Source organism: Lycium barbarum, chromosome 3 (genome assembly GCF_019175385.1).
Source record: "Lycium barbarum isolate Lr01 chromosome 3, ASM1917538v2, whole genome shotgun sequence".
Classification (NCBI taxonomy): Eukaryota; Viridiplantae; Streptophyta; class Magnoliopsida; order Solanales; family Solanaceae; genus Lycium; species Lycium barbarum.
The window spans coordinates 108,284,261-108,428,439 of NC_083339.1; the positions used below are offsets into that span (position 1 = coordinate 108,284,261).

The window sequence follows — 144,179 nt, forward strand, 5'->3', positions numbered from 1 at the left end:
TAAGCTGATATCAAATATGTTATGACAAAGTTCCCCTTCTGTGTTGAATGTGGAATAAGTCCTTAAACTAATCAAGTGCCTTTATATGATGAAAGAGGTCATATATGATATGCCATTGCTTTGTTGAAGTCTATATTAAGTTTTAAAGCAAGTCTGCTCACTCCTGATTTGCCATGTTTGATTTGCATATCATGTAATCATGTATGCCATATACATTTAGTTGAGATGTTCAATTATGCATACTCAATTCATGTCTGCATATTACATAAGCATAATAAGGAGAAATCATACATGAAGTTAGCTTAAAATTGGCAAATTAAACCTAGCTTGATCTCTGAAACCATGTTGCCCAAGGTTAAGTGTCTAGTCTGTATAATAGAGCATGTTTTCTCCTTTGTTTTCTTTCCTTTAAATGGTAAATGTCAGTATATCATGGAAATCATATAGTTGTCCTTTCTTCTTAATATCCCCACTCGGCCCCTGATTGTTTCATATGGCTTGGTCTTCCGTGTGAATTTTGGTACTCTGTCTCTTCATGTAAAGCTTTCGTTGGCATTAAATCATTTAGTATATACCCCACCATGTTAAATAAGATATATTGTATATTGTTTGGAGTTCTTATAGGTCATGACTAGTTGGCTATGGCTAAAAGCATATAATTATAATCAGAACCTTGCACCCTTACTCTCTATGATCCTGTTGATTGTTTGCCTACTTATTTAAAGAACCTGAGGATGTATACATTTAAGTAATGGAGGGATATCATGAGGTTGTCACTTGGGATTCGATCAAACATAGATGAGATTTACTTAGGGATAGGAAGAAGGGTGATAGGGCTTTGAGTTTCAAGTCGTTAGGGTTCCTCTATGTGAAGCCACATCACATGGGACCCTCTGAGTTAAAAAAAAAATGAATCAAATCTGTGTGTAATGCATGCTGGTTTATTTTCTTGAAGGGTTTAAAATAATATGAAGTGTCTCATTCTTGTAAGACAGTGCACTGATTGCCTATCTAAGTTGCTAAGTTTTAAGTTGTGTGTATACCATGTTGTACTTGTCTTCCTTTCCCTCTTAATGCTTTTGAAAATAGTCTTTAAATGTCAATCATGATTAAAGGGTTTCTTTTTCTTGTCACGACCTAACTTGACATAAGTCGTGCTAGCACTTACCTTTCCCACCTTGGTAAGCGAACCCTCAACCCAACGATAAATAAAGACATAAATAAATATTCGAGCAAACGGAAAGGAATAGATACGTAAGTCTCACGATATTATATAATAAAGATAGTGCGAAATGATAATAATACCCCATGGTCTAGTCTAAGTCATACAAGAGCATCTAAAAGGAAACAATATAAGTTTGGAATAATAATACATAAAAATGTCTATGTCTCTGAATAGGAATAGGACATAAATAGCGAACGGCCGTGCTCACCCAGGAGACTCGGTGCTAATGCTGAAGACGACAATCAGCCACGAGAGATGGAAGCAGAACCAACTTGATACTCTGCGTTCATAAAGGAATGCAGTAAGTGTAGGTCAGTACAAAACAACGGTACTGGTAGGCATCATCGGCCGACTAAGCATAGCTAACACAATTCAGATAATAAAGCAGGATAAGCGGATAAACCAACAAGTATAAGTCAAACATAAAAGAAGCCAAGTATGCGTCAACACCTAAGTAGAGCATCTAATCCCAAGTGTGCCAAGTTTCAACATATCAAGTCCGAATCCAACATCAAATCATTTATAAATCAAGTCGTGATGCAATGCAATGCAATAATGTATGAATGCAATGCAAATGTTGTGTATATATGTACTCCAGATGAAAATATCGACATCTCGATAGCACAACCCAAGGTGACTCACGAAGTCTAAGTGCCACCCATCCCAAATATTTGCCTAACAGACAGACGGGACCCCGGATCTTTGCCCACGGGGAGTTCTCACCGGCACCACCCTGGGGGACCTTCGGAGTCCATGCACTCACTCAATCCATGATTCCGGAACAAATAGCAGATATCGGACTCTCATGTCAATCAAGTAAAATTCGAGCCCAGCTCATCACAGTGTTTTATCAATTATCATCAGTATCTCAACAGTCTATCATGAAGAATGAGAGTGCGTGCAATGCATGTATCATCATCAATAATCATGCTTAATATCACAAGTACCAACAATGAGCACGCCAACAATATATATGAATCACAAGTACCAGTAGTGGGTTCTCCAACAACATATAAGAGTCACAAGTACCAGCAGTGGGTACGCCATCTGCTCACATACCATACAAGTAGACACACATAAAAACACGCTACGAAAGCGTTCGTGGCCTCGAACTTCCCAACGGAGGTCTCATTGACCGATTCAACCCCTGATACCTTAATTCCAATTTTCCAACCCAAGTCCCAAAATGCATCCAAGTGCATTGGGAACCGAACCAGATACACACAAGTTCTAAACGACCATCCGGACCTATCAGAATTGACGAATTCCCGAAAAAGGTCCGTTTACCCAAAAGTCAACTTTGGGTTAACTATTTTTCACTTTAAGCCTATATTTTCCAAAAAGTTGTCCGAATCCGATCTAGACACCTCAGAAAGCGTGTAAACGGTCTTCTCAGGTCAAAAGTGAGCTAATCAATGCTCGGAGAGGGCGAAAATGCCGGAAAGTCTATAACGACCAAACAAGTCATTACATCAGATACCAATTGAACCGTCGCTCGTCCTCGAGCGAAGAAGAGAAAAAAATAGGAAATACCTGAATCAGTGAACAACTTGGGATACCGGCTATGCATGTCAGATTCGGTCTCCCAAGTAGCCTCTTTAACAGGGCGGTGCTTCCATTGCACCTTCACAGAAGCAATCTCTTTCGACCTCAACTTTCAAACCTGCCTATCCAAGATCGCAATAGGCTCCTCCTCATAAGTCAAATTCTCATAAAGCAATATAGAATCCCAACAAACAATGTAGGAACCATCGGCATGATACTTTTTCAGCATTGAATCATGAAAAATATGATGAACTCTCGCCAAGCCTGGCTGCAATGCCAACTCATAAGCTACATCACCCATACGGTCAACAATCTCAAATGGATCAATATACCTAGGGCTCAACTTGCCCCTCTTACCAAACCTCATGACACCTTTCATAGGCGAAACCTTCAATAGAACCTGGTCACCAATAGCAAACTCCAAATCCCGAACCTTCCGGTCCACATACATCTTTTGCCGACTCTGAGCTGCTAACAGCTTGGCCTGAATAACTCTCACTCTATTAAGGGACTTTCATAACAGATCTGTACTCCAAAGTCGAGCCTCGAATTTATCAAACCAACCAACCGAAGATCTACATCTCCTACCATATAAAGCCTTAAAAGGCGCTATACCAGTACTCGAATGATAACTGTTGTTATACGTAAACTCTACCAATGACAAGTGCTAATCCCAATGACCACCAAAATCAATAACACACGCTCTCAACATGTCCTCAAGCACCTAATGGTTTGCTCGGACTGGCCATCGGTCTGGGGATGAAAAGCTGTACTAAGATCCAATCGGGTACCCAACTCCTCACGAAAAGCCCTCCAAAATCGGGAAGTGAAGATAGTACCCCGATCAGACACAATAGAAATAGGAACCCCATGCAATCTTATAATATCCCGAATGTACAACTTGGCTAACTTCTCCGTGGTATAGGATACCTGAACTGGAACAAAGTGAGCGGACTTAGTCAACCGATCAACTATCACCCAAATAGAGTCAAACTTACCCAGGGTCTTCGGAAGACCCGTAACAAAATCTATGGTAATTATCTGTCACTTCCACTCGGGAATTGGCATCCTCTGAAGCACACCACCGGATCATTGGTGCTCATACTTTACCTGTTGACAATTACCACACTTAGCCATGAAATGAACTATATCTCTCTTCATCCGATGCCACCAATAGTGCTGTCTCAAATCACGGTACATCTTAGTCACCTCCGGATGAATGGAATAGCGAGAGCTATGTGCCTCAGACAAGATCAACCGAATCAAATCACTAACACGAGGAATGCACACTCGTCCTCTAATCCTCAAAATACCCTCAGAATCAATCACGGCCTCCTTGGCCTTACCCCTCAAAACTCTATCTCGAATCTTACTCAACTGAGCATCCTCAAACTGATGAGTCCTGATCCGATCCAATAAAGACGACCTCACCTCTACACAAGCTAAAATCCTGCCTGGGGCTGAAATATCAAGGCAAACGAAACTGTTGGCCAGATTCTGTACCTCCATGGCTAACGGACGCTCAAAAACAATCAATCGAGCTAAACTCCCAATACTCAATGCCTTGTGACTCAAGGCATCAGCCACCCATTGGCTTTCGCAGGATGATAAAGAATAGACTCGGGATGATAAAGAATAGAGATGTCATAGTCCTTCAGGAGCTCCATCCATCGGCGTTGCCTGGAATTAAGATCTCTCTGGGTAAGCACTTGCTGAAGACTACGGTGATAGGTGAAAACCTCACAATGAACATCGTACAAATAATGCCTCCAAATCTTCAAAGCGAAGACCACGGCCAAAAACTACAAATCATGGGTAGGGTAATTCTTCTCATGAATCTTCAACTGACGGGAAGCATAAGCTATCACCCTACCCTCCTATATCAACACAGCACCTAAGCCCACACGGAAGGCATCACAATAGACTGCGAAGTCCTTATCTTCCACGGGTAAAGCTAAGATCGGGGCTGTAGTCAAAAGAAGCTTGAACTTTTGGAAGCTCTCCTCACAATCGTCTGACTACTGGAAGGGAACATTTTTCGGAGTCAATTTGGTCCTCACGAAGCGACGGTAATAGCTGGCCAAACCCACAAAACTATGAATCTCAGTAATAGTAGTGGGCCTCGCCCAACCCCTCACAGCCTCAATCTTCTGTGGGTCAACCATAATTCCATCCTTGGACACAACATGGCCCAAGAATGCTACAGACTCTAACCATAACTCACACTTAGAAAACTTAGCAAACAGGCTATGCTTCTTCAACAACCCAAGGAAGAACGAAGATGACTCTCATGCTCCTCTCTACTCTTGGAGTACACAAAGATATCATCAATGAACATAATCACGAAGGAATCAAGGAATGGCCTAAAGATACCATTCATCAAAGTCATAAAGGCAGCCGGGGCATTGGTAAGCCCAAAAGACATCACTAGAAACTCATAGTGGCCATATCTCGTCCGAAATGCTGTCTTCGGAATATCCTCCGCCCTGATCTTCAACTGGTGGTAGCCTGAACGCGAATCAATCTTTGAAAATATCGAAGCACCCTGAAGCTGGTCAAACAGATCATCAATACGAGGCATAGGGCACTTGTTCCGAAAAATAACTTTGTTCAACCGGCAATAATCAATGCACATCCTTATGGTCCCATTTTTCTTCTTCACAAATAACACAGGAGCACCCCAAGGGGAGACACTCAGTCTAATGAACCCCTTGCTCAATAAATCCTGTAACTGCTCTTTAAGCTCTCTCAACTCGGCAGGTGCCATTCGATATGGCGGAATAGAAATAGGGCGAGTGCCCGGATCCAAGTCAATATAGAAATCAATGTCGTGATCGGGTGGCATACCCGACAAATCTGACGGGAATACCTTCGCGAACTCGCTCACAATAGGGATAGACTCAAGGGGTGGAGATGGAACCATCGTATCAGGAACATGAGCCAAATAGGCTAAACACCCCTTACTTACTAACTTCTTCACCCGAATGAAGAAAATGATCTTCTTCGGAGCGAGACTAGGAGTACCTCCCCACTCAAGCCTAGGAATGCCCGGCTAAGGTGACTGTCTTGGCGTGACAGTCCAAGATCGCGTGATAAGAAGAAAGTCAGGACATCCCCAATATAATATCAAAGTCCACCATATCGAGAATCATCAAATCTACCCAAGCGTCATACCCCATAAAAGTAACCAAACAAGACCGGTAGACCCGATCAACAATCACAGAATCTTCGATCGGAGTAGACACATGAACAGGTATATCTATGCTATCATAAGGCAAATCTCAACCAACGACATGAAATGCCGATACATACGAATAGGTGGATCCATGATCAAATAACACAGATGCTGCTCTATGACGGACAGAAATGGTACCTGAAATCACAGCATCTGAGGCCTCTACCTCGGGCCTACCAGAAAACGAGTAACAATGGGCTCCACCATGCCCGCCCTGAGATCCCCCTCTCACACTCTGAGAACCACCTCCAGCTGGTTGGGAACCACCTCTAGAAGCACCGCGGCCTGACTGAGCGTCGCCCCTCTGAGAAGCCCCACTTCGACCACCGAATGATGTCGGAGTCCTGGACGGCTGATAATCCCGTCTGGCTCGGGAACATCTCCTAGCAACATGCCCAATCTCTCCACAAAAAAAATAGGTAATAGGAGACGAATGCTGATACACAGAAGCTAAAGACCCGGATGAAGCAGCTATGTCCACTGGTCTGGAGAACGAACTCACAGGAGCTCTCCACCTAGGTGTCTCACTGGGGGAAGACTGTAATGGTGAATGCACAGGACGGCCGGAATATGGATGATGCGGCCTCAAAAATTGATTGACGCCCCTCGAACCAGAACCACCATAACTCCCAGTATGACGTGGCGTCTTGTCACCACCACCAAAAGCACGGGCCTTAGTGCCTCAACCATAGAAGCATGCTCAATAATGGACAGAAAGGAATCCCCCATAGACTCCATCTGAAGACAAGGAATCGGTAGAGAGCCCACTAATCCCCCAACAAAACGCCTGATCTCATTGGCCTCAGTAGGGATCGAAGGAGTGGAATACGGGCTAGATATAGGAAGCAGGTCACATAAGCCTCCAAAGACATGCCTCTCTGCTCAAGATGTAAAAACTCCTCCCTACGCGCCTCTCTCAAAGACCGGGGCACATACTTCTCAAGGAAGGCCCGGTAAAACTGAGTCTAAGTCAGAGGAGGGGAACCCTCAGGTCTGCAAGCCACGAAATACCTCCACCACGTCTTTACGTCGCTGTGAAACTGGTAGGACACATAATCAACCCCGTGGGTCTCCACGATCCCTATCCGGTGCAGCAACTCATGCATATCTAGAATAAACTCATAAGCATCCTCAGAAGAAGTACCAGAAAACCTCGGCGGCTCTAACTTCCTAAATCTCCTAATAAGGTCCTGGTCAGACATAGTCATAACAGCGCCCTCCATGGGCCTAAGATCATCGATAGGAGCGGGTATCTCATCAATGCGAGGAGCTATAGCTACAGCGGGATGTGCTACCCTCGTAGGTACCTGCTCAGGGGTCTGTGCCCCAACTCTGGTCTGTGAACCTCCACCAGGAGTAGTAACACCAGCTGCCGCCTGCTGGGCATCAAGATGAAGTAGAACCCTGGCCATAGTATCATGCATGGCCTGATCAGAAGTAACCTCAGGCTGTGTTCGGGCTGGGGCCACACCATTCTCTGCGGCCTGGCCTAGATCCGGCGGATACTTAAGCTAGGCAAACGGAGACCTCTCCCGATGCTGTCCTACCGCAGGAGCCCTACCCCTGGCTGGGAAAGCCCCGCCGCCTCTAGCTCTGCCGCGCCCCCTGGCTGTCGCTCACCCTCGGGTGCCAACCGTAGCAGCAGGCTCTGGCACCTGACCTCGGGTCGTAGTAGCTCGAGTCCTCACTATCCGTGAGAGAAAAGATATAAGTCAGATACCAATTTGATCTTTTCATATACCAATTAGAATAAAGTAGCACGAAAGAATGAAAGAAAGTGAGATTTCCTAAATATCCTATAGCTTCTCGCAAATAAGTATAGAGCTCATCGTACCGATACACGAGACTTTACTAGATATGCTCTTGTAATAGACCAGGTAAACTAGGGCTCTGATACCAACTTGTCACAACCCAACTTAACATAAGTCGTGCAGGCACTTACCTTTCCCACCTCGATAAGCGAACCCTCAACCCAATTATAAATAAAGACATACATAAATATTCGGGAAAGTGGAAAGGAATAGATAGGTAAGTCTCACGATATTATATAACAAAGATAGTGCAGAATGATAATAATACCCTTAGGGTCTAGTCTAAGTCATACAAGAGCATCTAAAAGGAAACAATACAAGTCTGGAATAGCAATACATAAAAATGTCTATGTCTCTGAATAGGATTAGGACAATAACAATAGAGAAGTCTTCAAGGCAGCGAATGGCCGTGCTCACCCTGGAGACTTGGTGCTAATGCTAAAGACGACAATCAGCCACGAGAGAGGGAAGCAGAACCAATCTGATACTCTACATTCATAAAGGAATACAACAAGTGCAGGCCAGTACAAAACAACGGTACTGGTAGGCATCATTGGCCGACTAAGCATAGCTAACACAATTCAGATAATAAAGCACGATAACCAGATAAACCAACAAGTATAAGTCAAACATAATCGAAGCCAAGTATGCGTCAACACCTAAGTAGAGCATCTAAGCCCAAGTGTGCCAAGTCTTAATATATCAAGTCCGAATCCAACATCACAAGTACAACATCAAATCGTCTCCAAATCAAGTCGTGATGCAATGCAATGCAATAATGTATGAATGCAATGCAATGCCATGCAAATGTTGTGTACACATGTACTCCAGACGAAAATATCGACATCTCGGTAGAACAACCCAAGGTGACTCGCGAAGTCTAAGTGCCACCCGTCCTAGATCTTTGCCCAACAGACAGACGGGACCCCGGATCTTTGCCCACGGGAGATTCTAACCGGCACCACCCTGGGGGACCCGCGGAGTCCGTGCACTCACTTAATCCACTATTTCGGAATGAACATCGGATATCAGACTCTCAGGTCACTCAAGTAAAAATCGAGACCAGCTCATCACAGTGTTTTATCAAGTATCATCAGTATCTTAACAGTATATCATGAAGAATGAGAGTGCGTGCAATATATGTATCATCATCAATAATCATGCTCAATATCACAAGTACCAACAATGGGCACGCCAATAATATATCTGAATCACAAGTACCAGCAGTGGGTACGCCAACAACATATCAGAGTCACAAGTACCAACAGCGGTGTACGACCCAACCGAAGGGCCGCGACGGGCAACCGGTGCTAGCCCACATGGGCACCTCTTAACATACCTTTACATTTACATCTAGGTGAGCCACATATTAAATCGTACTTTCTATCCATCAATCATACTATTTCCATTGGGCCACAATACATATATTCATATCACCATTAATAGCAATGCCCATAGCAATGTACATAAGCCGACGAGGCTAACAAAATGACATCTAAAATATAGGCCGACAAGGCCAAACACGTCTAACCATATACACATGTCTATGAGCCTCTAAGGAGAGTATGTCATATCATATAGGCGGGACAGGACCCCGCTATGCCCATAAATATATACACAAAAGAATCAATACCCAAAAGCTATAGCTCCGAATGAAATGGACCTCCGCTATGTCATCCTTGAGAAGTATAGCTATGGATCAAGCCTGTCTCCCTGGCCACCTTCGAGCATGACGCAGCGTCCACAAACAAAAGGACGTCAGTACGAAGATTGTACTGAGTATGTAAAGCATGATCAATATCGTTATAGAAGCATAATAAGCAACATAAGAAATAGCATAAGATGGGAGATAGTAGTATCATCGTCATAAGCACTTACTTGCTTTTCATAGGGACTTTCCATTTCTAATGCTAGATTGTGTACATACATCCGTATTTTTATCCGCACTCATATCCGTACTTATTTACATTTCGTATCCATAGTCGTATTCATATACATATTCTTATTCATATTTGTATCATATTCGTATTCATACTTATATCTATATCATATACATAGCATACCCGACCACGAAGGTTCGATGTTTCGCGTACCCGACCATAGCTAGGCTCGGTGATTATACATACCCGGCCCTACCAAGGCTCAGGGTTACACATACCTGGCCCTACCAAGGCTCAAGGTTATTCGTACCCAACTGCAGTGGTGCGCGCGCAGCCATATAAGCTCGGGGTTCCATACTAGCCATTCTTAGGCACATATACATAAAAGCCCATAAACATCGTTAGCGTCATCACTATTATCATCGTCATCATTATCATCGTCATCATTATCATCATCACCATTATAGTCGTCATCATTATCGTTATCACTATTATCGTCGTCATCATTACATCTATCCATATAGGATTATTCGTCATATGAGGAATTTAGTACAATCGTAATATATCAAGAATCATGAGCTTAGTAGCTTTTGAAGATGGCATCATTTGGAGGACATCATAGGCTTATAGAAGACTAGATATTTGTCCAACGAACCATGCCTTATGAAAGAAGGGTTAGCTTACATACCTTTCCGTTCAACTATTCTATCACTTGCACGTTCTCCTTCAATGCTCACGTTTCTACCTTCATTAGAGTCATACTATCATTAGAAAGATTGATAGCTAACATACATGACTAAAGCTAGAGAAAATTGGACAGCATCTCCTTTATTTATACGACTTCCTCCATATCATATATCAACTCCCAAACATCAATAACAACATTCACAATATCATGACAATAGTCTTTATTTAACTACATTATCCATATTCCTCAATTCACTTCAAGTCATCCATATCCATGGTAATAGCACGCTATTACCTTCGCTCATATACAATGTCTATCCCATATTATCAATATCATTTATAACATGATTATATTCATAACATATCATGAATCATTACTCAACCCAAGCTATTGCTCAAAAATGACACTATTCCCATATTCATGACCCATTTTCTATCTCCTTCTACAATCCAAGTGTTTCAACTTCTCAATACCCTAAATAACATGGAAAGATCATAAAACTTACCTTAGATGTTGTAGGAATAAGCTTTGGATGGAAATACTTCACTTAAGGCAAAACCCTAGTTCATCTACCATGAAATTTCTTGGCTTAGATGATCTTTAATGAGTTTCTTACACTTGGTTTGCTTAGTTTGATGAAGTTGATCATAAATTTCTCTTGTGTTCCTCTGGTTGAAGAGTGGAGAGGGTTTGTAGAGAGTTCTTGAAGTGTTGGATGAAAAATGAAATGAAATAATGACTTGGTCCCTTTTTAATAACGTGAAAATCTGATATGTCGGGAAGTTATACGGTCCGTATAAACTTATACGGTCAGTATAAGTGACCGTGAAATTGCCCCTTTAAACACTCGATTCTGTGCTCATTATACGGCACATTATACAGGTCGTATAATGTTATACGGTCCGTATAAGTGACCGTAAAATCACCTCTTCAACATCTTGCCTCTGTGACCATTATACGGCACATTATACGGGTCGTATAAATTTATACGGTCCGTATAAGTGACCGTATAATCTCACCAATGAGGGACTTCACTGTGACAATTCTGCGGACCATTATACGGACCGTATAACTCATATTTTCGCTGATCTTGTTCTCGTCACTTGGTGTGATCTCCGATCCTTATGGAGCCTTCTTGACACCTTTTTATCACCTCATTAACAATGTAAGGGATGTTATAATTCTTCTCCAAGACGCTATTTAATCATCATTAACTTGCTGCTCGTAAATCCTTTCCGATACACATCGCATGCCTTGCCCCCTCTTGGCAAACTTTCTCTTCTTACTACGAATGCCTTTGAAATCTTAATTAGGGTCATGAAATGTCATTCCTCACTCATTGAAATACCGTATATTCCGTGTTCTTCATTAGACTATTCACTGTGCATCAACGAAAATTTTTTCGAGGTGTAACATTCTTCCCCCCTTAAGAACATTCGTCCTCGAATGTTAAATTCTCGGGGATTCTATAAAAATTTCGCCAGAGTTTCCTCTGTAATACGGCACTACCGTCCTGTCACAACAGCCCATAATAACAACGCCCCATAGGGCCACAACATAATAGCAATAGAGTTTGGCCGCACACGACCTAAAAGCATAAAAAGGAAAACATACATACCTTATGAACTTGATGTCTCGTCTTGGATTTCTTCTAGGGGCTAAAATAAATGTGGGTACTTGGATTTCATATTTTCTTCCGCTGACCATGTCATCTCTTCTCGTTTATTGTTTCTCCACAAAACCTTGACTGAGGCCACTTCTTTGTTTCAAAATCTTCCGTACTTGCCTATCTAATATGGCAATGGGTACCTCTTCATAAGTAAACTTTTCTGTCACTTGTACATAATTTACTGGCACGATCCTAGTAGGATCTCCAACACATTTACGAAGCATCGAGACATGGAAAACTGGGTGAACTGACTCCAAATCAGGAGGTAGATCTAATTCATAGGCCACTTTGCCTACCTTGCGCACAATCTCATAAGGCCCAATGTATCGGGGACTAAGCTTCCCTTTTTTGCCAAACCTCATTACACCCTTCATTGGTGACACTTTTAAGAATACACAATCTTCCACTTCGAACTTTAAGTCCCTTCGACGATTATCCGCATAGGACTTTTGACGACTTTGGGCTGCTAATAACCGATCTTGTATGAGCTTAACTCTCTCTATGGCTTACTGGACCAAGTCTGGCCCTATCAATTTAGTCTCTCCTACCTCGAACCACCCAATTGGGGATCTACACTTTCGCCTATATAAAGCCTCATACGGTGCCATTTGGATGCTAGAATGATAACTATTATTATAAGAAAATTCAATAAGTGGTAAGTGATCATCCCAATTACCTCCAAAATCTATCATACATGCCCGTAACATATCCTCAAGAGTCTGAATGGTACGTTCCGCTTGTCCATCAGTCTGCAGATGAAATGTCGTGCTAAGGCTCACTTGAGTTCCCAAACCCTCTTGGAAGGACTTCCAAAAATTAGCTGTAAACTGAGTTCCTCTATCTGAGATAATAGATGCTGGGACACCATAGAGTCGCACTATTTCTTTAACATAAAGCTTTGCATAATCTTCCACCACATATGTCGTTCTGACTGGTAAGAAATGAGCTTACTTCGTGAGTCTATCCACAATCACCCATATAGAATCATACCTACGTCGAGAACGGGGTAAGCCTGTAATGAAATCCATGTTAATCACTTCCCACTTCCAAGTTGGAATTTCTACAGCTTGCAACAATCCGCCCGGCTTTGGTGCTCGATTTTCACTTGTTGACAGTTGGGACATTGAGCTACAAATTACGCTATATCTTTCTTAATCCATTCCATCAATATATAGATTTAAGATCATGGTACATTTTCGTCGCTCGGGGGTGGACAGAATAACGGGAACAATGATCTTCTCGCAGTATTTGGTGGCGTAAACCTGCCACATCAGGAACACATAATCTGCCTCGGCATCGGAGAACTCCGTCTCCTACAATCTCAAATGATGACTTCTCCTTCTGAGGGAGTGTATCTCTGTAATGCATTAGTATGGGATCTTCGTATTATCGCTCTTTCACTTCCACTACTAGTGACGAGACTGCTGAATTCTGAATGGTAGTTCCCCTACTACCTGAGTCCAAGACTCGAACTCCTAGACTAGCTAACTGCTGGAGCTCACGAGCCATTTCTCGTTTCTCTGGTCGTACATCACACAAACTTCCCATTGATCTACGGCTAAGAGCATCAACCACAACATTTGCCTTTCCAGGGTGATATATGATATCAACATCATAATCTTTTAGCAATTCCAACCATCGTCGTTGCCACAAATTCAACTCTTTTTGGTTGAAGATATACTGAAGGCTCTTATGATCCGTGTAAATATCCACATGGACACCATATAAATAATGTCTCCACATCTTTAATGCATGAATCGCTGCAGCCAATTCTAGATCATGGGTTGGATAATTTTTCTCATGTTTCCGTAATTGCCTTGAAGCATACGCAATCACCTTACCATTTTGCATCAACACACAGCTTAGCCCAATGCCTGAAGCATCGCAATAAACAACATATCCTTCCAATCCCTCTGGAAGTGTCAGGACTGGGGCATAAGTCAACCTATCTTTCAGCTCTTGGAAACTACGGTCACAAGCATCTGTCCATTGAAACTTTGCTGATTTCTGGGTCAGCTTTGTGAGTTGTGCAGAAATAAAGAAAAACCTTCAACAAATCTCTTGTAATAACCTGCTAAACTCAGAAAGCTACGAACCTCCGTAGGAGTTGTGGGCCTTGGCCAAGTCTTCACGGCCTCAACCTTTTGGCTATCTACCCGAATACCATCGGCTGCAACAATGTGCCCCAAAAATGTCACTGAGTTCAACCAAAACTCACACTTAGAAATTTTCCAAACAAATCTTGAGTCTGAAGAACTCTAAGGACAGTACGCAAATGCTCCGCGCGTTCTGCCTCGGATCTTGAATACACCAAGATATCTTCGATGAATACAATCACAAATAAATCTAGGAAGGGCCTGAACACATTGTTCATCAAATCCATAAATACTGCCGGTTCGTTAGTTAGCCCAAATGACATTACCCGGAACTCAAAATGGCCATATCTTGTTCTGAAGGCTGTCTTAGGGATATCTTTCTCCCTAGCTCTCACTTGATGATACCCGGACCTCAAATCTATCTTTGAAAACCATTTGGCGCCTTGTAATTGGTCAAATAAGTCATCAATCCTCGGAAGAGGATATTTGTTCTTAATCATCACCTTATTCGATTGTCGATAGTCAATGCACATTCGCAAGGAGCCATCTTTCTTTCTGACAAACAATACGGGTGCTCCCCACGGGGATGAACTAGGCCTAATAAAGCCTTTCTCAAGCAAGTCTTTCAATAGCTCCTTCAACTCTTCAATTCTGCGCGAGCCATTCTGTAAGGAGGAATAGATATAGGCTTGGTGTCTGGCAACACATCAATAGCAATATCAATCTCCCGCTCGGGAGGAAGGCCTGGAAGCTCTTCCAGGAACACATCCGGAAATTCATTCACTACGGGAACTGAATGAAGAGTCGGCGGTTCAGCTTCTTCGTCTTGAACTCGAACTAGATGATAAATGCATCCTTTCGTGATCATTTTCCTTGCCTTTAGATAGGAAATAAACCTACCTTTTGGTGACGAAGTATTCCCTTTCCATTCTAAAACTGGTTCTCCCGGAAATTGGAAGCGAACTATTTTCATTCTACAATCAACATTGGCATAGCAAGAAGCCAACCAATCTATGCCCACAATAACATCAAAATCTACTATTTTTAACTCATGCAAGTCAATCATAGTACGACGGTCACAGATCATAACTCTGCTGTTTCTATATACTTGGCTACTCATTACCGATTCACCAACGGGTGTAGACACCTCAAAAGGTTTGATCGATTCCGATTTGACTTTAAACCGACCCGCAATATACGGAGTAACATATGATAATGTGGAGCTCGGATCTATCAAACCATATACATCATTAGAAAATACCGATAATATACTTGTGACCACATCAGGAGAAGACTCAAGATCTTGGCGTCCAGCCAAAGCATAAATACGGTGCTGAGGACTGCTAAAGCTGGGGACTCTCCCTCTTCCTCTACCATGGCCGACCGACGCATGTGAACCTGGCCCCATAGGGCGTACAGATGATGAAGACTCGGTTACCGACCCTGAAGGCTGGGTCCTACCTCTACCACCAACTAAGGGGCAATCACGCATAATATGGCCTGGTCGACCACATGACTGGCAAACTGCTGAACCCAATTGGCACTGACCCCAATGTAATTTCCCATACAGGGAACATCGTGGTACGGGTGGCCTCGCCTGACCCGAATCACCTCTGAACTGAGATCCCAAAAAACCCTGACTCGGCCCGAAATGAGTAAATCTATCAAATCTATAGCCTGAAAATCGTGGAGGCGCATTAGTCATAGAATAGCTGGAATGCCTCGAGAACTGTTGTCTATGCCCGGCTCTAAACTCACTCATCGAACCCGAAGATCTAGCCTGCTTGCTATGTCCCCTATCATGCTCACGCTTACTTCTTTGTTGTTATAGGCTTTCTTCCAAATTTTGAGCATGGGCCTGAATGCGTGAAATATCCATATTGTCCTGAAGGGACGCCGTCAAGCACCTATCCATCAAATGTGGCCCTAGGCCTTTCACAAATCGGTGCACTCGGTCACCTATATCCGCTACCATGGCCAAAGCATACCTAGCCAAAGAATTGAAGCGGAGACTATACTCTAAAGCACTCATGCTACCTTGCCTCAAATTCAAGAACTTATCGGTTCTAGCTCGCCGAACCTCTGGAGGCAAATAATGTCAGAGGAAAGCATCTACAAATTCCTGCCACACCGGGGGAGGCGCATTGGCTCCCCGTGAAGCCATCCAAACCGTGTACCAATGGATCGCGACATCTCTCAATCTATAGGACGCTAACTCCCCCGATTCGGTGTCCGAAGCATGTATCAACCGAAGCGTCTTCAACATTCCATCAATAAAATTCTGAGGGTCCTCATCCGGCTTTGATCCAAAGAATTCTGGAGGGTTCAGGCTAATGAAGTCATGGGCCGTTGCACTAACAGCCCTATCACCTTGCCCTGTACTTTGCCGCTGAGTTTGGGCAGCAACCAATTGAGTAAGCAAATGAATGGCCTCTTTTACATCTTGGCCTGAAGCATCCAGTGGAGGAGCCGGAGGTGCTGGAGCTGGGGCTGAGGCTCTCTCACGCTCCTCAGAAATAGGCACTGACTGGGAAGACTGAGATTGAGCCGCATTCTGGGACTTACTTTCCTCTACAACTGTTGGCGGTGCCCTTTCAGCCCATTTTTCCGCCACAGTCTTGCCCTTTTGGGCTGCCGTAGCCTTTCTCTTTACAGGCTTCTCTGAAATACATAATACACGGTTAAGAAAAAAGAAGTTCTTATGCCATACCTCTATCGCACGATCTTATGAAGAAAGAAGGTCGTTCATTCCTAAAATGCCCGCAGCCCATAACCAAGACTCTACTGGACACGGCTCGTAGACACACCCTTGGACAGAACTGCTCTGATACCACTTTTGTCACGACCCAACCAGAGGGTCGCGATGTCACGACCCAACCAGGGGCCGCGACGGGTACCCTTGGCTAACCACCGAGCACCCCTCCTTCTACTGCTTATCATACTCATTAAACGTTTCTTTTATCAAAATTATACTCAAAGTATAATGAAATTCATCTTTCATTTCAAAACATAAATACTTTTATGTGCACAAGCCTTTTGGTCATTGAAATAATATATACATATATATATATATATATACATGGTAGCAACCTCGTGAGACCATAGGACCCACACTGCGTATCTACGAGCCTCTACTAGAGTACTAGACATATGGACGGGACAGGACCCGTCGTGCCCAAAACATACATGTACATAAAAGGATAACCATAAGCACCTCCGAAACAATAGAGTGCTCTCAAAACAGCTAACAGCTCCTACAAGCCTGGATCAAGATCACCTCCCTGTCTACCTGTGGGCATGAACACAGCGTCCAAAGAAAACGGACGTCAGTACGAACATTGTACTAAGTATGAGAGGCATAAACAATAATATCACATCAATGAAATAAAGGAAGCATCAATAAGGAACATCTGTATCTGACTGTCAAATAGAAAGGACGTGATGCATGTTGGCTTACTCATAATCATCATCATAAAATATATGCATAAATATATAAGCTGCCCGTCCATATCGGATCGGTGTAATAATCATTAGCCTGCGTCCAGGCCTCCCGCGTCCGGGGTATCATCTCATGCCGCCCACTAGTGGTGTCTGCTCATGCCATCTGGCCATGGTGTATAGCTTCCCGCCTTAACGGTGACTGCCCGGCCAAATAGGCACGGTGTTATATCATCATCATAATATGCTCATCATAGTGCATGCATAAAGACTCAAGGACAACTATGCTTTATCGGGGTGACGTAAGGTCGTGATCTCCCGATTTCCTTATGGAGCACTCATTAACATCCTGCCTCACCTTGAAGGGAATAGTATATAAGGTGAGTGTAAGCAATAAATGACATCATTGACGCTTTAGGAACATCATATCATGAACATCTAGAACTTCCATACTTTAACTTATTACCTTGTATAGCTATTTAGGAATATAGGCTCATATCTTTCCGGAACTTAAGAGATTCATGGAGAAGAAAGAAAGTCATACTATAGGATTCATGCCATAGAAAGAAAGGACTAGCCTCACATACCTTTTGTGCTTAACTAATCTATCGTTCGCTTGGTTTCCTTTGGTGCCCACTTTTCTACCTTCAAGAGGAATCGCATTAACATTAGTTACTCGGCTATAAGAACATTTCACTATTTCTAGGGAAAATTGGGCAGCACTTCCTTTTTTTATACTACTTTTCCCACATTCTATATCAACTCCCAACTTTAATAACAACATTCACTATATAGCAACAACAATCATCATTTATCTACACTTACCACAATTCACCATTTCTCTTTGATTTCTCCACAATTATGATTATAACTCGTTATCGCGTTTTCTCATATATAATACTTATTCCATGGTCTAAATGTCACTTATAACATATTCACAATCACAGCATACCAACATTCATGATTCATCCCAATCACTATTCAACAATGACACTATTCACACATTCATGACCCAATTTCTATGTCTTTCCACAATCCAAGTGTTTCAACTTTTAACCACTCAAACCATATAAAAGGGTCATAAAACTCACCTTAGATGATGAATGAACAACACCCAAGTGGAGCTTCTCTTCTTGCACCAAAACCCTAACTCACTTCTCTTGAGTTTTCTTGGCTTAGATAAACTTTTAATGGGTTTCACACTTGATTTCATGGATTCGGTGTAATTGACCATGGTTTTCCTTTGATTTCTTGTGGATGAATGACGGAGAAGGTTCTAGAGGGTTCTTGCAGAGAGGAGAATGAAAATGAAATGAAATAAAAAATGAGAGAGGGTCCTTATATTAATTCATGAAATCAGTACCGACCGAGATGTACGGTGCGATCGACGGAGCGTCGATCTGGTCGTCGAAGTCGTTAAATTTCCAGTGAGCAATCTGTCGTTTCTTTTCATTCGACGGTGAGAAGAATGGTCCGTTGAACTGATCGACGGAGCGTCGACCTGTTTGTCGAATAGTCTGTGCTCCAGCTCAATTTTACGGCACGATCGATGAAGCGTCGACTCGTCCGACGGTACAAAGAACGACCGTCGAACCCCCTTTCGCAGAACTGCGGTGAAGTTCCATAACGAGCTTTTCTCCCTTGCCTTTAACTTCTTTGGAATCTTAATTAGAATTATTAAGTATCCCTTCTTACTTTTAGGGACATCATATTCACCTTAACTTACGTTAGTCCCTTCACCGCTCAGCAACCCAAAGTTCCGAGGTGTAACACGCGACGGGAACCCGGTGCTAGCCCACCGGGGCACCTCTTAACATACCTTTACATTTACATCTAGGTGATACACATATTAAATCATACTTTATATCCACTAATCATACTATTTCCATTGGGCCACAATACATATAGTCATATCACCATTAATAGCAATGCCCATAGCAATGTACATAAGCCGACGAAGCTAACATAATGACATCTAAAATATAAGCCGACAAGGCCAAACACGTCCAACCATATACACATGTCTACGAGCCTCTAAGGAGAGTATGTCATATTATATAGGCGGGACAGGACCCCGCTATGCCCATAAATATATACACAAAAGAATCAATACCCAAAAGCTATAGCTCCGAATGAAATGGACCTCCGCTATGTAGTCCCTGAGAAGTATAGCTATGGATCAAGCCTGTCTCCCTGGCCACCTGCGGGCATGACGCAGCGTCCGCAAACCAAAGGACGTCAGTACAAAGAATGTACTGAGTATGTAAAGCATGATCAATATCATTATAGAAGCATAATAAGCAACATAAGAAATAGCATAAGATGGGAGATAGTAGTATCATCGTCATAAGCACTTACTTGTTTTTCATAGGGACTTTCCATTTCTAATGCGAGATTGTGTACATACATCCGTATTCGTATCCGCACTCATATCCGTACTTATTTACATTTCGTATCCATAGTCGTATTCATATATATATATATATATATATATATATATATATATTCTTATTCATATTCTTATCATATTCGTATTAATACTCATATCTATATCATATACATATCCATATCATATACATAGCATTTACATAGCATACTCGACCACGAAGGTTCGATGTTTTGCGTACCCGACCTTGGCTAGGCTCGGTGAATATACATACCCGGCCCTACCAAGGCTCAGGGTTACACATACCTGGCCCTACCAAGGCTCACGGTTATCCGTACCCAATTGCAGTGGTGCGCGCACATTATACATATATATATATATATATATATATATATATATATATATATTCTACCCGACCATATAAGCTCGGGGTTCCATACTAGCCATTCTTAGGCACATATACATAAAAGCCCAAAAACATCGTTAGCGTCATCACTATTATCATCGCCATCATTATCATCATCACCATTATCGTCGTCATCATTTATCGTTATCACTATTGCCGTCGTCATCATTACATCTATCATTATAGAATTATTCGTCATATGAGGAATTTAGTACAATCATAATGTATCAAGAATCATGAGCTTAGTAGCTTTTGAAGATGGAATCATTTGGAGGACATCATAGGCTTATAGAAGACTAGATATTTGGCCAAAGGACCATGCCTTATGAAAGAAGGGTTAGCCTTACATACCTTTCCGTTCAACTATTCTATCACTTGCACGTTCTCTTTCAATGCTCACGTTTCTACCTTCATTAGAGTCATACTATCATTAGAAAGATCGATAGCTAACATACATGACTAAAGCTAGAGAAAATTGGACATCATCTCCTTTATTTATACGACTTCCTCCATATCATATATCAACTCCCAAACATCAATAACAGCATTCACAATATCATGACAATAGTCTTTATTTAACTACATTATCCATATTCCTCAATTCACTTCAAGTCATCCATATCCATGGTCATAGCACACTATTACCTTCGCTCATATACAATATCTATCCCATATTATCAATATCATTTATAACATGATTATATTCATAACATATCAAGAATCATTACTCAACCCAAGCTATTACTCAAAAATGACACTATTCCCACATTCATGACCCATTTTCTATCTCCTTCTACAATCCAAGTGTTTCAATTTCTCAATACCCTAAATAGCATGGAAAGATCATAAAACTTACCTTAGATGTTGTAGAAATAAACTTTGGATGGAAATACTTCACTTGAGGCAAAACCCTAGTTCATCTCCCATGAAATTTCTTGGCTTGGATGATCTTTAATGAGTTTCTTACACTCGGTTTGCTTAATTTGATGTAGTTGATCATAAATTTCTCTTGTGTTCTTGTGGGTGAAGAGTGGAGCGGGTTTCTAGAGAGTTCTTGAAGTGTTGGATGAAAAATGAAATGAAATAATGACTTGGTCCCTTTTTAATAACGTGAAAATCTGATCTGTCGGGAAGTTATACGGACAATTATACGGTTCGTATAAACTTATACGGTCCGTATAAGTGACCCTGAAATCACCCCTTTAACCACTCAATTTTGTGCTCATTATACGGCACACTATACGGGCCGTATAATGTTATATGGTCCGTATAAGTGGCCGTAAAATCACCTCTTCAACATCTTGCCTCTGTGACCATTATACGACACATTATACGAGCCGTATAACTTTATACGGTCCGTATAAGTGACCGTATAATCTCACCAATGAGGGACTTCACTATGATAATTCTGCGGACCATTATACGGACCGTATAACTCATCTTTTCACTGATCTTGTTCTCATCACTTGGTGTGATCTCCGATCCTTATGGAACCTTCTTGACACTTTTTTATCACCTCATTAACAATCTAAGGGATGTTATAATTCTTCTCCAAGACGCTATTTAATCATCATTAACTTGCTGCTCGTAAATCCTTTCCGATACACATCGCATGCCTTGCCCTCTCTTGGCAAACTTTCTCCTCTTACTACGAATGTCTTTGAAATCTTAATTAGGGTCATCAAATGTCATTCCTCACTCATTGAAATACCATATATTCCGTGCTCTTCGTTAGACTATTCACTGTGCATAAACGGAAAATTTTCCGAGGTGTAACAAGCGAGTACGCCAACAACATCGTAATCAAGATGGTAAAACAGAATCCAATATCCACCAACAACACATGGCATTAAGCCAACACAATAGAACAATCAAATCACAACACAACAGGGTGGCTAGCCCCAAACACACAACAGAGCCTAACCTAAGATAATATTCATCCCAACTTCATACCCGAAGGTTTACATGTTGTCTCCGACAATATCATCAAAATATATGCTTCGCTACACGAAGTCTCACCAAGGGTAAGCCATAACCTACCTGGATGGCCGAACCGTAACACCAACAACTCACTCATTTGCCTTGCCTTTCCGCTGAGCCTCAGAACTGAAGTAGTCTAAGTATATTCAAAATCTAGATTAGAAACCACGAAGAATGATACTAATATTGCTATCTTTCAATTTAGGTTAAATCCAACCTTAGAATTTGAGAAAACGGGGCCCACAAGGTCAAAACGGGAAATTCTGAAGCAAAATATCAAATTAAGCACTAGGTGATCATAACCCAACAACTAATTGCTAATTTAACTCATGAAATCCCCTAATTTTGAAATGAAAGCAAAACCCCCAAATTTGGGTATAAATCATAACTCTTTGATTCAAGAATTCAACTCTAAAAATGGAATATAAATAATTAACAACCTTAGATTCATCAAAATCTAGCATAAACCCCATCAATTTAATCATTAATAAACCTAGATAGAGCATTAATGAAAAACCACTCTTAATCATCCATAACTCAGGAATGGATAAGTGAAGAGGAATTCTAAGATAATAAGGATTAATGGAATAGTAAAGGATAAGAAAAACTTACCACCAAGAGCTTTCTCTAATAACTTTCTAAAACAGTCCCAAAGAGCTCTATTTTTGTAATGGTGTTACATGAAGGACCAAAGGCTTTTAACACTTCATTAATAACACTCACTTCCCGTCACCCTCTTTGGCGACGCTGGGACTGCCCCAGCGGAGCCGCTACAATGGTCAAGCCAAATTAGCTTGGACCGCTCCAGCGGTACCGCTGCCGCGTTGCTGGTGGCACCAAAGCCGGCACCAGACACTAGAAAATTCACCCAAATTCATAATTCAATCCGATTTTTTGACTAATTCCCAAGGCCATCTGCTCACATACCATAAACATAAACACACATAACAACACGCTACAAACGCGATCGTGGCCTCGGAATTCCAAACGGAGGTCTCGTTGACCGAGTCAAGCCCAATACTTTAATTCCAATTTCCCAACCCAAGTCTCAAAATGCATCCGAGTGCATTGGGAACCGAACCAGATATACACACAAGTTCTAAACGACCATCGGAACCTCTCGGAATTGACGGATTACCGAAATATGTCCGTTCACCCAAAAGTCAACTTTGGATCAACTATTTTTCACTTTAAGCCTATATTTCCCAAAAAGTTGTCCGAATCCGATATAGACACCTCGGGAAGAGAGAGAAAATGCCGGAAAGTCTATAATGACCAAACAGGTCCTTACATTTCTGAACTTGAAAGCTATTTTTGTTTGAATATACAAAAGATACATCTAAATATATCAAGTATATATTGTCCTGCATGCTTTAGGTAAATGAGAACTTGTATATTTAGCATAAACGTGGTATGTCACTCATGTGGGCTCACAATTAGTAGCCTCTGGATTATAAACCTTTTGATTGGGCTTGTTTCTTTACTTATGCCATGTTGGGCTTTCTTGATAATTAACTCTGTTTGGGCCTTTGCTTGTTTCCTTAGCTATTTTTGCCTTCTGATTGGCATTTGGGCCTTCTGCCCTCCCTATTCCTCTTAAGTTTTGGCTTGTTTGGCTGTCTTTATTTTGGGCTAGGCCTTTGTGCCATATTGATTTAAATAGTTAGGTATATGTTCGCGTATATGTGTGTGTATGATTATGATTAGCTCCCATTTCTAGTTTAATAAACAAGTCTTAAATATCCTCTAGTCCTTTTCTTATTTTGTGTCCTATGTGATTGCGTACCGGGCCACTGCTTTGCATCTGAAACCAGTTGGACCCGAGGCCCAACCTTTCTATCTTTGATCTAGTCCGATGGTTTGAAAGGGAAGCTAATATTGACATGAAGGCTCAAGTATGGGTGAAAATAGTAGTAAAATTTACTTGGTCTAACTACCCCTAAGACTTATTTATGGATAATAACTATCCTTTTTAATATTTATGATACATAGGTATATTTTTCAAATTATACATTTCATAGCTACCCCGCTTTTTTACTAAATAACCGTGCAGCACCATATCCCTGTTTAGACGCATAGTTCCCAAATATACTCTCTCTCCCCCTAAATACACGCAATTAACTCCCAATTCCCCCCATTTCTTCCATAATTCAAATCAGTTTCTTTAACTTCTTCAATTATCAATTCCGATTTTCACTCTCACATAACTCTACATTATGTTTGCGGTTTCTAAGTAAAGAATTTACCAAAAATAGGTAAGTTTTTTTTCGTTTTTTATTTTGTCCACTGTATTTCAGTATATTTTTTTGCAAGATGCATGTTGTTTTGCAGATTTTTTTTTGTAAAATTCTCTGTTGCTTTAATTTCATCATTCTCTGATATACAAATCATTGATTCTTAGTGTTGTTTTTCCTCAAGATTCACAGATTCAATTTCAATGGCTGAAATCGGCTCTCCGGGCATGAGAACTCGAGGTATAGAAAATATAATAGATGGTCCTAGTTTCTCTTTAGGAATTACTCAACAAGAAAACCCCATTGCAGGAGGGTCATCTTATGCTGAGACGTGTAGCAAAAAATTTAATGATCCAAGAAGGATGAAACAACATCATGATTCTCATGATGATAAAAAAAACAAAGAGGAAACAGTCAGCACCAGATAAAAAAGTCTCTCAAGTGCCGCTACAGAAGAAGAGAAAGGTTACCAAGCCTGTTCCTGGAGGCAAGGGCAAAAAAGTACTTCGGAAAAAACCTTCAAGTGATGTAGAAGACGATGGAGAGGTATTTTTCCCCTTTTCTTGAATGTATTTCAATTCACCAGATCTATATTTTCCATATATTTATGTATATTTTTTTTTCGTATTTCCTTTGGTTTTAAATTATTATGTGTTTTTCAATTTGTTATATACATTTTATCATCTGGTAGTTTTGTTTTTCTATTTTGTTATATTTTTGTTTTTAATATGGGTTGGACATACTATCAGTAGACTTTTTTGTTATATTTCAATGTATTTCACTGAATATCAAAAATACAGCATGTTTGTTATAGATTTTAAGACTCTAGCAGTTGTGTTTCGATGTTGTCATTTTTTTTTTTAATTTTTGTATGTTAGGTTCGTAGGGAAAATTGATTGTGTTTTACATATGTCATTTGTTCCAGGATTCTAGATTTTTGGTCACGAAGCAGCCTGCTGTGGCCCTATCTATGCAAAGATACACGAACGTCAATGTAATCAGTGACATTAGGGGTAAACTAACAAGGGCTAGTCAGATGGACAAGTTTGCATACTCTATTTTTGGGAATTATCTCAGAATGCAGCATATCGATGTACAAGCACAGTTATTCAGGTGCTTCATGGTTAAGAAGCTTAGGGGAAGTACATACGAGTGCTTGACATTGTAAATAAATGGAAAAGTATTGCGTTTTAGCATTAGAGAATTTGCACTAATCACTCGATTGAATTGTGTCTCCGACGCAAATGAATTTGTGTATGATAAGACGGGAAAAAAATAGGCTTATGGATGATTATTTAGGTGGAACATTTGATCGCATCGAAAGAGGGCAGCTGATAAAGTGCTTCAACAATTCAGATTGGGAGGACAAAGGCGAGGACGCAGTCAAGATGGTCATATTGTATTTTATAAATACATTCGTATTATGCGGTGAGCCTGTTCGATCGAACATACCTAGGATACATTTTGACGTTGTAGAGGACGGGAGATATGTTGATTATCCTTGGGGCAAAGAGTCCTTCAAAGAGTTGGTTACAAGCATTAGTCAGAAATATGCCGACTTCAAGCAATATTATAGGATTCACGGAATGGCAATTGCCATGCAAGTTTGGCTGTATGAATCTTGTTCAAAAGTCCCATCCAAAATTGCAATTAAGTCGGGGAATTTAATTCCCAAAATCTTGAATTGGCGGACTGTCGAAGAAAGACCAAAATTTGAAGCTTTGATGGAAGGCATGTTTAGAGATGACATACACCCGGTAAAATTTTACACATGCATTCCATTTTTTTTTTCTAACTGTATTTGAATCAACCTTTTATCATTTGCATCCCATTGTATATCACTTGTATTTTCCACAAATATTTATTGTATTTCAATATATTTCTGACTCTATTTTACTGTAATGTAAATCATCACTTTTTCAAGGGGGGGGGGGGGGGTAATCAAATGTATTTCACTATATTTTTCATCGACTCAGTCCTCTACATTACTGTTTTTCTCATTATAGCCCCCAAATATCATAAATGTTTCCATATATTTTGTTTTGACACCATTATATGTATCTATACAAATATATTTCATTCAATTTCTTTTGATGTACTTAATGTATCTCTAACTGTTTCTAAATTTTGTTTTTCACAGATTTGTACTTTTGATGATGTTGTTCCAACCACTGCTGAGTTGGAACGACTTAATTTGTCTCCTGTTGTTTCACAAGCTATCCCCAACCCAACAGATGGAGTTGAAGTTGCTGAAGGCAACGAGATGGTTGATGATGACTATGATGACTTCAGTACCATACCACCACACATTGTAAGGGGTAAACAGCAACAGCGGTCTGCAGTATCTGATTCACCGCCTCATAAGAAACGCAGACAGGTTTCAGTTACAGATACTACTGTTAGGAAACAGTCAGCCCGGAACGAACCAATCATAACATCGAAGGACACTTCGACGTCAAGGCATCATGATGTCCAAATGGCCACCAAAACTGATGAGGTGAAACTGCTCAGACAAGAGTTTCAAGCTTTTAAGAAAAATGTAAGTGTTTTGTTCTCCTTTTTTTTTTTTGTAATATATTTGTTTTGGTAAGGGTGTTGAAAATTTTGACGTATTGTTGTTTCAAAAACACGTAGGTATCCGCTCAGTATACTGATCTTAGCAAGTCCATGGATGATATTCGCAAGAGCATCGATGACAACTTCAAAAAGGTTGTTGAGGCAATAAAGGGAAATCAAACATCAGAAAAGGTAAATCCAAAATAAAACTAATTTTATTCACAAAATACAAATTTGGAATGAAAACTGTTCCCATGCTTTTCCGAATAACATATATATATTTTCAAGGCTGCTGATAGTGAAGCTCCGTTACATCAATACGAGGTTGGCATACAATACTCGCATGAATTCAATCAAGAACAACATTCTGCCAAAGAGACATCAACTGTCAAAGATGGTATTGATGAAAATAAGGTTAAAACTACCCTTTACCATTATGTACTTTTTGTACTTTGTTTTGTTATACATATAGGAATTCAATTTAATATATATTATTGGAAAAAAAGATGAAGGTTGCAGGCACAATCTTACCTGGCGATGTTTCTAGTGTTGGAATGCGCCGAAGTACACAAAGTGGGGATACTTTAAGGGCTTCAACTGAAGAGATTCAAGGTAGCGGTGAAACACCCCCAAAGCTAACACAACCACAGGTACCAAAGGACATAATGTATTCACATAACAGTTTTAGTATATTTCTGTCACGACCCAACCCCGTGGGCCGCGACCAGTGCCCTAGCTGGGCACCTATACGTACCCGATACCCAAATTAGCATATTATCAGAATAATAATATAATTATATTAGTGGATGCTACAGAATTTATCAGAAAAAGCAGACTTGGCACACATAGGCCGATAAGGCCATCATAGAACAAAGTATCCCAAACATGTGTACAGAACCCACACAGATGTATCCACAGACCTCTACAGAACATATCATAATCATACGACGGGACAGGGCCCCGTCATACCCAGAACAATATACATATCCAGATAACAGTGACAGACTGTACCAAAAGATGGGCTCTGAAGAAGAGAGCGCCCCAAAATAGCAGAAACGGGATCCTAAACGTGTGGATCAGCAAACCTGTCGTCTGTACCTGCGCGGCAAGAAAACGCAGCCCCCGAAGAAAGGGGGTCAGTACGAAATATGTACTGAATATGTAAAGCGGAATCACAGAAGTCAAATCATAATGGTTACAGAAAATGAGTACAGAATCCAGAGTGTCAAATGCATATTTCCAAAACAGACAGAATGCGTACAGAAACATATGTCATATCATATCATATCCGGTCCCTGCCACGGGACTCGGCAGACAGAATGCGGCCACCCTCCCGACGCTGGTGCCACTATACAGAGGAATCAGAAAAAGGGGCGTGGCCCCGTATCATATAATGTCATATCAAAATGGCCATAACAGATCAGATCAGAATAGGCGGACATGGCACATCATACTCCACAGACCCATGTACGCATATACCTGCCCCCTTACATCGGGATGCGGCGAACAATGCAGAGAATTACGCTTGACAACATATCCTGGCCCGGGCTCAGTGTGGGAAACATTGGGACATCCACGAATGGAGTAGTGAGAGACTAATGCAATTTAAAAATATCATAAATGTTTTCAAAGACTCGATGAAGCGTATCAAAGACAAACCAATCCAATGGAGTCGGACGGAATCATAATAAATGTATTTCGGATATCATAATAAATTACAGAAGTATAACTTTCCCGAAGTCATTCCGAGTGTCAAAATAATTTATAATATTTAACAGAATATTTAAAATAATATTCGTTAAGCGATTAGTAGGGTAATTAAAACATTTCTTTCAAAAATCGCTTAAAAAGGAAGCTTTAACACATTAGGGGCAAAACCGTAAATAGCGGGCCCGCCTTGGGACAAACAAGGCGGCGGGCTCAAATTGTGCCCTCTAAGCATATAGTATCACCTAAAAAGGTTATACAAACATTCTATGACTTTCTGAATAATTTAGAGCAAAATTGCATAATTTCAGAAAAAGCGTATCAAAATGGTTCAATTTTACTGAAGGAAAAACTGAAATTTTGTCTTGCGGATTCCGAGGGCCAAGAGGTCCTTCGAGGCCCGGATCCGACCCTAACACACTAGGGGCATGCCAAGGGAAGAATTGGGGTTGCTTTACATACCTTTCGCGCTCCTTAAGCCTTTCCAAACTCACTTCCCGTTTCGTCGAAAAACTGCAATTGGTCAAGTTTACCAATTGTGAATTATTAATGCCATTATTTCAACTTTAAGCATATTTGGCTACCGAAATTTCGGCAGCACTTCCCCTATACATATGACACCCCGAGAATTCAACTCGGCTATAAATCATCAACAACAACCCAAACGACAACAACAATATCAACAATGAACATTAAAAACACAAATATCCTTCAACTAGTCATTTTTCTCACAAGTTGACATAATCTTCAATTCAACCCAACTTTCAACTAAGATCAATAATTTCATATTCAACAACCATCATGATCATCACCATATAGTTCTAGAAACATTTCATATCGTTTTCCTTAAGATATACACTCGATATACATGATATACAATCTTCCGCCAAAATCATAACTTATGCAAAACATCAAATCTTTGGCATACAACTTCATAACAAGTTTCCAACTTCCAAATTCATCAATGGTCATCACAACTAACAACCAAACAACTTCATTTCCTTAATGTCGGAAAAACCATACTAAAACGACATAAGTTTCTACATTCCAATTCAATACAAACTTATATCATTCTAACTTCATTTACATATCAAGCATTACAACAACACTCCAATACTCTAAACAAACTTAATCCATTTCATTCCCAAGTCAAATATACCGCACGGCCATATGCTATTTTTCTCCATTCAATCAAATTTACTCCACTTTCATTCTCAACATAAATTCCATCACATTCACAACTAGAATACAACATGAATTCTATACATTTTTGGCTATACAATATACAAATACACATGGCTACACATATATACCACACACCCACTTTGCAAACTTCCATTTCTCCATACAATCAACACATTTCTATATACTACAACCCAAACAAAACTCCATAACACAAGAATAAAGGATAAATTCTTACCTTTTCCTCTAGTCTTCTTTACTTGAATTTGTGATCACTTTGGTGAACCAAGGCCTCCTTTCTCCAAACCAACTACACCAAGTTGAAGAGGGGACTCAACTTAGTAAGGAAACCACAAAATACAAATTTTTAACACAAGATTTTTGGTGGTGAATTTTCCACACCAAACCCGAAATGCCTTCTTTTTTTTGCTCTTGTTTTGCTCTTCTTTCTCTTCTAAGTCTCTTGAACCTTCTAAGGGATAGTGATCCCTTTATAATTAATTAGCACATGCAAATATTCATTAAAGCCATGGGTTGGGCCTCACTTGGCCGGCCACCCCTTAAACATTGGGCCTAAATTATTATTTTATTTTTTTGGGCCAACTCGGTTGGTCCCGAGTTGGGCCTAGCCCACTGACCTTTCGACCTTAAAACGTTCATAACTCCTTGTACCGACGTCACCTGGGAACCCACGACCTATGGATTGAAAGCTAATTCAATTATCTACAACTTCTATTTCAAGGTATTTTCGAAATTCCAAACTTACAATATAGTTTTTGCCCCCCAAAGTCAGGTCACCCGAAAACGTTTTCTTAAAAATATTCGTTTGGAGGGTTTCCACTTTGATTTGGTCCAAAGGTACTTCATGAGTTGTGTTTAACTTTACATATGTGATTCATATGACTTTTCAGATGTTCCGAAAAAAATCTCGGTATGTGGGCCCCACCCCAGCAAATGCTCCGAGGTTCAAAAATACGGGATATAACAATTTCACTGTATTTCTAACCCTTTTTAGTATATTTGACAGTATAGTTCACTATATTTTTAATTCTTTTTACTATATTTCAGTGTATATTTCACTTGTCACAATTTTTTTTATTTCTATTGTATTTCACTGTAACCTTTTTTAGTATATTTCACTGCATTTCTAACCCTTTGTAGTGTATTTCACTATATTTCTAACTCGAGTTATTATACTTCAGTTTTAGTATATGTATTCACATAACAGTTTTAGTATATTTCACTATATTTCTAACCCTTTTTAGTATATTTGATGGTATAGTTCACTATATTTCTAATTCTTTTTACTATATTTCAGTGTATATTTCACTTGTCACAAATTTTTTGTTTTCTATTGTATTTCACTGTAACCTTTTTTAGTATATTTCACTTCATTTCTAACCCTTTGCAATGTATTTCACAATATTTCTAACTCGAGTTATTATACTTCAATATATATTTCACTGTTTTTCTAATTCATTATTGTATTCCAGTGTATTTACTGTGCACTGAACACTATACTGATTTTATATTTGTACATCCCAGTGATGTTTTTAATTCATTGTGAATCTGTATTTTGTTGTTTCACTGAATTTTTATAACTGGTATAGGGTGAGGCAGTCATGGTGCATACACATGTGCCGGTTTCGGCTGTGAATGTAGGCCAACAAAGTCTAGTCACAAGTGATGAAAAAAAGAGTGGAGAGTTGTTATCAGCACTACATTTGCAATCTGAGGTACTCAAACATATATTTCCAGTGTCAATCATGTGGTATATTTTTGAAGCAATCTGTAGATGATTTTTTGGATGGGCATTTTGATATTGGTAGCAGGCTGGACAATTTCAACAAAGTGGGGTAAATCATGATGCAGAATTTAGTGCATCAGAGAAAATGGTAGCAGAGTTGCTAATCCAGTGTCCTCTCGCCACAGTTATTCCACTTGGTCCCCCTGGAATACAAGTCAATGATCAAGCTGATCCCTATATTTTTAAGACCCCTCAGAGCAACAAAGTTGATAATGTTGTACCAAATTATCAGTGGTTAATTCCTGATGATCAATTACCCAGCCAACTTGGAGTACAACCAACAACAGGGCAAAGCTCAACTGCTGAAGGAGCACAACCTTCAATCGAAAATACTGAACGCCGAATAATAGTCCACCCAAGCATTGTGCGAGATAGGAAACCCAGCAAATACACTGTGTCCCCTTTCATGCCAAATTACAGCTCAGCTAGATCTTCTGCAAGGTCTTTTGTCCCTATTATATTTGAAAAGAAGCATCCCTTTGTAGAACATCTAATCAATGCCCCTATGGACACGGGGTATTTTCAAGAATATGAAAATTGGATTAAGAAGGATCTGTTATTAAGGCATGATAAAAAGTAAATTTTTTTACGGTTATGTTTCTTTAATATATAGGTTTTTTATACAAATTTCTAATCCTATGTTTCTTTTTTTCTGTTTATATATAGACGAGACAAGGAAAACCACTATAGAAAAAACAAGGAATTAGTGGATCCTGAAGACGTCGATATGTCACTAAAGTTAGGCGTCACACTTGTTAAAGACAAAAACTGGTTCTACTTGTTATGAATGGAAGGGAAACTTTGGAATGATGAGGTTCGTTTTTCTACAGAATTTTCTTTTTTCCATTTGCATGTTTCAATGTTTATTTTACAATGTATTTCATTAAATCTTCATATTTTTCACTGTTTTTTCTTCATGTATTTCACTGTCTTTATCATATGTTTTCAATGTATTCTACAGATCGACTTCACTGATTCTAACACCTATCATTTAACTGTTTTTCAAAATGTGTATTTCAATGTATCTAATCATATATTTCACTATATTTCACATATGTATCTTTCGTACTGTTTTTTTTTTTTTTAAGATTCTATTATATTTCTACTGTGATATACTTCTATATTTTCAGTAGTTTTTCTGTATCTTTTTCAATATATTTCAGTGTATTTTAATGAAGTATCAACTGAGATTACTGACTGCCCCTATTTTTCTTTGCAGCATCTTGATGTTATTTTTTATTATCTCCGTAAGAAAGGCAAATATGAAGATAACAGCAGATATAAGCTTACCACCGTGAGTTATATACTACATACCATAATCACCGAGATTTACCGTGCTTGGGAAAATCCGGAATCTTCCACGAGTGTTGCTAGTAAGGAATCTGATGTATGTGAGATGGGTAATGTACCATGGCGTACATTTGACAACGTATTCATCCCTGTCAATGTGAAAGAGGAAAATCACTGGATTTTGGTGGTAATATCATTCATTGACAGGTGTGTATTTGTTATTAAACATACACTATAGAAATAATGTACCATGGCGTACATTTGACAACGTATTCATCCCTGTCAATGTGAAAGAGGAAAATCACTGGATTTTAGTGGTAATATCATTCATTGACAGGTGTGTATTTGTTATTAAACATACACTATAGAAATAATGAAATACATTTCTATAATGTATCTTTTTGTCGTTTTCTTAATTTTTTTTTCCGAGTTTTGTGCAGATGTCTTTATGTGTACGACTCATATCGAGCTGCAGGGCATGATGCCGTCGTTAAGAGAGAAGTGAACATGCTAGTTGCCCTTGTGCCACATCATCTACAAATGTCTGGTTTTTATGCAAAGAGGAAGGATATGGATTTTCAGAAACACCCATCTTACAAAAACAAAGCACTGAATGACGATTTTGATGTCGTTAATGTGGACGATCTACCACAACAAGAACCTGGAAGCATGTATGTTTTTTATCTTTGAAATACAGATTCAATAACATTGTTCTTCTTCTAAACTTTTACTAAAGCACGAATAATTTTTTGTTCATTTCGTTTCAGGGACTGTGGTGTCTATGTGGCAGCTTTTGCTGAATTCCTGAGCTCGGGTAAAGGCATTCCAGTCAAAATTGATTCAAAGTTTCACTGTCAGAGATATGGTGCACTTTTTTACGACTATGCTTGGGGGAAGGCAAACCAGAATGCAGAAAGTGATAACGAGCAACCAGCAAGACCAGTCAGGCCTTTAGTTGATTACGATACAGTGAATATAGTAGATGACATAGAGTAGATGTTGGGTAGAGTAGATGTTGTTTAGTTCAAGACATTTTTCATGTGTTTTTTGATGTTGAACATCAGTGTGTGGATCAGTTAATATTACTTTTAGACAGTATCTTTTTTGTTTAGAATACAACGATTATGGTGTTGTCTTTTGTTTAGTGTTCTCGGATGTTATTAAATACACTTATATCCTGTCTGCAATCTTTTCGTGTTTGTTTATTATAAGTACGCAATACATTTTCTTATTCATTGTATATGTGGTAAGCTTCTTTTTTGGGAAACCAAAAATGCAACAACCAAGGCAACTATATTGAAATACAAGTCAACTGGTTCATAAGTTCATATGTGTCTCTTTAAAATGTATTCCCCAATAATAACACTATATTGAAATACAAGGAAATAAATTGAAATACAAAGAAATATAAAAAGTTACAAAACTCCAGAATGTTTTCCCATTTTTATTATAATGTTGTGCCAATTTGTTCTGTATGAATCAAATGTATTCCCACAAAAATCATTGCACACATAATGTCATTTATGAGGCACAAGTATTGAACAAGGTCTTTCAATTTATTTCATTGAAATTTTATATTGAACATATCAGTTCAATTCTTTAACATAATACCAGTGAAATACATCACAGAAAAGAAACAATGAATTCAAGATGGAATAAATTTGATTTTGTTTTTACATCATCGGACAACTGTCCTAGAAATTAAACACAACTTAAGACTAGACATTTATTTCTTCTTCTTAAGGGGCTGATTACCACACGAACGCCTGTTATGACCAAGACGTCCACATGTACTACAAGCATTCCTACGTTTACCAATCATCAGCTCCATTAATGGATTATCCCTCTTCTTTTCTGGCCTACCAGGAGGTCTCTTGTATCTCGGTGGCAGAACAACCTCCTCCAATATGTGTGTTGGAACATTCCACTCACTCTCGTCAGGAAGTGGATCAACCAGAACATCATACGTATTCACCACTGTATTTGGCTTGAATAATTCTGAACAATATGCATCAGCCGTTAGATTTTTACTCTTTAAGACAGCCCAGGCATGTGAACATGGTATTTTGTCCATTTGGAACATCCGGCAACTACAAGTCTTCCTCTTCAAATCAATTATGAAACGTCTCGGTCCATCATTAACCGTATAAACATATTCAGTTGATTCTTCAACCTAATAACCATGCACATTCAACAACAAAAATACATTCCATATTAGGTTCCATAAACTTAAAAGAAAACTCAAAGCAGTTAGCTAAATACAACAAAATACAGAGAAATATATTCTGAGATATAAACAAACTAGATTTATCATCAAGAAAAAAACTTACCCTCATACGTAACGATTTATACTCATTCATTGAGAGAATTTCCTGGTATCGTCTTGAAAGTGTTGAGAATGTGTATGTACCATTTTTCTTATTTGTGCAATTCCATCTCCCAAACATCCTCCTAACTTCTTCAAGGAAATCAAAAACAGGCAACTCTCTTGCCGCTACTAGTTTTCCATTAATACATTCCTCTATATTCGAAGTCATCGTCCAACCTCTGTTAACAGGTGAATATAGATGAGCCCATTTCTCCCTTCCAGCATCATCCAAATATTCCTTTACCCGTATATCAACATTCTCAATCTTTTCCATCAGTTTATCAAACTCATCTTGTGTGTATGCTTTGGCAAGTGAATAAAACACGGGACTCAATACTTCATCATTCGACTTATATTTCTTAGTCACATTTTTTCACAAATGCCATATGCAGGCCAAATGAGGAACAGTAGGATACACCCGATACACCGCTTTGATTATGCTTTCATGTCTGTCAGACACTACACACATGTTATCCCTAATCCCATAAGCTAGCTTGAACTGCTCAAAGAACCAGGTCTACGACTTATCATTTTTCGAATCTATCAAACCATATGCCAGTGGTAGAATATTACCTGTATATACATTTTCATTTTAAAAAGTTAATCATAAACGGTGTATTTTTTATCAGTCTATATTTACAGTGTATTCCAATAACAAAAACATAGATAAAAGTAATGTAATCCATATTTTACAGTGTATTTCAGTTTATACAATGTATTTTCAGTTTATATTATTGAAATTAAACACATAGGAATACACATACCTGCACCATCCAAAGTACTTGCGGATACGAATGTACCATTATACGTGTTTTTAAGGTGTGCACCATCCACTACCACTATTGGTCTACAACGCTCGAATCCCTTTATGAATGCTTTGAGTGCTACAAAGAAATACAGGAACTCATTTTCACATGATTTATGCATTTTAACATGTGATCCAAGATATGTTTTATCTAGGATATAGACATATGGCGGCAATTTCTTGTATGAAGCAGCTGGATCCCCCCTCAAATCATTCATAGCCTTTTCTCTAGCTCTCCAGACCAGCATGTAAGAAACATCTATGCCGAATTCATTTTTTATGTCGTCCATTATATCCACAGGGCTGACTTTCCTCTTATGGTTCGCTATTTTCGGCTTAACAACCGATTCCCCAATAAACTAACTTGTTGCTTGCCTCTGTGAATGGCAGAGGCAAATAGAGCTTTTGCACATTTTCGTTAATCCATGAACAGGATCTATTGGTTCCGTAGAAAGACGAAAGTGGATTCGCATTCATATACATAAGAATTATATACGAAGAAGAAGAATCTTTGATTTTTTTTTTGAAAAAGAATACCTTGTCCTTCAAAGGGCATGTATGTTTGTCATGGAAATACCTAACCCTGAACAGTTTAGATTTTCCAACACTAGACGCTCGTAATTTCCATTCACATTCAGGCGACATGCATACGACTGTATAGCTACAAAATAAAACATAGATCAGTATGAAGTCATTATCAGTAAAGGGATAAGATAATGTATTTCAATGTATTCTTCAGTTAAATCTCATTTTTTCAATGTATATCTTAATGTATTTTAATATTACTACATGTATTATAGATTTATATTTAAGACACAACTTCATTACAAACTTTATTTTTTTACAACGAGCAAATTGTAAACCATTTATTATCTCGTGCACAGTTAGAATATGAAAAACACGTACCATATAGCATTCGATCTCTCAGTTTTGAAATTGAATCGTTCTCGAATAGCATAATTCGCCATTACAAGTTTCAATAATAAATTGGATCTACAAAAATTTCCTGTTGTTCTGCGTTGGAAATAATCAATTTGTTGTCCTCCTCTAAAAATACAACAGCCTTTCCACAGTTTGACAGATCGAATTCATTAGAATCATACGCATCCTTTTCCTCCAAATTATCATCGTATCCAAGTTGAAGCACATCCTCTCTAAAAACACACTCACCAGATGCAATCTCCTCATCATCATTATCTGTAATGCTAACGCGCAATGGATACATCCCCAAAACACTTTTTTCCCTCTTAAGCTCAACATACACCCTAACCCCCATATCGTTGTGTATTTCCATTGGTTGAGTATCCCCCTCAACAGGATATTTTATTGACATTTTGTTTCTGCAACTATCCAGACCCAGTTGAGTTGGCAACCAATTCATCATATTTGCAATAATCACTGAATACGACTGCATCTATTTTGTAGTTAACATAACAATTTTGATCGTTCCAAAAATCTGAATGTCGGATCAAAGCCGTTACGCTGGCCATTTATATCATTACAAATAGAGAGATACGTTGTATTCAGAGTAGCTGCAAACAAAAAAGTGTATACCACTTGAATTCCATTCAGATATGCCAAATTAAACAGATAAAAAAAGGAGAATGAAATCCATAATTACCTTGGTGATAATCTATTCTTCCTACTGATATTCACTAGAACAACGTATCTCCAATAAGATTGTTGAAAAATTAAATAAACGAAAGGAATTTTTGTTGTATTAGTGCAAAGCAGATTGTTGAAAAAACAATTAAAAGAAAGGAATTTTTGCTATATTTTGGAAAAGATATGATGCTGATTTTGTTTTTTTGAATTCAAAAAGTATTTGAATGTAGTTAATTTGATTGACAGACGTTAGCTGCAATGGAACCCCATGAGGGTTGCATAATACAAGTCACCATTTAATTTGAAAAAGATTCTTATTGCGATAAATATAGCCGGTTTTATCTCAACAGTCGCGCTATATTTCGATGTATTTCAGAAAAGCGAGATTCATCCGGAATATAGCAAAAACCAGCTACGAAAAGTAAATATTCAACTTATAGCTATAACTTATTAGAAGCTATTAAAAGGTAGTTGTTTATGTAAGTTTCACAAAATAATAATCGGTGGACTTAGGTAGGCCCACCAACCTAAACTTTCCTCTCCTTTATTTCATTCTTGTATATACTTGTAATTTTTAAAAACACTTCTAAACATTGAAACCCATATGGATGCTAGAACTTAGGAAATGCATAGTATTATTAGGAATGTCACCTAAATCATTTTTTAACTCAAGTAATATTAATCTTGCATGAAATCGGTACTTAATCCTTTTCAAATTTAAAACTGGTTTTAAGTCAAATAATTTTCAAAACGATCCTAAGTATAGTTTAGGCCCTCCGCCTTTTGTAAAATCTGGAAATAAAAATGGCAACGATTAAATTGATTTCGGGCCTTAAACCCACTGATGAACTATTTTCGAATCGAAATATGTAATTGTTTTGTCCCTTTGGGCCTTGGCATTGAGTTAGGATTAAAATTGGACTTCAAAAAAAATTGAATACAAAATTTGTTTATGTGAAGCCCAGATCAGTAATTGAGAATCAGGCATCCAGGATTTGCAAGAAAAACTGAATCCATTTTAAATCTGTTTAGACTTAGAGAAATTTTCAGAGAAGAAAAGATGAGATTTTTGGGCTTAAAGCCCAAATTTAAAGGACAAAAAACAATGGGAAATCCACTTGGATAAAATGGCTTTGGGTATGAATATAAGTTGACTTATTGAGCTTCAAAATGGATAAAAATGGATTTAAATAAAGTTTCTTTATATATGTATATATATATATATATATATATAAGTGGGAGATATACTCCATACTTTCCTATATATATATAATAAAAACCTATAAGTACTAAACTCATTTTATCAGGACTAAAATAGTAGTGATTCTACTTTGAAGAAATCCCGAGTGTGTCTTAGTCGAGCAATAAAGTGAGTTGAATACTTATACAGATATTGAAACCAAAACCCCCTTATTCTAAGGGGGATATTTTGCCAAAATTTTGAATTTTATGATAAATGAATGACAATTTTTGCGAAAAATTAAACACACTTTAGCAAATAAATACATTAATCACACATTGAAGCTCGTAGGTCAACCGTATTCTACGGATCTTTAATACTAGAGTGCGTAAAACCTTTCCTAGGGGATCACCAAAACCCTTACCTCGAACTTTAGTACCAAAGGATTTCTCTTTTGCTTGAAAAAAATCCTTTTACCTGGTTTTCCTAAGTTTCCTTAATAAATTAGGTGGCGACTCTAAAAAATACATAAAATCCAATTAGAGCACCAACAACCTCTTAGTAGCTTTTATGCACCCGCTTAAAAGTGAACCGTAACAATTACTGCATAGCTAAAATATACAGTCTTGTTTTACTAATTTTTCAGATTGATTCACAAGTATAATTCAACTTACTATCACAAGGACATCAAAAATTACTCACATTTCTTTTGATTGTAGGTTGTTACTTGAAGAATCGGGAAACTCGATATACTATCATGTCTACATACAAGTTAATATAGTGGCATACTCACTAGCAAGGCATGGAAAGAGAAAATTATTCAATAAGCAAGATACTTTATATTACATTTGAACTAAGCCTCGTTCCTATTGAACACGTTACCTATGTCCAAAATGTGTCAACTTAACACATATTTCACAATTGTAAACTAAGTTCAATACGTGAATGTTGGTTGTTGTGATGTAGCAAACATGATTGATAAACAGAATCCATATCAGAAAAGAAAAATGTCAAAATATATATATAAAAAAAAAATACGAAGATAAACATCAACCCGAAAAGAAGAATCCAGGCTAAGAAAGTAGCAAGTCAGAATCTTGATTGAAATTTATATTAAGTTGAGAGAATAAAAAAGATGACCATTGTCGAAAAAATGACGGTTGAATTATCGAAGAGAAGAAAAAGAAGCAACATTGATGGATTCTGAAGAAAAGGAAGTAATGTTGGATTTCAGAAAGAAAGAAGCACACCGAATTTTGGAGAAGTAGTATTGCAACACTAAATTTCAAAGAAGAATGTTGAATCTTAGTACGAGAGTAGAAATGATGACTGTCAATTTTACATGGCCAAATCCATGGTAGTTGATCTGTAATGGTGGTGGTGGTCGACGTTTTTGGTGGTATATCTATGGTGATGGATGGATCTAAGGATGGAGAAAATGGGGTTGGTGCCACGTTTGAAAAGAAGGAGAAGGTGTGGCCGTAGTAGAAGTCAGGGTTGTTGCCGAAATCAATAAAAATGGCTGTAAAAATCTTTCATTGAAAAATTATTTTTCTGATAGAATCTTCTCATTTTCCGACGAGACGCGCTATGCAAGTGAGATATATGCTATATACCATGTCAACAAGTTGTGTTCGAAAAGAACATTTGACTTGAGTGCAGATATTCGATAGGACTCTAAGGCTTAGTTCATATAATATATCTAAATAATTTTTCTTGACAAGTTTAAGGAACCATGTTACTACTTTATATAAGAGATAATCCTAAGATTTTGTCCTCCTCACAGATTTATTTTGTGGTTCTTGTCCTTTGTTCTACTTTACTTTGCCTTTCATCCAGTTTTTCAAGATTTAAAATGTATTTCACCTTTGTCCTTTGATATATTATTTCAAGTCTTTTGTACTTTTATATTATGTCTCCTATCACTTTTTTTGGATCTTATCCCTTTATCACTCTAGAAAATAGTGATTCACTACTCAAAGTCGGTGGTGTGTATTTCTTTTAAAAGCTTTAAAAGTATTCAACTTTTTTCATTCTCCGAGAGCCGATTTGGCCAAACCTTGAAGCTAAATTGAATTAGATCAACTTATATTTTAAAATAAAATTTAGATATTAAAAATACATAACATACAATAAATTGTAATTTAAATTTAGAATTAATTCTTTTTAAGTACAAACCATATATAAAGAACTAAATTGATTCTCGAAGTTTATTTAATTAATTTAGTTTTTTCCCTTAGTTTCGTCTAAAACTAAGCTAAGATTGCCACATTTAGCTAGCATAAACTCTTTCTGCATGAAATATTATGAATGAAATTAAAACTTAATAAATACCAAAAAAAAACTATTTTTATCTATAAATACAGAAATTATTTGCTCACAAATTCATAAAACTATCAATATTTTTTAATTTATGATTTTGACAGAGTTGTAATAATTCTAATGTGGGGTCACTTGTGTCCCTTTGTTATTTGATAATTTTTCTGCTAAACTTCCTCCCTCGTTAATATTTTTTTCTTAAAAATTATCTAATTTGGTTACTAAAAAACTTTAATAATAATGGAGACTTATTAATAATATATATTTAACCTGCCACAACATCATATTAACTACGCGGTAAGAAATATATAACGGAATATACTCATGTAATTAAAATATTATTACTTTTATATTTTGAGTTTGAGCTCGGACTTAGCAGGCTCCTCACGTAACTAGTATAATCTGCTTTAGTACGAATGCCCGGGCCGAATTACTGTAAAGTTTCTTTTTTCTCCCGTGGAGTTTGGTTCGAGCAATTAGAACTAAAGTATCTACAAATGATCACAATGGTAATTTAATTTAGTGCTTTTGAATTTTATCTTATCAGCTATTTTTATATGACGCTGGAGTTTAGAAATAGCTGGTCAATGGACAACGATGATGGTTGTGAGATGATGACTAAATAGTGGTAACTGGTGGTGATAGTTATATGAAAATTCTTTTTTTAACCATAGCTCGAATTCGAAACATTTATTAAGGGTGAAATGATCTTATTCATGCAATCACAAGGATATTCATGAGGATTGCTTATAGCCACACAAGTTTTTAATGGCATATATTTAAATTACTTATTAAAAAAATTATAAACTCAATATTTATAAAAATTATAAACTCAATATTTAATTGTCACAACCCAATTTCACTAAGTCGTGCGGGCACCTACCTTTCCCACCTCGATAGGCGAATCCTTAACTCAACATTCACAAATAATAGAAAATAGCGGAAGAAGTAAAATAGCGAAAGTCTCACGGTTCTAATATAAATTAGAAAATGCGGAAGTAAATGAAATCCGCCCCAGTATCTGGTCTGTTCATACAAGAGCATCTAACAAAAACCTACAAGTCTGGAATATCAATAATACATCAAGTCCAAATATGTCTCGGAATAGGAAATAAGACATAAATAAGAAGAATCTTCAAGGCGGCGGACGTGTCGTGCTCACCCTGTAGACTCTAAGCAATTCTTGGAGCGACTTTCAGCCACGAGAAACAGAAGTAGATCCAACCTGGAATTCTACATTCATAAAAGAATGCAGCAAGTGCAGGTCAGTACAAAACCACAGTACTGGTAGGTATCATCGGCCGACTAAGTATAGCTAACATAATTCAGACAATAAAGCAAGATAGGCAGATAATCAACAAGTATAAGTCAAACATAATCGGAACCAAAGTACACCTCATCGCCTAAGTAGAGCATCTAAATCCAAACGTGTCAAGTCTCCATATGTCCAATCTGAAACCAACATCACAAGTAAAACACCAAATCATCACAATATAAGCCATGATGCAATGCAATGCAATAATGAAATGAAAATGCAATGTTGTGTACACATGTACTCCGGACGGAATATCTCCACGTCTCAGTAGCACAACCCAAGGTGACTCGCAAAGTCTAAGTGCCACTCGTCTCGGATTTTTGCCCAACAGACAGACGAGACTCCGGATCTTCGCCCATGGAAGGTTCTCACCGGCACCACCCTAGGGACTCGCGGAGTCCATGCACTCACTTAATCTACGATTTTGGGACTAACATCGGATATCGGACTCTCACAGCACTCTCATTTAAAAACCGAGCCCAGCTCATCAAGTACCAACAGTGTATCATGAAGGATGAGAATGCGTGCAATGTATGTGTCAACATCAATAATCAGATCAATATCACAAGTACCAACATGGGTACACCAACAATATTATGAAAGACTTCACAAGTCACACGGAATTCTATCCTCGTATCAACACCAATGATCAGATCAATATCACAAGTACTAACATAGGTACGCCAACAATATCATGAAAGACTACACAAGTCATACGAAACGCTATCCTCGTATCAACATCAATAAGTAAGGTACTACCATATCACAATCAAGATGTAACAACAGTTCCCAATATCTATTATCATCACGTGACATCGAGCCAATAACAATGAAGCAATCAAGTCACAACACAACGGGGTGGCTAACCCTAAACACACAGCAGGGCCCAACCTAAGACAGTCTCCAACCCAACTTCATACTCGAAGGTTTACATTCTTTCTCCGACAATATAATCTAAATATATGCTTTACTACACGAAGTCTCACCAAAGGTAAGCCATAACCTACCTAGATGTCCTAACAGCAAACACCAACAATCACTCCTTAGCCTTGCCCTTCCGCTGAGCCTCAAGATCAAGAAGTCTAGGCGTATTTGAAATCTAGATTAGAAATCATGAAGATCAATACTCATATTGCTATCATTCAATTTAGGTCAAAACCCAACCTTCGAATTTGGGAAAACGGGCCCCACAAGGACAAGATGGAAAACTCGAGGGTAAAATATCAAATTAAACACTTGGTAATCAAAACCCATCAACTAATTGCTAAATTAATTCAAAGATTCACCCAATTTCAAAATTCAAGCAAAACTCCCAATTTTGGGTATAAATCATAACTCTTTGATTCAAGGATTCAACACTAATAATGAAAAATATATGATTGACAACCTTAGATGCATCATAATCTAGCATAAACCCAACCAACAAATCTTGATTTAGAACCCTAGATGAAATATCTCTTAAACCCACTTTTATCTTCTTCACTTAAGGAATTAATAAGGGTAAGGGATTATAAGATGATTAGGAATAATGAATTAGCAAGGAGATTAGAAGGACTTACCACCAAGAATCTTCTCTAAAAATCCTCTAGAATAGTTCCCAAGAGCTCAAATTTCGGAATGATGATAAATGACAGACTAAGGACTTTTTAATACACACTTAATGAAATAACAGGCCCAATACTGCTACGGCGGCATCGGGGCCGCCACGGCGCCACCGCCCCGGCGCCACCGCCCCGGCCTTCCTCTCAGGCCTTCAGGACGGTCTGGGCGAAACAAGCTTGGCCGCCCCAGCGATCGTCTCACCACTATGGCAGTCCCGCTTTGGCGGACACCAGGTACCAGAATTCCAAATAATTTTCCAAGTCTTAACCGAAATCCCGACCCACTCCCGAGGCCATCTGCTCACAAACCACATACCCAGACCCACATAAAAACACGCTACGAACACACTCGTGGCCTCAAAATTTCCAACAGAGGTCTCGTTGACCGAGTCAAGCCCCGATACCTCATTTCCAATTTCCCAACCCAAGTCCCAAATTGCATCCGAGTGCATTGGGAACCGAATCAGATATACATACAAGTTCTAAATGACCATCCGGACCTCTCGGAATCGATGGATTTCCGAAAAAGGTTCGTTTACCCAAAAGGCAACTTTCAGTCAACTCTTTTTCGCTTTAAGCCCAAATTTCACGAAGAGTCGCCTGAATCGAATCTAGACACCTCGGGAAACATGTCAACGGTCCCTCAGGTCAAAAGTGAGCTAACAAAGCTCGGGAAAGGGTCAAAAGGGCTGGAAACGCAATAACGACCCGTTACATCAATAAAACATGTCACATATATTGAAATGTAGGAGTCTCATATTATCTTTTTATGTTTTTTCTCTTTCTTTTAGCAACGTGATCTCAATTATTAAAAATTATTTAAATATTTTCAATGAGAAATTTCTTATTGTTCCAACATAAGTATTTGAAAGTCTAATAGGTGTTATGTCATATGTGTCAAATTAAAAATCCACAGTAAACCACCATTTCAACCAATAAAGCTGCTCCATATCGATAGACTTAGCTGGCACAAACATAGGCATGACATAAGTAGAAGGGTGAGATGGTCAATTTCCATCAACGAGTGATGACAGTTATATGATTTTTTTTAATAGTCATAGCTCGAATTTGAAACCTTTATTAAGGGTGAAATGACCATATTCATGCAATCACAAGGATTACTTTACAACTACACAAGTTTTTAATGGCATATATTTTAAACTACTTATTAAAAAAATTATAAACGCAATATCTAATTAAAAAATGTCACAGATATTGAAATGTAGGAGTATCTTATTATCTTTTTATGTTTTTTCTCTTTCTTTTAGCAACGTGATCTCAATTATTAAAAAGTAATTAAATATTTTCAATGAGAAATTTCTTATTGTTCTAATAGAAGTATTTGAAAAACTTAATGGCAAAATACATCAAATGACACTTAAACTATACCCGAAAAGTCGAGTTCACACTTAAACTTCAGTGGTGACCTATTACACACCTAATATATACAAAAGTGATATTATTTGCTCCTGAAAGCTGATGTGGCATAAAATGTAAAAATAATTAAAAAAATAAGCGCGTTTTAATTAAAATTAATTCATTTTTCCTTTTTTTTAATACTAAATTTATATTTTTTTAATCCCACCCCCACCCCAACCCCCACCCGTCCCTTTCTTCTTCATTTCCCCACCCCTCCCCCCACGCGTCCCTTTCTTCTTCATTTCCCCACCCCTCCCCCACCCGTCCCTTTCTTCCAACCCCCACCTGTCTCTTTCTTCTTCATTTCCCCACCCCTCCCCCCACCCCTCCCTTTCTTCTGCACTCCCTTCTGAAGAGGAGAAGAAGAATGTAACCATGTTTTGAAGAGAAGAAGAAATCAAATTTTGATGTATTTTGTCAATATCTAAAAGGTAACATAAATTGTTAGGATCAGAAAACCAAAAAGTGAAGAATATTGCTCCCAGTGACACTGCTCCAAATTTGTAAATCTTTGTTCTATTGATTGGTAATCTGTTCAACTGGAAGCAATGGTACTGACCAACTTCAATGGAACTGGTGTCGTCTTTTGAATAAAAAGTTTCTTTTTGTTCTCATCTTTTTTTTGGCTTGTTTTCATGTACTGATGCAAAAAAATTGAAATTGGATATTTTGTTTAGGTGCTGGCATTGGTTATGGATTTGGGGTAGGATGGGGTTTTGGAGGTTTGCTTCTTTCCTTTTTGAACTTTCCATTTTTGGGTTCTCAAAATTTCTTTTATTTCTCAATTTGCGAGTGCTTCCAATTTCTTGCTTATGGTTTCAGTGCTTTTGCATTAAAAAAGTTTACTAATTGCTACCAAAGGGTCCAGCTTTGAAACAGGAAAATATGTGTTGTACATTCACATTCATACTAATTTTGATATTTGAGCTGAAAATGTGAAAAAGAAAGGGAGTAGGGATAAAGAAGAAAGGGAGGAGGGTGGGGGAGGAGGGGAAAGGAAAAAAATATAAAATTAAAAATTAGAGGATTTTTTTACGTGGCGCTGATGTGGACTGACGTGGCGCTAATGTGGGGAGAGAGTGTGTACACTCTCCCCTAGTGCAACTGGTCATATTATATGAGGGAGTAAAAAATATCACTTTTTCATATATTAGGTGTGTAATAAGTCGCCAGGATAGTTTAAATGTGAAAATGACTTTTCGAGTATAGTTTAAGTGTCATTTGATGTATTTTGTCAAAACCTAATAGGTGTTATGTCATATGTGTCAAATTGAAAATTCACAGTAAAACCACCATTTCAACCAATAAAACTGCTCTATGTCGATAGACTTAGCTGACACAAACGTAAGCATGACATAAGCAGAAGGGTGAGATGGTCAATTCCCATCAACGGGAAGCTCCTCCCATTCCCTCTCGTGAAGAGTAGTAATAGTAATGTAAAGTAATAATATACAACAACCATTTTACTCTGCTTTGCTTTTACTTTATTAAAACACTAGAAGAGCGACGGTAAGTCTGTAAGACTGTAACTAAAAGTTAATTTATGACATAATAGTCCTACTTAATTTTTCAGGACTTGCTTAGAAAATGCTTTTTAAAATACCGTCTATAACTAAAAGTTCAGTTCCTGTAATCAGTAATAACCCTACTTAAATTTTCAATATGATAAATCAATCTTTGTTAAACTAAGAAAAAAGTAACTGATCAGTACTATGAGAAAAAAGAGACAAGTTGAAGGTAAGGGTGGGTATGATCCGATATTTGAAACTTCGGTACAGTAATTTCGGTTTTCTGTTTCTAAAATTACTATATCATTACCATACCAAATTAATTCGGTATAATTCAGTATTTTTAAGTTCAATTTCAGTATTTTGAGGTATGGTAAATCAGTAATCAAAGTTTATTCGACAACTTACTTATACTCATATTGCAGAGAATTATGACTTCGGCTATTCAAGAAATGACTCAATTATATCGTACTAACACCTCACACGTGCAAAAATATTTAAAAGAAAGTACGAGCAATTCTCTTCGTAAATCTATTACACAAAAAAGATATTTCAATCAAGATAGCTTAGTCAGAGTTCCGACATCTAAATAATAAGTTTTGTACTAATACTAGTTTATATATTTGTTAGTATTATGATACTAATATATATGAATTGTATGTGTAACCATATACTTCAGTGTAATATTTAATATTTCAATCTTTATAAGTATCGAATATCAATTCTTTTTTTTGAAATGCATATCAAATACCGTATTAAATATCATAATATCGAAATTGCGATATAAGATTTCGCATCAGTACCATAACACCAAACTGGCATATAAAAAAATTTAGATTTGGATACGATAATGGGTACGTAACATATCATGCCACTCCCTATTGAAGGGATATTATGTGAATCTGAAAAAAAAATCAGATCCTTTTTTAAAACCAAGATTTCACGGTCCCGGTTGGAAATTAGTCAAATTTACATTGACAAAGTATCTGACTTCCCTCCGGCAAATCAAAATTACACATTTTCACTGCTCACTTCACTCCTCCTCCTCCTCCCGCCAAACACAAAAACAAGGGTTTAAGCTTTTACCCCCCCCAAAAAAAAAACCCTAATCTTCAACCGAAACGCCGCCGTAGAATCCAAAAAAGATGAGTTTCGCGGCGTGTAAGACGATGCATTGCCCTACCGGCATCGAAAACTGCGCCGCCGGCTTCATCACTCACTCAGCCGCCGATAATACCACCCCTCAAATTCTCCATACAGCCGACGTGGATTCTTCCGATTGGCCAGCAGCCGCCAACAACAAGCCAATTGGCCCTATCCCGAACCTAGTTGTCTCGGCTGGAAACGTGCTTGAAGTTTATTTAATTAGGGTTAATTCATCCAAAGAAGTTAAACGTGGTGGCCTTATGGCTGGTGTTTCTTCTGCTTCACTTGAACTCGTTTGCCATTACAGGTATTAAATTTCACTTTGAAATGTCGTATAAATTGGTTTTTTTAAGATGTTTTTAAGGGTCGTTTGGTAGGTTGTATAAGAATTGTGCCGAATAGGGTGTATTAGTTCTGCTGAGATTATTTCTTATCAGACTGTTTGGTAGGGTGTATAAGAATTGTACCGAATAGGGTGTATTAGTAATGCAGGGATTAGTTATGCTCTGATTAGTAATGGCTGGAATTTCTCCTTATCGAAAAAAGTAATGGCTGGAATTTCTGCTGCTTCACTTAACTCGTTTACAATTACAGGTATTTCAGTTTGAAATGTCGTATAAATCGGTTTTAGGTATTTTTAAGGGTAGTTTGGTAGGGTGTATAAAAATAGTACGGGATAGGGTGTACTAGTAATGCAGGGATTAGTTAAGCTGGTATTTTTGCTGCTTCACTTCGACTCGTTTGCAATTTCAGTTTGAAATGTTGTATAAATCATATTTTTATATTTTAATGGTTGTTCGGTAGGATCTATAAGAATTGTACCGAATAGGGTGTATTAGTAATGCAGAGATTAGTACCGATATTTCTACTGCTTCACTTGAGCTCGTCTGCAATTACAGGTATTTCAGCTTGAAATGTCGTGCAAATCGGTTTTAGTTTTTTTTTTCCCTTATAAAAAACCGTTTTTTAGGTATTTTTAGCGTTTAAAGAATTTATCTTTTTCTTGTGTAAAAGTTAAATAAACAAAGTCTTGGCCCACAGAGGAGTCAAAAGTTGGAGTTTATGTAAATTCCACTATAATATTCCCCAAATCATTAAGCATGCAATGCCAATTCGAATCAATGCTTATCTATTAAATTTTGGATAGAGCAAAACGGACTTATAAGTTACAGGCTTATCAAAAATCACCAGCTTTTCCATCTTTTTCCCCTATTTTCACTTTGAGGTCGTTTGCAATTGCAGATATTTCGGTTTGAAATATCATAGAAATCGGTTTTTAGATATTTTTAAGGGTTGTTTGGACTTTGGTAGGGTGTGTAAGAATAGCATCAAATAGGGTGTATTAGTAATGCTGTGATTAGTTATGTTGGGATTTGACTGTTTGGTAGGGTGTATTAAAAATATAACATGTAGTGCTTTAAGATGAATTGTCTAGCTTTTTTTTATTTTTGGTGTAAACAGGAAATTTTAGGCCAGACATAAGATCTTTTTGACGTGTCAGATCTCTTGTAAGAATAGAAAACAGTAGAGATCAATGCTGTAAATGTAACCTTTTGGAGGGGGACTACATATTTTGATGTAGTACACCTGTGGATATATAGATTAACTTTTACAAGTCTCCAAAAAAACCATGTATTGGATAATTTTTTTTTTTAACAGGTAACAACTTTGTATTATAGACCAGTACTTAGGTAGTACTGAAAACCCCTTTAGAAAAGAAAAAGAAAACTAAGAAGCTAAGAAAGTAAAATCCTAAGATGGATTGATTTTGCATCTACAGAGGGATTCTTTGTACACCAAAAATAAAATAGCAACATACAGTCTTGCTTGATCTTCTGTAGAGTGCTACTTCTATCCTCAAAACATCTGGAGTCCCTTTCCTTGCAGGTTGTCCACCATATGCAAGCTGGAATGATCCTCCAGTAGCTTCTATTCCTTGCCCCAATCCCAGCCTCCCTCTCAGCTAGAAAGAGTGTCAGCAATCTTGCTAGGCATTGTCCAAGATATGCCTCTGAGATTGATAAAAATCTTCCATAGCTGGTCAGTAATTCTGCAATGTAAAAACAGACTTTCCAATGGAAGGTCATTACTTCATTAAGTTTTTGGTGTAAAGAACAATATGTAGAAGAGGAAGTTCAATTAGTGGACTTTTTAGGATTACTGTAAGTATTTCTCTTTCAGTAAAGTGTAAATTTTTGGAGGTGGCCAGCCATACCCTTAGTGCTGAGGAATACAAAGTTACCAGTTTCAAAAAAATAAATATCAAATAGGGTGTGTAGTATTAGTTATACATAAGTTGAAAAAGTGTGCCAAACAAGGGATTAGTAATATTAAAGCTAATACATGCATTATTTTCTCTAATACATCCTACCAAACTACCCTGTACTGTTTCAAAAATCTAATCTTTTTCTTGTGTAACATGTGTAGGTTGCATGGAAATATATATTCAATGGGCGTGTTAACAGCAGGAGGAGTTGATGGTGGTAAAAGAAGAGATTCGATTATCTTAACCTTTGAAGATGCTAAAATGTCTGTTCTTGAGTTTGACGATGCCACACATGGGCTCCGGACCAGGTAAACTGCAACTAATGCATTTGTTGTGAAAATGAGAGATTGAGCCAAAAGAACAGAAAAAAGATGTCTGGTGGAATAGTCAAGGTGCCAAAGTTGGCCAGGCACCGCAATTATTAAATGAAAAAACACGAACAAGAAAGATAAAGTTTTTGTTGACGTTTTGTCAAGGTGGTGAACTTTGTGAGCTTTAAGCACCTCCCATGTTGTTGTGTGTTTAGAAAACTCTGGGAGCTTCCCGATTTCCATGTCTATACGCATACCTTAATGGACTCTTTAATAAAGGTTCCAAGCTTCTGCAATTTTTTTTTATATTGCTACCTATAACTTGAGTTCAATGTTATACTTGCTCTTAAATTTTCTGGGCTTTTTAATTGGAGAAATTTTAACTTTATAAATTTCATCAAAATTGTAACTTAATACGTCTACCCTATGAGTTCTCAAACCGTTCACTTAATATTAAGTATGTTTGCCCATTACTTGCTGTTTCATTACTATTATTTAAGCATGATAACTAAGAAACTAAATTGAAAATTTCCTTTTCTTCCCTCATTTCAGCTCAATGCACTGTTTTGAAGGTCCAGACTGGTTTCATTTAAAAAGAGGACGAGAGTCATTTGACAAAGGTCCGATTATCAAGGTTGATGCACAGGGGAGATGTGCTGGAGTCTTTGCTTTCGAACAACAGATGATAATACTCAAGGCTGCTGAGGTTTCCTTTTGCTGTTTTTTCTCTCCTTTCCTTAGCTAACCTGAATGTTTTAAATTGTGTAAAATTTTGGAAGATTTATCTATCCGAACTAATCCTTCTGAAACCCTAATTGTTCTGGAGTAATCATGCTCACACCATTTACCGGCGGATATTGCTGGCCAGGCTTCTTCCAATTATCTTATCCGAAAGTTACCATTATAGGCCAGTATGCACAATCACCTTCTGAAAGTTGAATCAAAATTACTATATAATGTACTTTGACTGATTATTTTATTAGATTTCGCAAAGGGACAGTTTGACCAATATTATCTATGAGGTTAGATGATTAGTTTTCACACTCAATACTAACAAAGAACAGTCAAAAAGAAACATATCTGGTGTTAGTTGCTTTTCTTTTATCAATGGTCCGTATACAACAACAACAACATAGCCAGTATATTTCCACAAAATGGGGTCTGGGAGGGTAGAGTGTATGCAGACCTTACCCTTCCCTTTGGAGGTAGAGAGGCTGTTTCCGGCAGACCCTCGACTCAAGAAAAGGCAGTTTAAAAAAGGGTAGATAAGAATTAACAGAAGTAAAGAAATCGTCGCAACACAATAAAAGCATAACATAGCATAATGTAAAAAAGAAACAGTTACGACAACAAACTAATACGATAATCAAAGTACAAGAGACAACAGATAGTGACAAAAATCAAAAGGCAATAAGCTACATAGGTAGTGCTATGCCTCTAGTATGGAAGGATCCTGAGACAACGCTCTACTACCTACTAACCTTCTACCCTAATCCGTGTCCTCCACAACCTCCTATCTAAGGTCATGTCCTCGATGAGCTGCAACTATGCCATATCCTATCTAATCACTTCTCCGCAATATTTCTTCGGCCTAACCCTACCTCTCCTGCAACCATCCATAGCCAACCTCTCACACCTCCGCACTGGAGCTTCTGTGCCTCTCCTCTACACATCCCCGAATCATCTCAACCTCATTTCCCGCATCTTGTCCTCCACCGAAGCCACTCCCACCTTATCTCACATAACTTCATTTCTAACCCTATCCTTTCTAGTATACCCACACATCCGTCGCAACATCCTCATTTCCGCAACCTTCATCTTCTGGACGTGAGAATTCTTGACTGGCCAACATTCCGTCACATACAACATAGTTGTTCTAACCACCACTTTGTAGAACTTGTCTTAAGTTTTGGTGGCACCTTCTTGTCACACAAGACTCCGGAAACGAGCCTTCATTTCATCCACCTTGCCCCAATACGGTGTGTGACATCGTCTCCCTATTTCCTTGGATAATGGACCTAAGATACTTAAAACTTCCTCTCTTTTGGATGGCCTGTGTCTCAAGCCTCACTCTAAGCTCCAAATCTCCAGCTTAGCATTAACTCCTCCGCCGGTCTCCTCAATTAGAACTATGTCGCCTGCAAATAACATACACCATGGCACCTCACCTTGGATTTTTCGCGTCACTTCATCCATCACCAAGGCAAATAAAAACGTGCTAAGAGCCGATCCTTGGTGCAATCTCATCATAACTAGGAAGTGCTCCGAGTCTCCTTCCGCTGCCCTTACCCAGGTCTTGGCTTCATCATACATGTCCTTACTCACTCTAGTGTACGCCACCGGTACACCTTCACCCTCTGTTTGGATGGTTGTTTCTCGTGGTTCATTAATGTACAGTATGGTATGGTACAGTATGGTGTTGTATTGTATTATACTGTATTAATGAACACAATGTTTGGATAAACTGTATCGTTTGTTGTGGTTTAATAACATTTGTATTGTTTGGTTTGACTGTATGGTACTGTATAATAACTTGTAAGTTTACTAAAATACCCTTAACTCTTAATTAGAAATTAGTTTATATATATTAATAAAACTGAGGTAAAGAATAAAATAGGAACTTTAAAAAATAAGTTGGTAGTGAGTGGGGGTGGTGGAGGGGTGGGTGGTGTGAGGTGGGTGGTTGTGGGATGAAGGTGGGGGTAGTGGCTGGTAGGGTGAGGTTGGGTGGGGGTGAGGGGTAGTGGGTGGTGGAGGGGTGGGTGGTTGTGGGATGAGGATAGGGGTAGTGGGTCGTAGAGTGGGGTGGAGGCGGGTGGTGGTGGAGGGGTAGGTGGTATGAGATGGGTGGTTGTGGGATAAGGGTGGATGGTGGAAAGTGGAAGGTGGAGCAGGGGTGGGGTGGATGGTGGAGGGTGGGGTATAATGGAGAAATGAAATACGTAACCACGGAAAAACCACCAAATCCGTGGTTACAAAAATTGAGACTTTTCATCGTTATATAACCATGGGATGAACCACGGGTTTACAACACCATACCACATAGTTTTAAGAACAATGGAAACAAACATGGTTTCATACAAAACCATACATTAATGAAACACGGGAAACCACCATCCAAACAGGGGGTTAGCCTCCAAGCATCTCCATAGCACCTCCCTTGGGACTTTGTCATAAGCCTTTTCTAGGTCGATGAGGACCATGTGAAGGTCCTTCTTCCTCTTTTTGAACTGCTCCACCAGCCGCCTAACAAGATGAATGGCTTTTGTAGTTGAGCGTCCCCACATAAATCCGAACTGGTTCTCAAAAATAGACACGCCCCTCCTCATCCGCAACTCCACCACCCTCTCTCACACTTTCATAGCGTGGCTTAATAGTTTGATACCCCTATAGTTGTTGGAACTCTGAATGTCACCTTTGTTCTTGTACAACAGAACCATTGTACTCCACCTTCATTCTTCGGGCATCTTTGCTGTCTTAAAAACGACATTAAAAAGCCTCGCCAACCACTCCAGACCTGCCCTACCCGCGCTCTTCCAAAATTCCATCGGAATCTCGTCTGGTCCGGTCGTTCTTCCCCTGCGCATCCTACGTATAGAACCCTTAACCTCCTCAACCTTTATACACCTACAATACCCAAAATCGCGACGCCTCTCCTAGTGTTCTAGATCCCCAGCACAATGTCTCTATCCCCCTCTTCGTTCAAGAGTTTATGGAATTAAGACTGCCATCTCCGTCTAATGTGTGCCAGTGTTGTCAAAGGCGCGCTTAAGCCCTGAAGCGAAGCTCAAAACATGTTTAGCGCTTTGCCTCGCTTTATTTGCGCTTCAGTGCCATCAACAAGGCTCTAACACATAGTTTTCCTTGACAGTGAGCCTCTCTTGAAGAGGTGACACTAGATAATTGATATTTCACTTTATCGCAATGTTTTTACAATTTCGTTGTCCATATATTTGTTGTTCATGCTTATTATTATTCGTCTTGGACTAAACATATATATATATATATATATATATTTGTGTTTTTTCACCATTGCGCCTTTTTTCATTAAACCCACGTTTTATTTCCGCTTTGCGCTTGAAGCCCCAGCTGACTTAGAGCTTTTTTGCGCTTTGCGCTTTTAATAACACTGATGTGTGCTTCGTCCACCAATACCTCCTATATATTCTTGATATTTGGGAGTGATTGAATGTATAGTATTGTGTTTAGCATAGTCACCAAGGGGATGATGTAGTGGTTGAGGCATAAGAGTGACAACTTGGAGATCCCAAGTTTGATACTATCTGCAATACTAGGTGTGAGCCATCTTCCCTAGTTTGGTGAGAAAGATTACTTCGGCAACCTGCTGTAGACAAAAGCGTGGTATTTAATTGGAGAAGGGTAGAGGGGCGGGCCTATTATCCACTGAGTTTCGGACCGTGCGTCACTGCCACGGGGATTTCTCGGTTTAAAAAGGAGGTCCCTTGGGCAGCCTGTGCTAGTTTGTTGGACATGTTGCCCAGTGGATTAGCCTAGGTGCATACAAGTTGGTACAGATTCCATCAATATAAAATTATGAATATCGTGTTAAAGTGTTGTAATGTGTGGGAACTCTGTGGGTTCTTTTTGGGTATTGAAACGATCAAATCAATATGTCTGATTATTCCTCTTCCCATCTCTATGGTTTGTATTGTCACAATTTGCTTATATTTTTGAGCGATGCATTCTGATTTCAGGTCAACTCTAGCTTAGTTGGTGAGGACAGTGCTTTTAATGCTGGAGGTGCCTCAGCTCGCATTGAATCATCATATATCATCACCTTACGAGATCTTGATGTGAGGCATGTCAAAGATTTTATATTTCTTCATGGTAGGTGTACCTAGCTGTTCCTGCTGTATCATTTTGTACAATTAACTTTTTTGCTTCCCCATTGATTCTTATTAATGTGCAGAGCGTACTAGGACAAAAGTCATGATTTTTCTAGTACAACAAGAATTTAAATTAAGGTTGAAAATTAGATAGTTTGGAGTTTTGTTTTTCCACAATGTATATAGTGATGCTCAATGTATAGCTGATAAACTTTGTTATAACCTGTTATAACTTCTTAACGGACACCACAACTGGGCCAGTGTTTTTGTTGTCTTCTGGAATAGAATGATATATCTAGGTTGTGAAAATATACTTCGATAGTGACCCCAAGACTTTGTCTAGTTGTAAGAGAGCAACCTGTGATGTGTGGGTTAGGTGCATGTCACACGAGTTCCAACCCTACTGCAAACCATAAACATGGTATTTTGGGAGAGGGTAGAAGGGTGGACACAATATTCTCCGAATTTCAAACTGTGTGCCAGCTGGCCATTAGAGATTTCTCAGTTATAAGAATTTTTTTGATGGTTGCTGTCACAATGGGAATTCATTCAGTTGACCTCTGTTTGACGAGAAGTAGTTTCGTTGACTTCATTTCTTTCATATTCTTACTCTTTTCGTATCTACAGTATTTTATTTTATTTTGAACATAGATTCATGTTGTCCTTCAAGTGTAAAGATCGTCTTAGGTTTCCACCACCGGCAGTTACCCTTGTTGCCAGTTTGAACTTTGAAACGTGTCTTTGTGCAGGTTATATTGAGCCTGTCATGGTTATCCTTCATGAACGGGAACTCACTTGGGCTGGGCGCGTCTCTTGGAAACACAATACTTGTACGGTCTCTGCTTTTAGTATTAGTACAACGTTGAAGCAGCATCCACTGATATGGTCAGCCGTTGTAAGTTTCAGTTATCCTTTTTACCAGCATTCTTTATGGATATTCTTATTAGTTTGAAGCAGGGAGAAAAGAGGCAACTGGGAAAGGAGATCACTCCATTACGAGCTATCTCTTGATGATGACTGTATCGGAGTTCTTTCTTTTTTGTGTTTTGGGTTTGGTGGTGTAAATAAGGTCAAGAATGCTGCCAAAAATTAAAAAGTCCTATTTCCTCTGTTTCAATGAGGTATCACTATAATATCGCCAAAATTCTCTTTCTAAAAAAACTCTCTCCGTACCAATAGTAATATTTTATAACGTTCCAGTTTGAGATTTTTGCTTGGCGCCGACGCGCCACCTTATGGATACTCCATATGGCCATTCCACGGCGAGTCTGGGCCAGATTACACAACCCCCAGCTGAGACGAACCAATCCCTAGAAGTAATTCCCCTAAAATTGACATATGCTACTGCAGTAACGCCAAATGCAAAGAGAAAGAAGTAGAGGAATCAGAGCTTGTAGATTTGTTAGGCTCTCTGTAAGTAGTTTTCTTTCCTTTTGCCCCTTTTTGAAGGTTGCCAGCAAATCCTTAATGCTGAGGAATACAACATTACCAGTTTCAAAAAAAAAAAAAAAAAGAAAGTAACGCCGAATTTCAGTCCGAGAGGTAGTATATAACCTGAGCATAGGGTCGGATGATGGTGAGTGGTTAGGAATAAGGTTATGCCCCAATTATGTTGTGTCACGAGCCAAAAATCCAAAGCCGTGATGGCACCTACGCCTAGCCCGGTAGGTAAGCCCAACCAATTCATTTAAGCTATTTATGTGGAAATTAAAGTGATAACATGAATATAATAAAGATCAAGACTTTTACTTACAAACAAAGTGCGGAAATACATACCACCCAAGACTGGTGTCTTGTGTATAGCACATGACACCAGTACACTGTCTGAAATATAAGGAAGATAGAAATAGTAAAGAAAGACAGGAGACTAGCACTGCGGATCAACCAGGCAGCTCACCCCTAATCTCCGGAATCAACACTTGCCCACGGCCTTCAGCTCAAAGTACTTCCTTTGATCTTGTTTATCTTCCTCCTTTATTTTCTTTTCTTTTCTCAGTTTCCTTACATTTCCTTCCCTCAAAATATCTTCCTCGTATCGACAACCTACTTTTGAAGGAATAGAGATGAATTTTGTAAAATTGAATAGTAGCCTATTATCCCTTATTTCTTTTTGGTGCACCCATGGAGTACTGGGTTGTGAAGAAGATTGTTTTTTTTTTTTTAATAAATAAAATTTTGGGCTTTTATTAATCAAATGCAGCAAAACAAGAAAAGAATCCAGTGTTCAAAAACAAAACAAAAAGGAAAGCTATCTAATCTATGCCTTGACCTAGCCTCCTCTGAATAAAGCATCTCAAAATCAACTACACATTTTAATATCACTCGATATACGAAAAAAATCGTGTGAATTTCCATCTTGTTCCTCTTCTGCATCAACAGTTTACACCTGCTGAATCTTCCTTGTTCTTATTCTGATAGAAGGTACTTGAGCCTTATCAATATTCAAAATCTTTCTACCTTCTATTGGTAACTCATGAAAGCTGTGAAATTGCTGCATCTGATCTGTCTGGAATGCTAAGTTAGCCAAGTAATCAGCCAATTTATTTCCTTCTCTGAATATGCGCACCACCTTTATTTGTAATTGCTGCAATGCCTGTTTGATTTCCTCAATCTGTGCAATTATTTCCCAAGGCACTTTCCAAACATCTTGTTGGATGTTTTGAAGCACCAGTGAATCTGTTTCAATTGTGACATGGTGAGCCTGATGGCCACCTTGCTGCTTCCCTTATTGCTGCAGTCTCTGCATTTATATTAGTTGTAACTCCCAGTTGTTGTGCTTGGGTGAAGTTTGTAGAAAACCATTTTGTTTTGTAGCTTTCTACCTTTTGGTATAATTCTTGTATACATGCGCCTTTTTGCCAAATGTTAATAAAACTTATTACATTATCAATTGTTACCAGTTTCCGTTTTTCTTTTTAGTACTCCCTCCATTCCATATTAAGTGACCTTTTAGGCTTTTTATTCTGTTTCAAAGTAAGTGACGTTTTAGGATTTCAAGAATATTTTGGACAGATTCTTCCAAAATTGCCCTTGTTTAAATAATCAAGATTCATTAATTACATTTTCTTTTTCTACGCATTTAATTATATAAGCACAATATTTTATGTCAAATGAAATGGTATTCACATTATACGTAGTATCATGCTAGCATAACTCTTCTCCTATATATCAAAACGAGTAGTAGTCACTCCATGAAAATAAATTTTGAAGAGTCATTTGAAATAGTTCAATACTCAGTGGATATGAAAGTTGAAAAATCATCCAGTGGTGCTTGTAATCCTATACTCAATTGTGTATCATCTTCTTCACTCGGAATACTATTGAGGTCAGGAATTGTGTATGTGTCCACATTAAGATCAAGTTGTTCTCCACCAACATACTCACTCTCAGATTCAAAAGGAATATTCAGATCAATTTGAAGTGAAGACCTGTAGCCATATTTAATCAGCAATTAGTTTTAGTTTCACGTGAAGAAATTTAAACCTTCTTTTATAGGGTAATTTTGGTGGGAAATGTTAAAAAGTTGGCTCCAATTTTAAATTTTCATTTATAATCTAGATTTATAATTGAAATTTTTACATCTTGTAATTTTTGTTCTAAAGTTTCATCTATTAACTTTACATACTCCAAAAGATTCATTGAAGTCATTAAGCTTTGTTAGTTGAAGGTTTAATGATACCCCCTCGTTAATTGTTCATCCAACTAAAGTTTTAATTACCTACTACTCAATACCCAATGTTAACTTAAAATATAATTAGGGGTAAGTTGGTAAAAACACTCCTAATTTTCTAGGAGTGAGCAATTTCTCAAGGTATGTGCATGAGCTAAAAGAGTCACTTATTATGGAACGGAGGGAGTACCTAATAAAAAAACCTAGCCTCGGAGTAACGATGTTGTTGCCAGTGATTAGTCATTTCCTGTGGTGCAAATATTTATCACCTTTTGTTTCCTGCAGCACAAAAGTAAACCTCATTACTTGGCATAAGAACAATGATTTTTTTTGTTTGATTTGTTTCCCTTTATTTTGTTAAGTCTGTTCAATAGTAAATTTGAGATAAAGGCTCTGGAACACAAGATGTTGCAAACGTGGCCTTGGTAATGAAAATGTGATTCCAACTTATCAAAGAGGGTTGATTTGGTGGACAGTGGCTACTCAAAGGATGATGATTCAAACATTCTTTTTTGAAAAGGAGTGATGATTCAAATATATACCATGACATTTCACAAAAAATATTTAAAGAGCATAGTTACTTTACCTCTTTAACAGAATTATGGCACTTTTATTCTGGAACTTTAGGAAATGTATAACGATGAACCTGCTGTTTCATTTCGTAAAGAGAACTTCAGGCTGCTGTTGGTTTTCGTAACATCTTAGTCTGAGAGTTAAATGTTGTAGTAACTCTTAGTCTCCTTTACCCTTAATGTTTTCCATTTCTCTTTAGTTTTTCTTTTCTCATGTTCTTCTCGTCTCTTCTTGCCCTGTCAACCGGCGCTGAATGTGTCACTAAGATGGACATTCATTGTAACTTCATTTCAGGATTTTGACATGCATATATTGGATATAATCTTTAGCATTAAGCTCTTTTTGGATTTTGTCAGTTCTTTAGTTTATTCTCTATTTGATAGAACTGTGTGTGCTACACTTTTCCCTCAGAGTCCTTGCACTCAGCTTTGTAAATTTCTGCATCTTCTTGATGCCTTTAATGATATCTTCTTACTTCATGAAAATATCAAAAAAATAAAAATATATTGGATGTAATGCACTGTCAAAGTTTGCTTGAACCTTACTCCATTTAAACATATATATTTCCTTCAGTAGACTTCATTTATTTTTTTTCTTCAGAATCTCCCTCATGAGGCATATAAACTTCTTGCTGTGCCATCTCCTATTGGTGGAGTACTTGTAATTGGTGCAAACACTATCCATTATCAAAGCCAGGTCTGTTATACACTCTGCTTATTCCTTCATGATATTCTTGCAGTTCTTTTGCATGCTATGTTTCATGTGCTGACTTTGATCTGCCTATTTTGCAGTCCTCTTCTTGTTCGTTGGCGTTGAACAATTTTGCCTTTTTTGGTGACAGCAGGTTTTTCCTTGAGCTTTCAGTATCTCTGCCTCTCCCTCACCATTTGCTGCAGCTTCATTCTATTCTAAAAATATAATCAGTTCCAGCTTCAGTTTTATCTAGTAGGATAATAAATAACGGACAATCACATACATGATACATTTTGGTTGTTCGTGAATATCGGAAATGAAAATAAATATGTCTTCCTTTCTTTCTGTTGGAATACAATTAACATCTGAGATTGTTAAGAAAATTGACCGTGGGCTAACCCAACCCCATAAGCTACCTCATGAGGTGAGGATTGCGAAAAACTATATAAGAAGACAACAATCCATGCTTCCAACCAATATGGGACTCTTTAACACAAGACTGGACATCTTGAGTGTGGACAACATAACAGAGGGGCCCAACATTTGGTCAACCTAGAATAGGGATTGGTCTGGCTCTACTACCATATAAAGGAATGGATTGTGAGCTTAACGCCAAAAGCTAGCTCATAGGTGATGATTGGCCAAGACCCATATAAAAGGAGAGACAGCCTCCATATCCTCAACAAATGTGGGACTCTTAACAGATATCATGGCCTTGAAAATGGTGGGTGTTTGCTTTTATTTGCTGCATAATGCCCAATTCTCACAGTTAGTCTTTGCATTTATCACATTCGAATTAATCTTCGAACTCTTAAATGAATTAGATTCATAATCTTTGTCTTGTATGTCATCAAGACTACCCATTTTGCAGCTTACTGAAGTTTTATTTTCTATGTGCTTGCTGTTTTCTGATTTACAACTTGCCGTTTACAGTTAATTATGGTTTCATTTGTACTCTATTATAAGTGTGATCGTTCAGTGTGGATTCCTAGAGTGCCGAGGAAGGTGTGCTCTTCACTTGGTTAGTTGTTAGAGGGGTGATTTTGACGGCAGAGAATCTTAAGAAACGGAAGGTTGTCTGCATTAGTTGGTGTTTCCTTTGTAAGGAGGCAGGCGAGGACGTAGATCACATTTTGTTGCATTGCAATCTAGCAACAAGGTTATGGTGGGATATCTTTAGATGGTTCGGCGTTTCATGGTGATGCCAAGATCTGTGAAGGAGTTGATGTTCAGTTGGAAGACTGGAGCTAGGAGAAGAAGGCAAAAGGCTTGGAATATTACTCCTCTTGCTTTAATGTGGGTCATTTGGAGGGAGGGAAATATGAGAGCTTTTGAAGGGATGGAGATGAGCTTTGCTCAATTGAGGAGTAGCCCTCGTTCCCTTATTTTCTTTTGGTGCACCCATGCAGTTCCTAGTTGTATGGAGGATTGGGTATCTTTTGGAGAGAACCATATTTTGTAGGTTTCTCCTTTTTTGGGTATATATCTTGTATATGACTTTCTCGGCCTTGTTATTATTAAATGAAATACTTCATTTGATTAAAAAAAAAAGTGTGATCGTGGGTCTCACCCGGGGGGGGGGGGGGTTATTTACTGGGATTTAAGATTCAAAAGGAACCTGCAGGATTGGGAGATCGAAGAATTTCACAATCTGGTTGAGTTTTTGTATGGGCTAGCCACTCCTAACAATTTATTTGATGTATGGATATGGCAAGAGAGTGGAGATGGATTCACTATTAGCTCTTATTATAAGAGGTTACAGGTGAGAGAGGAAGGTACTTTCCCCTATGACTCTAGTTAGATCCCTAGAGCTCTGAGGAAGGTGTGTTTCTTTGTATGGCTGGGGGCAAGGCCATGCCCCGACTTTGCAAAGCCTCCTTCACTGTGCCCGGCATCACCCGTTGCATCATAAACAAATTGAGGGCTACCCTCCATAACTGATTAGCCACCTTTCAGTGCAATAGGAGATGATCTACATTTTCGCCTGCACTCCAACACATAAACCACCAACTAACATAAGTGATCCTCCTCTTCCTCAGATTTTCCGCTGTTAAAATCGCACTATTGCCCCTTTAGCAATCATGTGGGTCATTTGGAAAGAGAGAAATAGGAGAGCATCTGAAGGGTTGGAGCACGATTTTGTAAAGTTGGTAGTGTTTTGTCTCCAGTTCCTTTTTGGTGTATTTATGAGGTCCCTATTTGTATAGAGGATTGGATCTCTTTTGTTGAGAACCATATATTGATGTAGGTTCTCTTCTTTTGGTATACGGGGGTTTTTCCCCATTAATTAATAAAATTATTTAACTTATTAAAAGAAAAAGTGTGATATGTGATGCCATTTTTCATGCTCTTTACCTCTTCTTTAGTCATTACATGCTGATCCACTCACTTGATTGCTCATTTCAAGACAGTGTGTTGATTTGATTAGTTCCTATAATGAGAATGGGTCCAAATTTGTATCTAATTTTGTAATACGTCCTTATGATTACTTCCAGTCAAGAAATGCCAAGATCATCTTTTAATGTGGAGTTAGATGCAGCTAATGCGACTTGGTTGACAAGTGATGTGGCAATGCTATCGACAAAAACAGGGGAACTACTTCTTCTAACGATTATATATGACGGGAGGTAATGTCTTTTCATCCTTTTATCCACTAATTTTAGGTATGGGAAATCAGGAATTTGTCACTATTGCATTTTTTTTTTCCGAGAATATGTTCAACTAAATTACGACTTAGATTCAATGTATCAAGATAAGAAAGTATGGTCTCTCAACTCTAAAGTCAACAAAAGAAACTAATTTAGTTGAATATATACAGTTTGTTATTACCTATCACAAGGAGTCTAGAAGTCTCTGCTTTACGACATTTATACACCGTTGATTGGCTATTAAGTATTACCTAGATTTTGAAGATGTGTTGGGATATTAATTTTATTTAATTGTTTTTGCAGAATCGTACAAAAGCTCGACCTTTCAAAATCAAGAGCTTCAGTACTTACATCGGTTGGCGACCACTCAAATTCTAGATAATTTTATTTTTTGTTCATTCACAAAGCGAACTCTCTCTTCTCTCCCACTCTATACATACATACATATATTATCTTGGGTGTTTATGTGTGCATGTGTTTTTCTTATTTCCAGGGAATTACAACAATTGGGGACTCATTATTCTTTTTGGGCAGTCGCCTTGGAGATAGTTTGCTTGTGCAATTTACTTGTGGTCTGGGCGGATCAAATTTGCCTCCTGGGATGCAGGAAGAGGTTTGTGTCATGATTTTTGCTGAAGTAGCTTCCTGATTTTTTAGCTGTTATTTCACAGCTTATTTTTGTTTCTGCATATTCCTTATTTGTATGCACTCAGTTTTCCCATAATTTATAATCTATAACATTATAAATATATACCCCTTTGATTAACCATCTCCGTTCATTGTTTTTTCCTGAATGCCTATACCCCAGTTCACGCCCATAATCCCACTGCGTCATAAAAAAATACAAGGCTCATAAATACTGCAGTCCCTACCTTTTGCGCACTCTCTCCTATTATTTTTATTTTTCTTGAAAATTAATTTGAAAGCTGCTTCTGGTTTGAAAGTAAATTGGAGGAAAACCAGTTTATTCACCATAAAAGAAATAGCTCATATACTGTCTTTGGCTGATATACGTGGCTGTAGGGTGGACAATTTGCCTACTGTTTATTTAGGCATGCCTCTTGGCAGTAGACATAAGGCTGTGGAGATTTGGGATGGCATTGTGGAGAAGACAGAAAAAATTAGCTCAGTGGAAGGCACAATACTTATCCTTAGGGGGGAGAATCACCTTAATTAACTCTCTTTTGGATTCTCTTCCAACTTATGTGATGTCCTTATTCGCATTCCTTCCAATGTGGTGAACAGGCTTAACAGATTGAGGAGGGAATTTCTGTGGAAAGGAAACAAATAGGGTAAAGGATATAATTTAGTGAAATGGGAGATAGCACAGTTGAGCAAGAGCCAAGGTGGACTTGGCATCATAAACCTGAAGATACATAACAATTGTCTTCTGATGAAGTGGTTATGGTGTTTCAGCAGAGAGGAATCAGCGGAGGGATGTTATCCTGCATAAATTTGGCCAAACCAGCCCTTGGTTTTCCAATGAGGTTAATACCACATATGAAGTGAGTCTGGAGATCAATCAGAACTCTAGGGTCAAAACTGCAGGGAAATATTAGCATTAAGGTGGGAAATGGCACCAGAAGGATATCTGGACTGGTCAAGCTGCTTTAATAGATTCCTTTCCTGACTTATTTATCCTTTGCAACATACCTGATGTCACTATAAATGGTTGTTGGTCAACTGGGAAGTGGGGAGGGTGGCAACCCTTCTGAAGGAGATTGAGGGTTTTACTGGCGCCTCTGAGTTAGACACATTGAGATGGAGACATACTATGGATGGAGTAAGAAGGAGATCAGTGTGAAGGTGGGGAGCTGTACAAGGACTTGGAAGAATATCTGGAAAAGTTTGTCACCAACTAAGGATGGTGGCCAAAAGGGCTTGTCTCACCCATGAAGTATTACAGAAGGGGGGTTTGCCAGTGGCGACCAGATAATTTTTATGCAATGAGACTGGAGAAACCAACAATCATCTATTCCTTCATTGCAAATTTACTGCTCAATTATGGACTATGCTTTTTAGTCTCACAGAGATCAAGTGGACAATGCCTGAGCATACTGCAGGCTTGATGTGCTGCAGGATTAGAAGAGGGGCCAGTAAGACTCAGAAAAAGTGCTGAAGGATTATACCTTCCTGCATTTGGTGGGCTCTATGGAAGGAAAGGAATGGTAGAAGCTTTGAAGATAAAATCAATTCCATACATAAAGTGAAATAGAATTGTATGGTATCTTTGTTCTTTTGGTGTAAAGAGAATTGTATAGAGGAGTAGATGACCTAGTAGATTTCTTAGGAGCTTTGTAAATTTGTCCGTTACTTTATTTTCTGTGTTTTGGAGGTGGCCAGCATACTCTTAATGCCGAGGAATACAACCGTACTAGTTTCCAAAAAAAAAAACAAAAAAAAACTAAAAAATTATTTTGCTTATAAATTTGAACTGTTTTTACTTGAAATGAAAAAATAATAATTAAAAAGTACATTTCAAATGATGCACTCATCGAGGGTGTTACAAATTCTAGTGGTTTAATAATTCTTAGTACAAATTTGCTCCTCAGCCCTTTCCGGTTGTTCTTCACCTACTAAGTGCAGGTTTTACGCGTTGCTTGTCTTTCTGCCTCTCTTCTAATGGTACTGACTTTGCTTTCTGTAAACCTATTGCTATTTGCTTACATGTGTAGGTTGGAGATATTGAAAGTGATGCTCCTTCTGCAAAGAGGCTAAGAATGTCATCCTCGGATGCATTGCAAGACATGATTAATGGAGAAGAGCTTTCCTTGTATGGTACAGCTCCAAATAATGCACAATCAGCACAGGTGAATTATGTTATGTGAAGACTATTCTGTTTTGTTATATGATTTTGTTGAGAATAATTAGTAAAATGACAACATGATTTTGTATCAAATAAATTTTTGCACTCGGGTGACATCATTTGATATTTTGTTTAGGATAAATTTAAAAAAATTGAAAAGAAAAGAACGGGGAGGCGTGTTCTGGAGCGTGGTATGAGTTGATGGAACTTTGTAATGTCTCATTATATTCTTATATTTTTTTTTTGAAACAGATTATATTCTTATATTAGTATTTCTTTTCTGAGGATATACCATGCTGAAGTTGCATATAGCTTTTGTCTCTTCATGTTTGTGTATCCAGATTGTGGAGGTTTCTGCATGACTTGTTTTTCACGTTTGTCACATTGGAGAGATTTGCTTGATCTGTCTCTTTTTTCTTCATTTTTCCTGTACTATAATGTCTATTGAGCATACGGTACCTTAGTACTTACTAAAAGAAGATCATGACACCTGTATACTTGCCGAATATTTGAAGCATTGCGTCTAAATATGGGAGAACAATAAGTTGTCAGTAACAGTCCGGTACTTAAGTGGAGAAGGGTAGAGGGGCGGGCCCATTATCCGTGAGTTTAGAAGACCGCGGTTGGCCCCAAATGGATTTCTCGGTCACAAAAAAAAAGTTGTCTACGAAACTTTATGACTCTTCTCTTGAAACTTTTGCTATTTGTCAGGATTTATGATTGCTGAATCGCTTCTGGCTATTTTTTTCCATCGTCTTTATCATTAATACCCCCCTCTGTTATTACTCATGATATTGCATGATTTTCCATGGTTGCAGAAGACATTCTCATTTGCAGTGAGGGATTCCCTGATCAATGTTGGACCTCTAAAAGACTTCTCATATGGTATGAGAATCAATGCGGACCTGAATGCTACTGGAATTGCTAAGCAAAGTAATTATGAACTGGTTAGTTCTCTCTCTCTCTCTTTTTTTTTTTTTTTTGGAATAAAGGCCACTAGGGCTATTTTGACAGCACGCCTAGCTTGAATCCAGTTAACGGTGGAGGTTTAACTTGTTTTCTCTTTGTTTGGAGATATGCACTTACAATTGTTCTGCTAAACACTAAAATACCCTACCAGCTTGTCGTCTCTGTACCATTTTGCATGACTAGTGTGGCTTCAGTATGTGAGTGAGCAATCTATCTTACATGTATTGTTAAATGATCTGAAAACCAGTATGAAGTTAAGTATTTGGTGATATTTATGAATTACATTCTCTTTGTGAAAATACTATCTAGCTGTCGAGTTGAATGGTCTGAAAAGCTCGATTGTAAGTGTGGGCCTTCTCCTTTTGTAAGTAATACCCCATTTTGAAGAATTGTTTGTTTATAAGCTAGAATTACTTTTTCCTAATAAAGTAATAATTTCATTGATGGCAAATGTGTTGAGCTTGATGCCATGATTGACCATCTCTATTACTTAAACAAAATTATAATGCTCATACACTTTCAGATGTACTGTTAACCAGCACTTTGCTGGCATACATTAATAAGCTTTTATCTTACCTTTCAATTTAATAGATTAGGAGAAAACATCAGTACCAGTTTCTCAAAAAAATAGATTAGGAGAAAACCTCGGTATACATTAGTCGAGTTGTATATAAGAAGTGGTAGAACCTACAACAAAACATGATTCTCCTCAAAAATACCCAATCATCACTACTCACTGAATCGTGTGGATGCCCAAAAAGGCAAAAATTGACTCAAAACAGAAAATATGACCTAATATGTACAAGGGTATTTTCAACCTCCTCAAGAGTCTCTTTTCTCTCTCGTCCCAAAGGATCCAAATCCGTGTCAAAGGAATGTTCTCCCATGCTTTCCTTCTCTTTCTCCTACTTCTCTGTTTGATCACTTTGCTCGTCAGGACATCCTTCACTGTCCCTGGTGTAAGGTTCTAAACTGTCCAGCATTAGTGTTTTTCTGCTAAATGATATCAACCAGTGATTCATGGTATCTCACAACATTTTCACACATGCAGCTCCAACTAGTGTGCAAACTTTGCCTCTTCTTGAGACACCTATCGTGTAGATATATCCTAGATTCTTTGCCTTCTGGGTTGAGCTCGTCACACTGGGCTTGCCTAGTGTTACCCTGTGCGCACCCGAAGGGTAGCGGCTACGGGTTTCCTTGTCATAAAAAAGAAGAAAAAAAAGGGATACATCCTAGCTGCCAGCCACGTGAAGAAACACATATTCGTTGGAGCTTTGGTTATCCAATATGCAGGAGCAATTCCACTTCTTTCTCTAGGAGCCTGCAATAAAAAGATATGACGGAAAGCGCCTCTAATACAGTGTTATCAAAGGCGCACTTTAAGTGCGCTTAAGCCCTGAAGCGAGGCTCAAAACATGTTGAGCGCTTCGCCTCGCTTTATGTGCGCTTCAGTGTCATCATCAAGGCTCTAAGACATACTTTTCCTTGTCAATGAGCCTCTCTTGGAGAGGTGACACTAGATGATTAATATTTCACTTTATCGTAATATTTTTACAATTTCTTTGTCCATACATTTGTTATTCATGCTTATTATTATTAATCTTGGACTAAACATATATATATATATTTGTATTTTTGCACCATTGCGCTTTTTTTCATTAAAGCCCATGCTTTATTTGCGCTTTGCGCTTAAAGCCCTAGCTGACCTTAGAGCTTTTTTGCGCTTTTCGCTTTTGATAACACTGCTCTAATATGCTTGTTCCACCTCCAAGTGCACTTTCTAGAGGATCGATATCTATGTCATCCATCAATTAATCAACAACTCTACCCCTGAATATATGTTTGATAATTGGAGGTAATGATATTTGGAAGAAAATTATGATGAGATTAATGTTGTTCAGTCCTTCTAGAGCTCTTATTATTTATTTTTGATCAATTAAGTAAACAACTGATCCTTGTTTGGTGTTATCTTTCTTCATGCAGAAGACTTTCATATATTTTTTTTCATGTTGTAACATGAAAAAAAAAAGGATTTTAAAAATTATATGTAAATTATTTGTCTTATTTAAATACTGGAATAATAGAATCAAGTTGTGGCTATAATGCTTATAATATGTAAGAATTAAGGCCCAGTTTCCAAAAAAAAAAAAAAGTAGTTTTCAAAAATGTAAAGAATTAAGCCCCTAGGGCATTGGTTTACTGGTGAGAGCGCAAAACATGATGTGTCGATCAGATGCACTTCATGGGTTTAAATCTTGCCGTGATGAAAAGCGTAGTATCTAAGTGGAGAATGCTAGAGGGGCGAACCCATTATCCACCGAGTTCCGAACCGTGGGCCACTGCCCTTGGGGATTTTCTCGGTTATTAAATAATGAAAAACAGAAATTGAATATTATCTTGTGGTCATAGATTTAGGTTTTGGAACTCATAAACGGTTGATAATTGTTATTTTTTGCTGAAGTCCTTTTGCTGAAGTTCATGGAACAGACAAATGTCCAGAATACAAAAACCTAAAATATGATATAGTATGATTAAAATTTTATCAGATTTGGATGCTCTATTACTTGTTTTCTGGTCCAGCATGAGAGCTTTATAATCTCTTTGGGATATTGTCAGGTATGCTGTTCAGGTCATGGAAAGAATGGTTCCCTTTCTGTGCTTCAACAATCAATCCGCCCAGAAATGATCACCCAAGTGTGTTTGCTTTCTACTCCAGTTTTCTCTAATTTTAATACTCTGTGAAACCTTGCTATTACTCACATCACATCACATCACATCATTGTGGGAAGTGATATAAGTCTTGTCATTGCATGTTATTTGCTCCAGTTCAAACCTTTTATTTAACTTTCTGATTTCTTCCTATTTCTTTGTTATGCTCGTTTACCGCGACTTCAAATGTTTCTTGTGCATATAGCTAGATGGTAAGAATATTGTTGTGTCTTTTATTTTTGCTGAAATGCTAAAACACCCGCTGTTTCTGTCATCCAGATGCACTAATTTACATGAGTTTATTGCTGTTTGATGAGTTAGTGATCTGAGTCTTCTAGCATACTTTGTGAAATAAGTTCTGGAATCTGGTGTATTTAGCTTGAAGTGTTAAGAGATTCATATCTCTCACTGTATGTCTATAAATGTAATGCAACATACATACTAAACAACTATTGAGGACCTTCTTTTCTTATCTACACAGTAGCTTTTTCATTATTTCCTGTTGCTGTAGAGAGTTAGTTTTAGTGGGTGGTGCTGTCTTTTATCCTAGAAAAAGGATGTACTGTCTTTTTTTTTTCCTTGTTTAATTATGTACATTAGTTTTGAAGTGCCTTGCCCTTTTTCCTTTTTACTAGTTTAGCAGTATGCATATTCTCAAGCCAGCTTTCATGCACCAAGACAAAGTTTCCTCCCAGTTTCATGGGATCACCTGTGCTAATCTTGAAATACATGGCACTGTTTTTTTTCCAGTTATATTTTAGAAAGAACAATTCAAAGGACCAGGTCTGCAGAAGTGTTGACATCTCTGCATACAAACCACAGTTTATTCAGATGGTTCTCCATGAGACTGCAACTTGAAAAAAATTCATGAATTGTCTAGTTTTATGTGCAATGAGCAACATGACTGGTGGTAACTTGAAGGAATAGCTACTATAGTTACCTGATTTTATGAGTGCCTTACCAGAGTTCAATTTATATTGAAAATTTTGCTGAATAGAATTTCACTGTGTCCTGTCTTTTAATTTTTATTTTTTATCAAGCAAATATATTAAGGGGCATCCTGTGTTGTACCATGGTACTATAGTTTTCATGTTGAATGGTGTGATTATTCTCTCATGGTACTACAGTTTTCCTGTTGAATGATGCGATTGTTCTCTTCGCTTTTCTGTGTTCAATGTTCATATCTTGATATCAATGAGATGACTTGTGAGTTTTCTAAGAGTGCTAAGCATTCAGGAATTTCTGTGTTTCTCTGCTTTCTTATTTACGCAACCTTGATTGGTATCTTAACTTGGACTAATGGAAATTGTTCTGATGTTTTATAACTTAATTAATCTTAGATATTCAGCATATCATGGCATTGCCTGATAGTGAACTGTGTACTCAAATCTAGCTGGAGAAAGTAATTTTGATGCTGAATTTTATTTCTTGAAGGAAGCTTTACCAGGTTGCAAAGGAATTTGGACTGTTTACCACAAGAATACACGTACCCATCTCAATGAATCCTCAAGAGTGGCAGATGAAGAAGACGAATATCATGCATATTTGATTATTAGTTTGGAGACTCGTACAATGGTATTCTTTTCACTTATGCATAGTTCCAAGTGTAAAATATCACCCGCAAGGGTGGCTCAGTTGGTTGAGCATGGAGCTTTCATAATGGAAGTCCCAGGTTCGAAACCCCCTGCCTACGATAGGATTTGCCTTCTGGGTTGAGCTCGTCACACGGGGCTTTCCTAGTGCGGGTTACCTCTTCTGTGTGGTTTGCGAGCTATTGCACAGGAGCTGGGTTTACCCTGTGCCCACCCGAAGGGTAGCGGCTGCGGGTTCCGATGTCATAAAAAAAAGTGTAAAATATCTGAGAAGAAAAATTGCTTTATTTTTCGATCTATGCTTTATAGCTGGAAATGAAGTCTTATGTTGAGACACCTGTAACTTGATTTTCTTATCTTCTTCTGGCAGGTTCTGCAGACTGCAAATAATTTGGAGGAGGTAACAGAGAATGTGGATTACTATGTTCAAGGAACTACTCTTGCTGCTGGAAATCTATTTGGGAGGTGATTTAGTTAGCTCAATCATTGTTCGTATTTCCTTTTGCCCTTCTGATATCTTCTGGTATATAGTATTTGATGTCTTCGCTAACTAATTTACGCTGCTAAACTTGATGGCACAGTAGTTCATGGTTCAATACCAAATGTGCAAAAATGTTGTCTAACCTTTCCTCCCCTGCAACAATTTACTTCCTTCTTGGCCTGTTTGGTTTAGACTATTTTTTTTTTTTTATTACTACTCCCTACATTTCATTTTATGTGATGGTATTGTTTCATTTGATAACTACTCCCACCGTTTCGTTTTATTTGATGATATTTGACTGGATTCAGAGTCTGTGATCTTAAGTTGACAAATATATATATGATAAGTGATGTTGACTTGGGTGATGCTGGGTACTGTGAAAGAGGGGTTGTTCAGCTGGAATATTCGTAAAAGAAGTCTTGATAAAAAAATAAAAAAATATACTTGTAAAAGAAGTAGAAGACGCATGTTGTGGAATGTGGCACCGCTTGCGCTCATGTGGGTTGCGTAGAGGGAAAGAAATAGGAGAGCTTTTGAGGGCGTAGAGATGAATTTTGTAAAACTAAGGAGTAGCCTTTTGTCCCTTATTTCCCTTTGGTGTATCCATGATGTTCCATTTTGTATAGAAGATTCGGTGTCGTTTGTAGAAAACTATTTCATTTTGTAGGTTTTCTACTTCTTGGTATATGGGCGCTTTGCTGACACATCAATAAAATTATTACTTTATGTAAAAAAGGATAGTGATGTTGACTTATATACTCCCTCCATTTCAGAATAAGTTGTGTTTTTACCTTTTCATTTTGTTTCAAAATAAGTTGTGTTTCACATAACCAATAAGGCATTAATGATGTTCTTCCAATTTTACCCTTATTTAAATAAAGGGAGTTTTACATAAGCATGAAACTGCTAAAGAGCTACACCTTTTTCAAGGTATTTATTAAGGGTAAGTTAGTAAAAATACATCTTACGTTCTATGAATGAGTAGTTTTCTTAAGGGAAAGCTAAAAACACCACTTATTTTGAAATGCAGGGAGTATTAAATTAGTGATAGTAGAGTAAAATATTAAAGCAGTGGTTGAAAAGTTTTTTGATAGAGTGCAAGGAGACGGGCTAGGACGTGGACCATTTTCTCCTACATTGTGAGATGAGATTATGGTGGGATATGTTTAAGTGGTTTCACATTCCTTGGACAATGCCAAGAACCATGAAAGATTTGATGGTTAGTTGGAAGAGCAGGAGAAGAAGGAGAAGACGAGGGGCTTGGAACAAGGTTCCACTTGCTCTAATGTGGGTAGTCTGGAGAGAGAGAGAAATAGGAGAGCCTTTGAAGGAGTAGAATCGAGTTTCTCTCAGTGGAGGAGTAGCCTCCGCTCCCTTATTTTGTTTTGGTGTAAACAGAAAGTTCTTTGTTGTAGAGATGATTGGGCGGAATTTGTAGAGAATCATATTCTGTAGATTCTTTATCTTTGGTATACCCCATGTACACGGCCAGTTTGGCCCATGTTTATGAATGAAAATACCTTTACTTGATTAAAAAAAAAAAGTTTTTTGATAGAGAAAATATCACATAAAAGTTAAAATTTGAATAAGTTAATGCATTTAATTTTTTATTTTTATAATGGAATGGTCTCAAACATTTTTGGGCATACTAAAGTAGAAAGTCATCGTCTAAATTTAAAGGAAAAGAGTATTGTTTATTAATCATTTTGCTAGTCATAGCTGGTTTTCATATTTTGTAATAATCACCTTCCGCAATCATTGACGTCTTTTTCTCAAATGCAAATCATTCTCCAATGAACAATTATTTACATAATCAAAACCTGTTATTCCTTCATTTGTTAATTTGTTCTTACTTAGAGATTATTAATGTAAAAGTTCTTTAACATGGAGATATCTTGGTTTTTGTGCTCCCTGTAACCTTTTGCTTTTCTTTTGTTTAATTTTTGAGTTGGTTTATTAGATTTTTTTTTTTTTTTTTTTTAAAATCAGGTAAACATTTCATTCATAAACATGGCCAAAAAACTGGCCGTTTACAAGGGGTATACCAAAAGCAAAAAGAAATCTACAAAAAGAATTAATTCTCCACAAACTCCACCGAATCTTCTATACAATTGAGAGCTCTATGGATGCACCAAAAGAAAATAAGGGATCGAAGGCTAATATTTAATTAAGAAAAGTTCGACTCCTCCCCCTCAAAAGCTCTCCTATTTCTCTCCCTCCACACCACCCGCAATTAAGCTAGTGGAACCACGTCCCATGCCCTACGCCTTCTCCTCCTCCCGCTCTTCCAACTGAACATCAACTCTTTCACAGTTCTTGGCATTACCCAAGGGGTGTCAAACCGCCTAAACATATCCCACCATAGCCTCATCGTAAGATCACAATGTAGAAGAAGATGATTCACATCCTCGTCCGTCTCCTTGCACATAAAATAAAACACCAGCTGACACAGACAACATTCCGCTTTCTATGATTTTCTGCCGTCAAGATCACCCCTCTAGTAGCTAGCCAAGTGAAAAAACATACCTTCCTCGGCACATTTGGAACCTAAACTGCGTTACAAGGAAAAACTTCATCTTCCCTAATCAAAATTTTCTCATAAAAAGACTTAATGGAGAACAAACCATTCTTCCCCAAAGCCCACCACAACCCATCGGGATCATCAACCGAAGTAACTTGCTTATGGAGTAGAGCCAACTCTCTTTGAAACTCGGTCATCTTCCAATCGTGGAAGTCCCTCCTAATCTCAAGTCCCAAAAAGTCTCTCTACCTTGTGTCCCTCTCACTTGTTGTATTGTCAAGATATTCTTGTAGGCTCGAAAATTCATTTTTCAATAGATTATCCCCACACCACCTATGGCCCCAAAGATTAACTCTCCTCCCAACCTTGAATGAGATATCTAATTTGCATTTATTAGATTCTTAAATAGCTGAAAATCTGTTTCGCTGGCCAAAAAATACAAAGAAAAAGAAATAAGTTTCCCTGGTTTGATTGTTCAAGAAGTTGTGCAATAATTTGGAGGGGATTAACAAATCTTTTTTTATCCTGAAGTTACCTATTACTGATTCAAAAGGAAAGTTCGATGATGGCTATACTTTCTTGTGGTCCATAAATGATAATATATTATACCTTATAAAAAAATGAGAATGCATTCTATTCTTTTGTTTATGGTTGTTATGAATGAAAAAGTAGGAATTAGTTCCCTGATCTGGAGTTTTGTTTTCTCTATGCTAGACTGAATGCTTTTAAAAATTGACCATTAGACCTATGTCTTGAATTTTGTAGTCTTTTTGGTTGCTGATTATGTTGAGCGGTTGCATGTTTTTTTTTTCCAATGCATTTCACATTGTAATTTCTGTGTAGACGCCGAGTTATCCAAGTGTTTGCTCATGGTGCTCGAATTCTTGATGGTGCATTTATGACTCAAGAATTGAGCTTTAAGGCTTCAAATGTGGAATCTGGCTCGAGTTCAGATAGTCCTATTGTAACTTCTGTTTCAATAGCTGATCCTTATGTTTTACTAAGAATGACAAATGGAAGTCTTCAGCTTCTTGTCGGAGGTATGTACCAAGACAAACTGTATTTGCTTTCGTAAATTACTACCTCTCTTCTTAGCAGTGGTAACCAACAAGCAAACCCTTTCTTCGTTGCTTAATTTGATAAGTCATGTTCTAGCTTACTACGTTACGGTCTTTAGGGAATATTGCTTTTTTGTTTCATACCAGTTCATAATATTTGCTGAGAACATTACTTGATAGAGTATTGATTATTTGGTTTTTGCAGGCTCTTACATCATACTTGAACTACCGATTAAAAAGAAAAACTATCAGAATGCCCCTTATTACCTTTATTCTCAAAACTTAAATTTGATACTACAAGCATATTGATCTAGTCCGTATGAATCATGATACAAATGAACTATGACTTCAACTGAGCCTAAAATAAAATTCATGTACTGCAATTCCTAAGGGACTTACCACTGGCCTGAATCATTATCTTACTACTAGTTCAAGTCATAGTCTAGATTTGTGAAAATACATGCTGTAGTTATTTCTGAAAGGCCTAGGCTGGTCCATAATAACTGTATAATTGACAGTTTTAAGTCTTTCCATTTTCTGTCTTGAACTGTGTCATTTTAAGCTTGACTTTTCATTTATCCTGTGTTTCTCTTCCATTCTGACTTTATTGTTCCTTTCAGATCCATCATCGTGCTCTCTTTCAATAACCGTTCCGTCAATATTTGAAAGCTCACAAAAGTCAATATCTGCTTGTACACTATATCATGACAAAGGCCCTGAACCTTGGCTTAGGAAGACCAGTACTGATGCTTGGCTTTCTTCTGGCATGGGGGAGGCAATTGATGGTGCCGATGGGGTAACCCATGATCAGGGTGATGTATATTGTGTTGTTTGTTACGAAAATGGTACTCTTGAAATATTTGATGTTCCCAATTTTAGTTGTGTTTTCTCTGTTGATAAATTCATATCTGGGAGGACCTACCTTGTTGACACCTTTATCCAAGATTCAGTCAATGGTCTTGATGCACATTCGAAGAATAGTGAGGATGTTGTGGGCCCTGGACAGAAAGAGAACAGGAAGGATGTGAAGATAAACGTGGTGGAGTTGATGATGCATAGGTGGATAGGGAAACATTCCCGCCCTTTTCTTTTTGGGATATTGGCTGATGGGACGATTCTAAGTTACCATGCATATGTTTTTGAAGGTTCAGAGAATTCTTCTAAAGTTGAGGGATCTGTTTCATCACAGAATTCCGTTAGTCTTAGCAATACAAATGCGTCTAGGCTCAGAAATTTAAGATTTTTTCGGGTTCCAGTAGACAATTATGCAAGGGAAGAGATGCCGTCTGGAACCCCATTACAGCGAATGAATGTTTATAAGAATATTGGTGGTTCTCAAGGAATATTTCTCACCGGGTCAAGGCCATCTTGGTTCATGGTGTTCCGTGAACGACTTAGGATACATCCACAGGTTATTGTTAATTTCCATATTTATTTCACAAATTTTTGTAGCTGTTTTCTTGGTAGAGTAGAGGGATTGATGAAATTAGATTAAGTTGATGCCCGTTTACGCTTGAAGCACAACTTTCCTGGCACCGTCAAACTATTTAATGCACCTGTAACCTTTGTTATCTAAGCTAAAAACTTTCACCTTGGGTCATTTACCCCGTATGTACTCTTCTTGATAAGTACTGCTTTGTTGCTGCAGCTATGCGATGGACCTATCGTTGCCTTCACTGTTCTTCACAATGTCAACTGTAATCATGGACTGATATATGTAACTGCCCAGGTATGGTAATACATTGTACTTCTTCCGACTTTTATGTGTCTCTGCTTATGTATTCCTGGATTGCTTTTGGTCATTGCAGGGAACATTAAAGATTTGCCAACTTCCATCTTTCCTGTCTTATGACAACTATTGGCCAGTGCAAAAGGTGGGAATTCATTTTTGTAGACCAGTAAAACAAATTTATTTACCCGTTACTCCCTCCTTTCCAATTTATGTGACAATTTGACTCAGCTCGGAGTGTAAGAAAGAAATGAACACTTCTAAAACTTTCTGCCTTAAATATGCTATAACATTTTTTTGAGTAGAAGACTTTTGAAACTTGCATTTTACTTTTGAGCACTCTTTTAGATTTTTACACTACGCATATACAAATATTGTTGTCAAATGTCATTTTGTTTCTAATGCTCTTTCCTGTTTTTCTATTTTATAAAACTGGAAAAGACAATTACTTTGAAGGTAATTCAAAAGCGTTTTTTAAATTATATCTTATTATAATGATCCTCCGGATATATTAAGATTGATTTGCTTTTGATGACCTAAGACATCACAATAACTGTGGCGTGTCAAGTATAATTATGGATATCCAACTGTGGACGGAGGTTAGAAACTTTTGGCATTTCCCATGAGAGCTTCAATAAAGATAATATGATTGTAGGATGGCTAACTAATTGATCGATGAAAGTGATTACTAACTGAAGGAATTTGTGCAGTGGCTAGCTAATAGATTGATTAGAGGGATTTATCAGTATAATTTCAAAGCTGGGGACACTTGCATCCAGAGCAGTTGAACTACTAGTCTGGAAATGTGAATTATTCTATTACAAATATGGCACGGCGTTTAGCTTTTTCAATAATTTGAGAAGCGTGCCCTGCACAAATAAATAAAGTAATGCATATGAACTGTTGCTAATGTTGTCCAAATAATTAGAGTACAAAATCATTAGTAAAGAAAATCTGATCTTTATTTCTTCCAATGGGTATCTGAATTTTAACATTTCCCTTGTCTTTCTTCTCTTTTGTTCTTGGACTGAGCTGCAGATACCATTGAAGGGAACACCACATCAAGTTACTTATTTTGCTGAGAAGAATTTTTACTCAGTTATAGTTTCAGTTCCAGTGAGTATATGTTCCTTCTTCTGTTATCTGTTCGTGGTTTGAGATTAATGTATTAACATATGTTGTAAGGCTGGTAATATTTTGCTTTCAAGAGTAAGGCTGGTATACACATGCTCAGAGATGGAGCCGCAAAGAATACACCTATGTGTATGCTACAAAACTTTCGCACGCATAAATGCACAACATAGAATTGTTAATCGGCTACAGTTATAGTGAGCGGTGATGCTACCATTTTCAAAAAATAAATAAAAAATCAGCGATCTGTGTGATCTCAGCAGATACCCAAAAACATGCGCGCGCGCACACAAAAAAAAAGGAACTAAATAAAAGGAACATGTGAATCATTGGTGGAAAAAGAAATAGAGGCTGGCATTAATATTTACTGGCTTCATTTTATACAGTTTCACTTATTTCTGCAGGTTCTTAAGCCATTGAATCAAGTCCTATCAACTATAGCTGATCAAGAAGTTGGCCATCAGTTTGATCCTGAAAATTTAAATTATGAAGGAAACTATCCTATAGAAGAATTTGAGGTGCGGATTGTGGAACCAGAAAAATCTGGTGGGCCCTGGCAAACGAGGGCAAGTATTCCTATACAAAGTTCTGAAAATGCTCTGACTGTGAGGATGGTTACTTTACTTGTGAGTTCAATTTTATTCCTCTTCTTTCTCTTTTTATTGTTTGTTTCCTTATAGAAAATAAATTATTATGGTAAAAGAGGCGAACAATTTAATATTGAGTATAAGTTTTCCTAAAAGTATTTCAAACTTCAAATTTTTCTTTATAAAAAAATTTCAATGTTTATTTCCTCTCTCAAACTTAATTGATTCATCTCTTGAAGTTCAAGTTACCACCTTCTGGTTGGATTATTAACATCGATAACCTAGTTTATTGAACATAAAATATCTGGGAGAATTTCTTTTAATAAAAACTACAACTTTCAGAACTCCAATTTGGAAAACACAAGCTTCTGTTTCTAATGGTATATATATTCAACTCTCCTTTGTATTTTCTCTGTTGAATGTTACAATTCCCTAAAGTAGAGTTTTCGAAGCTCCATTTGCCCTTTGAAAAGTTTTCCTTGAGGTGATCTATTTGAAAATTCATAAAGATATATCTCACTCTAAAATCTGAAGTGTAAATGAAAATGAAAATGAAAATACCATGGGTACGGAAACTTGTTGATTCACCTAATTGTCACTAGGTCAATTGAAAAGAGACCTGGAGTATTTTCTCCGCTCATTTAAAAAATTAATCGGTTCCTCTATCTTTCAATTTGTCCTACAGAATACAACTACGAGAGAGAATGAAACACTTTTGGCAGTTGGGACTGCTTACGTGCAAGGGGAAGATGTTGCTGCAAGGGGGCGTGTGCTTTTGTTTTCTATAGATCGAACTGCTGATAATTCTCGAACTTTGGTATCTCCCATCACATGGCTTTTGGCGTTCATATTTCTCATTCTTGTTGGCAAATTGAGATGTTTTTCTCTCTTCTTCGAAATGGTTTCAGGTCTCAGAAGTCTACTCAAAGGAATTAAAGGGTGCTATATCTGCTTTAGCTTCACTTCAAGGTCACTTATTGATAGCTTCTGGTCCTAAAATTATCCTGCACAAATGGACGGGTTCTGAATTAAATGGAGTTGCTTTTTGTGATGTTCCTCCACTTCATGTTGTGAGCCTAAATATTGTAAGTACAATTTGTGGTGGCTTTTCCTTCACTTCTGAAGAACATTGTATTATCAGATCAAACTCCAGTTAGGATTTAGTAGTTGGGTGTTTTCTTCCGTACGTTTTTCCAGTCATCTGGGGAAGTTACGTAAATTATGGTTTCCTTTAATTTGTGATTATTGAAGTTTAAGAAGTGGGTCAAAGGTAGCCCACTCTCTTCCAAATTTGCATTCAGGATAAATAAGCTTATGGATATGATCTGAGATTTAATCATATAAACTCACGAGGAATAACATAATTTATAATCTTAGGAGTGGTGAGTTCAACATTATAAAATGAAATGCCTAGTGCATATCCCATTTTTGCAAACAGCGTTGTGAGAATCCACGAGAAGTGACTGGGTGCGCCTAGATTGAGGAGTTTCAATCATAATGTGGTAAAAAGCGCATAGATGCATCATTTGGTGATTCCAAGTGGTGCATTTCCTGTCTTTCTGCAGTATTGGTAACAGACTAACAGTTACAAAATTTGAGGAGATAAATCATTTTGCGACAGCTCAGTCTGCTGTAAAATCGTGTGCCCTGCACCCAACCCCTGAATAGATGCTTTGACAAGAATCAAAGTGGAAAATAACTTGAAGAAAATGTGATGAAGGGAGCAACAGTCTGCTATTAGTTTCTTTTCTCTATTGATTAAGATAGGTTGTCGTATCAATATTACTTGTAGTTAGACAAATCATTTTTGGTGGCTCAAGCTACAAAGAGAATTGAATTCACTGTTTGGGAGGAGCACATAACTTGGTTTTATCTTTTATTCTCTAAACTTTGACAGTTTCCATAAATGAACTAATGGTATGATCCTTTTCATTATTGGACAAAGAATATCAAACCGTGATAGTATCTGGAGTTCTCTTCGTTTAGTTTCTCTAAGCTTCTCACAAGAAAATATTCTGAACTTTTTTCTTTCAATGTCGTAAATGTCATAGGTGAAGAACTTTATTCTTCTTGGAGACATTCACAACAGCATATACTTCATCAGCTGGAAAGAGCCACAACTTAATTTATTGGCCAAAGATTTTGGGTTGCTTGATTGTTTAGCAACAGAGTTTTTAATTGATGGTAGCACTCTCAGTCTTCTAGTTTCAGATGATCAAAAGAATGTCCAGGTAAGTTTTGTCTTTATATTTTGTCGATGCGATAGCTTTCTCATTGTACTCTGTGATAAGAAATGGACCTTGGGCGTAACTCAACTCTAAAAGCTAGCTCATGAAGTGATGTTGTCCAAGACCATATAATGACAACAACCATTTCCTCCTCATGCCACTAGAGCGTGGACACCATAACATGGCAGCCCAACATTGAGACGCACAATAACATGGATGAGCCTAGCTTTGGTACCATGATAAGTAATGAATCTTGGGAACTTACTCCTCGACTCCAAGAGCTGGCTCATGAGGTGAGGATTGTCCAAGACCATATAAGGAAATAACCTATTTCCCCTACCTATGTGGGACATTTAATATTTTGAAGGGCCATTGCGCGAGACTTTAAGTTCACAAAACAAGTCACTGTCCAAGGTCTATGATCAGTTGAAAACCCACAAGCCTTTCTGATGTAGGTTCACTATAACTTTTCCATCTGATGCAAACATTTTTGCCTATTGGATGACCTTCTACCTGAAAGTTCTATTTGTGTGTTTTATAGTCAATTTTTTTTTCTCTTTCCCTCGGGGTTGCAGAAGGGGCTCACTCTGATTTGAAAAAAGGTGGATGAGTTTGCAACAATATGACAATTCTAATGCATGGAAAAGATGCAGATAAGCTTTTGAGTCATAGAATTTTATAGTTTCTGCGAATGATAATTTTCTAAAGAGAAGTTTGTGACCTGCAACGGAGTTATGCAAAGTAATAGCTAGTAATACTTGCAAGTTATTCAGATATATGCGGTCAGTATCATTGATCTTGCATAGCATTCTGATAATGTTATCGAGCCAAGGAACTAATATCTTTTGTTACTTCCTGCTGTCATTGTCTTTAGCAATGGTTTGAAGACCTGCGGTGTTCTTTAAATTTAATCATGGGCTTTGATATCTGACTCTAATTTGTTAATATTGCTTAAATGTAGATATTCTACTATGCTCCAAAGATGTCAGAAAGTTGGAAAGGGCAGAAGCTTATGTCTAGGGCTGAATTCCATGTTGGTTCTCGCATTACAAAGTTCTTACGCTTGCAGCTGCTTCCCACTATATCTGAGCGAACTTCTACCACTCCGGGGTCTGATAAAACAAATCGCTTCGCTTCAGTGTTTGGCACGCTAGATGGCAGCCTTGGCTGTATAGCCCCTCTGGATGAACTTACTTTTCGTAGGCTTCAGTCCCTGCAGAAAAAGCTTGTTAGTGCTGTTACCCATGTTGCTGGACTAAATCCAAGATCTTTCCGCCAGTTCCGATCAAATGGAAAAGCTCATCGGCCTGGTCCAGATAACATAGTTGACTGTGAGCTGCTATCCCAGTAAGTAGTCTTTGAACTGTCTAGCACTTCTTTTTAGTTCAAGCAGAATTTGTTTTTATGTGTTGTCAACTTCCCTGTTTAGACAGTTTAGTATGTACGATAATATGTTTGCTGGTGAGTGAAAAAGGAAGTATCTTGCCTTCTGATGAGATTGAAGAGCTCCATGTCTACAATAATTTGTCTTTTAAGACTAATTCTTTCACACTCGTTCCGACACGAACATTCAAATCTCTGACAAGATCAAAAGAATGTCTGGCAAATACATGACCTAATAAACTTTCAGAAAAAGATACATGACCTAATATACATGTAACAACACGTAAGCTGAACCTAACTGGTTAGTATAACTTTATTCTATATGATAGTTAAGCCTCAATGCCTCATCTTGTCATCTTCAATCCTCATTGTATGAGATTTAAAGACTGGTTGATAGGGAGGTCTATGGAGGACATCTGGACATGACTAAATCAACTCAACTGACCTTCTCCGAGTTTACCCTTTATATATGCTCTACTTGTATGTTGTCATATGTGATCACTTCTGATCTTGACTGATGTTGTATGACCACATATCTATCTCAGTAATTTTTGTTAGAGAATACACTTATTCCTTGTTTGTTTCATAGAAGTTTCCAAAGGGATTTATAATGTCCTAGGGGATGCACCTACTACCTTAGGTTTTGAGTTGGATGCTCAGATTCTCACATGGTGTTAGTGCCAAACTTTGGTAAGCCCGTTTTCACAATCGTTCCTCTATATCTATTCTATCGCTCTGGGCTTCTCTAATCTCTCTCAATTTAAGCCCCATTGAGCCACTAGATTTTGTCCAAGGTCACTCCTTAAGCCTGTTGAGCCTACTCCCTCTTGGCTCCAGGCTCCTTCTTGAGCCTACTCTCTCTCTTTCAGGTCCAATCTTCTGTCATCAAGAAAAAAGGACAACAAAAAGCAAATAGAGAAAGAGTTCAAGTTTGTGTGCAAATCCTAGAATCAGGTTACACACTTATCCTTCATTTGTTGTATAAGGGTTTTCAAAAGATTTTATAATTCTTAGGTCGCTTCACCCATTTCTTTAAGGTTTTGAGTTGGATACTCAGATTTTTTCACATTGGCAAAGGCAAAAAGCGCAAAGAAGTGCTCAAACTTTGCAATGGCCTTAACCTCAAAGCACAATCAAATTGGGGCTTTAGTAGAGAGAGGCGCAATGAAGGAAAACAAAAAATTGTACTATCCTTTGGTATAATAAGGTCCTTATTTACCCAACCCTCAGGGGTTGGCCTGGTGGTAATTGACTTGAGCCTTGGAGTTTGCTCCCTTTCAAGGTCTCAAGTTCGAAACCCACTGGGTGCAAACAATTTCTGAGGGCCATCGGACTGGGGTAAAACCCTGAATTACCCGTGGTGCACTTGCGGGAAACTCCTTGCCGAGGGCCTGTGCACCCCCGGGATTAGTCGGGGCTCAAAGAGACCCGGACACCCGGTGCTTAATCAAAAAAAAATAAGGTCCTTATTTACCCAAAAAAAATTTGTACTATATGTAATGCTCGAAAGGAATACCATAATCACAAAAAACACTTACCCCTTCCGTCCCAATTGATGTGATGGTGTTTGATTGGTTACAAAGTTTAAGAAATTAAGGAAGACTTTTAAAACTTGTGGTGTAAAATAAGTCATAGATATTGGTGTGGCTATAAGTCATCTCATTAAAGTTATAGATATTGGTGTGGCTATAAGTCATCTCATTAAAGTTAAATTTACTAAATATAGAAAAGTCATATTTTTTTAGACTGACTAAAAAGGAAAGAGTGTCACTTAAATAGAGACGGAGGGAGTATATGATCAAAGTAATTGAAAAATGATCATTCTTTTGAGAAGGTTTTAAGACTCTTGTAAAGATAATTTAAAGAAATAGATGAAGTTAAAAACATGTAGGTTCAGAAACCAATTAAACTTTCTATTTAGATGTAAAAATGTAGTTTAAAGTTTCTTATTCAGCTTAAGTTACTAGTTGTCTCATGTCTGGCACGCCTTACTGCCTTATTCTAGCACTTAAAACCCTTAAGTGAGGCAATCTGCACAATCTGAACGTCACCTTAGCTTTAGGGTTTTAGTGTGCCTCAAATGAGCCTTTAACAACACTCAATTCTTTTTTAACATCTACATCTCAAATCATCTTATGGGTTTGTTTAAGCCTTCGAGGCCTAAAATTCACTTCCGTATTGTTTGTTTTACTCTTGTTTTATAGAACTTTCTTTTGAGAATTGGTAGTTGTATTGATAAAAAACACCAAGAAGGTGCAAGCAAAAGTATTTACAGATCAAAAACAAAACTATGTCCCTTCTCTTCTTAGAGGGATCCTATCAGATCTTGTAAGGTAAAGAGCATTAGTTCTCCAGGTCTGTTTCCAAGGCCAAAACTTATCCTAAAGTCCTCCAGAATCAAGCTATCATAGATTTCACTGTTAATAGACCTCTGCTTTCATTTTTTCCAAATCCTTGCACTAAGACAGACCTTGGAAATTCTCCAGAACAGTAGCAGTTCAGCAAATCTCCCCAATTCCTAGTCATTTAAGTTCCTTCTAAAGTTGAGATTCCAACCATCATTGCCTTCTGGAGAACACTATGCTTGCTTCTAGCATTACAGAAAGTCTATGTATGTAGGGAACAACTTTTTGAGAGAAGCATGACCTATCCATCAGTTATTCCAGAAATCGTCCTCCCATCCCCAACTTTGAAACTAATGTTGTCCATAAATTGTTGCCAAGATTCCTGATGTTCTCTAAACCCGAACAGCATAAGGAATGTTTACAGCTTTAGTAATCCAGGGGCCATCAACTCCACAGTCCTCACAAATTACTTCTTCCATAAATCTTGTTAACCTCTACACCCATTTCATCATCAAGCTGTTGTTGTGTTGCTTCAAGTTTCTAATTTCCGGTCCCTGCTCCTTTTTGCTGGCTATAATAGTGTTCCATTTTACTAGGTGAAATGTCCTCTTTTCCCTATTCCCTTGCAATAAGAACTCTCTTCTTTGTTTATCCAAACTTTTGAGTCAAGCACATTGTTTGTGAGTACTAAACTACCAGTCTACCCCTCAATGACAAGTATTGACTCTTCCACCTAGCCAATCTTTTCTCACATCTTTCCCCTATCCCTTTCCAAATTTCTGATGCTTTATTCTTAGCTACGAGGGAAGTAATCCTACATCATACCCCAACGCATTTGCTGATTTGCAAGGCATGCCTGATTTTCAACTTCCTTCACAGGAAATATTAGACTCTTCTGCCAATTGACATGGAGCTCTGAGGTTGCTTCAAAAACTGAGAGTAACTCTTAAGTGTCTGAGCTACTTTAGTGTTGCATCACACATAACTAATATATCATCAACATAGAGTAGATACAAAACTTCCAAACCATTCTGTTCACTGTTTGAAGCTCTGACCCCGCTGATAGAACCATTATGTTTAACAGTCTTGAGCATATTACTGAAATCTTCCATTACCAAGATAAATAAGAAAGGGAAATTGGATCCCGTTGTTTCAAACAGGGGAGGAAGCCAACTGGGAAACAATTCACTAATACAGAATATCTAATGGTCCTAATGCAAAAAGCAATTCATCTAATCCACTCCCAGAGCCCATTGATGTCAGAACCCGAAGTAAGGAGGTCCAATTAACATAATTATATGCCTTTTCAATATACAGTTTGCAAAAAATCCCAGGCTTATTACCCCTCTTTCTAGTATCCACACATTCATTGGTAATTAGAACTGTGTCCATGGTTTGTCTGTTCTGTATGAAGGTCATCTGAAAATCATCAACCATTTTGTTCACCACCTTCTTCGTTCTTTCTGTCAAAACTTAGGAAATGATCGTTATAACCACTGAATTAAATTGATGGGTCTAAAATCCTTCAAATCACCTGGTTTCTTTGGGATCAAACCAATGTTAGTCGAATTGGAGTTCTTTTCTAAATTTTCCTGTCAGTAAAAAGGATCCAATGCTCTCATAATATCCTCTTTGATAATAGATCAACGTGTTTGGAAAAAAGCCCATGGTGTATCTATAGGTCCCAGGGCTTTAATTAGCGCACTGCTGGATGGTATGCCATACTTCCTGCTCCTCAAAGTTGCTTTGTAATGAATCATCCTCCTCTTCATTTATTCTTGGACATTGCCCTTATATTGAAATCAGGTCTCCAGATTTTATTTTCAGTATATAAGTTCATGTAGAAGCTTAGGATTTCATTTATGATGTTCTCTTGCTCATCTTCCATCTCCCATGGCGTCGAGGGAATTGCACGTATAGAGATTCAAAAAAGAATCAATCTGATCCAGGTCAGCATTTTATGGGATTCCCAAAATTATACTTCAGCTCGTTAATATAATTGTATCTCCTGTGTGCATTGGCTATCTTCTGGAAAAACTTTGTATTCGTATCTCCTGTTTAATCCATAAAGTTCTACATCTCTCATCTCCAAACGATATCTTCATATTTAGCAATCTCCTCAATCTCCATTTGAAGAGAAGCTTTTGTAAGGAGCTTCAAGCTTCTCTTCATCAAGTTGTCTTCTTTCCTGAATGCTGTCTAGTGAGGCTGCTAGGCCCAAGAGATCATTCTTCTTCTTTTCAAGGCTCCCAAAATTATTAGCATTCCATTCTTTTAATTTCCGTTCTAGAGGTTTCAGCTTCTGTGCAAGAACATAATCAGGCCTACCCAGCACTGGAAACAAATTCCACCAGTTTTTGACTTTTTTCTTCCATTTCCTTTGAAGTTTTCCACTTCAAGCCACCAATTCTCAAATTTAAAATATGCATTAGTCTATCCCATTCGCCGTATTGAAGCTGGATTTGAGCATGATCAGAAGAAATTTTGGGCAGTAATGTCTGTTTAATGCACTCGAAAGCTTTATCCCTTTCAACAGAGAACAAGAATCTGTCCAGCCGTGAAGCTACTTCTTGACTGCTATTCTTCATCCACGTAAACATACCCCCAGTCAAAGGAGGATCAATGAGCTCGAGATCTTCTATGCATTCTGAAAATTCCCACATTGTTCTGGTGAGATTGTTGGTGTTTCTCCTCTTCTCTGCTCATCTTTTTATGTTAATGTCCCCACAAATAAGCCATGCCCCTGCACAGAGGCGTCTACTAGCAACATGTTCCATTAGAGTTCTCTTGTCCTTTTTTTTTTTTTTTGAAACTGGTACTGTATCTATATATCATATTGAGCAAAGCAGTACATGGGTTGCACTGAAATCACATTTACAATAGTAGTCCAAAATTCTACTGCCCTATATGGCTATATCTATATTGAATTTAAATTATCCAGGTTGTAATTAGGTCCACACAGAAGTTGGATGCCTGTTTAAGTATTTCATTTGCATTCTTGGCTGCCAACCAGAATTTCAACTTCCGCTGCTCAAAATAGTTCCAATCCAGTATTCAAAAACAAGTGTATCCAGTATCTCTACTATTGGTGTAAGGAGGGCTTGTTAGGGGATATGGATCAATATCTTGATTTCCTAGAGTTGTTATGGAGAAGCATGTAATAGTTGATTGGTCTGACTTCTTTCTGTTGTAATTTCTGTACCCGCTTGGTACTTCATTAATAAAATTTAACCTACCTGTATCAAAAATAAAATAAAATACGGTGATCAGTTATAGTAGCATCTGAATTCGTATCATTAGCGTATATATCGTGTTCATTTTGCAGCTATGACATGCTCCCATTAGAGGAACAGCTTGAGATAGCTCAGCAGATCGGAACCACACGGACTCAAATAATGTCAAACTTGAATGACATGATCTTGGGTACAAGCTTCTTATAATGTAGCTCTAACAAGAAGATCAGAAACTAATGTTGCTAATTTGGAGGAAGTGGGGAACTGGAGCAGTTCAGAAGTCATCTTTGACCAGTTAAAAGCCTTCAGTAATCATCCTCGTGGAATTGACTGGCTTTAATATCGAACATGCTGTTTCCTCACGAATCATGAAGCCGGAGAACCTTGCAGGAATCATCATTCTCGTCAAGAGCAGCGGCTGCCTCTTAATGAGATTGCCCAGAATTCTTGGGGCTCTGTTGTTCTTGATGGATGTATATTAATTAGGTGATGTATCAATCCTAGGACCATTTGTTATGGACTTCTGCTTAAGATGAAATGTGAAGCTTGATCCTCTATAACCTATCATTGCGAATCTTGTAGATTATATTATAATGTTCAAGTGATTACACCATCACTAAGGTTAGGAATTACCAATAACACGAAGGGGATGTAGAGCAGACAGGAAGTCAATGTCATGTTGGACTTAGATTAAACGAGAAAGTGTACCTGAGGTGATTTTTGTTTCTCAAAACCAGAAATGTTAAGTGTGGAAAATTCTAGTTTGACCATTCTGCTGGTTAACAGTTTGCACCTATTGTATGTAAAGCTGTCAATATGGCTTTGGCCCGCGAGGCCGGCCCAATCCAACCGTTAATTTAAGTAGGGTTGGGCTAGGATTTCTTTGGCTCATATAGAAGTGAGGCTCAAAAGCCCAGTCTCTCTTGGCCTGCCGGCCTCAAGGGTTGGGCTATGGCCTGCCTTTGAGGCCAGTAAAGAATAATAAATTAATTAATTTTAAAAAAATATAAGTAAATTAAATAAAAAGATAAAAAGTAATGAGAAAAAAAGAATGTACTTACTATTGGATAGTAAATTAGAAACTAGAGTAATACTTTTTAGTCTTACAATTTATATTATGCTTAATTTCTTTTGAACGTGATCTGAATTAATGATAAAAAATAATAATTTATATTTGTTCTCTTAAATTTTTTTCTTCTATGATATGAATTTGCACAAGAATGGGTGGTAGAAGATTCTATTTTATATTGCAAAATTTTCATGTTCAAATTGTACCAAAAATCACTTAAAAAATGTTATTTCGGAAGACGAAAAAACTTAAAGGGTTGGCCTGTCCTAACCCGCGGCCTGCTTAGGTGTCACGACCCAACCCCGTAGGCCGTGACTAGTGTCCTAGTTGGGCACCCTGGCGTACTTACTCAATCGAATCACAAACAGATAGCATATACGGCCATAAATACTATATGCCGTCTCAAATTACATCAAACTACTGCAAACACATTTTTAACATAACCATAGGCGTATACATATATCAAAAGCCGGCAAGGCTATCAAATGGCACGACGGCCCCAAAACATATACCAAGTGCACGCCGACAAGGCTGCCATAACGAATAGGGTTATACAAACACATCTGTGCAGAAGTAGGCACACACACCCACAAATACGTCTACAGACCTCTAAACAGACCAACAGAACATATGGCGGGACAGGGCCCCGCCGTACCCCGGAACAAATGTATACATGCATAGCGAACAAAATATATATATATACCAAAAGTGTATGCTCTGAAATAAGAAGAGTACTCCAAACGGCAGAAGAGGATGTCCTAAACGGGTGGATCACCAAACTGTGCGTCTGTACCTGCGGGCATGAAACGCAGCCCCCGAAGAAAGGGGGTCAGTACGAAATATGTACTGAGTATGCAAAGCAGAATGTACAGAAAGTAAATCTGAGACATAAACGAAATGAAAGTATCAAACATAAGTGCAAATCCAACATATCAAAATTTGTTTACTTTCAAAAACATGTAAGTCATGCATCGGGTACAGAAGAATATGGTCGTCCACCCGACGATGGCGCCATAACACAGCATAACACCAGAAAGTCTCAAATCTCCGTACCCCCGTCACATATCACATCACAACATAACGTCATACACAGCATAACACCAAATATAGGTGGAACCCGACCCTCTTTTGCGAGTAGCTCGGTGAACCATAAACACAGCATAACTCCGGAGTGTATCAAAATGCGCACGATAACAAAACCGGCCCGGGACTCGGCGAAGGGAATAACAAAATGCACGAATAGAGTAGTGAGTAGTCATATGCATAAAATCATCCTCATAAATTCAAACATAAGTAAAATGATCATATTTGAAAATCGAAATAATAGTCTTAACAAATTCTTTCAAAAGTTCCCAAATTACATAAAGGAAAGTCGCGGGACCCACAGACGGGAATTTACCCAAGTCGTGCCCGCTTATGGAAAACATACTCGTTATACGTAATGCAAACTTTTATAAAAATATATCTTGGAGCAATCCGAGCATTTATGTGAAAGATATGGCATTCGGAAATTTCGACGTTCTTTAAAGTGAAACCTTTTTGCGCAAAGTTCGAAAAGCGATTTTTCGAATACATAAAGGTTGATATTTCATCAAATCATACATAAGAGTGCCAAAGAACATATACGGATCATAACATGCTCGGATTTCGGATTTAGAATTTTCCTTAAGGCTCTAATTTAGCCTATGAAAACTAAGACATGCCAAAAAGAAAGGAAGTTGCCTTACATACCTCGAACGCACTTCCAAGATAGCCAATCTAAAGCTAACCCGAATCTACGCCTCGGGCTCCCCAAGGTCTACAATTACGCCACGAATACCAAACATTAGCTAAGGGCATTTAAGTCATTCATTCCAAACTAAACATTAAATTCTACAGAAAATTCGGCAGCACTTCCCCTGAAAATAGGCCATCCCGAGAATTTATCTCGCTCAAAATCAACAACAACAACCACAATAACTAACCTAGTAACATTGATAACCAATTCGAAAGGCAAAACAACATTAAGAGCTTCCTTTTACATCTTTCAACAACTTTCCAAATATTCGTTTCGACGGCTTACATTCAAGCCACATCATCGCTTATACATTCAATTATTAACCCAAGCCCATACTAACAACATTCAAGAACATTCCAAACAATTCACACAATATTTCCAACGATCCGAAAAATTTTCCACTGTTGGCCGAAAACAGTCCCCTTTAGCCGAGCATCCCTCTTTTCATTTTTCTTCATTTTCAAGTCATGTTTTGCGTCACAATCCACAATATAACGATATGATTTTCATAAAATATACAAATTACGTCAACGCACAATGACTCTCCAATCAACCCGCACAATCTCAATATTAATCTTAAGTCATTTAAAGCTCATTTCCAAACTAGAATTCGTATCGACGATAATTAAATACCAAACGATAGTAAAGCGATCTTCGACACATTATAAGACTCACATTCGTCCACACTACACGTATACCTATGTTAATGATTCTTATATATACGAATTTCATTCAATGCACAAAGTTCTCCAAATCAGTCCGCCACGCTTACTATATCAATTTGGGACATTAAACTCTCATTTCCAACATAAAAGTCATCACAATAACCATCACGACGCTAAGCGGTATTAATTCATTCTTTGCCAAACATTTGGGGGCTTTACACGGCTACATTGCACACATATATACATATATTGACGATTGGTATTCTCTTCTTCATTCTACAACAATTTAACATGATACAAGAATAAATTCATCAATTCAATCCACACCCATATACACGGCCAACATACCAAACACACAACCCACTTCCAACATTCCATATTTCATGATTTCTATCCATTTTAGCATACTACAATAGGCATACAAGATTCACAATACATAAACAAGATGAAATCTGACCTTTGTTCTTCACTTCCTTCAATAGCTAGGGTTTGCAAATGGGCACTACTAATGGTTGGATGATCCAAACAACTCTTCCACGCTACTTAGGGACCTTAAATTAGTGGGTCAACACCAAGGAAATAATTTTTGGGAAGCTAAAAATGGGGGTTAGATTTCCCCTTGGCTGGCCGAAACAGTGGAAAAAAAAAAAGTCTCTCAATGTCTTGTTTTCTCTTCTAAGTGTTGAAATGAGTGAATGAGGAAAGAAGACTTGGTTTCATCTTTTAAGTCCCCTAAAGAAATATCTCTATTAACTTTGGCCCACACAATGTGTTGGACCAACTAAAATTGGCCACACAATGTGTGGGACCAATTCCCATTTGCACGGCCACCATGGTTTTTTTTTGCACAACATTTTAAGTTTCAATTTTATGAATTGTGGTCCCAATTTTTCCTAAGTGTTCAATGCCATCAATTTCATATATAACTTATGTCTCAAAAAAAATAATCAAATGGTCAAAAGTCCCGACTTCCAATCCCGGAATGGTCTTGGCCTTAAATTATCATAGTTAATCCGGGTTGCTCCAATGTATAAAAATACGGGACGTAACATTAGGGTTGGGTTGGGTTGGGCTGTCATTTTGCAAGCCCTTCAATTAAAAGGGTCAGCTCGTCCTAGCCCATTTAATTCTTTGGCCCTTTAGGGCTGGGTTGGGTTGGCTTGGGCCAGCCCATATTAACACCTCTAAGTTCATTTTTTTGCGCGGATTGCCCTTTTTTTGGGGTGGTTTTTAAATTTTGCCACTCATATTTGTGGTCTTTAAATTATGCCCTTCATATTGTTGGTCATTAATTTTTGCCTTCGCGTTGCAACCCTAAGCGTTCACGCAGAAATCATGAGGTTCTGGGTTCGAACCCCCGCTCAAGCATAAATTAAAAAAAAAATTGCAAGGCAATGTTTGAGTCGCGTGTATGTCGGATCCGGCATACACTTGTTAAGGAATTACCAAAGTTATGTCGAAACGGACATACTCATGCCTTATGGGCAGACTTGGCATAAGTATGCTGGGTCCGACATAACTTTGGTAATTCTCTAATAAGTTTATGTCGGGTCCGGCATACTTATGGGTAAACTTTGAGTTAAGTCTTAACTAAAAGTTTTTTCCTAGTTATGCCTTATGAGACAGACTTTTAGTTAAGGCACAATTAAAAGTATGCCCCGTACGGCGGAATTTTTCCTTAAGGCATAACTAAAAATTTGTCTTATAAGACAAAGTCTATGTTTTAAGGAAAAGTTATGTCTTATGGGGCATACTTTTAGTTATGTCTTAACTAAAAGTCTACTCATAAGGCATAACTAGGAAAAGACCTTTAGTTAAGGATTAACTAAAAGTTTGCCTATAAGTATGCCGAATCCGGCATAAATTTGTGAAGGAATTACCAAAGTTATGCCGGACCCGGCATACTTATGCCAAGTCTGCCCATAAGGCATAAGTATGCCGGGTCCGGCATAACTTTGATAATTCCTTAACAAGTGTATGCCGGTGGAGGCATAGCGAAATTTAAATTCTGCCTTGCGAATTTTTTTAAATTTTTTACTGAGTGGGGGTTCGAACCTGAAACCCATGAATTTTAGTCGAAGGGCAAAATTTAAAGATTTCAAATATGAGGGGCAAAATTTAAAGACCACCCCAAAAGAACCCCAAAAGAAGGGCAATTCTGCAATTTGTATGTTTTCCTCCATCACATTGGATATCCTGAATCATTAAGAACATCACTTTCTATTCCATAATTTTTTCTTCTTTCCTTAAAGCATCCTGTATTTGTACTTCATTGGTCGGACTAATACAAATTTGCACCGTAGACAACTCACTATGTGGCGGCGGGGTGTGGGTGTGTGGGTTAGTGCTTCTCACTAAAGAGGATTTCATGCTCAGTACTCAAATCCGAGAGCTATGTTTAAGCAAGAAGGAACCTTTATTATTTCACCACAACCTTTAGTTCCAAAATTGATTATTTTGTTTTCTGTACCCTTTCTTAACTAATGATTGTTTTAAGTGTTCGAAATTTGGGTTGCAGCGTCGCATATGTATAACGAATAATTCCATCCACCGTACTCAGGATGGTGACGATGGATGTGAACATTTGGACTGAATGGCCAGTCTCAAAGAAGAAAAACAAGAGACTTTGTGCCCATGGCCTCAAAAGAGAAGAAGAGGTGGCTTAGTAGACGCATTACTAAATACTTCATAGATGACTCCGAGCAAGATTCGTTCCATGTTTGAGCTACGGGGGTCCTAGTAAGTTTGTTCTGGCCGAAAATATTCATAGTTTTGCACAAAGAAAGAAGATATGGTATGTAATTGTTTATTAACCTAATAGATAAACTATCAATAAGAGTTGTGGTGGAATGGATACGATCCCTCCACCCTTTAACTACGGGAAACTTATATAAACAATTACCTTTTATAAGCTTCTAACAATATATAGCTACAAGTTTGGAAATTACAAATTGTAGCTACCTTTTATGTGGTTTCGGTTGTATTTCATTGTTTTGAAATAAAGCAAAATACAAAAAAGGTGAAAACAAAGTGGGTAAAAATAGGCTCTATATTTGGATCTATCTTTTATGTGGTTTCAGTTGTATTTCACTGTTATGAAATACAGCGAAATACAAAAATATTAAAAACAAAGTGCAGTAAAAATAGGCTCTATATTTGGAACATTCACTGTATTTACACAAAAAAAAAAGATGAATACATTCAAATCCTTTTAAAAAATACACTGTATTCGAGTGTATTTGATTATTCAAATGCACAATTTCTCCTCCGAAATATAGAAATACAAGCGAATACAAAAACATACACTCTATACAAAAAAAAAATACAAGCGAAATATAAAATACTACTGTATTTACACAAAAAAAAAAGATGAATACATTCAAATCCTTTTAAGAAATCACTTTATTTGGGTGTATTTGACTATTCAAATGCACATTTTTTCCTTCGAAATATAGAAATACAAGCGAATACAAAAAAATACACTCTTTAAGTATACAAAAAAAATGGAAAATATAGTCAAATCCGGTCAGATCTCTGGTTAAAATACAAAAAATACACTCTATGTAACTAAAAAAAATGTAGAATATAGCCAAATCCAGTCGAATGTCCGGCGAAAATACAAAATACACTTTAGACCGAAATGGGACGGAAAGACGGTGTTCCAACTTCGTTCATACACAATACACTTTAGACTGAAAGGGAGACTTTCTGCTGAAGCTTAATGATTGTGAAGGGGCTAATCTTCCTTATTCAAATGCCATCAACCTTTTCAAGAATCTGCCGAAGGGGTGGATTAGTTGGGGAAACTATTGTGATATGGCTTACAAGGAAACACATGATGAGATTTGGTTAGAGTATGCTGTTAGCTGCTTCTTACAAGGCATCAAATTTGGTATTCCTAATTCGAGAAGCCACCTCGCACGGGTTTTATAGCTTCCCAGTTTTGATACTCCAAATGAGCCCGTAGGGAGGGCATTTGATAAGTACCTGGAGTAGATACCCCACTGGATCTTGGGTACCGCTGTTTTTGGTGCTGACGACGGCATTGTGGTGGAGATGGAGGAGGGAGGGAGGGTTGAGGGGAAACGAGATCTAGGGTAGGAGAGAAAGAAGATAGATTTGGTAGGTGAGAGAAAATCAATTTAAAAAGGAACTTGTGAAATATAAAACACTAGTTATGATGTATAATTTAAGAAAATATTTTTGCTAGGAAAAATAAATAAAATAAAAGATAGTTATTATTCATAAATAGGTCTTAAAGATAGCTATGACAAGTAAATTTTCTCTTAACTAAAGCTCTCGGATTTAGGTATGGAAAAAATGTTATTAGGGAGCGCTTCCCCTTAAATGGGCCTCACGCGGTGTGAATCAGGATTAGTCGGAGCCTCAATGCTGGTATCGAATATCAGGTGTGAATTTATTTTTCAAAAAAACCTAATTGATAAACTGATTATTCGTGGTATAGTTTATTCGTATTTTTACTTAACCTTGCACAAACGATAAATAAGCATTAAGTGCCCATAGTAACCCCTCGACATATTAGACTTGTTAAAACCCATGACTCCACCATTATTTCCATTGAAAGCAAAAAAAAAAACTAGAAATAAAGAGAACCCAATATCCATTCATGTAGTTTGGGACAAAGGCTTTTGGGAATGTCTAGAAAAAGTGAGACACAAGCTCCATACAATGCGATGGAGATTAGTGAACCTATAGATAGCATATGGCCTCGTGGCTTCTCTCCCATGATTAGTTTCTTCCTCTTTTTTCAAATTGGAGTCCCATTCATAATACATTATTGTGTACAGTCCCTAGCCACTAGATAGTGTTGTTATATCTCTTTTAAATACTACCAAAAAAAAGCCCATCATGAAGTGAACTCTCGACTCTAAAAAGATCTTGAATTTTGTCCTATTAAGGGATATGTGTGGGAAGCAAGATTATCCAGTTCGTGGAGAGGGGAGAGTTCTTTTAGGAAAACTTAATATCAAATATTAGTTTACAAGTGTGTACGTGTGTTTTCAAAATCAGTGAAATTCAGCAAAACACCAAAATAAATGAAGAGCTAAGAAAAGGAGCATTAGGTTTCTTTGGGGGATAATACCATGAAATTTATTATAGTCCATCTTCTATATTTTGTTAGAGTTAGTCTCAACGAGTTGCTTTGGAATAAGCATATTTATTTATAAAATAACATATATATGCATATCATCAAGTGATTCCCTAAGTATAAAACTAAATCAAAATTTTCAGCTGTTGTCATATTTGCTGCAAACGATGTCACAACAACTTTTCATATCGTATAATGTTGGGTCCTTACAATAGGGAAAGAGCAATTGGTGACTTCTTTATTCTTTTAACGTAGTCAACAAAGAAGTGGAACTTCTTTTTGTTTCGAATTCAAACAATAGAATAGAAAAATTATAGGTGCAGTGTGAATTCGGATTAATCGGATCCCAAAGAAGATATACCAAGTAGGAAACAAAAAAAAAGTTCCACATTGATTGATGAAATGAATTATGATCTTTTTGTGTGGGCTTAGACAATTCTCCCTCATTAGGTACATTTTTAGGTTGAGTTAGGCGTAAAATCTTTTCTTCACATAGAAAAAATACAACTGAAAATCATTGACTAAGAAGCAATTACAATTCAAACTCGTAACACTATCACTACTAAAAGAATTAGAAATTAACAGAGTAATTTTTTAGCCAAACAACAAAATTCGTCGCTAATTCTACTTAGAGACGAATTAGAGATCGATTATATCAACAACAAAAAAATTGTTAGCTATGAGCTATTTAGTTAGCGACGAAGTCGTAGCTAATTTCAATTTTTTTTAAATAGTGTATGATTTGAGAAAAGAAAGACCTTATTATTACACTATTCCATTCAAGATGAAAGGTACGTAGTAATGCATGCTGCTAAGGCAAATTTTGCGCCTTGCTATATGACTCACGCCTAATTAATGTCAAAAGTTGTTTATGCCTTTACGCATGCCTTTCTTCCTTTTGTCTTCACTTTATTTGGACCTAAAGAGGGAAGAACAATTTAGTCAATGTCCCTTCTGAATACATTTCACATGCAAATCCTTATCACTTGAATTTCTTTTCAAATTTCAATCTTTAAGTTTCTTTTCGTAAAGGTCAGCTATTTTGGTTAAGGCCTATTCTATCAATTAGAATCAAGCATTGCCTAATTTCTTTGGTATGTAAACCCATTAACTTTGAATTTTTTTTAATCCCTCTACATGTTTGAGTGGGATTTGAGAATGGAGGTCCTCAATGTGCCAAAATAATCATTGTATATCCTGCAACAATTTGGTGCTATTTGCATTTCCCCGTACATAATTTTGGCAAGGCGTTATTTTATTTTATTTTCATTCGATAGATGTGTGTATAAGTTGGTAATCCATTAGTAGTTTGTTGCTGCATTACATGTGGTAAGCAAGGGTAAATCAGTGCCAAAGTATAAGAGAAGGGTGTATTTGGACCAAAAGTATAACAGAAAGAATATATTTGAATTGAAAATATGACGAGGAGTATATTTAAATCATGTTTAATAGTACAGGTGTACATTTGGCCCTTTTCAGGAAAATAAAAGTGGTCTAAGAGCCAAGGCATTGACCATGACCATGGGAAAGTCAACATCCTTGTGCTTTTTTTCTCCACCATCTCAAAACTAAACACTTCATATTTTGTATTTCTCTATTCACTTGAACCATCATAATTCACGATTGTTTGACTGCAAACAGAACAATCAATAATTATTGTTCGTGTATCTTTCTCATTCACCATTCTAGAATTTGAGAGCATACAATTTTGTGGCAAAATTTTCGTACACTATCATATGAACTCAATGATTGTCTCCCAGTGTACTGTAATCTGACTAATCACATTAAAATGACCCATTTTAAGAAGCCAAATTGCACATACACCAAATGCTTCTAGGCTCTAGCAGACAATATTCTCATTGTGATTATTATTTTCTTTCTCTAAATAAGTACTGTCTGAATTAGTATGTGAACCAGAAAATTTAAATGATGTGATCCCATTTCAATCTCTAAAAAGTAAACAGTATCTCCACCATAGATAAGAGTAATTAATTCAGGGTTTGACTAAAATTCTCAAATGAGAAAAAAGGAGAGGTGATGGTCATTGGTTAATTAACATAATGCTCTACTAGAGAAAACTGGATAATTGCAGAATTTCCTTAATGTTTCTTACTATTGGAACAGAAAATCCATGATTTTTGATTGACTACTTTAAGTAGTGATTGCCTATATATTCCCCACCCCTCTCCCCCCCAAGATATTTATGGCGTTTTCCGCACATGAATTATCATATAAATGTTTCTTTTCTCTTCATTGAAGATTAATTAGCTGTGTGGCATCTCTTTGGCACAGAATCAATAGTGACCATAGAGCTCTTTATTCAATCACATACATTTTTGGAACACCTCTAACATAGGGGCAAGTCGTCAATCTTAATTAAAAGACCTTATTGTCAACTTCTTTAAATATGAAGCTTTAATTTCAATTCGAATATCGGTTTGATTCATATTCTATCATCCGAAGATAGAAGGAAAAAAATGGAATAAATAAATACGTTGAGAAAGATTAGCTGATGAATGAAAGAAATACTACTTTAGGACAACTACAAATTTTGAATTGAAACCACCAAATCATTTTGACCTGGAAAATTCTATCCATCTTACAAGATTAAAATTGCTGATATAATTGCAGAGTATCATCTAAGCAATCATGCGTTTCTCACATCTTTAATTAAGTTTGAAGTTTTATGTTAATCCATATGGAATAATCGGGGTACATATTTTGTGAAATATACAACTTGTTTGACTGAAGTGTACGGTTAGCTTGCATTTGTAAAACATATCATTGTTTGCTTTTGTCAGTTCAGGATCCCAATACAAGTTGTAAGGTACAATAACTTTGTTGCATGAGATGGAGTCAGCTATTCCACTTTAAATGAGGTTACCACTAATCGAATAAATTAAAATATACTCACACAATTAGATTATTTAAAATATTTTTCTAAGGAAACTGTCGTCTATAAATATGAGTTGATACTTAGAAAACAAGGTGAATAACGTGTTAAAACAAATAATGTTGCATTTTCTTTTCATCAGATTAAATTACATTGAACATGTAAAATACATATATATGAAATAAATTATCTCAAATTGCACATTCAAAATAGTCTAATTAATTCCTTTTACATATGGGGCCTGTCTTGCATGTGATGGATCTTTTACTAATATAGGCTGACCAAAAATAATGAAAGAGGAAAGACTAAACATAAGAGTAAGAAAGGCATATGTGATTATTTATGAGAGCATATGATATGTGTCCCATACGGAAAAGAAAATCGTGACTTGGAATCAAATGAAAGAAAAAAAAAAAAGTCCCATACGGAAAAAGAAAATCCCTTTATATCTTGTATATCAGGATCCTTATCTTCAACACTTCCCCTCAAGCTAGTGGATGGAGGAACTGTCACTTCTAGCTTGCTTCTGAAACCAATAAACATCTGCTTGGTCAAAGCCTTAGTGTGTATATGAGCTAGCTGATCCTTGGACGTCACAAACCGTGTTAGCAATTGTCCTCTAGCCACCTTTTCTCTAACAAAATGGTAGTCCATCTCAACATGCTTAGTTCTTACATGCAGTACTGGATTAACAGTCATGTAAAGAGCACTTAAATTATCACAATACAATATAGGGACTGGCCTGATATATACTCCAATATCATGAAGAATGTAGGTGATCCATGTCATCTCAGCTACAGTAGATGCTAATGCTCTATATTCAGCTTCAGCACTTGATCTTACTACTGTAGATTGTTTCTTGGATGCCCAAGAAATGCAATTTGCTCCAAGATAGATGTTGTAACTTGTAGTTGATCTCCTAGTTGTTGTACAGCCTCCCCAGTCTGCATCTGAGTAACCATATAACCTACAAGTAGACTGTGAAATGATTCTGAGTCCATGATGCAGAGTTCCTTTGACATATCTAAGGATCCTTTTTACACCTTGGAGGTGTTCACTATTTGGATTCTGCATAAACTGGCTAGCCAAGTTGACTGCATGAGTGATATCAGGCCTAGTGAGTGTTAAATACTGTAAACTCCCAACAATGCTTTTGTACAGAGAGACATCAACAGGACTTCCTGTTGCTTCTTGTAAGCCATGTTTCTGAGCCAAAGGTGTATATACTGCCTTTACTAGTGTCATATTAGTCTTATACAAGAGTTCAACTGCATACTTGCCTTGGCTCAAATGAATTCCTCCTGAGAACTGCTTGACTTCAATATCTAAGAAGAAATGAAGTGATACAAGGTCCCTCACTTCAAATTCTTTGCCCAATGTGGTGGTCACCTCTGAGACATGCTCATGATTACTTCCTGTTATTATGATATCATCCACATGTTATACCCCATTTTAACCGGGTTGAAGCGGAGTACAACATATTGGAGATTCCTAAATATGATTTGTTTATTTTAAGGAGTCGCCACCTAATTGATTTTTTACGGTGAATTAGGACACCTAATTATTAACTAAGGTAAAGCTAAAACTAAACCTCTGTTAATGGTCTGCTTAACCAATGTGATTCTAGATAAGGGTTCTATATCATCCTAAAGGGAAGGGGTTAGGCATCCTTTAGAATCCGTTGAATACGGTTATCCGGCCAAACTTAGGTTAATCAATCAATGCTGGATATAGTATTTAAATTTTAAGAAAATAACTCGTGCAAATAAGACTTGTAAAAATATAACAATTTATGCAAAAGAGGATTTTAATAATGTTGTTTAAAATGGAACTAGTAATTCGCATAAGAGAGGATTTTAGAATGCTATTTGAAATAGAAGTTTATAAATGTTGCTAAGATTCTTAAAATGAAATGCTAATAAAAACCTATAGAAAAGAATATAATAATTTGTATAAAAGAAGACTTCAAATGCCATAAAATTTATAAATATTGTTAAGGCTTTAAATAAAAAGTGCTGTTTAGAATGAAATTTGTAGAAAATATACTAATTCGCATAAAAAAGAAACTGCAAATGCCATTTGGAAAAAAAACTTATAAATGTTGCAAAGATTTTTTAAATAATGATGCTAATTAAAATAAAACTCGCATGAAATGTATAAGCAAAAGAAAATGTGGGTTTGCGTAATGCTTCAACAAATGTTTAAAACAAACTAAACGACGATGTATTGATTGACTTTGCATTTTAGAAGTTCAAAATGTTCTTTAATTCCAATTTGCATGTTAGTGACGTTTCAAAATTTCCAAGATAATAAAATGTGAATCCTTTGACTCAAAAAATATGAAATTATGCTATTTGCAAATCAGTTATGAGATAAATATTAGATGCTTATAAATAATTTCGACATAAAAGGGAAGAATAGACTCATGGGATTGATCATTGGTCTTTTTATCTAACTACCCTTTACTAAACTATCTCTACTAATTTCCAATAATTCACCAAAGGCTAAGGAAAAAATGAAATAAGAACAAGTGCTAGTCAAATAATATACAAATTAAGGCATAAAATAAGGCAGAGGTATAAATAAAAATTAAATGGGCTCAGCCCATTTGGGCCGCTGATCTGTTCACGCTATTGGGCCTTAGCCCAGAATTTCCGTTTCTTTTGTTTTGCCGCGGACTGGGCTGGACAGAGAGAAGTGAGCACGTTGGGCTTTTAGCCCAACAACAAACGCGGAAGGAGATGAGTCTCTCGGACTCGTATGCGATGGTCATGCATAAAAACGAAAGAAAAAGGATTAGTATCTAACCAATAGATAAGGTTAAACATGTAACAACGCAATTTCAAAACAACTCCGTAGATTATATGTATATCTAGGTATATTTCATGTATACACATTCATACACAGTATACTTGCAATGCACAGCCACATAAAATGCTGAAAGCAGGCACAGAATCACCAAACGTTCATGCAATTTCTTGCTTTTAGCTGGAGAAAAAAAACGTACTTCGATTCATGCTTTGAAAGGAAGTATTTCAATTCATTACAGCGCCAACAAAATGATCAAGAAGGATATAAACGCAAGAGCATTCACATATCAAATGCTGGGAATAACAGCTTTAAATATTATAACAGTGGGCAAGTGACCAACACTAAGTGACCAACCAGGACAAGAAATGAAGTAAGACTGAAAGCCATTTTCGTACTATTGTTTTAATCATATAAGCAGCAGCTAACTGGAAAGAAAAAGAAAAGAAAAAAAATGGACTTCTCAGACAAGACGAACATGGCATACTTTAATGGTAAATCAATATCATTCTATTGTTTGATTATCAGTCATACACATTTCTTTCGAGAGGCAAACTTAGAAAAATGCCATTGTATAAGACGAATCTACGGATAACATTAATAACTGAATAGTATGCCAGCCCTTCGGAATCATTCTGGGGAAATAGACCAACTCGGACAAGGAAAATTAAATCTCTAAGCCACTTTCAACACCCTGACTCAAAAGCATATATTCAAGCAAAAAAAAATGGAGAAGGGATCACTGCCATATAAAACTTCAAATCGCTAATGCTTGAAATATAAAACTAGAGGGGAACACGACTTGAGAAAAAGAACAGAGAAAGCTAAGCACAAAAGTTTAACACATCATTACCAATAAATAATAAACTTCTTCTCATACTCGTATTAAATTAAACTCATAGGCAAGATATTTAAATACTTGGCAATCATTTATATATATATATATGCAACAAATATCAATAGCAACAGATGTCAAACATGACTCTTTGTTAAAAAGGATGAAGAACTAAAAGAAACTAACCCATTAATTTGAGCAAGATTCAAACTTACACGAAATGGATTTAAACTACTAACTCATACTAAGTTTAAACAAATGGAAAACAGAAGAGGGAAGATGATTTAAATGCTGGATGTATACAACCCTTGGGAACAAACGTCATTTTTGATCCTAAACACCTATCTTTGTAGAAAGTGAAGTCATAAAGGAAAATAACATATCCGGCATGCAGAACACAATCCTAACAGCACAAAGACTTAAACAGGACTCAATATAAATGTACAAGGACACGTTGAGAGAGGCCATAAACAGGGCATGCTTTTACGAAAGCCAATAGTACAACTAGAAACAACTAGGGAGCTGAATTAATCCATGCTGATAAACTTTAACAAATCATGCTGGAATTTAACATTTAACTTTAACTACTTGTGTAGAGGTTCTGAACAACCAAGCACTCTACACGCATGCCCTGGATCAACTTTAATTCATCTTGAACAGGGTGCAATACAAGCCTTATTTTCTAACATATGAAGAAGGAGTAAACTAATCCCTCAATTCGAACGACAATCGAACTAAACACATATCCTAACGACAAGAACTGGAAAATGGTAAAATAAAATAAGATCAAGCGAAACCTAATTAAACTAAAGATTTAGTCCACTTATATTCCGAAACTAGCATAAACTCATAATAGGCAGCAATAAGATTAGGAGAAGCTAAATACTGAAATAACGAGAGAACTACTGATACCGTATTCTTTGCATAGTAGGGGTTGATTCATCAAGCAAAACAGTAGAGAAATGCAGCTAACCAAGACTTTTAAACTAATCCACATATGGAACATGGGCTAAAACAGGCATATCGCTGATTAAACTAATCATTTAGCATGCTCAAATCAAAGACCTAAACTGATATTTAAATTGCTCTTTAAACATGACTAAAATTAACAGTTAGGACAACACAACCAAACAAAGCTAGCACTTACCACATATCTGCCTAATTTATACTAACGATTGTTATAGCTAATCAACTTAACACATATAAATAAAATACAAATAAAAGGCTAAAATATGCTAAGAGAGGGAAGTTTACTAACCTTCTTCGGGTGCAGCGAAGTGGGTACGGGGCCTTCGATATCTACTCGAACACAATCGAATCCGAACTTGCGATGCTCGGATTCGCAACAACACCAAGGCAAACGAAGAATTGATTCAGTATTTTTACTGATAACAAACAAGATTAAAACTGCCAATAGAACTCGTGTTTTAGGGATTTTTCGACTGAAAGATTTGATTTTTTAGGGGGAAGGGGGTTCAAGAACTGTCCTCTTTTCTCCATCCCCTTTCTCCGTTTCCTCTTTTTATAGGTTTTTGTTTCTTTTTTGTGCTGAGGAAAGAGGGAAGGAGGAGCGGGAGAGAGAGGGGAACGAGGGAACAGGTGTGGGGGACAAGCGGAGAAGAAGGAGGAAAAAGGGGAAGTGGGAGCGGCGGAGGAGAGGGAAAGGAGGAGAAGAAGAGGGAATGGGAAAGAGGGGGTGCGGCGGTGGAAATGAGGAGATGAAGGGGAAACCCTAAAAGGGTTTCCCTTATTTGGACGAAAAAAATGGATCGGACCCGGTCCATTTGTGGACCGGGTCAAATTTTAGACTGGGTATTAAAAAGATGGACTAGTGAATTTAAACGTGGACTGGTCTAAAATTGAGATAAAAAATATGGTCTAGTCCAAAAAATATTAGGAGTTAATTGGACTTTGATTTGGGGTCCGGTAAGTCAAAATACGGACCGAGTGCAAGAAATAGTTTGGCTTCTAAATTTGCATAAGAGGCCCATTTTGATTAACGATGTACTAAGGGTGCCAGAATATCACCTAATACGGAAATATGTAATTATAAAAGATCCGGATAATAAAATTATATGATGTTGCAATGACCGTGCAATAATATTTAATAACAAACGCTATCATTAAAATGTGCGAAATAAATGCGATGTGTATGCGCCAGTTGGCAGAACGTTGAGAAATGCAAGTTTCAATAATACTAAATAATATCAGCAAATAAATAGCGGTAATAATACTGCTAATAATGATAACAATAATGATAATGGTAATAATGATAATGCTGATGACAAATGGTGATAAAAACAATAAATAATAATAGTAAATAACAAATATTGATAATTAAAAAATGATAATAATTAATAAAGCTAATAAAGATGATAGTAATTAATAATAAACGATAAATAACAATTATTGCAAATAACAAAATGATAATGAATTAATAATAATAACAATAATAGGGGTAATAATAAAATAATAATGATGATAATAATAAGAGAAATAATGATGATAATAATAATAATAAATAACAATTATTGGTAAAACAATGATAATAATTAATAATAAAAATAACGATGATAATCATAATTGATAACAAAAAATAACGCTGATAATAATGATTAGTAATTAATAATAATAATAATAATAATAATAATAATAATAAATAAATAACAATAATAATAATAATAATGAGAATTAGTAATAATAATATTTTAAGGATAATAGTAATAATTAATAATAATAATAAAACGATAATAATGATAATAATAATAATAACAATAGCTACAGTGGAATAATACAACGTGGGTGTTAATGAAAGACTAATAATTATAAAAATACATATTTTTTATTTTATTTTATTTATTTATTTATTTATTATTATTATTTTTTTTTTTTTTTTTTTTAACATGCCAGAAGTATAAATAGGTGTTTCGGAGGAGAGGCGGGACAAAATTGGGTGTCAACAACTTGTCCCTCTTTGCCTGATAATGATGAAAGAATTTTCGGGCAAAGACGTTGACTTAGTAGCCTATTTTGTCTCGGCTAGAGGATTATGAAGGACTAAGGGTAAAGAAAATTACGGCCGAACTCTGGTCTCTGAATCGCCTACATATCTCGGGTTGCACGAGAATCAGGCCGTGTGTAGTTCTGGGAAGACTATGACACCTATGACTGGCGACTCACGATTTGATGCGATCTTCGCAAAAAAATATTGTCCCAGTGTCGAATTATGATGACACTGGGTATTGTGATAGAACCCTGAAAATTGATTGTGCTGGAATGTGAACGGGAAATTTGAATTTGGAGCCGAGTGTTCGAGGTAGATCTTTGACCCTTGTCGAGAAGTTTGCTTGTCCTTCCCGACGTATTGCCCCAGTTCGCTGCCGAAGAAATAGTTCCACGTTGCGCTAAAAGCTCCTGCGAAACTAAAAACTAGATAAAAATAGTCAAAGAATAAATATTGAAATACAGCGATGCAAGCGCGGTGCAATGCTGCTGCGAGCATATGTAGGGCATCAACAAAATAATAATAAAACAAGGCAGGTGCGGTGCAATGTCTTTATGCGGAGATTTAGAAAGGCGGTGCATGGCTCACGTGATATACGAAAGAGATGCAAGGGCGGTGCTCGACTTTATGCAGAAAATTAAAAGGGCGGTGCATGGCCCAAGCAATAAATGAAAGCGATGCAAAGGGCGGTGTACGGCTTTATGCATAAAATTTAAAGGTGGTGCTCAGTCTTATGCGGAAGTTTGAAAGGGCGGTTTATGGCCTAGGCAATATATAAAAGCGATGCAAAGGGCGGTGCACAACTTTATGCAGAAATTTAAAAGGGCGGTGCATGGCCCAAGCAATATATGAAAGCGATGCAAAGGGCGGTGTACGGCTTTATGCATAAAATTTAAAGGTGGTGCTCAGTCTTATGCGGAAGTTTGAAAGGGCGGTTTATGGCCTAGGCAATATATGAAAGCGATGCAAAGGGCGGTGCTCGGCTTTATGCAGAAAATTAAAAGGGCGGTGCATGGCCCAAGCAATATATGAAAGCGATGCAAAGGGTGGTGCACAACCCATGCATCATATAAAAGGCGGTGCACAGCCTTAAATGTCCTATTAAAGGCGGACGAGCCTAAAATGTCCAATTAAAGGCGGACGAGCCTAAAATGTCCAATTAAAGGCGGACTAGCCTAAAATGTCCAATTAAAGGCGGACGATCCTAAAATGTCCAATTAAAGGCGGACGAGCCTAAAATGTCCAATTAAAGGCGGACAAGCCTAAAATGTCCAATTAAAAGCGGACGAGCCTAAAATGTCCAATTAAAGGCGGACGAGCCTAAAATGTCCAATTAAAGGCGGACGAGCCTAAAATGTCCAATTAAAAGCGGACGAGCCTAAAATGTCCAATTAAAGGCGGACGAGCCTAAAATGTCCAATTAAAGGCGGACGAGCCTAAAATGTTGGTGCTTTTGCGAACAATGATGTTGCGTCTTTGCAGGGCATTTGAAGGTGACAATGTAATGCAGGTGCGATGCGATGCGGCTGCGCATACACAGGGGCATTTGAAAATAATAAAGCCATGCAAGTGCGGTGCAATGCGGGCAATGATGCAGTGCTTTCATAGGGTACTTAGTGCATATGCAGCGCTTTGGTTCGCGTTGACTCTGAAGATTTGGTTCTCGACGCTTTATGCTTCCAACTTTGTCTGGACTTGTAAACTCCGCCTATTTCTGAGTCTTGGCTAACTGGGACTGTGACGCACTGTGAAGAGCGTCCTTTTCCAAAGTTTCCTTTTGCCTGATGACTCTGTTGGCCATATACTCCTTCATTTTTCTCGATATCGCTTGCGATGATGCCCTAAAAAATTTGTCCCAGTTTTGGCGCAGGAGGATGTTGGGCTGCGATGACGCCTTTAACATTTGTCCCAGTTTCTGGTACGGAAGGATATTGAGCTTTTCGCAGACGACGAATCCCACTGAGGGAATCGGGTCAAGCGTAGTTCAGGTTACAAAGCAGAATGAAATTGAGATGGAAAGTGGCGCTCGACTTTATGCAAAAGCATCAAGAGGGCGGTGCTAAGACCATGCGACAGATAGAAGGCGGCGCTTAGCCTTTGCAGAAATTTCAAAGGGGCGGTGCACATCCCATGCAACATATAAAAGGCGGTGCTCAGCCTTAAACGTCCTATTAAAGGCGGACTAGCCTAAAATGTCCAATTAAAGGCGGACGAGCCTAAATGTCCTATTAAAGGCGGACTAGCCTATAATGTCCAATTAAAGGCGGACAAGCCTAAATATCCAATTAAAGGTGGACGGACCTATAATGTCCTATTAAAGGCGGACGGGCCTAAAATGCGGTGCTTTTGCGAACAATGGTGTTGTGCCTTTGCAGGGCATTTGAAAGTGATAATGTAATGCAGGTGCGGTGCGATGCGGGGCATTTGCAAATAATAAAGCAATGCTAGTGCAGTGCAAATGCTTTATGCAGGCATTTCAAGGGGGCTGTGCTCAACCTTATGCGAAAAATTCAAAGGGCGGTGCACAGCCCATACAACGCATAAAGGCGGAATGAGCCCGAAATGACCTGCTTGATTTATGGTTACCAAAATTAGTGCGGAGCGAAGAGCCTTTGCGATGCTTGATTCATATACGGTGAGACGTGTCTCGACGCAGTGCGTAATTTGCGGCAACAAATATTCATGATGCAACGCCGAAGATTTGGGGACTTTCTACCCTGCCAAAATTTGCAACTAAAAGGTTCCTGCACTCAAAGAAATTTGTAAGTTTCAAAATTAATTAGTATCAAGTTGACTTTGCCCTTTGTTGTATCTGAATCTTGCAATTGCCGATTTGATACTGTGCGATGTCCTTCAAGAATAGCTAAAATATGTCCCTGCATTACTCAAAGAAAATTTTGTTAGTGTAAAATAACATGGTTGCCTTGCATTGAACACCAAAGCTTTGGCGTTGAATCTGCATTTCTTGAGGTGATGGCATTGCAACAATCTGGTGACGCTGATATATTGTTCGAGATTTCGATTCATGTTTTTTTGTCGAATAATGATAGGCCATTTGCAAAGCCGCCCCAGTGTTGCTTTATGGGGAGGATGGAATTTTCACTATATTAAGACCGTGTCCGAGAATGGACTGCCTACTTATCCCGAAGGAATCAGGTCAAAAGTAGTTCATAACAAGCTTTAGCAAAAATTACAAGAAGGAAAGTTGATCATGAGGCAAGTGGGTGGAGAACGCTAGTGACGGTAGATCCTTTCAATCGTCTTACTTAGTTCCACGCTTCCTTTTCAAATGTCTCGGTGCCAATTTTGACAGATCACCGGTAACAATAATTGCATTTGCAACTGAAGGGCCATCATTGTCGCACAATTTATTTTGTTGCACACTTATCTTATCCTTTTCGATCATGTTCTGGATCTTATGCTTAAGGGCCGGGCAGTTTTCTGTGTCATGACCTGGAATATTAGAGTGGTAAGCACAACTTTTGGACCAATCAAAATCTGGCGGTAGGCTTTTAGGGATCCATCCTTTCTTTGGCTTCAGGAGTCCCTTGGCTTTCATTTTCTCAAATATGCTGGTTAACGACTCTTCAAGAGGAGTAAAAGTGCGGAGTTTTGCGTGCTCTGACCGTCGTAAGCTAGACTGTGCTGGATCGGGTTGATATTGAATGCCTCGTTGATGAAGGTATATATGATCACGCGAACATTGATAGTTCTGTCGTGATTGCGGCTGATGTGTAGACCTGATAGCTGAGTCGGTTTCTCTGTTTTTGCCTTGCAAATTGTTGAATGTCTTGACTTGAAAAGTTGTTTGTACTGATGAACTGTCAACAATTCTTCCTGCTCGAATGCCCGCTTCTACTTGCTTTCCAATTTGAATTAGATCAGCAAAGTCGCGCAACCGCGCACATAACAACTTTTCATAATATATGCCCTTTTGTATTTGGATGAAAGTTGAAATCAACTCATTCTCAGGCAACGGAGGACGTATTTTTGAAGCTTCCAATCTCCATCGGATGGCATATTCCTGAAAAAGACTCATGTGGCATTCTTTCTATCTCAAGCATATCATACAGATTTGGACTAACCCCGATGTTAAATTTGAAATGTTCTACAAAGTCGCGGGCCATGTCCTCCCATGTGTACCATTTGCGAAAGTCTTGTTCTGTGTACCAATCTAACGCCAACCCTGATAGGCTCAGAATGAACAATTTCATTCTTATGGCTTCATCTTGTCCAATTCCCATTAATCTGCTACAATAGTCCTTCAAGTGCGTAATAGGATTTCCTCTGCCATTAAAGGTGTTGAATTTTGGCACTTTGAATCCTGGCGGCAACTCAACATTTGGAAGCATGCACAAACTTTCATATCTTAAGTTTTGGACATTTCTTGCCCGCATCTCTTCTTCGACAATTCTCCTCAAATTGTGAAGCTCTCTATCCGAGTCATTCTGATTGATTGCGTTCGCTTCATTTCTCAATCTCTTGTGTGGGTATACCGCTAGCTGATTTTGCTGGTTTTCTGTGAAGGGCGCTGCAAGTGCAGGCTTTTGGACATTAGGTATCAATGTGACTTGCAAAGCTTCTGGTTTAATAGAGTATCTTGGCGGTATATTTGTAGGAGCTGGGTGAGGAGAAATAGTGAAGGAAATGTTTTGGGTAGAGCTGGAAGCTGAACTTGTGTTAGGAAGAAGGCTGAGGGTATTTCCCAAATTGACCAACACGCTTCTTTGTACTACATTCTTCTCGCTATCTTCATTTTGCGCTTGCACCAACCCCACACCGGTGTTGAATGACTCAAATCTTTTTGCCATTGTATCTCGTCCTTAATGCAGATTCGCAGCCAAAACAATGTTCAATGCCAGATAACCCGTAAAAGAATGACACAAGAAGCTCTAGAATTTGCAGTTTGACGGTATCGTGACAGGCTGAATTGATGGCACGTAATCCTTCTTGATTCGTCTTTAATCTCGTCAACCTTCAAAACAGGTGTATAAAATTATTTTGATAAAAAAAATAAATTAAAAGATAAGGTTGAAATCAAAGCCGCATGGCTTTTGAGGCGAGGCCACAATGGCCCTGATTGGTAGACTTGATTGTTGATCTCGCGATTTTAAGTTCCTGCATTCAAAGAAAAATTCTCAGTTTGGGAGGGGGAAAGTTGATTCGTGTTGACTCGAAGCTTGACTTTGTTGACGCCCCATTCATCCTGTCTGTTTGGATCTTGCGGCCTCCGTTTAAAGCCTCGGTAGATGAACAGTAGTGAAATAATTTGAAAGAAAGCCTTCCATTTGAAAAATATATACGTAAGTGTATGTATGTAAGGAAAATATATGTATACAAGTTGTAAGATATTCCTGCTAACTTTCGATCGCGACACTTCCGAGAACTTTGAAAGGTCGTTTGTGTGTACTATTCTTGTCTAGTAGCCTTAATAGTGTTGATGTCCAACTTTCTCTTGTCTAATCTTCCAAAATATGCCCCAGTTTTGATTCTGAAGGGTACACTAAACCTATGCTATGTTGTGACCGAACCTTGTATAGGTTGCCTACGTATCCACCAAGGAATCAGGTCAGAACGTAGTTCGTACGCATAAGATATTTTGGATTTTTGTTATAAAGCAACCGAACCCTACGTGGGCTGCCTACGTATCCCACCATGGGAATCAGGTCAGCGTAATTCGGAATGCATCTGAATGGCAAAAATTCTAACCTAGTATGACCGAGTCCCTATGTGGGCTGCCTACGTATCCACCGAGGAATCAGGTCAAGCGTAGTTCGCAACGCATGTGAATGGCAAAAATTCTAACCTAGTATGACCGAGTCCCTATGTGGGCTGCCTACGTATCCACCGAGGAATCAGGTCAAGCGTAGTTCGCAACGCATGTGAATGGCAAAAATTCTAACCTAGTATGACCGAGTCCCTATGTGGGCTGCCTACGTATCCACCGAGGAATCAGGTCAAGCGTAGTTCGCAACGCATGTGAATGGCAAAAATTCTAACCTAGTATGACCGAGTCCCTATGTGGGCTGCCTACGTATCCACCGAGGAATCAGGTCAAGCGTAGTTCGCAACGCATGTGAATGGCAAAAATTCTAACCTAGTATGACCGAGTCCCTATGTGGGCTGCCTACGTATCCACCGAGGAATCAGGTCAAGCGTAGTTCGCAACGCATATGAATGGCAAAAATTCTAACCTAGTATGACCGAGTCCCTATGTGGGCTGCCTACGTATCCACCGAGGAATCAGGTCAAGCGTAGTTCGCAACTAAAGGAAATGTTGCAAACTAGGTTGTCTAACCTAATGGCGTACTTTGATTTCTTCTTGAATTGCCAGCTTTTAGGCTTATGTTGTCACCTATCGGCTATTTCAATTTCTCGAGTGGAATCTTGTCTTGTCCCCTAGTTTTTTTGTTACTCTTTCAGGATTTGTCTATTCGTTCATGTCACAATCGTAGAGTTGGCAGATTTGATAAGTAAAGTAGAAAATAAATTATTAAGGGAAATCCGAAATGCATTCATAGTTTTGCAATTCAAGCTTCCACAAGGTGAAGCAAGACAAACAAAATTTTGGGTACGGTTCAAGCATCAATAAAAGAAAACAAGTTCACTACATGTTCATGCCACCAAGGCTCCCGGCGAATCAGGGACGGAGTACAAGTCCAGTTCTTCAGAGTCTCTCCTGGTTCTGTACCCTGGATGGTTGGTGTCTCAGTAGTTGTTGCAGCCATCTTCACTGGCACTTGTTTTCGGATCATCCCCACAGGCGCAACGAACGTTGATGACACGCCTCTCTCCATCTTTTCCAATTGGCGTAACAGCCTCCTTCCGATTCTTAACTTTTCGATAATTATCATGTTCACGTTGGCGTTTTCGTGAGTAGGAAAAGGGATGGCGATCCATATCGAGTTGAGCTCCAGTGAGCTGGATTGTTCCTTCCTTAATCAAGGCTTCGATTTTGCTTTTGAAGCCATAGCAATCCTCAGTGGCATGCCCCGGAACTCCAGAATGATATGCGCAATGCTTGGAACTATCAAACCATTTTGGGATAGGATTGAGAATTTTCCCTTCAATAGGTTGTACCACGCCTGCCGCTTTCAGTCTTTCAAATAGCTGAGACAAAGGTTCAGCGAACTGAGTGTAATCACGGGTGTTTTTTATGACAGGGTTTGGACGGGCTCTATGTGTGGTATGTGGTCGATTTCGGTGGGTGGAAATTTGGGCAAATTGGTATGGACGTAAGTTTTGATATTGAGGTGCTCGGGGTTGGTAGTAATTTGGTCGAGTACTATAGACAGGGTAAGGGAATAGTGGAGCTTGGTAGGGTTCAACGTAATGGTAAGGGTAGAAAGGTTGTTGCGGATGGCCAAAGTACGTAAGGACTTGGTTTAGTGGGTTTAGAGGAGTAATTGTAGGTGGTGGGTTAGTGTTGGTGGGTAAAGCAATGTAAGGAGTGTTACCTAGTGATTGATTTGGTGGATTTGCGGAGGTGATTGGAGGTAAGTTGTTGTTGGTAGGTGCATTGTTTTGTGGAGGAAGATGTTCTGGAACTAAAGGTTCAAGTGATGGAAAATGAGGCGGGTTTGGTGCGACACTCCTAGGTTCAGGAGGTGGACTTTGGAGTGTAATGGATAAGTTGGTCATGTTTCTAACCCGATTTAGCTCTCCACGTAGATCCTCAATCTCTTGAGTCAGGCGGGCGATATGTTCATCCCGTTGAATAGTAGTTCCGTGTTCAAAAATCTCGGGAGGGTCATTAGAAACCATGATGCTTTCCGGGCTAGTTGAAATAGATGCGGCTGGACCAGACGTAATATTTGCTTTTCCTTGAACAACCCAGCTGCGTTGAGGTAACGATGATGTCTTTGACCTTGTGATGTAAGGATGGTCGGCCATTGAGTGTCAACACGAATCAACTTTTTTTTTTTTTTTTTTTTTTTTTTTTTTTTTTTTTGGGAATAAGATAAAAGAAACATAAAGTATAAATGATGTTAGTCTCGTGAACATATCTAGGTAAAGTCATGAACATGTAAAGTCAAGTAAGACGCGTAGCAAATAATTCATCAAATAAAGTCAAACAAATTGTCAAACAAGTATATCAAACAATAACGCGTCCTAATATGCATGTGACCTCTTTGCGCCAGAGGTAGGCCTATCGTCGTTTGAAGGGTAAAGTGTGCCATAATATGTCATCCCGTTGCTTTGATTAATTAAACAGATTCTAAAGTACAAGATAATGCAATATTTATTACATGTTTAATGAATACAACATAAAGTGTTTCCTAATTTAAGTAAAGTAAATACAGTTTCCTATGTCTAACTTCTAGCTCCATTTGTGCTGTCTTTGATCTTCATCATTCGTTGTACTCCAATGCAAATCCATACCTGTCATAGAAATATTAATCATGCCCTCCCTCCTAAAGTTTAATTAATTAGAGCAAATAGTCAATATTTAGGCACAATTATCCTTCAAACATGCACATAAAGTATGATTGGTGTCACTCGGGGTCGCGAACCCGCTTGGACGTTTTGGGTAAAGTCATCTAATGAATTTAATACACCAAGGGTATTAAACCTCCTAAGTCATGAAATGTATGCTCTTAATAAAAGGTGTTGGTTTAGCTCTATCTTAGGCTGACTAAGAGTTGGCTTCCTATGACACAAGGTTCCCCCAAGCGGACAACTTGGGAGTGGAAAGTCCGTGGCCGTCGACTGCACCGCTGATCGACTAAATCCACTAGACCAATCCAACTAAAGGGGTAATTTAGTAGTGCACGGGCGCAAACTGCGAAGCCGCTTTAAGTGTGTGAATATGTGTGAGTTTTCCAGGAGTGAAAGAAATATGAGCGGAATGCCAATTTAAGGAAAGCAATAACATATTAAAAGTTTCACATAATAAAACAATCACTCAAAAGAACATAAGAGAAACAAACAAAGCGACAATAAAGGAAAAAATAAAGAAAAACAACCAAACATCCAACAAATTAATTATTAACCTAAGTTGTTATGGTTAAGAACCTAAAGTCCCCAGCGGAGTCGCCAAGCTGTTATACCCCATTTTAACCGGGTTGAAGCGGAGTACAACATATTGGAGATTCCTAAATATGATTTGTTTATTTTAAGGAGTCGCCACCTAATTGATTTTTTACGGTGAATTAGGACACCTAATTATTAACTAAGGTAAAGCTAAAACTAAACCTCTGTTAATGGTCTGCTTAACCAATGTGATTCTAGATAAGGGTTCTATATCATCCTAAAGGGAAGGGGTTAGGCATCCTTTAGAATCCGTTGAATACGGTTATCCGGCCAAACTTAGGTTAATCAATCAATGCTGGATATAGTATTTAAATTTTAAGAAAATAACTCGTGCAAATAAGACTTGTAAAAATATAACAATTTATGCAAAAGAGGATTTTAATAATGTTGTTTAAAATGGAACTAGTAATTCGCATAAGAGAGGATTTTAGAATGCTATTTGAAATAGAAGTTTATAAATGTTGCTAAGATTCTTAAAATGAAATGCTAATAAAAACCTATAGAAAAGAATATAATAATTTGTATAAAAGAAGACTTCAAATGCCATAAAATTTATAAATATTGTTAAGGCTTTAAATAAAAAGTGCTGTTTAGAATGAAATTTGTAGAAAATATACTAATTCGCATAAAAAAGAAACTGCAAATGCCATTTGGAAAAAAAACTTATAAATGTTGCAAAGATTTTTTAAATAATGATGCTAATTAAAATAAAACTCGCATGAAATGTATAAGCAAAAGAAAATGTGGGTTTGCGTAATGCTTCAACAAATGTTTAAAACAAACTAAACGACGATGTATTGATTGACTTTGCATTTTAGAAGTTCAAAATGTTCTTTAATTCCAATTTGCATGTTAGTGACGTTTCAAAATTTCCAAGATAATAAAATGTGAATCCTTTGACTCAAAAAATATGAAATTATGCTATTTGCAAATCAGTTATGAGATAAATATTAGATGCTTATAAATAGTTTCGACATAAAAGGGAAGAATAGACTCATGGGATTGATCATTGGTCTTTTTATCTAACTACCCTTTACTAAACTATCTCTACTAATTTCCAATAATTCACCAAAGGCTAAGGAAAAAATGAAATAAGAACAAGTGCTAGTCAAATAATATACAAATTAAGGCATAAAATAAGGCAGAGGTATAAATAAAAATTAAATGGGCTCAGCCCATTTGGGCCGCTGATCTGTTCACGCTATTGGGCCTTAGCCCAGAATTTCCGTTTCTTTTGTTTTGCCGCGGACTGGGCTGGACAGAGAGAAGTGAGCACGTTGGGCTTTTAGCCCAACAACAAACGCGGAAGGAGATGAGTCTCTCGGACTCGTATGCGATGGTCATGCATAAAAACGAAAGAAAAAGGATTAGTATCTAACCAATAGATAAGGTTAAACATGTAACAACGCAATTTCAAAACAACTCCGTAGATTATATGTATATCTAGGTATATTTCATGTATACACATTCATACACAGTATACTTGCAATGCACAGCCACATAAAATGCTGAAAGCAGGCACAGAATCACCAAACGTTCATGCAATTTCTTGCTTTTAGCTGGAGAAAAAAAACGTACTTCGATTCATGCTTTGAAAGGAAGTATTTCAATTCATTACAGCGCCAACAAAATGATCAAGAAGGATATAAACGCAAGAGCATTCACATATCAAATGCTGGGAATAACAGCTTTAAATATTATAACAGTGGGCAAGTGACCAACACTAAGTGACCAACCAGGACAAGAAATGAAGTAAGACTGAAAGCCATTTTCGTACTATTGTTTTAATCATATAAGCAGCAGCTAACTGGAAAGAAAAAGAAAAGAAAAAAAATGGACTTCTCAGACAAGACGAACATGGCATACTTTAATGGTAAATCAATATCATTCTATTGTTTGATTATCAGTCATACACATTTCTTTCGAGAGGCAAACTTAGAAAAATGCCATTGTATAAGACGAATCTACGGATAACATTAATAACTGAATAGTATGCCAGCCCTTCGGAATCATTCTGGGGAAATAGACCAACTCGGACAAGGAAAATTAAATCTCTAAGCCACTTTCAACACCCTGACTCAAAAGCATATATTCAAGCAAAAAAAAATGGAGAAGGGATCACTGCCATATAAAACTTCAAATCGCTAATGCTTGAAATATAAAACTAGAGGGGAACACGACTTGAGAAAAAGAACAGAGAAAGCTAAGCACAAAAGTTTAACACATCATTACCCATAAATAATAAACTTCTTCTCATACTCGTATTAAATTAAACTCATAGGCAAGATATTTAAATACTTGGCAATCATTTATATATATATATATGCAACAAATATCAATAGCAACAGATGTCAAACATGACTCTTTGTTAAAAAGGATGAAGAACTAAAAGAAACTAACCCATTAATTTGAGCAAGATTCAAACTTACACGAAATGGATTTAAACTACTAACTCATACTAAGTTTAAACAAATGGAAAACAGAAGAGGGAAGATGATTTAAATGCTGGATGTATACAACCCTTGGGAACAAACGTCATTTTTGATCCTAAACACCTATCTTTGTAGAAAGTGAAGTCATAAAGGAAAATAACATATCCGGCATGCAGAACACAATCCTAACAGCACAAAGACTTAAACAGGACTCAATATAAATGTACAAGGACACGTTGAGAGAGGCCATAAACAGGGCATGCTTTTACGAAAGCCAATAGTACAACTAGAAACAACTAGGGAGCTGAATTAATCCATGCTGATAAACTTTAACAAATCATGCTGGAATTTAACATTTAACTTTAACTACTTGTGTAGAGGTTCTGAACAACCAAGCACTCTACACGCATGCCCTGGATCAACTTTAATTCATCTTGAACAGGGTGCAATACAAGCCTTATTTTCTAACATATGAAGAAGGAGTAAACTAATCCCTCAATTCGAACGACAATCGAACTAAACACATATCCTAACGACAAGAACTGGAAAATGGTAAAATAAAATAAGATCAAGCGAAACCTAATTAAACTAAAGATTTAGTCCACTTATATTCCGAAACTAGCATAAACTCATAATAGGCAGCAATAAGATTAGGAGAAGCTAAATACTGAAATAACGAGAGAACTACTGATACCGTATTCTTTGCATAGTAGGGGTTGATTCATCAAGCAAAACAGTAGAGAAATGCAGCTAACCAAGACTTTTAAACTAATCCACATATGGAACATGGGCTAAAACAGGCATATCGCTGATTAAACTAATCATTTAGCATGCTCAAATCAAAGACCTAAACTGATATTTAAATTGCTCTTTAAACATGACTAAAATTAACAGTTAGGACAACACAACCAAACAAAGCTAGCACTTACCACATATCTGCCTAATTTATACTAACGATTGTTATAGCTAATCAACTTAACACATATAAATAAAATACAAATAAAAGGCTAAAATATGCTAAGAGAGGGAAGTTTACTAACCTTCTTCGGGTGCAGCGAAGTGGGTACGGGGCCTTCGATATCTACTCGAACACAATCGAATCCGAACTTGCGATGCTCGGATTCGCAACAACACCAAGGCAAACGAAGAATTGATTCAGTATTTTTACTGATAACAAACAAGATTAAAACTGCCAATAGAACTCGTGTTTTAGGGATTTTTCGACTGAAAGATTTGATTTTTTAGGGGGAAGGGGGTTCAAGAACTGTCCTCTTTTCTCCATCCCCTTTCTCCGTTTCCTCTTTTTATAGGTTTTTGTTTCTTTTTTGTGCTGAGGAAAGAGGGAAGGAGGAGCGGGAGAGAGAGGGGAACGAGGGAACAGGTGTGGGGGACAAGCGGAGAAGAAGGAGGAAAAAGGGGAAGTGGGAGCGGCGGAGGAGAGGGAAAGGAGGAGAAGAAGAGGGAATGGGAAAGAGGGGGTGCGGCGGTGGAAATGAGGAGATGAAGGGGAAACCCTAAAAGGGTTTCCCTTATTTGGACGAAAAAAATGGATCGGACCCGGTCCATTTGTGGACCGGGTCAAATTTTAGACTGGGTATTAAAAAGATGGACTAGTGAATTTAAACGTGGACTGGTCTAAAATTGAGATAAAAAATATGGTCTAGTCCAAAAAATATTAGGAGTTAATTGGACTTTGATTTGGGGTCCGGTAAGTCAAAATACGGACCGAGTGCAAGAAATAGTTTGGCTTCTAAATTTGCATAAGAGGCCCATTTTGATTAACGATGTACTAAGGGTGCCAGAATATCACCTAATACGGAAATATGTAATTATAAAAGATCCGGATAATAAAATTATATGATGTTGCAATGACCGTGCAATAATATTTAATAACAAACGCTATCATTAAAATGTGCGAAATAAATGCGATGTGTATGCGCCAGTTGGCAGAACGTTGAGAAATGCAAGTTTCAATAATACTAAATAATATCAGCAAATAAATAGCGGTAATAATACTGCTAATAATGATAACAATAATGATAATGGTAATAATGATAATGCTGATGACAAATGGTGATAAAAACAATAAATAATAATAGTAAATAACAAATATTGATAATTAAAAAATGATAATAATTAATAAAGCTAATAAAGATGATAGTAATTAATAATAAACGATAAATAACAATTATTGCAAATAACAAAATGATAATGAATTAATAATAATAACAATAATAGGGGTAATAATAAAATAATAATGATGATAATAATAAGAGAAATAATGATGATAATAATAATAATAAATAACAATTATTGGTAAAACAATGATAATAATTAATAATAAAAATAACGATGATAATCATAATTGATAACAAAAAATAACGCTGATAATAATGATTAGTAATTAATAATAATAATAATAATAATAATAATAATAAATAAATAACAATAATAATAATAATAATGAGAATTAGTAATAATAATATTTTAAGGATAATAGTAATAATTAATAATAATAATAAAACGATAATAATGATAATAATAATAATAACAATAGCTACAGTGGAATAATACAACGTGGGTGTTAATGAAAGACTAATAATTATAAAAATACATATTTTTTATTTTATTTTATTTATTTATTTATTTATTATTATTATTATTTTTTTTTTTTTTTTTTTAACATGCCAGAAGTATAAATAGGTGTTTCGGAGGAGAGGCGGGACAAAATTGGGTGTCAACACCACATATAACAGAAGTAAAATGGTTCCTCTTTTGCAATGCAATATGAATAAGGAAGAATCTGCTTTGCTACATATGAATCCTAGGTGAAGTAAATGCAAACTAAACCTGTCAAACCAAGCTATAGGAGCTTGTTTGAGTCCATATAATGCTTTCTTTAGAGAACACACATGATTTGCATACCTGAGATCAGTGAATCCTGGAGGTTGGCTCATAAACACCTCTTCTTGTAAGTGACCATGCAGGAATGCATTCTTGAAATCTAGTTGTCTGATTTTCCAGTTTGAGCTGATTGTAATTGACAATACAACTCTTATAGTAGTAGCTTTAATCATAAGACTGAAAGTTTCCTCAAAGTCAATTCCTTCAAGCTAAGAAAAGCCTCTAGCAACTAGTTTTGCTTTGTGTCTGTCTATGGTTCCATCTGCCTTCAACTTGGTTTTGAACACCCATTTTGATCCAACTATGTTCATTCCTGCTGTTTTTGGCACCAGTATCCAAGTTTTGTTACTATACGAAGCATTAATCTCCTCTTGCATTACTGCAAGCCAGTGTGGACTCTTCAAGGCTTCTTTAATGTTGTTGGTTCCTTGTATGTCTCCACTTTGCTAGCAGTAAGAGAAACATGTGTTGTGGGAGCAGTCTTAGCCTTTTATCTTGTCATCATGTGATGTCCTTGTTCACCAGAGGTTGTAGGTCCTGCAACTTCTACTGCTGGATCTGGATCTACATTGGTTTGATGTGGAATATGAGCTGCATCAGTACCTGGTGCTTCTTGTTGATGACTAGGAGGATTGAACCATTTTGAGATGTCCACCTCCAGTTGTATTCCTTGAGGATTATGTACAGACACAATATTGTCTTGTGATGTATTTGTCTCCATGTGTTCATCAGAGTCACTACTTGAAGCCTGATCATCTAGGACTTCTATATCTGATGCATGATCATGATTAGTTGCTGCTTCATTATCATCAGCTATAGTAAATGGCAACATATCATGCTGAGTAGTTTCACCATCTGTGGACACTTCCCCTGAAATAACAACATTAGTATTGGCAAGATCATGATCAGCATGATCACTAGGTAGCATTTCTCCTGGATTTTGCACCTGTAACTTGGAGAAAAACTCAGTAAAAGTAGCTAAGTGAGTTGAATCATCGGGGGTTGCCTCCTTCTGATCTGAGTGCACATAAGGTAGTAGAGACTCATCAAAGATCACATGCCTAGAAACATACATTCTTCTTGTTGAAGGATGATAACACCTATATCCCTTATGCAAACTGTTGTATCCTATAAATACACAAGGATAATTTTTTGGACTAAACTTTGTACTGCCTTTTATGTATGGAAAACAACTACATCCAAACACCTTTAGACTGTTGTAGTCAGGTTGAGCACCAAACAACTTAACAAAAAGTGTTTCCATTTTTAAAACTGATGAAGGCAATCTATTTATGAGAAACACTACTGTAAAAAATGCTTCTACCCATAGAAATAAAGGCAATCTATTTATGAGAAACACTACTGTCAAAAATGCTTCTACCCATAGAAATAAAGGCAACTTTGCATGAAACAGTAAAGTTAGTCCAGTTTCAACTATATGCTTGTGTTTCCTTTCAGCAATTCCATTTTGTTCTGGTGTGTTAGGACAAGAAATGTGTCTTATGATACCACAATCCTCTATATGTTTGATGAACTCAGTTTTTATGAATTCACCACCTCCATCACACTGAAATATCTTTATGACCTTTGAAAACTACTTTTCTATCATTTTCTGAAATTTGAGAAAAGTGTCAAAGAAGTCTGACTTCTTTCTCAATGAATAAACCCATGAATATCTTGTATGATCATCAAAAAACACCACATAATATCTCATATTTTGAGATGATTCAACTAGAGCAGGACCCCACAGATCACAATGGATTTTTAACAAAGGTTTTTTCCCAATTTTATTTCTCAAGCCAAAAGGTAGTTTACAACTCTTCCCCAACTGACAACTAGAACAAACACTAGGCACTTTATTCTAACTACTAACATCAATGCAACTACTTCTACTCAAAATTTGTAAAGATCTTAAACTAGGATGTCCTAATCTATTATGCTAAATTGTGTTTGATTTCTTCCAGTCTTGTGCAACAGTTAAGGCAAACAAGTTGTTATCCTCCAATGCATATAAGCCTTCCTTTTTAGTTCCCTTGGCCAGTAGACTCCTTGTCTTCTTGTCCTTAACAACAAAATGACACTCATCAAATTCAAGAGTGCATGAATTATCCTTTGCAATTTTACTGGCTGAAATTAAATTCTTATTGATCTGTGGCACTACAAGAACTTCCTTTAGTTTCAGTCCTGCTTTAGTTGTGTTTCCAACATGAGTAATATCTAACTTTGAACCATTTCCAACAACAATCTTATCAAAACCATTATACTCTTAAGTTCAGATAAAATACCTGAGTTGTTTGTCAAATGAGTAGTTGCTCCTAAATCCATATACATTGAATCATCTGTATTGGATGTGTTCTGCAAGTTTACAGCACTTAATGTTTGTGGTGACTCATCTGCTTCCTGGTATGAATAATCCCACCTGTAGAAACACTTTAAAGCTGTGTGGTTATTTCTACCACAAATTTGACATGCCTCAGATACATCCTTCCCTTTGTTTTGAGTTCTACCTGAATTGTTCTGACTGTTTTGACTGTTGTTTCCTTGGCCAGCAGGCCTGAAACCTCTTCCCTTTGAGTTAAAGTTGTTGTTTCCTCTGCCTCTTTGAGAGTAGTTTCCTCTTCCTCTACCTCTTTGAGCAGAGAATGCCAAGTTAAAAGTTTGCTGAGGCACTTCTTTTTCATCCTCTCTCATGTCAAAACATCTGAGTGCATTGACAAATTGGTTTAGAGTAGGATATGGTGCCTTGCCTAACATGACAGTTCTGAAGGTCTTGTATTTGAGACCTAAACCTCTAGCAAAGTTGATCACTTTGCTGTCTTCATCAACAAGCTTGTGTATGGTTGCAAGTCCATCACATATGCCTTTGAACTCCCTAATATAATCATCAATCTTTTTGGTTCCCAACTTAACATTTTGCAGCTGTTGTTTAAGTTGAAACTCCTTATCTTTGGTTGCTTGAAGGTAGTCTTCCTCCAAACATTCCCACATCTCTTTAGCACTAGTGCATCCTACTATTAGGTACATACTCTCTTCTGTTAGAGTTCCTGAAATCCAACTCCTGAGAAGAACATCTTTCTCTTTCCAATCTTCCTTACTACTGTTGTCTGCAGTTCCCTCAAAGTCAGTTTCAGCAGTTTTTCCTGTTCCTTTCTCAGATGATGGTACTCTTGCCTCTTCCTTGATGTGATATGTCAACCTCATTACTTGAATAAGTTTCCACGTCTGTGTTCTCCAGATCAAGTAATTTGTTGGTTTAAGTTTGATGGAACATGAAGCAATAAGGTGGTGCAGTGATGAAGTTGAGAAAGTATTAGCAATAGGTGTGTTTGGAGCCATTGAGAGTGGATAGAAAAGTGTAGTTTCAAGATTTTTACAACTAAAACAGCAAGAAGAGTTCTAATGCTCTGATACCATGTAGAATTCTTAAGCCAAATCAGAGGGAAAAGATTTGTTATTGATGATGATATAGTCGTGTAGAGCATCTCCTTTTATAGGAGTAAATACAAGAGACCTTAGCCTACTATAAGTGATATACAAGAGAGTTCTATTAAAGCTTAACTATACTAGTCTAAGACTTATCATAAATAACTAAGTACAAGAGATTGAATACACATGAGACTCAAGCAGCCGGATAACCAACTGCTTACAATGCATATCCGGTATCTTCATGTATATCCTGATATATCTTGTATATCAGGATCCTTATCTTCAACAAAGATCACCCACCTCCAGGACCATTTTTGTAAATCACCCAACAACACCTGTTAGGGAAAACTTCATTTATTACGGCTCAATTACTATTTTTAGGCCTACTTAAGGACATTTTAGTCTTTCTGATTTAGTAATTAATCTAGTAAAATTGGTTACTTTCCTAAAATTGTTAGGGGAGCTATCTACTTTAATTTGATGGATATTGAACTTTATAGATTAGAGAATCATGTGAGTTAATATATGCTATAAGGTTGAAAATATCATAAAAAATCTTAAAAAAGAAGAGTCCCTTAATTACATAATTCTAAAATGGAAATCGGGAATTCTCTTATGTTGATTCAAGAGTAATTCAAGGGATTACCATCCACTTGAGAATTTCCTATATGTTTAATTCTAATTGTTAGCTTAATTAACTGGGGTGTTTGTACTTCAATGATTGTTCTAAGTTTTGCTTCCAATTTTGGTCTTATTTGGTATCTTTAATCTACATCATCTGTCTTATTAATTTCACGTATCTATAGGGCAACATGAAAAGCAAGAAAAGAAATATTTTCTGAAAGTACGGTGAAGCTAACATGGCATATTTTCCTACAATTAACATACTCATAATATAATTATTATATATATACGCACCATTTGACTAAAACATGAATTGCGGAGAAGAATAATAAAATTTTGTAGAGCAACGAAATAGCAAGTTTGACTAACTGTCGTGAGATGGTAAACCTTGAAACATTAACCGTTCACCATCGACAAATGTCTCGTTCCTTGCAGTTGCTAGTTGTAATTTGTAATATATCTAAACCCTAAGTTTGAAGCAAAGGATGGCTTCCTTTTCCAACATTTCTCCCTAGCTGTACGTACGTACATCTTCCTCCTTATAACTATTATTCTTATTCTTCTACTACATATCCCGCTGCCTCAGGGCTTTCTCCACATCCCTATATTTATCTCATTGATTTAACCTATATGCACTGTAAATATACTTTATACCACAAAGTATATTTTAAGTCGTTATAGTTAGAGGTGAATTCAAGATTTAGAGTTTATGTATTTCTATAAGGATCTCAAGCAGTAGCGTAGTTAGAGCATTCACTAAGGGGGTCAAAATATAAAAAAGCAAACATCACGAATAATTTAAGGGGATATAACATGTAATGTATATCCATAAAAAAAGTTACTTATCTAACCAGTGTATTTATTCAACGAAGGGTGTGAATTGACATCCCTGAGTTCAGTTAAATATTATATTTATAGATATTAGTAAATTTTTTAATACATATATAGAATCTGGATAAAAATTATTAGGTTTACATGAACCCATAAATTACTATATAGATCTTTCTCTGTTATAACATGTAACCAACTCCTTTAATTTATTTTACAAGTTATTCTAATTTTACTTTTATAACCTGTTACCGATAAGTATCATTTAAGTTATATGATAAGTAATATAAACAATTCTTTTACGCACAATGTTAAAAGTTAAACTCCATCTGATTTTAACCTCCACCTTCCTTCTACCTTCATACTCCAGTACAAAATTATGTTAACTTCCAGAATAGAATGAGTTGAATAGATCACTGTGCTATATATGCTTGTATATTTTACATTATACAAGATCAGAAAATAACTCTTTTATTCAGATGTACGTTCCTCAGATCAAGACAGAAATGTAAGGATCAATTAACCGACAAAGAAAGCAAGGATCTTGTTTACTGCTTTTCAAAGGGTAGGCAAAAACTCAAAACACAAATAATTTAATTAATCCCATCAGCTTTTCCACCACAAGTCCAGACTGATGGATACTGATATCCATCATTAAACTAATTAAAATAAGTTCCACTTTAGATTAAAACGGAACTGCATAATTCCATTTGTTCTATTTTATCAACCGAACAACCTCTATTTCCCCAACCCACGTACCCCACCGGTCTCTCACCCTATGTGATGTGAATGAGTGTCAAAATTGGCTAAAGAATGGTTTTAGAGGCGAATTCAAAATTTGAAGTTTATAAATTCTTAGAACGATCTCAAAATTAATATAGAATAATAATTGTATTCAAAATCAAATATTTATAAATATCTAGTAAATTTTGTAACACATATATAGATTGAAAGTAAAAGTTTATACTGGGTTCATGTGAACCCGTAGCTTGTGTTAGATATGCCACTGGCCCACTGCTTATGATATAAAGAATTTAAATTATATATACTAACATTATAATTCTTTTTTGCACTATTGGTAATTTTTAACCATATGTCATGTGAATGAGTGTCCGAACGGACGAAGGCAAATAGTCTATTCCCTTATAATATTTATACTGATATTATAGAAGTGTTTTTTTACACTGTCGATGAATTTTTAACATATCGTAACAAGTAAATTATTATTATATGGTTATCAAGTAATGCTTGTTATAAAAGTTTATCTATAATCACCTTATATAATTGACATAATTATATAAATACTTCTCATATTGTTAGTAGACAGAACTTAAATTCTGTTATAAAAGTTTTTTCTTTAAAATGTAAGCTAGTGTATTTTCATCAGCTGATAATTGATAATTGATTAGGGTATTATTTTCCAGAATCTAATGCATGCTGCTGTTTCTTATATATGTTGTGGATCAAGTACTAATATATGTTCCCATTTATCTCAACAGCACACTCTCCAGTTGTTCATCACACTTGACAATTTGGCAATGACATATTAATATATTGTATTTGCCTTCTTTTTGGTCAAACTTAAAGGCGCTTGTGCACGAAAGGAAATGTGTCTTTTGCAACTTAAATATACATGAGAATTAGTAAAAATAGAAAACATTGGTCGAAGATGATGAATGTTGATCATCGTTATAGATCATTGCTGTTAAATTTGCCAATTCTTGAATCCATGAGATCCATCAAATTATGTATTTATTTTTGCTGAAGATAACATATTTTATATAAATTGACTAGTTGTTACAAAATGTATCCTTCTTCTCATCTGATTTGAAGGGTAGGGATTTGTTTTAGAAAAAATTCATTTCCATCGTGACCTAAAACGTACCGTTATTCATTGCCTAATCTTTAAGATCCAAGAATCTAATATTTACATATGTTAACAAGGCCTTGTCTAAATAGAAAAAGGTCAACACGTAACACAAAATAAGAAGAACAAGTTTAATGCCTGAAAGTGCCTAGAGATTTCTAGCATAATGTAAAATTATCTCTTTCTTTATAATTCTTGATTTATCTCCCAAATAGTGTGTGAATATACTATGATTTTCATCTTGAGCGTCAAGGTGATATATATGGTTAAAATATGAGAGTCGAGAATAATAGGGACCTTGCAGAAAGCTCTAAAAGAGAAAGAAAAAAAAAACATTAAAGACCTAACTACTCCTTGACTTTTGAAAACAGATATTGTGGCAAAAAATAAAAATAGAGCTGAGTGAGCTCAGTGAATGTCCTTCACAATCATTTACCAGTGCAATTAAACCCGACAAATAAAGAAAAAAGGAAAAGGAAAGAAATGAAAATAAGAGAAGATGTCTGAGTCTGACCCCTTAGAAGAAGAATGTCTATAGAAAAGTAAAAGTTAGAAATGATGCGTCCAACTAATTGTTAGAAGAAACATTGCTCAGTGGAAAAAAGTACTTCTGTTCGTGTTCTATCGAAACACACTGGAAAAAAGGTTACCTTTTCCCCACTATGGTTAATTAATTAGAAACATTATCTCGAAAGTTGAAGTTCAAATTGAAAATTTTAAATGAAATGAAACAGTTTCGTTACTCTCGTTCAAGTATATATTTGATACTCCAACATTTTTTCTAGGAAAAAAACGATTTTCTCTTTAAATAATAAAAAAATTCTAAAACATATTTTAAAATATAAATTCGTGAATTATGGATATTGTTCTCTCCCCATTCTACTCTTAACAATTAGTTTTTTACCGGTACACAAATGTCATGACAGTTCAAAATCATAAGTTTCGTAGTCTTTATTTATTTATTTTTAAAGTTCGTACCTATGCAAAGTTTGTCACATAAATTGAAAGGGCACTAGTATTTTCTATTACACATTCTTTTTCCTTTTTAGTCTCTCTAAGAACAATCACATTTCTTTTTACTACTGTTAAGTTTTAAAGTTACCTTTGATATGTGTCAGAAACAAATCTTTTCTTTTAAACTTGGTTTACAATCAAATATTGTCATATGAAATGAAAGTGCAGAGTACTTTTTATATAAGTTTAGATATATGGAATTTATTTCAAAAAGTTTAAGAAATTAAACTCTGAAGTTACATACCGAAAGTAGATCACATTATATTTAGAAAGAAAGAGTAATCAATACCACTCCCATCTGATAGCAAGTAGACATCAACTTGAAAGAGACAAATTACCCTTTTGCTTAGTAATTTATACCACGCTCTGTCATTGAATGTGGGAGTTTGCAGTATATATTTTTCAATATCATATTATATCCCCTCCCACAGGTCACAAATACAAAGTATATTCACAGTTAGTATATTATATCTCTGATTTTTTTCTTAATAGACTATTCCTAATGGTCTCAACATCCCACGAGCCTCGAGCACTTGCTTTTATCTTCTTCTCTGCAGCTCCATTCTCCAATTATTTCCAACTTTAAATCAACTCATCTTCTCTGTCTCTTTGTTTTTCTCCCAACTCTTTCTCATAAAACTCATCAATCTTCTCTTACCACAAACAACAATTCTAATAAATATCTTCATTTCTCAAAAATACATATAAACTAATTACTAGTATATCAGTCATGGCACTTGAAACATGGTTAATTAAGGTGAGAAAGACGATAGCTCACAGATTTGATACAGTAAGAGCCAGTACTGTGGCACGTGGAAACCCGGCAACGATCAAGAAATCCAACGTTGGAGTTTTAGCTTTCGAGATCTCTGGACTCATGTCAAAACTCCTCCATTTATGGCAATTTTTGTCGGACAAGAACATGATCCGAATTCGCAATGAGTCAATCTGCCTAGAAGGAGTGCGTAAAATCGTCTCAAACGATGACGCTTTCCTTCTTGGCCTTGCCTGTGCGGAGATTGTGGAGAATCTAAGAATGGTTGCAAAATCTTTATCAAGAATCAGTAAAAGATGTGAAGATTCACATCTAAGAAGCTTTGATCGCTTCTTTAATGAATTTGCAAACACTGGTCGTGATCCTTACAATTGGGTTCTTAGCTTGAAAGATATGGAGTCCAAAATCAAGAAAATGGATCAGTATGTTACAACCACTGCCCTTCTTCATCGACAAATGGATGAGCTTTCAGTTCTTGAGAATAGTTTAAAGAAAGCTTCGAATTCGAATTCACAGTTCAAGGATTCTGACATTTCATCAATCAAAGAACAGAAGATAATTGAACTGAGACAGAAGTTTCTGTGGCAGAAACAAGAAGTTAAGTATCTGAAGGAAAGATCTTTATGGTGTCGTAGTTTTGATACTGTTACATCATTACTTGCTCGATCCATTTTCACTACTCTAGCAAGGATCAAACTTGTTTTTGGTATTAATCATGGATATCCAAATTCTCTTCCACGTAGTCTTTCTGCTTCTGCTACAGTTTATCCTTCAGAAAACCATAACACATGCAATTTCGTGTCCGGGCCATTGGTGAATCCCCCTAAGGTTTCGGATCATGAGTTTTTCGAGTCGAATACTAAGGTACTTAAACCGCCTTCGAGTACTTTAGGTGCGGCTGCCCTTGCTTTGCATTATGCTAATTTGATCATTGTTATGGAAAAAATGATAAGATCACCACAACTAGTTGGTGTTGATGCTAGAGATGATTTATATTCCATGTTGCCAAATAGTGTAAGATCATCATTAAGATCAAGACTAAAAGGAGTTGGGTTTTCAGCTAGTGATCCAGGTCTTGCTGGTGAATGGAAAGATGCTTTGCAGAAGATTTTAGGATGGTTGTCACCTTTGGCACATAATATGATCAAATGGCAAAGTGAAAGGAGCTTTGAACAACAAAATTTAATTCCAAAAACCAATGTCCTCTTGCTGCAGACTTTGTATTTTGCAAATCAGGATAAGACTGAAGCTGCCATAACAGAGCTGTTAGTTGGGCTAAACTATATTTGGAGGTTTGAAAGGGAAATGAATGCTAAGGCCTTATTTGAGTGTACCAACTTCAACAACTTCTTGAATTTGAAGCGTTCAAGTAATTAGACTCAGGAATGGCTATTTCTTTTGCCTTCCAGTTTTTTTTTTCTTGGTTTTTCTTTCTAAGTTTTTTTATTTGCTTTAATTAATAGATATGATTTGAAGGATTGTTAGATGGAAACTCCTTTAAAGATCTGTGAGGGGTCTGTTTTGTTTTAACCCAAAATCTGTATATTGTATCATATCAGCTGTAGACTACTATATAAGATTGAGTCAAAATTTTCAACCTATCCAAGATTCGAGGTGTTGTATGAATAATTTTCCATTTGCAGGCATGTGAACATATTCGTGTAGCTGCTATAATTGTGGTAACACATGGAATCCAGTTTGATTAGGTCCTAGCTTACAAATCTGAGAAAACATTGTTTACTTACATTAGAATTAAAGAATACTAGAAGATAATTACAACGAAGTTGGTTGATGATATGATTGGTAATAAGTGGTCCCTCATTTATTGTGAATAGAATTAAACAACAAACTCCGACTTTGGATTCTCCATGCGCCATATGATTTCTTTTGGAGGGGTTATGCTTCAAATTGTGATTACATAAAATTCTTCTAACCCCACCCACTTTCCAAAAGAGAGTAAATTTAACTTCTAAGAATAAGTATGTAAATTTATTTTTACGCTAGCAGATTAGCTAAAATATAACTACGAATAATTATTCATAGTAAGTAAAATTAGTTATCTGCAAATTAAGACAGACAATCTGCTATAACCAAGTTAAATTAGATTGATAGCGACAAATTCTTTGCACTGTTAGTATATGTGAGTTAAATCCAAAGAGAGCAATGAGTGCTCTATGGAGTTCAATGAGAAAGGGCCAACAACAAAGTGAAGTGCATGAATGAAAACTGGGACACAGAGTTTGCCATATCCTGTGAATAGGTGTAGGCCATTGCTGTATTTCACTCTGTCCAATTGCATATGAACAAAAGGGAGTTGAAATGGGGCCTTGGAATTTATTTCTGGAAAACATAGAAACAAGTAACTTGTGATTTGCATATATTGCTGGGGGAGACTGATCATAAACTTAAAGCCATAGCCTTGTTATTGTGGGGTGACCCCACTTCTAGAATTCCCTACTATTACATTTATTTAGGTATTAATGCATCACCTTATGAGTTGGTGGATCAGAATATTCAAGATCACATATCTAGCTCTGTTGTTATGATTGCATTTTGATATTGTGACATCCACCCCTCTCATCTCCATTAAGTTTTTTTCTTTTTCTAAATTTCCTTCCATCCCAGAAATTTCTCCACTGATTCCTTTGTCATGCTTTCACAATCTTTAATTAGCTGATGACACAAGCCAAAGTGGTGTAATATGATTTACTGTTGAAGTAAATCCACCTACTCTTGTTAAGGAATTGGAAAGTTACTGATCATATGATAGTTGCTATATTGAAATATTAAAGGCCATATTTATTTCACTAAACACTAGTTTTAACTTTTAACCATGATTAATATGTCTTTATTACCATACTTTTAGTATTATCAGCTAAACACGTGGTGTGATATTTATGACGTAAATTCACATATTCTACAAAGAAAAACCGACAAATCGCACCAAAATTGATAATTCAAGTCAAACCCAGAAAAAAAAAACTATGGTTAGACTTGATTTGATGTGGTTTGATTTTAACTAAAAAAGGTCAAACTGAAACCAAACCAACCCGACATTATACGTATACAAGTTTTAAAAATATTTTCTACACAAAAATATTTATTATAATCTCATATTAGATTTTTTTAAACTTTCATAATTTTTGTCTTCTAACTTATTATTTTTAGCTTGGGCTTAGATATTTTGAATGCTCTAATAAGTTTTATAGCTCACAAATGTTATTAACTCAAATAAAGCTTAAACCAAAATCAAACCAATATCAGTGACAACAAAAAGAAATTCAAACTCACCACTAGGAATGACAATATTGTTGGTTGTCTATTTCTTAGTTTGCATTGGTTTAGATAGTGAAAGCGCATAACTTAGTTTTATATTTTCTTTAATGTTTAGCCATGTAATTAATAGTACTTATTAGTCATACTTATTTTAGCATACTTAGTACTTTTAGATTATGTTCATTTTCATTATGGCTTATTAACTAGAAATATTTATTTTATGTAATTTCATTATCTTTATTGTTAAATATTTTAGCACAATGTCATAGCTCATCTCGCATTAGTTTGTGTTATTTTATTGGGAACACCTTATATAGTTATATATCTTACTAGAACTAAAAAAAAAAAAAAAAAAAAGGAAAAGGACATTGTGTGTCCACTCAGCCAAACTAATTTCACATTTAACCACTGTTTGGGCCTAATTCCACTAGGTGTCCGTTCGGCCCAAAAAAATGGCCGGTCGACCCAAAATAATGCCAAGGCTGACCGGTCCAACAGCCCAAGCGCTTAAAAAAAAAAGACTTTTTGTGGCGACTAAGTCGCCACTAAAGGGCTGCTACAGCATATATACATATGTTGGAATTATATATACACTTTATATACAAGAATTATACTTTTTATATACATATGCTGGAATTAATCGTGCATTTATTATACATAAATTATACGTTAATTATACCTTTATTATACGCATATTATGCAATAATGATATGATATATTTTTTTACATATACAATAGCGATACATATTATATACCACAATGATACGGTTTCTACAATACATTTTTTATACGTATGATACACTTTTTATACAAGACTGATACAGTTTATATACACATGTTGGAATTATATATACACTATCTATACAAGAATGATACAGTTTATATACGTATGATACATTTTATATACATATACAACAGGGGCACATATTATATACACATATGATACAGTTTCTATACATATGATATATTTTATATACATATACAGCAGGGACACATATTATATATACATATGATACAGTTTCTATACATCAAAGCTTTTTCAGTCTTGCAATGGCGTCTTCATATGAATCTTCTACCATTTTCGTAACCTGCAACTCACAAATAAAATTGGAGAAGAAGGTGGAAGAGGAAAGAGGATGAGAAGATGGAGAAGAAGGTGGAAGAGGAAGAAGAAAAATGGAGAAGGCGGGAAAGTGGAATTAGTTTAGTGGTTATAATTTGGGTTTAAGAGAATTGTGGCCATCGGGTGGGATAATTTAAGAGAATCAGTTTTAATGATTGCCAAAATCTTGTGAGATAAAGATTATCCTTTTACCAAACTTTTCAAGATTAATGGGTTACTCGAACTTGTTAACCGCGATTAAAACTGTTGTTCGAGTAAGTAAATTTGAGCCTTTGATATTTAAATAGGATAAGTGGCAAATATTTAAATTAGAACTATAGGGAAGAGGCTCATCCGATACCAGTTGTCAAGTTATCAAAATGTTAAGAATGTTTTCTATTAGTGTCTGAGCATTTGATGGATGTAGTTGATATACAAAATCATTTTTTTGCGCGGAATGTCCTTCAAAGGCACTGGTCTTTAATTTTTGCCCCTCAAATTGTTGGTCTTTAATTTTTGTCCTTCGCCTAAAAATTCATAGGTTCCGGCTTCGAACCCCCGCTCAGTTAAAAAAAAATAAAAAATCGTAAGACAGAATTTTGGATTCGCCAGGTAGAATTTTGGATTCAAATTCTACCTTAAGTTAGAGTTTGCACCTTATAAGGCAGAGTTAGGGCAAAAGTTTGCCTTAAGGCCTAACTTTTGCCTGAATAGGCCTAATTTTGGGCAAAAGTTAGGCCTTAAGGCAGAAGTTTCCCTTAAGGCGTAATTTTGTGTAAAAATTTGCCTTAAGACAAACCTCTACCTTAAGGTTTAATTAACTTTTGCCTGAATAGGTCTAATTTTGCTACAAACCTTTGCCTTGCGAAATTCTTTTATTTTTTGATTGAGCCGGAATTCAAACCCAGAACCTCGGAGTATTAGGCGAAGGAAAAAAATTCAACAATTTGAGGTGCAAAAATTAAAGACCAGTGCCTTTGAAGGGTAATCGTGCAAATTACATTTTATTGAGAGGATTTGGCTACGTGCCAACATCTTTGATCTAGAATTACACTAGATGGACCACCACGGGCCCAACATTATAGGCTCATAACTCTTAAAAGACAAACTTACAGATATAACTACCTTCTATGAGGATCTTACCATTAGTATTTACTATTTTTCAAATTATAATTCGTAGCTTACTTTTAAGCAAAAGCTGTGTATTTCGCGTGTATTCGTGTGTATTTGAGTGAGACTCTCCCCTTGTGTATAGGAGAAGAAGCTAGGAAAAATATGTAAGAAAAGTAATGTTGTGGCTGAGTTCGAACTTGGGCAGGCAGGGTAAGAGCCTCGCCCAATAACCACTTCAGCCACTCCAACTTTATGTATTTTGATATAGCTACGAATGATAATTTACAAAATCACTATAGCTGTTAAATATAAATAAATTAAAAGGTAGTTATTATCAATAATTATCTTTTAGAAGAAGTTACGCCGAAAAAAAATTCCTTTTAAAAATGTTGGTGCAAAATGCAAGAGACCCCAAATTTCATAATGCAAGAAATAACATGAACAGGAGTCGTACGATAACATTGCAATAAAGTAGTTGAGTGCATATACGTGAGAGAAACCAAAGGCATTTGCTGTGCGTATTCTACAAATTTCAACAATACACGTTTAGGTATTAAAAATTTTAGGTTGCATTTACAGAAAAGAACTCTAAGATACGACTTATAAGTTTACGCATGAGACCATTTCTATATCTATCGGTCCTAAAAATTCATACAATAACTGAGCTCAGATAAATACATCCCGTAGAGTAGAGCTCCAAGAAGAGAACTCATTGCATCGACAAAGAATACAGACATATAATCTCCTTTTTGAGAAGCCCATTTTTTGCATCTGCATACAATTAAAACATCGTGAATGTGCAAAATCAATGTAAAAGAAACCGAGAATGTATATGTATCAGCCCCAAGCAATTTGGAATTTCAGTGTCATCCATATAACTTTACCCAGTCAACTAATCACATTCAAATTTTGAAAAAGCTTCTTACATGCCAGCAAAATGTATAATCTGCGTGTCCATCTTTGATTGTTTCAAAGAAGGAAAGTGTCTTTCCCTACCAATCAATCTAACATTTAAATTTGTGAAAACTTTTACATGTTAGCAAAATTTATAATTTGCTAGTCAAACTTGTGAATTCTCTAAGAGGCAAGTAATAACTTTTTGTTAGTTTACTATTCATTGACCGCCGATATGTTAAACCTAAGTATGTTTCCATTTCACGTTAAAGAAAATATCATTGACTGTGGAAAAAAAAAAAGCTACGGGGGAAAAATTGTCAATCCAAGTAAAGAGTAAATAGTAGAGCGGTAACATATTTCAACCATGATGCAAATGAAGCTTACTATATTTCTGGCCAATGAAATTAAGAGCATTAACTAATTGGTATCCAATATCATATGCAGTTAATATTTTAAACCATATACGAGTACTTTTTAGTTAGATATTCCACATAGTTGTTAGTTTAAAATGTTAAAGATTCAAAATTTCTTTTTCTGTGGGTTATTTTTAAATTTTACAGCGAGTCTTCACTTCTCCAAGGGTATGGTTGAGTGAAAACCCTCCAAACCTATGCAAGATTATATAAAAGTAAGAAGCAACAAAAGAACAAAGAAGATACACCATTGCAAAAATTACCACACACGACAGGTGAAAATTGAAGTAATTATAAGCTTGTTAAAATTTGAAATTCTCTTCTGAAGAGATACAAAAGAAATTTCGAATTTAAGTTGGATAGCAAAAAACTTGATCAGTCCTTTGAACAATAAACTAATATCTGAATTGTGCTTCACAAATATATGATCACTCACCTGGCTCAATCTTAACTGATAATTCTAACAGTGTAGGATCACCGTCCCCATATGAATTCAGACATGATAGAACACTAGTTTTGCACTATAATGGATCATCGGTGGTATAGGATTAGCCATTCTTCTTGACCCGAATTGAGCTCACCTGCATACATGACAGTCTATCAAATGTATACCAAATTCATTAATAAAATAGAAAACTTATTTGGTATCTAAATGAGATAAGTATATGAAAGAGATTAATTCCGTGATTATTCTCATTGATTGAGTTGGTAAATATACCATAGTTACAATGTCCTATTAGGATACAAACTATACTAACCTAAAATAGAAGATTTACAAAATATTCTTTCACTACATATTTACACTATTTATCACACCCCCGCAGTCGAAACGGGAGGTTTACGAACGCTGAGACTGTCCCGAAAATCTTCAAATAAGACCTGTGGCAGTCCTTTAGTGAAAATATCGGCGAGCTGATATTGGGACGGAACATGAAGGACACGGATGTGGCCGCGCGCCACCTTTTCACGAACAAAATGTATATCCATCTCAATGTGCTTGGTGCGCTGATGTTGGACTGGATTTCCTGACAGGTAAATGGCACTGACATTATCACAATAAACTAAAGTAGCCTTAGGGATCGGACAATGTAGTTCCAAGAGGAGGTTACGTATCCAGCATGATTCAGAGACAACATTAGCAACCCCCCTATATTCTGCTTCCGCACTAGAGCGGGAAAGAGTAGGTTGGCGCTTAGATGACCAAGATATCAAATTATCTCCCAAAAACAAGCAATAACCCGACGTCGAGCGTCTGGTATCTGGACATCCCCCCCAATCAGCATCAATGTATGAAACCAAATCAGTAACTGAAGATGAGTAGAGATGCAAACCATGATCAAGAGTACCCTGAATATACCGAATAATCCGCTTAAGAGCAAGCATATGCGTATCTCGTGGAGCATGCATATGAAGACAAATCTGTTGTACGGCATAAGAAATATCCGGTCTGGTGAAAGTAAGATACTGAAGAGCACCTGCAAGGCTCCGGAAATGAGTGGGATCGTCACACAGATCGCCAGAAGAGGCACTGACCTTCAGTTTAGTGTCAACCGGAGTGGAAGAAGGCTTACACGAGGACATTCCTGCACGTTCAATAATGTCCGTAGCATAACTTCGTTGTGATAGAAACATACCACCCTTGTACGGGTCATGGCAATGCCAAGAAAATAGTTCAAAGGACCTAAGTCCTTCATAGCAAATTCTGAGCCAAGAAGGCCCATAATAGAACAGCGGAGAGCATCTGAAGAAGCAGTAAGAATAATATCATCCACATATAGTAAAATGTAAGCCAAGTGGTGCCCTTTTCGATAGATGAACAAGGAGTGGTCAGACCTGCTATTAGCAAAACCAATGGAAGAAACAAAGTCAGCAAATCTTTTATACCAAGCTTTCGGTGCCTGTTTAAGCCCATATAAGGACTTGCGCAACAAACACACATAATCGGGACGAGATGGGTCTCTAAAACCCATAGGCTGATGCATATAAACCGTCTCCTTGAGCTCGCCATGAAGAAATGCATTTTTGACATCCAACTGATGAATGGGCCAATGTTTAGATAGAGCTAGACTTAAGACAGTGCGGATCGTTGCTGGCTTCACGACCGGACTGAAAGTCTCACCACAATCAATGCCAACCTGCTGTGTTTTGCCATCACTTACAAGACGGGCTTTATGCCTCTCAAAATCACCATTAGACTTTTCTTTATGAGTAAAAATCCACATAGACCGAATAACATTCACATTAGGTGGACGGGGTACCAAATCCCACGTCTTATTTTTAATAAGAGCATCATATTCATCATCCATGGCCAATTTCCAATTCGGGTCACGTAGCGCATCCAACGGTTTACGAGGTATGGGGGACTTGGTAACCGCCGCATGTAGATTAAATGGGTGCTTGGGTTTGAAAATCCCGCGCTGACTACGAGTGACCATGCGTGTGTGGGTATTGGGCTGGACAGGTAGAGAAATGGTCGAGTTTTGCGGGGTGGTGGGAAGCTGGTGGGGGAGAGGGGCGGACTGGTCCTGCGTAGAGGACGATGGAGGCTGCTGCCCAGGTGGGGAGGGGTCGGCGTGGTCCTGAGTCACGGGCAGCGACGGAGAGGGACAAGGCAGCGGTGGAGGGCTGACGGCTATATGATGGATCAAGTAAGAAGAGAGGCCATCATCAAGGAAGTCATAAGAGGTGGGAGCCGGAGTATAGATTTTGGAAAACGGAAATTGAGTCTCATCAAATAAAACGTGACGACAAATAATGATTTTATTTGAGGATAAATCAAAACATTTGTAGCCACGATGGTTTGGTGGATATCCCAAAAAGACATATGGAGTTGACCGAGGGTGCAACTTGTGAATAGTAGTAGACGGAAAAAGGGGATAACATAAACACCCAAAGACTCGGAGATGAGAATAAGATTGTTTCCGTTGGTAAAGGACCTCTAAAGGTGATTTGTGACCCAATAGCTTACTTGGTAAAATATTAATGAGATACGTCGCCATTTGCAATGCATGATGCCAAAAAGACGGAGGAATGGAGGCATGAGCAAGAAGAGTCCGGATGACATTATTTAGTGAACGAATTTTTCTTTCTGCTTTCCCATTTTGAGAGGATGTATGAGGACACGAAAGACGGAAAGACATCCCATTGGATGCACAAAGTTTTCCGAATTGACTATTAGTATATTCCCTCCCATTATCACATTGGACATTCTTGATAGGTGATGTGCCGTGAATTTTGGCACATTTTATGCCTTTGTAACTAGAAATATTGCTTGATTTTAAGTGTTTTTATATTGTTTCTTATGTTATTTTTGTGTTTTATAGGGTTGATTAACTAAGGATCGGAAATGAGAAGTAATGCTGGAAAAACGGACAAATTTGAGCTAAGCGACGGTCCGTAACTCATGTTACGGACCGTAACGGTGTCCGTAACTCATGTTACGGTTCGTACCTTTGAACCGTAACAAGGCCTGAATTTCCAGAAAGTTTCATTGAAACCATCAGTGTTACGGTGAAGTGTTACGGTCCGTAACTCATGTTACGGTCCGTAACATGTCACCGTAACATGAGCTAAATTTCCAGAGAGTTTCAATAAAATCTTCAGTGTTACGGTTTAGTGTTACGGTCCGTAACTCATGTTACGGTCCGTAACCCTTCACCGTAACATCATCCAAAATTCCAGAGAGTTGCCAAGTAATTGTCACCACTTACGCTTCAGAAGGACGGACCGTAACACAGGGTACGGTCCGTCGCATGGTGGCCGTAACGTCGAAGTGGTCAAATGACGAAATGAAGGACGGACCGTAACCTGAGTTACGGTCCGTAACAATGCGGCGTAAGGGCATTTTTGTCCAGAAACTTGGCGCGATTTTTGGCTCTATAAATACATAATGTAGGGTTTTAATTCATTTTTCAGATTTTATTTTAGAGGCATAAACCCTAGATTTTTAATCTTGAAGTGATTGGAGCATTTAAGGCAACAACTTCACTCTCATTCCATCTTGTATTAGTATTGTAAGTGTATTATGTTAATCTTTAAGCTTTTTCTGTCAAGAAACATTATGAGTAGCTAATTTCAATTCTAAGGTTGTGAATCCCATGATGGGTATTATGTGAATGGGTTTCTATTATTGATATATGCATAATGGTTGTTGTTATTTATTCTATCTTTGTGTTGTAACGTTGGGTAATGATTGCAAGCATTAGCCGAAGCCATTATATTGACTTTTCTTGGGAAAGAGAGTCAATATTGGTAAGATTGAATAACAATGACTCGAGGCGTTAACCCTCGTTTAATAGACTAACTTAGGAATAAGAATAAGTCTAAATTGGCATTATTGGTCGCTCTTCGATTGTAACTCTTTTATATTCGGAAGAATCAAAAAGAGGAAATACTGCTTAACTGTTGGGAAACATTAAGAAGTCTTTAAGAGATCAAGTGCATATTCTTAGAACAACCATTAGAAGTATATCACATTGAAATCCGAAGCATAATATCTAATCAAATTGGGAAACACAACCTTAGTCTCTCTCTCATATTAATTACATTCTAAGTCAAAGTATTCAATTACATTATTCAACAATCAATTCAAACTATCCGGAATAGGATTAAAGCATTTAAAGATTGGTATCGCATACGATTAGTACTCTTTTCTCTCCATATTCCCTGTGGGATTCGACCCCAACCTTGTTGGGTTACTATATTTGACAACGTCCGCTTTACGCCATTAATAGGTGTAATTTGAGCGTATCAAATTTTGGCGCCGTTGCCGGGGAATACGGTTCAGAAATTACTAATTGTTGTGTACTATTCTTTAAAACTTTTTCTATTCCATCACACCTCGTTTGCTGTTTTAGTGAACCAGGTGAACATGGCTGGAAGACCCCATCGCAATCAAGGGAACCAAGGGGGGATCCAAGTGAACCATCCTGCACCAGAAGAAGAGGAGGATGAGAATGTATTTGCAGAATTCATCGACGAAGCTGATTATGCTTCTGCTGTAGTTCCCCCGAGAACAGGAAATGCTAATTTCAAAATTGATAGTTCTATCTATCAGCTATTGAAACTTGAAGGCTATTTCCGAAATTCTTCGGAAGACTGTCCACTTCGACACCTAAAGAATTTCGTGCATGTATGTTCCCAACAATCTCAAGGTGCTGTTCCTGCTGATGCACTGCGACTGCGGGTTTTCAAATATTCATTAGCTGGCCAAGCTAGGGAATGGTATGAAAAGCTCCCGAGCAATACTATTCATACCTGGAATGAGCTGGCCAATATCTTTCTAAAAAAATGGTTCCCACCCAGCAAAAAGGCTGAGCTTCGGGATAAGATTTTTGGGTTTAAACAACTTCCAGGGGAACAACTATATGCTGCATGGGAGAGGTTCAAATATTATCTAGCTCAATCTCCGAATCATGGATTTCCAGATACAATTCTCACAGAGAAGTTCTACAAGGGGCTAGATACAATGAATCAAATAGCTGTCAACACTGCAGCTGGGGGATGCTTTATGGACAAAACCTTTGTCAACATCACCCGGTTGCTCGACAAGCTTACTACCCATAATCAAGCCTGGCATTCGACTGATAGCGAATTCCTATCATATGGTAGTCCCTCTGTGGCCGCGGTGGCCAAAGAAAATCATGAGCGAGATCATGCGTTCGCTCACCTGCAAACCACCGTGGATTTATTATCCAAAAGGCTTATGGAGAAAGAGGCCAAATGTGTAAACGTTATCGATGAGATGCCACCTCATGCTCCCGGAATGTATCAAGTTTCTGACGAAACTTATCTTGAGGGGCAGCCACAATATGAGGATGCGAATTATGTCAATAACTCGCAAGGGGGTTATCAACGGCAAAACTACCAAGGTTCCGGTAATCACCCATGGCAAAGGCCTCAACAAAATTACCAAGGACAGAATTATGGAAGAACTGATCAGGGTAATCCCAATCAAGGGAATTACAATAACAATAATTATGGCAACAAGAGCTCTAACCCCTATATTCCACCTAGGGGGCAAGCATCCAATTCCCAGCCATGGAAAGATAATTCAGCTACTAACTCTGCTGGTAACACGTCTAATGATTCTGCAGAACTGAAGAGTATGATGCAGAAAATGCTGATGAATCAAGACAGAACAGAAAGCACAATCAAGGGAATGTCCCAGGTCCAACTATCGCATTCAGCTTCCATTCAGAAGCTTGAAGCGCAATTCAGAGACCTTTCCCGAGAAGTGCATACTCCTCAACGGGGACAATTAACGAGTGATACAGTTCCTAATCCAAAAGGTAGTGGAGTGAACTCTGTGGAGAATGTACTTGCCATTAGCACCAGAAGTGGAAAAATACTTCAGGGTGACAATAAAAAGCCAATTGATCAGGAACCAATTGTTGAAAAAGAAGCGCAGCCTAGTGTATTGGATGATATTGTCGAGGAAGAAGCAGGGGAGGAAGTCCCCATTGTAGTTGAAGAAGAGCTGAATCTTAATAAACCAAAGGAACCGGTGGAAAACCAGGAAAAGGGGAAGGCAAAACTTTCCGGTGCTCTTCGGCCTTTGAGCCAATTGTTTAAATCTTCACCGCCTTTTCCTCAAAGGTTGGTGAGAAAAACAGAAGATGAGAAGTGCTTGAGATTTTATGATCAACTCAAGCAGTTGACGATGAACATTCCTTTCATGGATGCTGTTAAAGAAATGCTTGGCTTTGCTAAGTATTTGAAGGATCTTTTAACAAAGAAGAAAAAACCATTGAAACACGACACTGTGGGTATCACTCACCGCGTTAGTGCCATTCTTTCCAAAACCACTGTGCAAAAGAGGGAAGATCCTGGAGCATTCACAATTCCATGCACCATAGGGCAGCAAAATTTTGCCAGGGCTTTGTGTGATAACGGGGCTAGCATAAATCTTATGCCCCTGGAAATTTTTAAGAGATCGGGGCTAGCTATGCCAAGGCCAACTACCATGAGGTTGCAGATGGCTGACAGATCGATAAAAAGGCCAGTTGGAGTAGTTGATGATGTGCTGGTTCAAATCGGGGAATTTCTACTGCCGGCAGATTTCGTGATTCTTGATTGTGCTATTGATCAAGAAATTCCTATTATTCTGGGAAGACCTTTCCTTGCCACAGGGAGGGCTCTTATGGACTCCGAAAAGCACGAAATAAAGTTCTGGGTGAACGATGAGGAGGTGACTTTTCACGCTAGCAAAGGCATGAAGTTACCTAGTCCTTATCAAAGCATTTCAGTCATAAACTCTGTTGACAAGGTGGATGAAGCAGTGGAATTTAAAATGGAGGAAGAATGCTTGAGCGAAGCATTGTTGGCCATCTTGGTGAATTTTGATGCCGACCAAATGGAGGGATATAATGAGACAGTGAATTCACTCACAGGTCTGGGGTCTTACTCTTATGAGCCCAAGAAATTGTCTCTTGATCTAGAGAAACGAACAACTCCTCCAGCAAAACCATCAATTATTGAGCCACCGAAACTGGAACTCAAGAAACTGCCATCACATCTTAAATATGTATTTCTTGGAGAAAATGCTACTCTTCCAGTTATTGTGTCATCGCTTCTGAATGAGGGCCAAATTCAAAGACTCATCGTAGTCTTGAGAAAGCATTTAAGAGCTCTGGGTTGGACTATTGCAGACATCCGGGAGATTCCCGCCGGAATTTGTGAGCACCGAATACAGTTGGAGGAGGAAAGTTCGCCGAGTGTTGAACATCAGAGAAGATTAAATCCACCAATGCAAGAGGTGGTGAAAAAGGAGATCATTAAGTGGTTAGATGCTAAGGTGGTTTACCCGATTGCCAACAGCCCTTGGGTAAGCCCTGTTCAGTGTGTGCAAAGAAAGGGGGCATCACTGTTGTCCCTAACTCGAAAAATGAGTTGATTCCAACAAGGACTGTCACCGGTTGGAGAGTGTGTATGGACTACCGGAAGCTGAATACCGCATCTTGCAAGGATCACTTCCCTATGCCTTTTATTGATCAAATGCTTGATCGGCTAGCCGGAAGATCTTATTACTATTTCTTGGATGGGTACTCAGGATACAACCAGATCAACATTGCGTTGGAAGACCAAGAAAAGACTACTTTCACTTGTCCCTATGGGACATTCGCTTTCAGC

The 144,179-nt window shown here is 37.3% G+C and overlaps 5 protein-coding genes and 1 non-coding gene across 8 annotated transcripts; 3 read left to right on the forward strand and 3 right to left on the reverse strand.

The window, feature by feature from the left end:
- Nucleotides 1-25,876: 25,876 nt before the first annotated feature.
- Nucleotides 25,877-34,131, forward strand: LOC132631111 (uncharacterized). Its single transcript, XM_060346713.1, has 12 exons — nt 25,877-26,350; nt 26,734-27,132; nt 27,228-27,341; nt 27,438-27,563; nt 27,656-27,799; nt 31,649-31,774; nt 31,868-32,421; nt 32,512-32,599; nt 32,807-32,866; nt 33,065-33,342; nt 33,576-33,806; nt 33,903-34,131. The coding sequence occupies exons 1-12, from the start codon at nt 25,877-25,879 to the stop codon at nt 34,129-34,131; spliced, it is 2,823 nt and encodes a 940-aa protein (XP_060202696.1).
- Nucleotides 34,132-34,861: 730 nt separating this feature from the next.
- On the reverse strand, nt 34,862-36,598 carry LOC132631112 (uncharacterized). The gene is made up of 3 exons (XM_060346714.1): nt 36,268-36,598; nt 35,466-35,806; nt 34,862-35,308 (listed from the first exon to the last, which is right to left on the reverse strand). Exons 1-3 carry the CDS (start codon nt 36,596-36,598, stop codon nt 34,862-34,864), a joined length of 1,119 nt encoding a protein of 372 aa, XP_060202697.1.
- Nucleotides 36,599-48,102: 11,504 nt separating this feature from the next.
- Nucleotides 48,103-88,978, forward strand: LOC132631768 (cleavage and polyadenylation specificity factor subunit 1). Of its 3 annotated transcripts, none has more exons than XM_060347469.1 (27): nt 48,103-48,708; nt 50,829-50,975; nt 51,531-51,684; nt 55,694-55,826; nt 56,575-56,720; nt 60,669-60,764; nt 60,860-60,912; nt 63,257-63,388; nt 63,713-63,764; nt 63,903-64,022; nt 66,085-66,219; nt 67,034-67,162; nt 69,804-69,881; nt 71,331-71,471; nt 71,859-71,953; nt 75,334-75,530; nt 76,169-76,959; nt 77,197-77,277; nt 77,357-77,422; nt 78,316-78,393; nt 78,813-79,034; nt 79,681-79,812; nt 79,904-80,080; nt 81,047-81,226; nt 81,388-81,516; nt 82,185-82,570; nt 87,893-88,231. In XM_060347469.1, exons 1-27 carry the CDS (start codon nt 48,401-48,403, stop codon nt 87,897-87,899), a joined length of 4,365 nt encoding a protein of 1,454 aa, XP_060203452.1. In that variant the 5' UTR covers nt 48,103-48,400; the 3' UTR covers nt 87,900-88,231. The 3 variants fall into 3 exon arrangements, with proteins under 3 accessions (XP_060203452.1, XP_060203451.1, XP_060203453.1); XM_060347468.1 differs by lacking the exon at nt 87,893-88,231 and adding an exon at nt 88,277-88,978 and having other exon boundaries at nt 48,105-48,708; XM_060347470.1 differs by lacking the exons at nt 81,388-81,516; nt 87,893-88,231 and adding an exon at nt 88,277-88,978 and having other exon boundaries at nt 48,107-48,708.
- Nucleotides 88,979-99,912: 10,934 nt separating this feature from the next.
- LOC132631113 (uncharacterized mitochondrial protein AtMg00810-like) lies at nt 99,913-121,091 on the reverse strand. Its single transcript, XM_060346715.1, has 4 exons — nt 120,945-121,091; nt 120,774-120,840; nt 100,125-101,113; nt 99,913-99,975 (listed from the first exon to the last, which is right to left on the reverse strand). Exons 1-4 carry the CDS (start codon nt 121,089-121,091, stop codon nt 99,913-99,915), a joined length of 1,266 nt encoding a protein of 421 aa, XP_060202698.1.
- A 7,782-nt stretch (nt 121,092-128,873) lies between these two features.
- On the forward strand, nt 128,874-130,849 carry LOC132631769 (protein PSK SIMULATOR 1). Its single transcript, XM_060347471.1, has one exon. It carries the CDS (start codon nt 129,204-129,206, stop codon nt 130,623-130,625), a length of 1,422 nt encoding a protein of 473 aa, XP_060203454.1. The 5' UTR covers nt 128,874-129,203; the 3' UTR covers nt 130,626-130,849.
- A 10,514-nt stretch (nt 130,850-141,363) lies between these two features.
- LOC132634426 (small nucleolar RNA R71) lies at nt 141,364-141,470 on the reverse strand. The gene has a single exon (XR_009580152.1). It is a non-coding gene; the product is annotated as a small nucleolar RNA R71 (small nucleolar RNA).
- Between the last annotated feature and the right edge of the window lie 2,709 nt (nt 141,471-144,179).

Excerpts from the sequence above, each read along its gene's own strand:
- LOC132631111 (XM_060346713.1), top strand. The coding sequence starts at position 25,877 with ATGGATGATTATTTAGGTGGAACATTTGATCGCATCGAAAGAGGGCAG. Across the intron at positions 27,133-27,227 it reads TTCAAGCTTTTAAGAAAAAT|GTATCCGCTCAGTATACTGA; the intron begins GTAAGTGTTTTG and ends AAAAACACGTAG. Across the intron at positions 33,807-33,902 it reads CAACAAGAACCTGGAAGCAT|GGACTGTGGTGTCTATGTGG; the intron begins GTATGTTTTTTA and ends ATTTCGTTTCAG.
- LOC132631112 (XM_060346714.1), bottom strand. The coding sequence starts at position 36,598 with ATGGACGACATAAAAAATGAATTCGGCATAGATGTTTCTTACATGCTG. Across the intron at positions 35,807-36,267 it reads AAGTACTTTGGATGGTGCAG|CATACACACAAGATGAGTTT; the intron begins GTATGTGTATTC and ends CACTTGCCAAAG. Across the intron at positions 35,309-35,465 it reads ATAAATCGTTACGTATGAGG|GTTGAAGAATCAACTGAATA; the intron begins GTAAGTTTTTTT and ends CATGGTTATTAG.
- LOC132631768 (XM_060347468.1), top strand. The coding sequence starts at position 48,401 with ATGAGTTTCGCGGCGTGTAAGACGATGCATTGCCCTACCGGCATCGAA. Across the intron at positions 50,976-51,530 it reads ACACATGGGCTCCGGACCAG|CTCAATGCACTGTTTTGAAG; the intron begins GTAAACTGCAAC and ends CCCTCATTTCAG. Across the intron at positions 77,278-77,356 it reads TGATATATGTAACTGCCCAG|GGAACATTAAAGATTTGCCA; the intron begins GTATGGTAATAC and ends TGGTCATTGCAG.
- LOC132631113 (XM_060346715.1), bottom strand. The coding sequence starts at position 121,091 with ATGCAAGAGGAGATTAATGCTTCGTATAGTAACAAAACTTGGATACTG. Across the intron at positions 120,841-120,944 it reads ACAGACACAAAGCAAAACTA|CTCAAACTGGAAAATCAGAC; the intron begins GTTGCTAGAGGC and ends AATTACAATCAG. Across the intron at positions 99,976-100,124 it reads TAAAGGGATTTTCTTTTTCC|CCTATATTAGTAAAAGATCC; the intron begins GTATGGGACTTT and ends ATTTTTGGTCAG.
- LOC132631769 (XM_060347471.1), top strand. The coding sequence starts at position 129,204 with ATGGCACTTGAAACATGGTTAATTAAGGTGAGAAAGACGATAGCTCAC.